The sequence below is a fragment of the Puntigrus tetrazona genome, chromosome 6 (assembly GCF_018831695.1).
Source record: "Puntigrus tetrazona isolate hp1 chromosome 6, ASM1883169v1, whole genome shotgun sequence".
Taxonomy (NCBI): Eukaryota; Metazoa; Chordata; class Actinopteri; order Cypriniformes; family Cyprinidae; genus Puntigrus; species Puntigrus tetrazona.
Window position 1 is genome coordinate 9,858,434 of NC_056704.1, and position 144,179 is coordinate 10,002,612.

At 37.9% G+C, this 144,179-nt stretch overlaps 7 protein-coding genes across 21 annotated transcripts; 6 read left to right on the forward strand and 1 right to left on the reverse strand.

Moving 5' to 3' along the window:
* The first annotated feature begins 57,616 nt into the window (after positions 1-57,616).
* pecam1b (platelet and endothelial cell adhesion molecule 1b) lies at positions 57,617-67,824 on the forward strand. Of its 11 annotated transcripts, XM_043242207.1 has the most exons (17): positions 57,675-57,780; positions 57,907-57,924; positions 58,626-58,715; positions 58,895-59,179; positions 59,260-59,538; positions 59,634-59,903; positions 60,193-60,462; positions 60,567-60,848; positions 61,230-61,508; positions 62,099-62,200; positions 62,290-62,320; positions 62,559-62,635; positions 64,681-64,725; positions 64,877-64,969; positions 66,417-66,470; positions 66,571-66,593; positions 67,530-67,824. In XM_043242207.1, exons 4-17 carry the CDS (start codon positions 59,095-59,097, stop codon positions 67,584-67,586), a joined length of 1,947 nt encoding a protein of 648 aa, XP_043098142.1. In that variant the 5' UTR covers positions 57,675-57,780; positions 57,907-57,924; positions 58,626-58,715; positions 58,895-59,094; the 3' UTR covers positions 67,587-67,824. The 11 variants fall into 11 exon arrangements, 7 of the variants coding, with proteins under 7 accessions (XP_043098138.1, XP_043098140.1, XP_043098141.1 ...); XM_043242203.1 differs by lacking the exon at positions 58,626-58,715 and having other exon boundaries at positions 57,617-57,780; XM_043242205.1 differs by lacking the exons at positions 58,626-58,715; positions 66,417-66,470; positions 66,571-66,593 and having other exon boundaries at positions 57,617-57,780.
* A 4,512-nt stretch (positions 67,825-72,336) lies between these two features.
* Positions 72,337-82,310, forward strand: p4hb (prolyl 4-hydroxylase, beta polypeptide). The gene is made up of 11 exons (XM_043241686.1): positions 72,337-72,663; positions 73,846-74,052; positions 75,043-75,176; positions 75,268-75,405; positions 76,942-77,046; positions 77,202-77,327; positions 77,431-77,631; positions 77,765-77,885; positions 78,489-78,670; positions 79,722-79,826; positions 80,991-82,310. The coding sequence occupies exons 1-11, from the start codon at positions 72,525-72,527 to the stop codon at positions 81,051-81,053; spliced, it is 1,521 nt and encodes a 506-aa protein (XP_043097621.1). The 5' UTR covers positions 72,337-72,524; the 3' UTR covers positions 81,054-82,310.
* A 162-nt stretch (positions 82,311-82,472) lies between these two features.
* Positions 82,473-84,791, forward strand: ppp1r27b (protein phosphatase 1, regulatory subunit 27b). The gene is made up of 3 exons (XM_043241687.1): positions 82,473-83,574; positions 83,843-83,993; positions 84,169-84,791. Exons 1-3 carry the CDS (start codon positions 83,340-83,342, stop codon positions 84,287-84,289), a joined length of 507 nt encoding a protein of 168 aa, XP_043097622.1. The 5' UTR covers positions 82,473-83,339; the 3' UTR covers positions 84,290-84,791.
* Positions 84,792-86,148: 1,357 nt separating this feature from the next.
* Positions 86,149-89,457, forward strand: LOC122346828 (mapk-regulated corepressor-interacting protein 1-like; the record flags this gene model as incomplete). The annotated part of the gene is made up of 4 exons (XM_043241685.1): positions 86,149-86,186; positions 86,783-86,901; positions 86,980-87,084; positions 87,226-89,457. Coding segments are annotated over 4 exons (330 nt in total), but the record flags the coding sequence as incomplete, so codon positions are not given.
* anapc11 (APC11 anaphase promoting complex subunit 11 homolog (yeast)) lies at positions 89,369-90,555 on the reverse strand. 3 transcript variants are annotated; one of them, XM_043242274.1, is made up of 4 exons: positions 90,263-90,555; positions 89,875-89,995; positions 89,614-89,755; positions 89,369-89,499 (listed from the first exon to the last, which is right to left on the reverse strand). In XM_043242274.1, exons 2-4 carry the CDS (start codon positions 89,981-89,983, stop codon positions 89,484-89,486), a joined length of 267 nt encoding a protein of 88 aa, XP_043098209.1. In that variant the 5' UTR covers positions 89,984-89,995; positions 90,263-90,555; the 3' UTR covers positions 89,369-89,483. The 3 variants fall into 3 exon arrangements, with proteins under 3 accessions (XP_043098209.1, XP_043098210.1, XP_043098211.1); XM_043242275.1 differs by having other exon boundaries at positions 90,294-90,545; XM_043242276.1 differs by lacking the exon at positions 89,369-89,499 and having other exon boundaries at positions 89,610-89,755; positions 90,263-90,545.
* Positions 90,556-91,417: 862 nt separating this feature from the next.
* On the forward strand, positions 91,418-100,177 carry ccdc40 (coiled-coil domain containing 40). The gene is made up of 19 exons (XM_043241332.1): positions 91,418-91,510; positions 91,600-91,692; positions 91,881-92,036; positions 92,200-92,283; positions 92,462-92,681; positions 93,186-93,343; positions 93,502-93,624; positions 94,076-94,197; positions 94,265-94,508; positions 94,608-94,790; positions 94,972-95,217; positions 95,407-95,620; positions 96,162-96,331; positions 96,610-96,701; positions 97,194-97,314; positions 97,401-97,589; positions 98,162-98,320; positions 98,650-98,787; positions 99,280-100,177. Exons 2-19 carry the CDS (start codon positions 91,603-91,605, stop codon positions 99,391-99,393), a joined length of 2,823 nt encoding a protein of 940 aa, XP_043097267.1. The 5' UTR covers positions 91,418-91,510; positions 91,600-91,602; the 3' UTR covers positions 99,394-100,177.
* Positions 100,178-101,934: 1,757 nt separating this feature from the next.
* On the forward strand, positions 101,935-115,089 carry card14 (caspase recruitment domain family, member 14). Of its 3 annotated transcripts, none has more exons than XM_043242855.1 (21): positions 101,935-102,295; positions 102,842-102,979; positions 103,314-103,520; positions 103,766-103,884; positions 104,208-104,387; positions 104,488-104,607; positions 104,697-104,822; positions 105,715-105,864; positions 106,022-106,156; positions 108,206-108,318; positions 108,680-108,729; positions 109,571-109,643; positions 109,750-109,966; positions 110,347-110,473; positions 111,034-111,271; positions 111,376-111,439; positions 111,800-111,914; positions 112,577-112,741; positions 113,452-113,570; positions 114,189-114,304; positions 114,462-115,089. In XM_043242855.1, exons 1-21 carry the CDS (start codon positions 102,085-102,087, stop codon positions 114,667-114,669), a joined length of 2,991 nt encoding a protein of 996 aa, XP_043098790.1. In that variant the 5' UTR covers positions 101,935-102,084; the 3' UTR covers positions 114,670-115,089. The 3 variants fall into 3 exon arrangements, with proteins under 3 accessions (XP_043098790.1, XP_043098791.1, XP_043098792.1); XM_043242856.1 differs by having other exon boundaries at positions 104,208-104,360; XM_043242857.1 differs by having other exon boundaries at positions 104,208-104,321.
* The last annotated feature ends 29,090 nt before the right edge of the window (positions 115,090-144,179 follow it).

The following is a 144,179-nucleotide window of genomic DNA, read 5'->3' on the forward strand; positions in this document are numbered from 1 at the left end:
CGGCGCGTTAGTCCTATCTCTTAGTGTAAACAGGCTCTAAATATTGCCAGACATCTACACATTCTTCTATATATACTCCCACACACATAAAATACCTTTTAGCATTTCTAAACACTGTTTTGTTGCTGTTGTTTGTATTTTTGTACTTCCTTATGGCTGTGTTCTTTATATTACTATATTTATCTTTACTACAGTGTACATGCACACAGCCTTGCTCAGACTTCTGAATGCTTTACTTTTTACAGTAAATTCTAAAATTCTGTCAGATTCTGGTGTGCTCCCATAGCTCAGATGCTCAGAACTGTAAATGACACATTGCAGAACTGACAAATTGTCAACTGCTATGTAATGTTTTATGATAAGAATTATTGTGTTGAGTCAGATTGAGTTTTGTAATATTTCTTTTAAGAGGTCTGGACTTTCAAAAGAGATGGGCTCAGATTTCACACTTGTCTTAAACTCAGTACAGTCACACTTCTTTAAACACGTGTATGTGTGTGTAACTTGTAAGTGCTGGAGTAATCTTCCCATTTGGCTAGAGTTAGAAAAAACAAACCTCCTCATATTCCTCCCACTTCTTCCATTTCTCTCTTATTTCATCTCTCTCCTTCCTTCCTTCCTTCCTTCCTTCCTTCCTTCCTTCATGGTGGCATTTCTCAGGTATTATGAACGCCCTGTTATAGCCAAGGTGCACGCTGAGAATTTTCTACAGTCCAGGATTTGACGTGATCTCTGCTGGGTTCATTAATACCTTTATGGCAGGGTGGCATATTGTTTTGCAGGAGATTGCAGGCGGTTTTGGAGTTTGTGCGTGTTTTTCTGTGGGGGCATTGGAGGTGGGCAGTCCTTCTGTTGCACTCTCTTGGCTCTGTCTCTGGGCAGGCCTATCCGGGACTCCTCACCATGCTGAGAGCTTGTACCGCAGTATCTAGATGTGCTTTAAATACATACACACACACACGACACGTGTTCTTAGACTGCAGTTACATTGTAACTCATTTTATTCTCTTCTATGATCTCAGATCTTTGAGATTATTCCTAAAATAATAATAATGAATTGTGCCATCCTGTTTTTTTTTCCAACATATATAAAGCTACTATTTTTTTGGCATTTATCCCAATTTATACATTTTTTTATACACACTGCAGTAAAATCTTAAGTATCTCTATCAACTTGAATCCAGAAATTGGACTTTATTTTAAAACATTTTTTACGCTTAATATTGCTTTAGCATGGCTGGCTATTATTATTAAAGTAGCTTTTAAAATACAAAAATGTATATAGAAAGTATAGACTAGTGAACTTTGATAAAGGCAACGGTTTGAGACATGGTATGAGGGCTGTAAGACAGAGCAGTGTATTATTGTAAAGAAGATGGTTGTGATCATTTTTTCTTATTAAATGTAAGAAATTGCCAAAACTATGTATTTTTCAAGATATTTAATTGATATTGATTTGTTTGTTTCATTGAAAACAGTAGTCCTAGATCACGCACTTCATATTCTGTTAACTCATTGCAATTTTGTATGCCTTTTATTATTCTTTTTTTTTTTAAATAGTTTTTGTAGTATTATTCAAATAATGACATTACAGAAACTTGAGTGACAGAATGAGTACTCAAAGAAGAAAAAGAAAAAAGGAACACTTCAAACCACAAGTGCAGGATTAACACTTGAGAGTAACTTAGAAAGAACATACAGAAACCCTTGGCAGCAAATTACCATACATAATAATGAATCTTCAAATTTAAAACAATTCTTTCAACAACACTTTCACTATATTACTAATAGGTGACACTTGTATTCTAGCCCCCATTAATCCTCTTGCAGTGCTACATCCTAAACAACAAACAAAGACAAAAGCAAAAAGCAGCCAGAATGTTTTAAGATCAGTAAACCATTGCTGTGTAATTATTTTTTTAGCAGCAGTGAACCAGACATTACTAATCCTCTGAACTTCTAGTCATATAACAACATGACAAGGATCAAGATCAAACTGCAACTTTGTGATATACTTTAGCACTTGACTATATGTTTCAGAAATTAGATATTACTAAACAATCCCAAAATGTGCAAAAAGTACTTTCAGAATTATTATTACACAGACTGCAATTAGGATTTAATGAGGGTTTCCTACATCAAATATTGTTTATATAGAGTACAATGCATTTTATGTACAGTTTTGAAAATGAATAAGAATGTTCGAGGCTGGAGGTAAGGTTAAGATTTAACCAAGCTGTATTCCAATTCAGGAGAGTTCTCTCTCTCAATACAGCCATTCTCTGGAAGGCTTATATGGAGTATCTAAGTAGTTGCTTATAGATCAAGGACTTTACTGCACGCTTTCTCCCAATATTTTTGGATCGACTTGACAACATGACTCAAATATATAAATCCCAACCCAGTTTAGTTAAATTTGAAGAGTTACTTCCACACCAAAATTATATTTTTGTCATTAATCACTTAACCCCATATCGTTACAAACCGGTAAAAGCTTTGTTTGCATTTGCAACACAATTTAAGACATTTTGGATGAAAATGAGAAGGCTTGTTGTCCCATTGATCGTGTATTAAAACACTGTCAAGACCCAGAAGAGTATAAAAGACATCATCAGAATAGTCCATCTTCCACTGTGCGGTTCAACCTTAACTTAAAAATAAAATAAATAACGAGTTTATTCAATAAATCAGCGCTGTAGCATCACTGTAGCTCCATTTAAAGAATATCCATTGGATTTAAATCAGTCTAATGACATGGATATGCTCTTTTAAATTCTGTGTCTTTTAAGTAGGTTTGAATATTATGGATTAATAACACAAAAAATAATAATTTTAGGGTAGAATAAGTTTTTTTGAATTGAAATAAGTAATTTATCAAAACAAATTTTTTTTTAAACTGAAAAGTTATTGATATTATTTATATATATATATATATGTATATGTATCAAGTATATAGCTATATATTGATATTCATATCCGGGTTTACTCAAATTAAACTAAACTTTTTGAGCTTTGTGAATGAATCACACACAAACAGCTTCTATCTGCAGAAGCATACACACAGGTGGGAAGTTCACACCCAGCCAGCCTGCAGGGAGTGTATGAGCCTGAGCACCTGTCTAAAAATAATTATATTAGTTGTTGTGTGTGTGGAGTGTATGTACCTATTTTGGTGTTTGACATTTGGTGATTCTTTGGTAGGTGTAAGGTGTTTTAAATACTTTAATTTTCTTTTTAGGAGGCTATTAAATAGCCTATGCTATAAACACAAATCTCCAGTGGTCAGTGCAGGTTTCATCTGTTTGAGTTTTTGTAGAGTCACACACTGACACACATATAGCATGTCATCCTCTCCCAACTGACTTTACTGGCATTGGGGAAGAGAAAGGAACATCAAAATGAATGAACTTCGTTTTTTCTCAGGTCTTCTTAAGCTGTGTACAGACTAAGGCGCTGGATTTGTTGGGGCGATTTCTGACCTGGGCCCTTGGGCCAAGTTTGGTGGCAAGATACACAATTAACCTTTTATTACTTTCATTATTTCATTATTGTTTGTGGCCTTGTACAAACGTACGTATTGAAGTTAAATTCATGCACAATATGGCTAAATGGCAGAGCCGTTCAGCCACTTCATCCTAGATTTTTTTCCCCTCTTCTCACTTCCACTAGCTCTTTCGTGGGGATTTTTCCATATGTCTGAAACTGTTGCAGAGTTCAGCAAGAGAGCTCAGGCCTCTTTGGTCTTCATGGGCAAAAGATCTTGGCCGTGGGATAGTGTACGAAACCATTTGATCTCTTAATGACTCCCAGTTACATCGACTATCAGAACAGTCGGAAGACAAGAAAAAGAATTTGTAATCAAAATGAAAGAGCTTTTATGGTCCTTGTAAGTGTGTATTCTTTTTTATGTCCATTTATTTTTCCTGTTTTTTTTCTTTGCTATATCTAAGAGTGTTTCTGAGAGACAGACTATAAATATCAGAAAAATATCTGATTAGCAATAAGATTTTGTGCTATTCAAATGCTATTAGAATTGTACTTCTAAGTGATGTCATTCATACAATGAAATGGTGTCTCCATTTAAAAATGTAACAAATTTAGGATAGTAAAAGTATGCATAACATAATGCAGCCTCTAATCAAGTATAAGAATTAATTTTATCCATTAGCTGCATCAAATTTTAAATTATTTTACAATGCAAAATAATTATTTCTGTACAATAGAAGAAAGAATAGAAATCTGATGCATTGTCTACTAGACCACGATTAAGATTTTTTGTGTTGGTTTTGTATAACTTATATTGATTTTCTATCTAAATACTATACAAAAGAAATTCTTATTAATCTGCATAAAATCAAATTTGTTGTTGCCTTCTTTAATGCACATTCCTGGTCTAGTGAATGATCCATCTGTGCATCTTAATTTTTTATATAAAATGAATGTGGATTTTGTGTGTGTCGTAGAAGGTATTCTTTTGAATATCTGGAATGTATTTTTGCACATTGAGTCTGGAAGGGCAGTGGAAATGAAAGTGGTTTGCTATCTGTCTGGACTGCGGTTAAGACACCTGAGATAGATGCCGATCATTCACGCACATCCTCACAGAGACTGCAGCACTCAACCAAAACACTTCTAATGCGTTGATCTGGCTACTGAATCACACATTTTTATTTAAAGAAATATAGGACACTCCTGTGGAATGCCCTATCAATTCTGAACAATGATTTGATATTAAATGAAACTAAACTCAGTTTAAACGAGTTCCTGTGACTACACCCAATCTGAACTATCAGTTTATCGAGACCAAAGTGTAATAATTCACTCTTTTTTATTTTGAGAGCAGAGAGATCCAGATGTACAGCTCTTCAACTCTGATGTAGAGATCTCTTTTAACATCTGCATCAATCTTAAAACTTGCAAGATTCTAGCACAATAGAATGAAATAGGGAAACGGGGGGTCTTAGCCGCAGCATCTTCAAGGGCTAGTTCACTTCAAAAGGAAAACTCTGCTTTTTTCCTCTATTAATGAAGCTGCCGTTTCCAGCAACTGTTTCATTACCAGCATTCTTCTTTGTGACGCTACTTAGGCTTAACAAAAGAAAGAAATTATAAAAAGAAACAACTTATATGATTACAGAATTATACCTTTAATTTGCACATGCTTTTAATTTATAGACATTTCTTTAGTCTTCATCACTACATGATCCTTTAAAATCAATGTACTAATTCTGGTGTTCAAATTACATTTAATAGTATCACAGTTGAAAACGGTTGTGCTGCTTAAAATTTGGCTCAAACATGGTTCAGGATTATGTAAGGAATAGTAAGTTCAAAAGAACGGAATTTAATTCTTAAAATTATTTAGGTTTTTTATCAATTTTAAATCTTTAGTGTCCTCCTCACTAAAAATGAATTTGATAAAAAATAAATAAATCTTACTAACTCCCATACTTTTCTAGATATATAAAGTCTGTTGCATTTACATAGAGTGGTCAGTATGGGCCATTGGTGTGTCTACAATAGCACATGGCACTTAAAAATCACCAGATGAAATGGAGAGCATGTGGGTTAAGGCTGATAGTACAACTTGCCCTTTCCTCATTCCTGCCCACACTATCCTCCAACACATGATTCTGCTCTGGAGATGGACAAATAGCTTTCCATCTCTCTCTGACCATTCCAGGCTCTGTTATTGTGTTAATAGGGTATCAGCGATGTGTCTCTACGTGCTGTAGTTCAGTTTTCTTTAGAGGAGATGTAAGTGTTTCACAACTCTGACTCAGACTAAACTTAGATGAAAGTAGTTTATATCAGACAGCAAGACTGGGGAGAAACTGTCAGCAGTCGTGGATGAGTTTTGAACATTTCGGTCACTTCTTCAATTTCTTCTTTACACTCGCCTACTTCTCCTCCTGCCTCTTTCTCTTCTCTTCTCTTCTCTTTCTCTTTCTTTTCTATAGTCATGCCAGGCTGATCTTGTAAAGACAATGGACACAGCAGTACTTCCTTTTCAGTGCGCTGACCTGCACATGCCCAAAGTGGAGCATTCATACAGATGGTAATTGAATCATTTTCCACTTTGTTCAAAAAACAAAATCTGTTTTGTTTCTTTAATCTGCTTTGCCATATTTACAGAGTATTTAGACTATTCTTCTTCTTTTTTTATTGAATTTTGTGTACTTTTGATAAGCCAATCATTGATGCACAGTGAAAAGACCACTGCTAATTCATTGGATGTCATAGATATGGTTGTTGACTCCTGATTCTTTATCCAGGCTGAGCATCGAACTACAGGTACAGTCTTCATCCTTGCTGTCATTGTCAACAACTACAACACAGGACAGGTATAGAGATGAAATCTGAATTTAAAAAAATAGACAGAGATCAAGATAATGATTTAGCAAAGAATCATATATATTATCTGTTTGTGCTGTCTGTCTGTCTCACTGAATGACTGACTAGCAATGGTTGCTGATACAGATGTCTAATGTTGCTGACCTGCCTGCATTTCTTAATGTAAGCATTAGCAAACATAACATCGACATTTCAATTTGCTTGCAGTCTGTGATTTTGTCACAGACTTTGAAAATCTCAGACAAAGATTTTGTATAGTGCCTTCAATTAGCTTAAGCATAGGGTTTGCTAGACAAATCTTGAAAAAGTAAATATGAGTATTATAGGATGTTTTAAACGCTATATTATCAAGCGGCATTATTATTGAACTTATCCACCTTTTCTTCAAATACAGAAGCGTTTCCATGGTTGTTTTCTCTGGGTCATTAGACACTAGAAGCAAAAATGAGGAGAATAAGTGTTCAGTAAACGTTAAACTGCTCTGCACTACAAAGCAGCGTTTTCATCATTCATAAGATAGAGTAAAATAACATAAGACACCACAATTTTAAATATAAAGCAGCAAACAACTGTTTTGTACAGCTAAAATAGCTGATGTTGATGGGACCAGAAGCTAGACTCCATAGATTTTATAAATGGCATTTTACGCTAAGAAAAATGATGAATAGAATAATCTTCAAAAATATAAATAAATAAAAATATTGTCCTTTCTTTTCATCAGGAGGCCTGTCTGGCAGGTAACCTGATTGCAATCTGTCTGGAGTAGCTTCAATGACCCCATCCTCTCTGAGGCAGTGGGTGGCAATCTGTTTGGGACTAATCTGGCAGAATTTTGATTCTGCACGCTGGTGCGGAGTTCTAGACAGTGCCTCATGAGAAGCTCTACAGTCTTCTGTCTGATCCTATACCAGAGGTCTGAACTTTTGGCTAGTCTAATTCTTATATATATATTCAAGTATTTCAATGCTTACATTTACAGTGTGCCTGCTAATTCAGATCTTATTCTGGGAAAAACCTGTTATAATGTATGGCAAACCTTATAAATGTCTAGTTTTCTCTGTTTTCTGTGTACTCCCAAGGCTACATTGACCTAGGTTATGTACCTCAATTTATTATCTTTAATATATTCTCAGAAAAGAGCTACCTTCTACAATATCCCCTGACTGGCTGAATGTGTACATTTATGCCTGTGTTGGTCTCTGGCAGGTGTGCAGCTGTGTTTGCATTGGGTACATTTGTGGGGAATTGAGAGAACCGATCATTCTACCACCATTGATCATAATGTGGGCTGATGCTAGTACAGCTCATTAATGGATGGAAGTCCTACTGTGAGAAAGGCAAGTTTATTGGATTTTCTAACATTCTGCTCTAGGATGTATCTCAAGACTCGGCTGATAAGGATACATCTCAATGCAAAGTATACAAAGATACATATGAAGAAGCTTGTACGCGATACAATTCACCTCATTGCGATGCATGAGCATTTATTTAAATTTGATTCAACATAATGCGATTCAATGCAGTATGATGCAATGGAGAAATATGATCACTTTAATGCCTCAAGCCTGTTTCTATAAAACATTTTAAATCAAATTTAACATATGCCTAGATAAATCTTAATACTTTGGCAACTTATGCTGAAGACTTGTTCTAAGCTCTTCTAATACTGAACAACAGAAATACAATTATATTCAATTATTGTCCAAAGACATTAGATATCTAAAAGATATTTATCAAAATGTAACTTCGAGCCATGCGGTGGATCGACGATACACGATTGACATTAAAGGCTGTATAATGGAATATATTAAGTGTGCACAAATTAGTAAAATTGTGAACTTAATTTGATTGATTTGTTAGGTTATTTTAATCGGGTATTGACTTTATTCCTGTTTTCCTTTACCTGGTGTAGTGATTCACCATTCACAGCATAATCATTCTACATAATAAAATATTTATTCACTTCTTCAGTAATAAAAAGTATAGCACATCCACTAGTACTTCCATACAAAAATTTAATTATTGCACATGAGGCTAATTTTATTTTTGCTATTGACTGAAAAATATTTGGTTTTGAGCACTAAAAGATAATATTAGACAAGAGATTTAATTGCCAGCTTTATTTCCTGTAGCTGACACACAACTGCTAAGATATCACTTGTTTAAACCTACCAATTTTTGTAGGAGCAAATTGAAATATGTGATTGACAGGTGTATTAACAGTAACTGGCACTGAATGTCTTAGATTTGGGCTTTGGCTTGTTCAAACTGCTAGTTAAGAGATTTAACCAACATGAAAACCAGATAGCTGTCCATGGGTGTAAAACAAGCAATTGTGAAGCTGAGAGAAGAAGGAAAATAATCAGAGCTGCTGTAATACACATTTACTACAGCCATTTCAAATCCATTTGAAATGTGATGAGGAAGAAAGAGTACAGAGGCTACACCAGAAGATGCAAACCACCTATATCTGTGTTTAACCTTTATCAATTTGTAATGCAACATCTGATATTCATCTTTGACGTCAAACCCAAATGTTTAGTCTACAGCAAGGAATTGGCCTCACTGTCCCAATACTTTGAGGGGAAATGTATAAGTGGTGTGGAATATGAAGGAAAACTGATTGTGTTTTTTTTTTTGAAAATCCTCTCAGAGAACTTCATAAGTATGTATGTAAGTGCTGTGGGGCAAAAGTTATTAGGCAAGGCATTATTTTCTTTTACACACATGTGATGTTTATCACTTTAAAGAATACTGAGACAGATGAATGTTGAAGATCACTCTGGGACATTGTAAGTTGGACTGCACTGTCCCTGAGCATCTGATGATCTTTCCAGGTTGTGTGGCTTTACATTAACTAATCCTCTTAATGCAGTTATTTTGCCTTGACAGACATAGAGCAGACATCTTTCCAAGTAAGTTAAGACATTCTGTGTAACAGGCTAAGAAGTCATTCAACACATGTGCCGAGTATAATCATTTTGTCAGGCTTAGCTGCATCCCCTGTCCTCATCCCCTGCCATATGTCTTTGTGTTTCAGGGTGTTGAAGTGTATGTGTGTGTAGATCCAGAAATAGCTTTATTTTGTCTTGATGATACATATGTTTACTTATTTCAGATTTAGTATTACATCAGAGTATGGCCAATAAGCAGTGAACCATGACTATTACTGAGCTTGCATCAAGTTAGCCTAGGTGAAGTCATTATGTATTACAACAATTTGGGATGTTGTATTTAATTGAAAATTACACACAAGCCAAAACATGACTACCTGTCTAATATAAAAAAATACCCCAGGAAGACTCCCTCAGTGTTTCTGTGTTGTTTGACACAAGATATCAGCAGGATGCTTTTACGCTTAAGCTTTAGTTGCAAGGTTGAGCTGCAATGGATCAGACTGGCGGTAAACTTGTAATACAATTATATAATTAGTGCAATTTTAATGAAGCGTGTAAGGGTCTAATGCTCCAATGTTTGTAAAAATTATACAAATCTCCATACAATTTTTTTCTTTTTGTGAAACACACCAATTACCTTTAGTAATTAGCAACATTCACTGCTTTGATTGGCTGTACTTACAGTCAAATCCTAATCTAGATATGTGTGTGAACAGTGCATATTTATTATGTATATTTAAAAGCACACTTGATACAGCATATTTTGAAAAATATTTACATGTATTTACGCTTATAATATATTCATATAAGTTATTAATAATGTAGTACATACAAATATTAGTACTTGTCTATCTATTAAAAAAAATTATTTCCTCTATTGGGGACTGTAATTAATCACAAATTTACATTCTATGGTTTATCTGTAAAATGTGTTAAATAAAGAAATGCATTAAACTTGTTTAAGGAAATAGAACTTTCACACTCCCACCATATACTCCTTTATTATTTTAACATTTTCATCATATTTCATTCAGCCATTACTGGGTCTTTACACAGTCCTTACAACATTTACCTAACATCCCAGTACATAATCCCAGTAAACATTTCTAAATAATATAAAACATTTTCATGACTTTAACATTGTGTTATTATGACAAATGCATTATGAAGAAGAACTGCAGCTGTACTATAGCTAACTCCAATACTCACACTAATACTTAACACTAAAAGTCACTTTAAACCACCATTGAGTGTTTGTAATAACTTTTGTGATCACATGTGGAATTTGGTTGTTTACTGGTTAAAGCATGCTATTTATAGCCTTTTGTCACAACTCTCCGCCCTTCATTCAAGTTAGTATACATTCTGAATGTATATGTTACTAGTAAAAGAATCTATTTATATTTTTATTTGTTTATGTGTATGGCCGTGGTACATTTTGAAAGTAACCTCAAAAACTCATGAAAATCGTGACGCTCGGCAACACACACAGATAACCTCTCTCGTGCTGCATGACAGCAAGTAATTTGGGATCAATCTACCAAGCGATTCATTTGCATTACAAAAAATAATAATGATTTTTTTTTATTAATCACATGCTCTAATGCGACATTGACAGAGCACTAATAAATATATTAAAAAGATGTGTAAATCGATTTCAACCGTGACGAAAACTTCTTTGCAACATTTCACTGTTACCATAACTGTATCCATAGCATTGTGAAACACAAAAATAATGCTAATAAATATTGCTAACACAAAAATTAATATGATCTGCAATCTTCTGACTTTCATTCTTCCACGCTTACACTTTGGCTTGTTGTTCTACCAAAATATGGTAAGAAAGACTGCAAGCGAAAATGACCGCTTAAAAGCATTGTCAATTGGTTTGCTGTTTTCCTATGGTCAGCAGGGCGTGAGGGCCTTTCATCGCTGCATACAGCTTCTTTAATTCTGCTTGTTGTTTTTGTTGTTTTCCTATTTAGATATATCTTTCTATTGACTTTTTTCACCTGTAATTGATTCATGTTTACTGCTGTTGATTACTAAATAATACTTTTTGTATTGTTGTGTAGTTATTATAGACATTTAAAACTTTTTATATTTATGGTCATTCTAATTATTACATACATGAATATATGTCATTATTTTACTATGATACTGAAATAGCCACTACATGGACACTTAATTTGCTATACTGCAGGACCTTTAGGAGAGTGCAAGCTAGTGAGAGCAAAAATTAAAAGTAATTGAAACTGGCTCTGATTACTTATATTAACTCATGTTGATCTGCTGGGGACTATTACTATTACTGACTATTACCTAACTGGTCCATGCTGATATGTACTGGCCTGCATTGGCTCGTGATGACATGCTGTTACTTGCTTTTACATTCATAACCTGTCGGTTTGTTTGTTTCCATCTTTAGGAGCTGGTTGTTGCTCTTAGTCACCTGGTCGCATGGTGCATGAGAGTAATTTCTGCACGGTGGCTCTGCAGTTCATAGAGGAAGAGAAAACTATGCCGCACTTCTCCCTGCAAATTTACAGGTAATTATTTATAACTGCTTTATTTCTAGTGACTTATAGTTTGGGCTACAGCAATACATGAAGGGTCATTTTTGAATGTAATACTAACATGCAGCTTACAGTAAATGTGCACTGCCCAGTATCTATCTATCTATCTATCTATCGATCTATCTTAACTAGTCATGGTCCATGGTGTATCTAATGTTTCAGTTGCATTGATTTGTGTGTGTGTGTGTGTGTGTGTGTGTGTGTGTGTGTGTAGAGACAGAAACGCATTCTGTGTAGGGACAAGGTCCTGCCATCCTCGGTTACATCGTGAACTCTTATACAAACCTGAGCTGCCACTCACTGCCTAACCCCTCAATAAGAGTCTTCAGAACCTCAATCAATGAGGAGGTGAGTCAAACCTAACTCAATGATGTCTGAAATTTAGTACAAAAATTTCTGAATCTTCAGCATTCACAAGATCAGCATTTGTTATAAAATAATGCTGCTTAACTGAAGAAATCATTGTACTTTTATAAGAGAAAATATTTTTTTGTATTGTGATATTGTGGCCATATTACCCACCCTACTTCTAACAGTGTGTATTTTTCTGTGTTATAGGTGGTCCAGCAGCTCTTCTCTCCAGGAACCTGAGCACCAGCAGCAGCCAGCAGAAAATTTGGGCAGCCCTGATAATGATGAATACCTCCTCTCCTTTGAAAAACCATTGACAAGATGAGAGAGCCAGCCTACATTCTTCCTGAATTTTCTCATTGGTAAGACTATGCTTAGGCAACAATCATACAAAGACCTGCTTCAGCCTACTTTGAAAATGACCAAACGCTACCCAAAGCTGCAGTCTGTACATGTTGCCTTTGTCTCCAGGTATCTCTATTTGAAATCTGAAACTTAGTTGTGGCATTGTCTTCCTTGTGTGGGTTAGGTAACGCACGATTCTTATGACAGATTTTACAGATTTTTTACAGATAGTGTCATCTGAATCAGTAGTTAACAAGTCTAACACTTTGTTCTGACCAACCAAGGAAAAACACATTGCAATAAATCTACCAATAGTCGCGTAAACTTAATGAACGTTAGCCTATATCACATCAAACGTCCAAAGTATTATTTCTGTTATGGAGGGAGATTGGAATGTAATATAATTTCAGTCACGTGTGTTTCCATAAACACATTTTGAACTCTGGATTTGTACTTGCTTATAAATAAATTACATAAGAGCTTAAATTATGATATTAGGTACAAGACTCAGATGAGTCTTTTCTGAAGATGTCTAAGCATGGTGACTTTGGATGAATTGACTCAGCTTCATGTCCACTCCGTGTTTGCGATCAATTCCTGTTGCTTGTGCACCTTTTCTACCCGTGTCTTCTTCCGTCAACTTTGTAAATGAATATGCTTGATACAACACTCTGTGAAGAGCGCCACCCTTTATTATCGACCTTCTGTGACTTACCCTTTTGTGGAGGGTACACTATCACCTCTCTGCACTGCCAAGCAAGCCAGCAGTCTTCCTCATTATTGTGGTTTCAAAGAACAAGAAATACTCATCATTTATACTCTAGGTATGAACAGGCTAAATCAAATCTCAAAATGTAAATATTAGAATATTTTGAGATACTAGATTTTTGGATAAAAATATTGAAATATTTTACTTTACATGTAAATAAATCAAGATATTACAAATTTGTAGTGATTTTACACTAACAGGATCTTTATTTAGAAAACTGCAGGAATAAAATGTAACTGTAGGCATGTCTATGTTGATAAGGTGTGGACCTTAAGGTGTGAAAATCTATAATCTCACCTTATTAAACATTTATTTTGAAGTAAACAGTGGAGAAGAAAGAAAACTATGTTTTTACAGCATTTCATAATCGATTTGATAATTTTTTTCCAATGCAATTTAACTACTCAGATCAAAACTTTTAAATAAAAAGAGTTCAACTTTACTGTAGAATGAAGTACTTTACTTTTTCTAATACAGCATTTTATTAAATGTAAATTTTTATGCATCAAAACTATAGGTGTGTTGTCTGTTGAGTTTAAAACATATTAATCTATATGTGCACCACCATGTCAACAGTGCTCCTGTTGCATTTAAAATATTTAAGAATTTATTTAGATCTTTTTTGTTCATCTGAATGTTCTCAAAACTTAATTTCTGAAAATATATTGTGATAAATAACTTTAAATGTATAATAATAATCTAAAGTGTAATATAACATTTTTTTAACTTTGAAAAACTAGAATTTTTATATCTCAAAGCAGTTGCTGCCACTTAAAGTCTGATGTTCTGTATAAAAATGAATTTATGCATACACATTTCCTGTCATTGCAAGATTTATAGTGCATCCAGTAAAGCAATCAACCCACTGTATTAAGAGCGCAGTGAGTGCCATGACAACTTCACACCGGCTACTTCCCAGTCCTCGACACGCCTTAAGAACAGTTACGCCACTGCACTAAGCTGGGCTTTTAATCCTATCTGCGCTTGGGAAGTGCACTAGGCCCTGACACAATCTACTTTGATAACACTTTCATCTATATTTATTAATTCTACTATAATTTTGACTCGATGGCTGATTTTAAGAGGTCAACATGAACTGCACATATTGCAGGCCCATGTAATAGATATGCAAAACTACAATTTCTGGACACTTTATTTCACACCTATTTAAAGCAAATCGCCTGAAGCCGCTTCGATGCCCGCATCACAGTATATGTCTACATCCACACCATTAACCTTTTTCCCCAGTCATCAAAAATGGTCATCATTTGCTCATCCTGATGTCTTTCCAGAACTGTATGATTTTCTTCATCCAAATAAATAAACATAAAGAGCCCAGACTTTTCTTTCCAAGGAAAAAAGTAGCCAAGGATCAGGCAGTGGCATTTAACTATAATACATATATACACAAAAAAGGTTTTGGAGCAAGGGACAACATTGTTTCCTTTGTTTAAATAATTTAATCTTGTACATTTCGAAAGTGCACAGATCTTGTAAGCAAATGTATTAAAGCCGTCAGTTCAAAGCAGTACTAATGCTGAGAAAACTCAGCCGATTACATCAGAGATGGTGGAGGCATAGTCTTGAGGTCCAGAATTCAGTAAATTATTCATTCTTGCATGCATTTGGTCAAAGCACAACTTACGTTCTACATCTGCGATTGTTTGAGAGCTGCCCAAAGCTACAAAAAGCCTTCACTTCATTAAATAAGGATTGACATTGCTTCAAAACACCCAACTGCTGCATGAACATAATCAGTAAACTACTACTGACAAAGCAGCGAATGCCACTACATTTAATGATTTTGTTGGTTGTTGTTGGAGTAAACATGACTTCATCTGTGCCATTTTGTATCATATTATAAAACAGCAGCTTGTGCATTTAGCAAAAGTTATTTCTGTATTTTTATAAGTAACAGAAAAACATAAAGTCATTTACAAAGGTATGGTATGCTAATAAATAATTATTTTGTTCTTGCTGCATTACAGTTTTTCTCTTTAAATTCATGGAAAAGGAAATACCTGATATTGAATAAAGATGGCTGAATGTACATTTTCATATGAACTGATACAGTTTTTCATGTACTGAACTCAGTAAACTGAATTATTTTTCATGCTTGCCATTTGTTCCTGTGAGAATTGGCATGGTTACAAGAATCAGAGATAGAAATGCTGGATCCTTTAACCTCTTTTATGTGGCCTCTGCAGGCAGAGCTGATAAAATGGTTAAATCAAGAGACTAGAAATCCCAAATCTCTCTTTAGCAGAATTTTTATTTTAGTCCTATTTCTATATATATATACTCTAAATTAAAGTAATTTAGAATTTAGTCTCACTATCAAACCTTTCTATAAGTGTTTTTTTTTTTTTTTTTCTCTCATTTTTATCTCCCAGGTTTATGTTTTTCTCTTGGTCGGTCCCCTTGGTTTCCAGTTTCTTGGGGATTCTTCACTGTTATTTCTGTCCTTGTATGGTGAGACTGAGTCTTTGCTAAACCCAGTGAACTGCCAATTGCATACATAGACATCTGCCTTCTAAGTGTCACATGTTAACTAAAATGGGATTTCATAAACAAATTATTAATGGTATGTACAGGCAGCTCTTTGCATCAAACAAATAGATTTACTCACGTAAATCGTATAGAAGAACTCAATGTGAATGAATGAGTGTATTTGTGACGCCAATAGCCATACATGCCTTATCAGCATTAAATCCAATTTATCAACATTTTCCTAAATTTCTGCTTGGCTGAGCATTTCAATCTGCACATTCAGACTGTTTCATATCTCTTCATCTTCAAACCCATTTCACTTCTTCTCTGTCTTATTCAGTCATGGCAGTTTTTTCTCAACTCTTCTTTTTCTGGACTTTACGTGGCTGTATTTGTCATTTTTAGTTTTTATTCATTCTTTATTCCTTCTTCACACACCTCTGAGTAACACTCAGCACCTTGCAGTACTCTCTTCATTTCATCTTTCTCCTCTCTGACCTCCTGTCAACGTAACTTTCCTCATATCCTCCTCCTAATCCTCCTTCGGTTTTATATAATCTGTAATTCAATTAATTTAGAGTATGTAGCTGTTTCTGCACTTTATTTAACCCTCCAAAGAGTGTCTGTGATTTGTATACAAATCAGGTAGGCAATGGAGGAAACTAACAAAGTAGTAACTGCAGAGTCCAGAGTTTCTAGAAGCACCTCACTTACCACGATTACTGGATGGATTTGTAGTGTCTTTGATAGCAGGTGTTAGCTTGAAGTAGTTGCAGAGTATTTGACAACAACATATAAAAGGTCAAATATTTTGGACTAGGTGCCAGCATGAATATTGTGTTCAGTCTTCAGTTCACAGTAAAGAATGTATAGGAGAAATTTGGAAAAAATATCCAGTGCTGGATACTGCAAGTGAGAATATAAATAGTTTTTTTATTTTAGAATTGGACACATTTGTGCAATAAACATCAGTAGATAGTTTACATTTATTCTTCTCTAGGTTATGTATCTAGCATGAAGAAAACTGCATCAAATTTTTGTAAAATTATTATTATTTTTTTTTTTTTATCTGGATACATTATGTACTGATACACTACTAAGTGTTCATCAGTACACATGGGGTCGATGATTGACTTTGTGGTTGTTTCCATCTGACTTCCTGCCATATGTCTTGTACTCTCCAGGTAGAGAGGGCAGAGCTATCAACTGAACACCACTTTGTGGTGAGTAGGATCCGTTTAGCGAGGGAGGAAGCTGGACAGACTTCGGCAGCAGCCCAAACGTACTGTGAGAGTTTGTTGGGAACGCTTTGGCATAGTCCTTCCCTTCAGCAGAGTTTTGATCAGATCCCCTAGGGAGGCTGGAGACATTGAGTCAAGGCAGACTATGTTCTCTGACTATCTTCATTGTGGATGAGGCTGTCTGGAACCCTTGACACCGGAAGTAAGGGGATGCCGTGAAGCTGAAGAGAGTCCTATCGCCAGGCCTGCTGTCTGATGTGTGGGACTCTGAGGGCAGCTGATGATGGTACCAGTGAGCCAAGCAGACTGCAGCCTGGGTGCTTATGGAGGCAAAAACTCTGGTCTGGTAGGATAGTCAAACCTCGGATCCAGAGAAAGGAACAATGCAGTTTTTGTCCTGATCGTGGAACACTGGACCAGCTCTCATACCTTTTTCATGGTATTGGAGGTTCATGGAGCTTGATCAACCAGTCCACATGTGCTTCGTGGATTTGGAGAGAGGCATTTGACCGTGTCCCTCACGCGCTGTCCTGTGCATGGTGCTTTGGGGTATGGTGTCCTGTGCCTTTTAATATGGGGTCATCTTTGCCTCTATGCCTGGAGCTTGGTTTGCATTGCCGCAGTAAGTCACACTTGTTTCCGGTATGTGTCCTCCTGCAGGGGCTGCCCCTCCTTTCCTGTTCATTATCTTTTACGGACAGAATATCTAGGGGCATAGCCAGAGGCCGGAGGGGGACTGGTTAGGCACCATGGGATCTTTGTCTCTGGTTTTTGCAGATTACGTTGTTTCATTGGTTCCATTAAGCCAGGACCTACTGCAGGTCACTGGAGTGGTTTGCAGCCAAGTGTGATGGACTGGGGTGAGAATTTTGGATCATGACTGAAAGTATGAGATCCCAGATACAGTAGCCAAAATGGCTTTCCCGCATAAGGTGGCTGAACGCTTCCTTAGAGATATCGTGAGGAGCTTGGTCATTCGAGGATGTGCCATAGTAGCACCCATTGCTCCTCCACATTGAGAGAGGCTAGCTGAGGTGGCTCAAGCATCTGTTCCGGGAATACCTCACTGGGAAAGTGTTCCAGGTATGTCCACAATCGAAGAGGCCCTGGGGAAGACCTAAGACACGCTGGAACTAGGACTCTCATCTGGCCTGGGAATGCCTCTGTGTTACCTTGGAAAAGCTGAAGGAAGTGTCTGGGAAAGGGAAGCCTGGGCTTCCCTGCTGCCCCTGCGACCCAGCCCTGGATAAGCAGAAGAAGGTGGATGGATGGAGAAAGAGAAAAAATGCATGACCACAATCCTTTGAAAGTAGTAGTGTATTGTTACAATAACATTTATATATTAAAAAAACACTGTTCTTTTTAATTTATCTATCAATGTATTAAAAAAATACACAGGTTCCAAAAATATTACAGCACAGCTGCTACTTCCTATTGTGATTATGAATCAGCATATTAGAATGATTTCTAAAGGTTGTGACACTGAAGCTCAGGGGCGTAATGATGCTGAAAATTCAGCTTTTGCTTCACATGAATTAGATTTTTAAAGTGTATTAACATAACTAATTAAATAAATAAATTACAGTAATATTTTCAAAAATACAGCCATTATGAGCATTAGAAACTTCTTTTAAAAAATGCTGATCTCAGACATTTGAAAGCCAGTGTGTATTTGCACACATTTGTTTTGTCTGGGCTTTTTTATATATCTTTTATTTTTATATTTACACAAGCAGTGGTGATTTGTTTCCAGTTCAGGTCATTTGTGATTGAAAATCACAATCTGTGTTCCTTTTATATACTAATAGTACTTTGTAGCCATTGTCCAGTGGATATTTAATATTTCCAATTGGCCAAAATTGGTACAGTGACAGATAGTTTTGCAGTGACTTCTTTTCAAAGGTTCTCCTAGTAGCAGGGGTTAACAACCAGTGAGCATATTGCCCTGTAAATTAGAGATTGCATTGCACACATTTGTTTGAATCTACCATTCCCATTTTATGTATTACTTTATATTGCATTAGTTGTACATTAGTATTTTTGCTGAAACTGAATGTATTGTAAATAAAATGGTTACAATATGTTACTCATGGATGACTGGATGAGTTATGGAGCATTTCTGTATCAACTCAGCACATGTAGTTTATTAGAAGCAACTTTGGTAACTGGTCAATAGTCTCACGGTTGATGCATGGAAAATGAGTGAAAGCTTTAACGTTCCTGAGAAGTATGTTAAGCACTGGAATAATGTCATAATACACTGATCTGCTTTGGTTAGTGTGAAATATTTTGTCAGTGTTATAAACCTCTAACCCTAATGGTCATCCATTTCTTAGTGTTTTCTGAAACTGGCAGGTTTTAACAGCACACCACTGCAGTCCTGCTGAATATTTCATGACCATCTGTGAAGAAATTATAGCTCTGCATTACTTAACCATTGTAAGAAAATAAGGAATACGGTAGAGCCCCTCGCCTTTCCCACATTATACTTTTAACAGCTGATTATTTGGCAGTTGTTTTCATTTTCTCGTAAGCTGCTAAATTTTAATTAGATTTATTTTTGGTTCATCAAAGTTACTACTAATTTCAGGTGAAATGGCTTTAAGATCAGCAAACAGTTTATTAGCTTTCAGATCAATGTTCATCTGCTTTCCTTTACCTGCTGTTTTTGTGTGAATAAAGGAAAAGTGCACAAGTTGAGAGAGTTGGAGGAGGTGTCTCTGGAGAGCGTGTTCATGAAGTGCTTTGGATTGTGCGTGTGTTAAGATGGCAGACACAATGTGCATGCCAATGATGAGGGCTCCACTCCCACTCAGCACCACAGGGAAAGCACTCTTTCTGCATCACAAATACGCTATCTGACTGGTGGCCTCTGATGTTCGTCGGCACACCCTTATGCATACATCAAAACATGGCAATTGCACCTAGTCTCATGATGAGGTGAGAACGCGCACCACTACGTAATTGAAGGAATGTGTCTTGTTCACCTGAATAGTGCAGAGCAGGATGAACTATAGTGACAGAAATGAGGGGCAGGCATTCTGCAGAAAATGACAGAATGAAAAATGCATGAGAAGTGGGAGGAAAAACCCACAAAAAAACGATAATGTCAGCTGCGGTTGCCGGTTCACTCCAGGGACAGGAGAGAAAATGTCAGATTGAAATCAACGTGTTTACCACAGCTGTTTCTGCTTCTGAATTCACATAATTTCCAGACCAGTCAATGGCATCCTGATAACAGTAATGACAGCTTCTAATAAAAGATGGATGAGATTTGCTTATTTTTATTGTGTCAATCCCGATAGTCTTGTTTTTATTGAAGCAGGAGGTAAAGTAATTAGTGACCTTAATGACTGTACTGGATATTCAGTTTCATCTGTTTCTTTTATTGGATGTATTGACAAAATCATAAAACAACCGACCTTAAACTGTCTTGTGAAAACTGCTGTGATTGGATAAAAGAGTATCTGTTGATTCCCTGCAAAATTCATATTGATGCTGCTTTAATAAAAATGGCGTAATGTTCCTTTGTTTTAGATTTTTTTATTCAAGTGGTAAACGTTTTATGTACTTATAAGTACAATTTAACTGTCATTGTATGTATGAAAATGTTAATCTTTCAGTACCATATAAAAATAATACTGTATTTTGATAGTGTCACTGTATCGAGGTACCTCAGCACTACACTTTTGCGGAGAGAAAATGTCTTAGGAAGGATCTGAATGCATTATGCCTCTTTTTTTAAAAAAAAAAAAAAATGAAACTAACAAAATGTCTTAATGTGATTTATCTTTTTCAGGAGTGTCTTTTAACAGTGTATATACTCAGATTTGGAGGGTGCTACTGCATCTTTACAGCTGATCCATTTCAGATGTCTCTGATCTGGCCATGAGAAGGTTCTCAACAGCATCGCATACAAAGGTACAGACATTCCTGGAGCCTAATCGTGATCACATATCACAATCACATATTTCCATCTGCTGCTGCTTCCCATATCTATATGTTTGTATTTAGGTGTTACTTAATTTGTACAGTAAGTGTTACAGTTCCAGAACATGTTGTTCTATTAGCAAGTATTAGAGACTAGAACATTGTCAGAACTTTTGCATTTTTAAAGAAGTGTGACCTTATGATAGAAAAGGTAGATTACTTTGGATGGGGAATTATGAGTTCTTTTGTATCTGTCAGATCTAGACCATTGGCGGCGAAGTTGAGAGCTACTTCATGCGAAAAGGCACTTTTAATACATTTACCTGAGAACTGGTGAAATTACGTCACTGTTGAAAGCGTTACTTAGCGATCAGTAACTACCAAATGCATTTTGCAAATGTAAGCAGTAGTGGTACCCTCAGGTCCACATATTACATCTGAGTCTTAGAACGTGTCCTGATATTAAATCTTTACACTTTCAGCTCTGTTTGTTATTAAGCAAATGCAATTAAAAAAATGTTTCTCTGTGGCCTGGTAATATGAGCAGTCGCTCTGAGAGCTTAAGAAGGTAACAACCACCGCTGACTTCTGTGTCTGAGTATTTGCTGTGCAAGCTGTGTCAGTACCCTTCTTCCTTTGAGACTCCTCTCTCGCATGCAACCAGCTTGTCCCTACCCTCATGTTGCACCGTGTTAACGCTGCACATTTTTTAGCTAGATTTAGCATGAGCACAAAGACCACTACACTATTCCACTCACGACTTGCATCTCCTGTATGCTGCACTGTGTCGGGTGTAGCTAGATAAAACTAGAAACACTACTATCTTTACATTTTCATTTGCTGTTTTCTAAATATGGCAGCCTGACTTTAACCAAGATCAAGCAGTATATCTTTTTTCTTTTTTTTTTTAACACTATGCAATGTGGGCGGGTACACCTTTTTGCATTCTGTGTAGCTTATTATGAATGCTGAGGGAACATTTATTCTGGTCGGTTGTTTTTCCAGTTCCTCTCCCATGTCCCTGTCAATTAAACGTTTCACATGAATATTTTGTTCATTTAATGTTCAGTGCTATATATTTGATTTTTCAATCCTTTTAAGTCTTGCTTTTATACCAGTGAATGTAAATCAGAAGTTTGATACTGTAACATTCTAATTGTAATTTGCTGTGTGTACTAAACTAGCAGATCTGAATTTTACTGTAGTTAGCTTTTTTCCCTGGATGCCTTGATAACTTATTTGCTCAAAAGAGTGTTTAACTACAAATTATGACTAGCTAGTAAACTACACTGTCAAAGCGCTTCTTCAAATTACATTGCTCAAGTGTTTCAGACATTTAGCAAAAACAGTGGCAAGCTTTACATGGCCACTTTTTTGGTTTTGTAATGTAAGTTTGTATAAATTTTAAATATAACATTTACTTTTTTGAATCCATATTCATGATTTTGCCGAAATCAACACTTAGAATTTGCTTAGAAGTGGGTTCCTATGTGGTTCTCAAAATTAATATGTGTCATAACATTATTCTCAGTTTGATATCATCCAATCAAACTGACAGTTTGAAGACCCTGGGAAATGAGTGCAGGCTGATTCACTTTTCACTTTACAAAAATCTTTTCACACGCCATACTGAGCTATGGTTTTTAGCTGAAGTCTGATTGTTGTTATAATCTCCTGTTACAGAGTTCAAACTGCAGAGAGGAGAGGTAGTCAGAGTATCAGACATTATTGCTTGTTCTCTCAGGTCAGCTTGCATCATGTCTACATCAGCTTGAGCCTGATTGCAGCCAAATAACTAACAATGAAATTTCATTTTTGAGTCAGAGTTTTAAAGTTATTAGTTTTAACCTGTTACCAGTATCAGCTACATAAGTAACCTTGCAGAACTTTCAAAGGTTGTTTAAATTTTCAATAATCAAGCTTGTTTTGTCTTTGACCTTTCTTAAGTTCCTAAGCAGCAGGTGACAATGAGTGCCAATTTGTCATGCTGACATTTGTGCTGTGATACTCAGATAGACCTGCTGAGTCAGTCAGTGCAAAATAACACACACACACCCTCTATCAGAACCTGTTATGTTCTAACTTATGTTCTAGGTTACTCATACTAACACCAAAAGTACAGTATGGCATCACTGATGAAAGGAAAATTGATCTTTTTAAGTATGAAGAAAGGCAATACACCACCACTGAGAGTGATATACTACTGCAATACAAAATTGCATCTTCTTATCCTTCAATCTACTAGAAATCATTCAAGCATACCAATTGCATACACGTTTAGGAAATATAGAATAACTTTAATTATCTGATTTTTCATATTTACACTTCAGTGCCATTATTTTAGGCCTCCACAGCTGCTCTGAACGTCACTTCATGAGCATTTAAACATTTCATTTGAGAAAAACTATCCTCATATCATACACAGAAATGTAAATGTATTCAGGAATAAAAGTTTGGTTTAGTGGTTTAAGTGTAGTATTAAACCCATTTATTTTCCAAATAAAAATCTAATTTATTTAACTTTCATTAAAATATATGTTTTGTGCATTAAAAATACCAAAATAATTTCTGGGGAAAAGACCCTTAACCATTAAACCCACAATGTCACATGAGAATCAGATAAGATGAGCATGTATTTCCATAATTTATTAACAGTGTGCAAGTATGGTGTTGTTTAATGGTGCTCGACCCCCATGCCACCTCTTTTATCCTCCTACATTAGATCTTGCATTTAAATAATTAAACAGATTTGGATTTAGAGTAGAAACATAGCAGCAAACCTAAATTATGTGTTTGTGCAAAATGTTTTAAGAAGAAATATAATTTTAGGGCATCATAGATATGCCCATGAGGCATGGCTTTACTAAAAAGTAAGCATCTTAATTATCAAAATAAGAAGAAAAAAAAGGAAGCAGAAATGCATTTTCCCTTAATTTAGTAATAAAATTATTTAAAATGTGTAATAAAATAACATATTGCAATTTTTTTTTATGTGTTAAGGAATTATCTTTTTTTCTTGCCGCTAGTATATTAACATGGTAGCAGCAAACCCAATGCTAGTGAGGACTTGAATTACAGAACATATGGAAGATTTGCTTTGACATTTTTAATGTAGACACCCTTAAACCACTGCAGTGCTTAATGTCAGTGGACACTCAGTCTTGTAGCAATGCAAATCGCTAGGTTTTTGCTACATAGCTAGCGCCTCTTTTATGGGGTTGAAATTAAGAACATAAATGTATTTGTATTTATATACAATTTATTTGGTTACTTTCTATCCTCCAGTCCCCCTCACTGATTATTGTTTACATTTTAGTAATCCATATCATGTCTTTTCAATATTCATATCTATTTTGTTTACTTAATGAATCTGTGGGAAACCAACACAGTCATTTTAGTGTTTGATCTGCAGCACAAACACAGAATAACTTTATTTCCATCTACTCAATCATGATGAATCTACCTCTCTTTTGCTTCCCAGCAGGTTTTAGCATATAAATCAGATTACACCATCTCTCCAGATGGCAGTGAGAGGATGGCATTGTTAACTAGATTTAGATGAAGCAGATAAGTCAACTTTCTGTGTTTTTATAACGGGTACAATTTCAGATTTTTACGCTTTTAGGCTGTGATTATAGTTATGAAGAAGAGTTTTGCTGTTACTTTTGCAGCTCAGTCAGAGATGCATTCTCTATATTTGCATATCTTAACTTTTGCTACATTTCACTTAAAATACCACAGGGCCACCATCCGGTTTTTTTCTGTCTCTAAAAAAACTTTTAAATGGCACTGTAGTCACTGTTGTACAGGTACAGTAGATGGTGTAATATAGTTTTACTTCTACATTTTTATGAAACTGTCTTGTACCACTGCTTATCACATCAGGCCACCATGAATGCTCGTACACAGAGGATTCTGGACTCAGAGATCTCTAACCCAATCAGCACCTGCCAGCCCCACCAGCAAAGGAACACTCATACATCAAGCAGGGTGAGTTATAAATACATGTATTTTGCTTAAAATCAGCATCAGAATCCGTGTAGTTACCTAGAATGATTCAGTTGCTTTTTAAATAACAGTTGACAAAGCAGAATGTAATAGTTAGTGTATCTCTCTTATTTTACTCTCCTTTGCATTTATTAAATAGCACCCTGCTCTTTTTGGAATATTTTGTTGGCTGTGCTTTGCTATTGCTGTTGATTTTGTTTTAATATGCAGCATTGCAATGCATGCTGGCCTCTGTTCTTTGCACCGCATTAATCTGTGTGTTATGGCCATGCTTGTTGGTGTTGTAGTGCTTCCCACAGATCCAAACGCTCTTCATCTCCCTCAGCGGATCTCCACCTATGCCTGGTGCCTCCAGCTCCAGCCTCACCAATGAAGTGCCCAAACCACCAGTCCGAGAGGGGCCACCCTCTGCGCCCACCACGTCACACCAACTCTGGGAGGTCAGGCGCCCCTGCTGCAGCAGTTCCTACGCACCAGGAAGATGTTTGACAAGGGCCCTGATCAGGTAAAACAGTTATATTGGTTTCCCACTATCCACAATCAGCTGTACTTGACAGGATTTAGAAAACTGTATTTTGCATCCATGTGATTTTCCTATTTTGGTGCACAACACAAAATTAATCCATTAGCAATGCTACTAGTATTCATTTTATAGATTAAATATTAAGTTAAATATTAACTTTGCAACATGTATAATAACTATTATAAATTGCATTAAAAAATGCATTTATAATATGTTTCTTGAGCATATTAGACTTATTGCAAACTAAATTCAATGGTAAATGTTCATTGTTTTTTTTGTTTTTTTTTTTTTTAGTTTTCTTGTAGGAACTTGTCATTTCTGTATTTTTCAGACTGCTGAAGATGGAGATGAGACCCCCGCTCACAGGAGCTTCGTCAGTGTAAGTCTGCAGACGGGTCTTTGTGACTGGAGTGCCAAATACTTCGCTCAGCCCGTCATGAAGGTGAGTGCGGCACTGATCAGAAGTCTGATCTAATTCATTTACTTCTAAAGCAAGCAAATTCAGTTAGTGTATTGATTTCAGATCGTTACTTAAGATTTAATTAGGCTGTTTTAAACATATTGATTAAGCAATTGAAAATGTAATGATATTAGTAAACTGATGTGAAAGAGTAATAATATTATCACAAAACGCTTTGCCAGAAAGAGAAGTGAAGGTTAGTGATGGAAGTGTCTTAGGTTTGCATATGTGATCATTTGCTCATTATGACACAAACAGTGGTTCAGTTCCAAAACCTAGTGAGGTTTTTGCAATGTTCTTTGTTCTGTATTCTCTATTCCTAATCAGGATCAGATCCAGAAGAACAAAAGATGAATACACAGGAGAAATCAGAGCCAGGCAGGAGATAGTAACCAGAAAATAGCCTGATTCCCAAATACATTTGAGACACACCAAACTGGGCAAAGTGTGGAGTCTTCATCTGGGAACAGCAGGACTTTGGTGAAAAAAGACTAGAGAGCTTCGACTAGACTGGTTGTCAAGATACCATAGACTACAGGATTTTGAATTCACTAAGAGCTTCAGAGCTGATGTAAATTCTAGATAGTACTTTGAGACGAACCAGACTGGATTCTAGATTGTGCTCAGGGGCTGAAGATGATGTGAACTGAGCTAGATTGGTTGGCAATATACAATACACTTAACACCTTGGCAAAAGGAATAGAGAATAGAGAACAAAGAACATTGCAAAAGCAATCTGGTAAACTAAATAGGGAGAAAGACAACAGATTTCAGAGTAAGTAAGGGGTGTGGTAAAGGGAAACCAGGAAGCAGGTTTAGAGGTGGTCCTTCTGTGTTCCACATTTAACAGAAAACATCTCCGGACAAGGTTTTCATGCTGACATCTATCATTATAAGACAGTTAGAAATTCTGTTTGTCCAAACAAAAGTGGCAAGAACTTTGAAACTACCTGCTTCTGATGCACTGAGACTAATAGGATCGGTAGCTCTGAAATCACCTGTATTAGCAGCGCTGTGACCAATTGACTTGGCAGTACTGAAAGCTCTAGACTTGAGGGTGCTAAAATCTTTGGATTAAATATCCTCTTAGAATGTTCGGGTAGCACCTTTTTCTCGCCTTTGCCTCTTTTTATTTTTGCAAGGGCCAATATGGTGGTCCATTTGAAAGGTTTTTGGTATCTGGTCTGGAATATTAATCAAACCTTATAATTAGAGATGATTAGAGATGATTCATGACACTGCTGTGCTACAAGCAAGATTTTGAATTTATCCAGAGCTGATGTAAATTCTAGAAAGTACTTTGAGACAGACAAGATTGGATTTTAAATTGTGCTCAGGGCCTGAAGCTGACCTGAACTGTGGAAAATTAAACCTTGTTTAGGTTAAAAACGCATAAATACTCAGTTAATATCAAATTATCTGTAATAACAGGTAAAGCAATAGTGTCCACATAATAATAAAAACAGTTGTGGTGATGTAGTCGACAAATGTAGTCGACACAGCATATCTTTTAGTTTTATCGTGAATCTCAATTCAGTTCTTTTAAAATTTGACAGTATAGATCTTTTTCTTCGCTTCTCCATGGAGGGCACCATAGTGGCGAGTGACTTCCTGTAGAATGCTTAGAATTTCTGTTTGCTGCCACAGTAACGGTAATAAGCTAAGTAATTCGTTTAATATACTTGTTTGGCGTACCAGATAACTTGTCATGTCCAGCACTGTATGCATGGATTTCAACGCTAAATTGAAATACTTTATGTTAAATAATAAAATAATCTGTTAAAATCTGTGTTCTTATCATTCTGTCTTCAAAATCTTGTGAACTTCGCCCCGATCGGGATCTGTTTATGCAGAAGTGAGCTCATCTATTTTCAGTGCAGCTCCTCGAGTTGCTTCAGGTCATCTTCTAACTCATTAAACTATGACAGGTCCTTTACAGCAAAAAGATCATCACTGCCACACTCTGCAGTAATTAAACTGCGATGCCATGTTCTTTTTAAAACCATTTTCATAGTTTTCTACATTATATTGTTGGCTTGGAAAATATGTAAATACGCATATGCTTTCTGATCTGTATTTATTTTCATTTGGTGCTTTAAATAAATATGAATAGATGAGGCAATGCAGTGATCTGTCACAACACATTAAAGAGACACAAAAGCGGTAATTATAGTTTAAAAAGCTGAGACTCATGAGACCTTGTTTAATATCAGAAATAACATGCTCTGTCTTCTCTGTCGTTGTATTGTCAGTTTTCTCTTAGCTCCAAGTATGTATTTTTCATTGCGTGTAGTGAGAGCTGCATTGTTTGTCGGTCATGGCAACAGTAAGGGCGGTTCTTTGCGAACAGTTGATTTTCATCAGCTAGAGGACAATATCATTCCTAATAACTCTGTAACACATATGTATACACACATGAAACTTACTCCTTTACTTGTAAGCGCAAAGCATCCCCAACTAAATATACAAAAGGCAACAGTGGTAAGAAACCAAAACTCCATCTCTGACAGAAATGGAGAAAAAACCTTGTGAGAAACCAGGCTCAGGCTTGAGGCAGTGTGTTTAATTCCAGGCTGCAGTGCAATTCAGATTGAGCAGAGGACTCATCTGGCCATCTAGGTGATCAGGTCTTCACTGTATATATGAAGGGCTTTTTGCCATACCTTTGTAATACATTCACCCTTTGAATGTTGTCCAAATACTCTGATAATGAGACACAGGTAAGTCTTGTTAACAATTGAGAGACTGAGAGCTAGTGTGAGCAGAAGAAAGTGGGGCAGAGTCCAAAGTGGTCCCACATAAGGTGAGTAAGATTTCATGACCCAATAAAAGTTATGCTAGTTGTTTTGTTTCCATGGTGATGACTTTCCTAAGAGAGTCTTTCTTTTTTTTTTATTTCAAAAAGAGGAGAAACCCTTTCTGCCTGTTCTCAGCCAAACTAGAGCTGCCAATCCTCATTGTCCCCAGAGGGGACTCCCTCTCACACACATAAAACTGCTGCTGCTGCTGCTGCTGCAGTAATCAGTGTGCCGTCCTATAAACCAATATTTAATGTTTCTTCCAAGTTATTTGGGCATGTTTTCATAGTGTATTATAAAAGTACATGATAGTAATCTTGTAGGACCATAATAATAGCAACTAATAAACAGGCTATAGGTCTATATGTGCAAAAGAGAGCATAGTTTAGTTTTTTTGTCTTTAAGCGTAGATTTGGGTGTTGTGTGTGCGTTTTGTGTCCAGTCCTGAGGCAGTACATGCATCCCATCAGTATGTGATCAGTGAGGAACACACACAGCCTGTGGCACAGAACTGAGAGTAATACCTCATGTTTACTGCAAGAGAACAAGACACATTAATAATCAATATTGTTTGGGAGACTAAACAACATAAAACATCAAGAAAAGAGCATACACATGTAATGTATATATATATATATATATATATATATATATATATATATATATATATATATATATATATATATATATATATATATATATCTGTTAGTTTTAGTCTCGATTCTGACTAGTCAATAGCTGTTTTTTGTTCACGTTAAAACATGGATATGACCACCCAAAGGTTCTGTGTATCACTGCACATCACCCTTAGCAACCACACCTAGCTAGCAAAATAATCAAGATCAGCATCAAACTGTTATGTACTGTGTTTTGTGCATTTTAATTTCGACAATGAGTCTTTTTTTTTTTCACTATTCCCAGGAATCTAATGCTGAAAGTTGAGCCTGTCCAGTCATATTTCTGGCTTAAATTTTAATTCGCTTTAGGGATAATAATGTAATTCAGAAGCAGTTGGACATAGGGATAGTCACCGCCAAACATACCACTGTGCACCTGCTTCATGCTCTTTTTCTGCAGAAGAAAATCAAGGAGATCAGCAGGAATATTGCCTTCAAAATCAGTCATGGCATATCTTACAGTCAGTTGTTTTTTAGACAGGAGAGATCGAGTAGGCTTCCTTGACTCTACATTAAGCTGGAGAATGCTGTATGCAGGATTTTTTTCAGGAATGTCTAAAACTGCTGTGGGTCGAGAAAGGGAAACATGAATTTTTCATGGTCTTGAAATCTATTTCATATCTGGTAGAGAATGTTTGTTTAGAATTGGTCGTACTATGAGTGGATGTAGTGGCTTCGTAGATCTCATCAGATCGGATCAAAACTTCTTTTAGCTCGCCATATCGAATTATACATCCAATGTTTATTGCAGAAAGCACATCTGAATGCTCAAAAGTTCTATTAAATGTGTAAAGCAAAAAACAAATCTATCCATTAAAATCATCCAGATGTGCTTTAAATCCATTAGCACAATGCACAGAGTCCTTCTCAATCTAAGCATGATGTTCCAGTATGCAGTGAAACAGCTCCCTTAGGGCAACTCTGTACTCAAAGACTGTACTGACCAATCTTAATGTGTATTTCCATCGAACTGGTGTAACTTGAGGAAGACGCTGCAGGCAAATATCGTCCAGTAGTTGCATGTGCCTAGGGATCTGGAAAAAAAGCAGCTAGGCCATTTAGGTGGGCAAAAATATCTTGCATTTTTAAGCTTTGATTCCCCATGAGTCAGTATTAAATTCAAGATTTATATCGACCATGATTTTTACCTGCTTTTAATTTCAACACATTAGTTTTATATATTTGCATTATATTACTTATCACCCATACTGCTCTCTAAATATCATAATGGATTGATCATTAAAAATATATATTCTTTAACCTCTACTTGCAATAATTCAGAACAAAGCAAGTGTTCTTCTCTGATAAAAGGAACAGCATATGCAACTCAAATGTGTAGTAATTCAGAAATTGTACTAAACAGAGAGCTGGACTTACGTTTAAAATATGCATAATGGAATACAAAGATAAGAGCATTTTGTGTTAAAAAAATATACATATTAAAAGACGACCTCCATTCCAGTCTATTAGAGTGATGGGTGTGATAAGTGCATATTGCCAGTGACTTGACTATGCGAGAGTGTTTGCATGCGATGGAATAATAACCGCTCTAGAGAAGACCATTAACTCTGACATATTCGCAGTCCCAGCTGAGCAAGTAATCACAGTTACATGCTCACTGCTTCATTTCCATGGAAAAACAAATTATTGATTCTCATTAAGAGATTGATATGGAGCCCCAGAGCTCCAGGAAGAGAGACAGGTGTGATTTCTTACTCTGCTTGAGGAGTTTGGATTTAGGTTTGCGGCATGAGATCTTCTCTTCCTGGAGCTCCTATCTAGAAGACTGGATCGATCAAGGATAATTAGCTGGGGCTGTGATTCTCTCTCTCTCAGGGCTTCAGCTCTGTGTGTGCATGAATTGAATACTTTATTTATATTGTTTTGCAGTTTCTCATTCTTACAAATGAAGAGGCAGAATTTGGGGAGAGGAAGAAAGAACATCGCTCACTCTTTTTAGAAATTTAACAGACATGAAGGTATAGAGCGAGTGAGAGACTACAGTTACAGATGCTTTTTTTAAGGGAAAAAACATAGAAGTTTGTGAAGTTTGCGTCTTTATTATTATGTTGGTTTCCTCTTTATTACTGTGAAGTTCCTTTAAAACGATCTGTATTGTTTGAAGCACTTTATCAAAGTAATTTGACTTTACACAATGATGGTCTCTGGAGTTGTTGTTTTCACAACTGTCAATCACAGGTGATTGTGTGCTTTTCATTTTTGATGGTTTAAACAGGCTATTCATTCTTAATTCATTCTTTTCTTTCAGATTCCAGAGGAGCATGATTCGAGAGTCAGGTTAAGTAAGGGAAAGAGAGTGGAGATTCTTACGCAATGCACGAGTACGCAGACAAAGCCAACGCATCACTCAAAGAGGTACTGGCTTCCAACTATAAAACCGCATGAAACTACGTAGTTCACAGAAAAATGAAAATTCTAAAATCATTTACCCTCGAGTAGTTCCAAATCTGTATGAATTTCAAAGAAAGTTTGTAACCAGGCTGTTTTGGGTCATCATCAAGTTTTTTTCTCTACTATGAAATCCAGTGATGACCAAAAACAGCCTGGTTACAAACGTTGTTCAAGATATCTTCATTTGTGTTTTTGTATACAGGTGCACAGTAAAAAAAAAAAAAAATGTCCCCAATTATTTAATTAATTTAAAAGTTTTTTTTAAACAAGGCTTGGTACTCATTTGCATATCTGGTATTCAATTCTAATCAAAGATAGGGACATGACTGCTTAAATGTTATCAAGGAAAATTATTCTCAGGTCAGTATACGATATAATCTCCACTGACAGACAATAAAGCAAAAAGGGTCCAGCGACACCCCAGGTCTGCAGGAAGCATTTACCTGGAATGCTTTTAATCTCTGCATTTATTCATTAGATGCTTTTGTATCGTGTGGATTTCACAAAAATTATTTAATAATATACATTTAATGTGGATTTCTCAAGTGGAACTGGGTGAACCGTTTATAGTGTGGTTTAAAAGAAAGCAATGTGCTTTGCTCCCTGTCTAAAGTCAGCAGAGTCTCAAACAGAATGGCTAACATGCTTACGTCAGTGCCGGCACGCACACACACACAAGTGCGCAGAACTGATTGCGTCAGAGCGGAGGATCCTGCTCACTCTCGTGTGTCTCTCTCCTTTCATCACTCTCTCTACCATCCCCCTCTCTGAAGCCAAGAGTGGGGCTGCCCTCATTCAGTCTAGCTGGAGGAACTGAATCAAATCCTGAATTCCCTCTGAGTTCCCTTCATGCATATTTTGTCTCTCATCTGCGATTCTCACACTGAAGTTCAGTAGTGTCACCCTTATTCATTTTCCTCAAGAACATGTAAACCAGAAGCCTGCTGTGGTCATTAATGAAGCTCAGCATTTCACTAATTAAACCTGTTCTAACTGATCTTTCCCTCTTGCGGTCTTAGGGTGACACGGTTAGATGATCAGATCTTCATCAACAGAAACCCAGGTGTTCCATCAGTGGTAAAGTTTCATCCGTTTAACCCCTGCATCGCTGTAGCTGATAAAGACTCAATCTGGTTAGTGACTGTAACATAGTCTGTTTTTACTTTTTATTCCTGTGCATCACAACATTTCTGCCAAATTAAAAGCTTAAGGGTTTAACTCTTTTAAGTGAAGAACAAGAAATTAAGACAGCATTGTAATATTACTACTGTGGTGCGAAATAACAAAATTAAGTAATTAGACAGGTTACTTAATATCACAAAATTCGTGCAGTTTTCCTTTTTTTCTAATAAATTTGGTTTCCAAACACGGATTCATTGATTCTTTTTTCATCTCTCAGAAATATCCATCTCTGTAAAGATTTAAATATACATGGTAAAAATTGTAATTTGTTACCATGTATTGGTACGTTGTTGCAAATAAATAGAGATTATTAAATATAATACCTGAGAAAATCATGCTCTGATCATTTTTAACAAAAGTTAAGCTATGTTGCTCTTATGTGTAACATATATTGTAACATGCATTTTTTGAAGTTATCCGTTCATGAGTGGCATATATTTGGCATGTTAGTTACACTAATATTCTCTCTCAACTCAAACTATCAGTTTAGCTAGATGTGCATAGAAAGGCATTGTGAACTATTACAACTGCGTTGTGTGTATGTGTGGAACAGTTTTTGGGACTGGGAGAAAGGAGAGAGGTTGGATTATTTCTACAATGGGAACCCACGATACACACGTATTACAGCCATGGAGTACCTTAACGGACATGACTGCTCTCTTCTCCTCACTGCTACTGGTCAGTTCAACTAGCATTCATTTTCAAGCACACTTTGATCGCTTTCTCTTGTTTGTCGCTTTCTGTGCTGACATGCATCATGCCACTTTTTGTGCAGATGATGGAGCTTTGCGAATTTGGAAGAACTTTGCTGACCAGAGAAATCCCGAGATGGTCACAGCGTGGCAGGGGCTGTCGGACATGCTGCCCACTACACGAGGTTTGCTTTCACACTCGTATGCTCTCTGTGCGGATACCGCTCTTCTTCTGTCATCTGAGTTTCTTTTCCCCCGTCTACTCTCTGCCCGGCCAGTGTTTGGAAAAAGTTGTCGGAATTTCCAGTCTTCCTGCATGACTCGGGACTGTAGAGATGCCCATGGGTGCTCTGGTACGAAAGCAGAATGTTGGTCATTATATTAGTTTTAGTTTTGTGGGTCTATTTCCAACTTCTTCAGTTTGCTTTCATATACGACAAACTAAACTCTAAATTGTTTATATTGGACAACATTTGTGTGAATGTACAGTATTTATAATTAACATTTGCGGTATGCATATTATTTGTACAATATGCTAATAATTAGCTTGCTTACGTTAGATGTATTTATATATTTTTTCAGTTATGCTTCTCATTTTTTCTATGATTAATATTAGTTGCATTTCTTTTCATTTCTTTCGTTTCATTTCTTAATATTATTTTCCTTTTTTTCCTATATGTGTACAGACTGAATATCTTATGAAAAATAACTAAATAGTCACTAAAACTATCACTGCCAAACAATTGTTGTTGCATCTGTTGAAGAAGTTAAGCCTCTTCATATCAGATTACAAAACTGATGAGACTAAACCAAATAATATTATAGTCCCAGTGCCTTTTCATTATTCCAGGTGGATGATATTAAAGACATGACAAGCCTCATAGATAGTGGTGCTTACCTGCTTCATCTTTTATATCTAGAGAAATAACCTGGTATTTTACAAAATGAAACTGCACGTTGAAATGAGCTGAAGGAGTCAAACTAGGACTGACACTAGAACTTGTCAGCAGTGGGGCTTATCACATCTTATCAGTTAAACCCAGTTGGACTCACAGACACACAGATTTTTTCCCAGCTGCCCTGTGGGGGATGCAGTCAGCCCCAACTTTGAGACACATTTTTTGGAATAGTTCACCTCATCCATACGCCATGCTGTTCAATCATAATTTTTGTGTTCTTTATTTCCATAGAACACAAAAAGCAGAACATGATGGCTTTGGCATGCAGCACAGCTAGATATTAACTGTCACTGCCAAAAAGAACAAAAAAGCACCATAAAAGTAGTTCATATAACTAGATTTGCATGAGAAAGAGATTGAAATGCTGTTTGGATTTGTTCAAAATTTCATACTGCATAGTAGTGCTCTTTAAATACTGCGTGCTGCACAGTATGCAAATGTATGCATTAACTATACAGATGATCTGCTAGATCTACCAGTGTGTGCCATAAGTAAGTGCAAACTGTATCCCAGTCCATATTTATTTACCCTTGACGTGACTGGACTGACTGAAAACATATTTGCATAATGCCACAAAATAAAACATTGCATATTTTATAGTCTTTTAAACAGTGAAGGGTGTACCATAGCAAACACAGCCTTTGTGAGCTCTGTATGCCTGATGAATTCTTCTCATTTTAGTCAGTTCTTCAAGATACTGTAGAGCTGATCTCAGAAATGTCATTAAAACTGGTTTCTAGGACAGCTGCAGGGAGAAAGACTGGTGGCATAATCTGAGCCAGGTCATGGCTCCATCAGAACAGAAGATAGAAGGAAATCCTAGAATGTCCTTATGACCTTACCACTGACTCCTAACCAAATTTAAAATTGATGTATAAGATTTCTGCATGCGTGTTGTATATGTATCCATGCTGTACGGCACTTTTACCTCCGTTTTAAAGTGAAATGGTTTCATTCCAAGAATGTTTAAGCAAAGGATCAGTAGCTTTTAATAGAAATCATAAACATTAGCGTCCTCCTTGGTTTCTGTAGCCCTCGTCATTACTGCTGTTTCTCATTACTGTTTTCCTTACCTACAGTAACAGCTGCTCAGACACTATTTTTCTTTCCTTCATTCACTTGAATAAATAACGTTTTGTGATTCCCCTGCAAAATCTACGTTTGCTTTGTCCTCTGTAATGTCTGTAAATACCTTTTTCATAGGAAAGGAGGAACAAGGCTTCTGTCAGCAGTATGACTGAAAATGATCACTTATTCACTCCCACCATGTCTTACCAAACTCCTGTTGCTTAATAGGTGCCATCTTCTGTAGACCAAATGGAGGCATTTTGTAGAATGTTTAATTAGTTCTTTTACATCCTTAGCATATAGTGAAAAAAGCACTATAAATATACTCCATACAAATAATAAGCCTTATACAGTATGTACGTTTTCTGCAGCCTTTTGATTTAACTCTGTCCTGATCATACACAACTCAACAAAGTAGCAGGCTTCCATGATTTTTAACCAGTTTGTGATTGAGATAAGTGGCGCAATATTTTGCAATATTTTACATTTATGCTTTCTATATCTGCAACATTGTGCAAGGAAGCCCCACCTAATCTAAAACTGCATTGTACCAATGTACAATTATTGCTAAAGGCCATTTTTCTCCTGTTTTACTTTTTTGCCTGTTTGGCCTGATTCAGACAGCCATTGTTTCTCAAGGAACCTTTTTCAACATTTACAGTAGTTAATGTGTGATTTTATTGCCACCCAAATTCAGAATGCTGGTGTATTTCTCCCATCACTCTCATAAAAATCTGAATTAACTTTTGAGAAGCACCAAGGTCCTGTGGTAATTTAATTGTTGTCTGAATTTACATCTATTACTTTACAAGAAGAAAAACACAAGAAGACTTTCACTGTTGAAATCCTTGTTCATAATTGCCAAATGCTGTACTCTAACTTTTGTACTTTGCTGTAATTTGCGTGAATATTTTTTTTTTTTACTGAAATTGCTGGAAAGTATTTACAAGAATAAGTAAGGAGCTGTTCCGAACAAAAGCAGGAAGGGGTCGAAAAGCATATAAACATTTGCAATGGTTGATTATTATAGCAACACTATGCAATACAAGTTTGTAATATTTATAATATTTATATTTATAAAAATATTTATTATAAAAAAATTATGCATACAAATATAATTTAAAAAGCCACATTTTGCATGTCTCCTTAATCAGTCACATCTAATTTAACTCGTCAGCTTTCTTAGTAGAGACTCCAAAAAATAATAAAATAATATAGCTGTGAAAATAACTCAGTGAATGACTTTTTCACAATAAAAACCTAATGCCAGGAGATCATCTCAGTCACGTACTTCAGACCGCAAGAAGATTCTCGAGCTTCTGGCTTTCCTGTAGAACTCCTGCACATATGTGCTACTTTAAGATGGATGAGCAAAGTTTTGGCTCTGAGAACTGATTTCAGCCTTGCTATTCGGCTCCCTGTGAGAAAACCTGATTTACTTGGCAGATGCCATGCTGGGAAACCACAGCCTTGTTCTCCCTCTCTTTCCTGCAGCGTGTGGATGTAGATAAGATATGGGGTGAATTAAATTCAGGTGGAAAAAGAGTGTGGATCATGTCTCTGTGTGTGTGTGTGTGTGTGTGTGCATGCTCGAGAAAGAGAGAGAGAAAGAGAGCGAGCCTGTTTCCATTTAAAACTGTGTGTGTCTGTGTCTAATAAGCCCAGTCCCAAATGCTGCCCTGAATCCTTGTGCCACATGTAATTCCACCTAAAGTGTAGATACTCTAAGTATGCACTGAGAGTGCACGGTAACCACTGTGGAGGCATTCTCTGGCCTCCTTCTGAAAGCTAAATTTAAAGATGAAACACCCTATATAGATTTTTCTGGCGTTTATATAAAAGCTATTGCAAGACTACAGTTGTGCATGAAATGCCCTATTTGGGACAGGGTGCTGGTATGTGTTTACATGTCTGCTAACATGGTGGTGTCTTCTGGCTGATAAACTGACTGGCCCTGCTGACCTCCTTCCTGTGCCCTTCCCCTCTCTTCCTCTTCTCCTTTCACAGGTTTGGCCAGCGGGTCTCAATCTATCTTGACAGAAGTAAGCAGGAGGTGAGTGCTTCTCTCTCTTCTTTTCCTTCACCTCTGTTTGGTGTTTGCACATGTGACGTGAGCATCTAATGTTTTCCCATTCCTGATTATAGCCTAACATTTCCCCTCTGCATTCTTCTGATTGGCTCTTTTAATTCTTATTTCAGTTCTGATTGGTGGAAATCAAAGCTTGCCAGTATTTTTTTCTTATTTATTTTAAGCACTATTTTTGGTGAAAAATATGCACTTATTTCAGTGTCGTGCTCAATTTAGTTGATGAAAGCAAAAATAAATTAGATCAAATTTCCAAACGCACAGAAGATATAAAGGCTGTGGGAATTTATAAATGATGAACATAACATTTTTGTTGAAATTTGTACATTTTGTGTGAGCTTTTTGCTATTGCTTATTAGAACACACGTCCGGAGAAAGATAATGAAACGTATAAACTTTGGCTTTTAGTAATATATCCTGAGCATCATCACAATGTATGTTTATCTTTCCAGCAGAATCTGTGTGTGTTCACACAGGTGTATATTGTACTTGAAGAAGGAAGTAATGGTAACACTACGTCCATTAATGGTTTAGGGTCTCTTAACTAGTTGCTTATGAGCATGCATATTACTAGAATATTATCCATTTATTAGTAGCACATTTATTAAGCACATATTAATACCTTATTCTACATGACCTTATTCTACGTCCCTAATCCTACCCAGTGCCTAAATTTAACAACTGTTAATAAGCAGCAAATTAGTAATGTATTGAGGGAAATGCCATAGTTAATAGTGAAGAAGTAATTCCTATTGAAAAGTGTTATAATGTTTGTAATGATAAGAATAATTACATATTGTTCGTAAAATATTTTTGGTATGTTTTCTATATATATATATATATATATATATATATATATATATATATATATATATATATATATATATATATATATATATATATAAAACTGAAAACCAGTGAAGACAAACCAAATTCATGATGAATGTGCTTCATAAAGTGTTCCTGATGTGAAATTTTCCTTTGGTTTCTCCATTTATATCTCAGCAGTGTTTGGAGGGGGGGTTCTCTTCCTTAAGATTGGATTTTTGATAGACAGCAGAAGTTTTGAAAGTAGGGCAGCAGTGCTACACATCCAGCATGTCCTGATCCACATAACTTTTGGCTGTGTGTTTGGAACACTGATATAAGGGTGTTCTTTACTATGATTGAACAGAATCAGAGAATGACAGCCAGTCAGTCAGAACTGAACCAAGGCTCCAGACCGGTCAGGACCCCTCTTGTCCTTCAGAAGATGTCGATAGCGTGACAGCAGAAGCTTTTGCAGTAAATTGGAAGTTGGTTTTGCTCAGTTTAATCTAGAGGTCTACTCAGGCAATAAGCTGAAGATGGAAGCCCTGTGACCTGACCAGTGCTGTCAAATTTTAAGACTGAACCCAGCCTTAACCTTAGTCTCTCACTCTCAGTCTGTTTCCTAATCAAGTGAGTAGACCCAGACACTTGAATTCTCAGCATTCTTACTGGGAATCGTGAACAAAATGAGGCCTTGTTCAAAGTTCAAACCTCAAGACAATGTGTCCCTAATAATACAATGTACTCAACCATGTATTGTATGAATTAAATAAGGTCATTTTGTTATTCGTAATCAGAGTCTGATAGCCCCTCCCCCTTTTCTACAAAATTGTAAGCATGTCCAACATTCCACACTTAATTTTCTCAGTTAAGTGCTCTTTTTCTTTCAGTGTGAACTAATTGCACTATTTATACTACAAAACGTTATAGAATAGTCCATAAGTATGCAATTTGCATGTGTAGATTTTATATGTAGACACCTGCTTGTAATTGGCTATTCCAGTGAAAACAAATCTACTCATGCTACTGTATACATTCTAAAGACATTTGCTTCAAGCAAGGACTATAGAGACAACTCTAGTGTAGAGGCACTTCATTTGGATTTGGTTCTTAAAGTAAACCAGTTAAAAACCACTTGACAACCACTTCTATTTATTTTATTCATTTATTCTACATTATATCTATATTTTGTACATTTTTTATCTACAGTTGCTGTCTATAATCTATAATCTCTGCACACTGATAAAATTGTTTTGTAATTTACATTGACATATAATCTGCAAAGGGCAATCCTGGTACTGGATCATAAATGAAATTAGCTTATCTTTGATTGGTGTCGGCACGAATAAATATTTGTCACTTAATCCTGAAATTAATACATTGACTGTTGTATGAATGTGTCTGCTGTTTTTTTTTTTTGTTTTTTTTTGTTTTTTTGTATGTGTATTTTGTAATTCCTCCATCTCTGTTTACATCATTCGTACTGTCATAAGAATGACCAGAACTATGCACTGGACCATAGAACTCTTTAGCATAGAAATCAGTGTTTCTGCAAGCTAAAAGGTTCATCTTAAGGTTTGTTGTTCTTGATCTTGTGTTAATTCAACCCCATATTTGGCTTTGATTAAATTTTTTTTATTTATTGCTTAAAAATTTAAGAGGTGTGCGTCTTTGAGAAATTGTTGCATTTACCAATAATATCTTTTATCATGACGTTCAGACGTGTCTGGAGAGTTATATATTTGATTGTGTATATGTTTCATCTGTGTTCTCTTTTGAAGGTGCAGGTATGGTGGTGGACTGGGAGCAGGAGACTGGCCTCTTGATGACGTCAGGGGATGTTAGAGTCATACGGATCTGGGACACAGAAAGGGAAATGAAAGTGCAGGTAATGTTTGAGTTCCACAGACACACACACACACAAATACACACACTCCTTCACCTTAAATGATGAGATTTGTAACGCCATCATTTATGCACACCACTGTCTTGTTTCATAGGCAAGGCAAGGCAAGGCAAGTTTATTTATATAGCACATTTCATACACAATGGTAATTCAAAGTGCTTTACAAAAGAGGAAATAAAATAATTGCAAGATTTAAATAACAATAAAAGAAATTAAAATAAAATAAAAACACTGATTTAAGATAAATTGAATTAAAAGCAAAAAGAGATTGATTTAAAACAGTTTAAAATAAAAGAAGCAAAGTAGCACAGTTCGGACGCAGCACAGTGCTCATTCTGTAAATGCACAACTAAACAGATGAGTTTTGAGTCTGGATTTAAAAGTGACTAATGTTTCAGCACATCTGATCTCTTCAGGAAGCTGGTTCCAGATGCGAGCAGCATAATAACTAAAAGCAGATTCTCCTTGTTTGGTGTGAACCTTTGGTATTTCTAACTGACTTGATCCTAGTGATCTGAGTGGTCTGTTAGGTGTATAAATAGTGATCATATCTGCAATGTATTTAGGTCCTAGTCCATTGAGTGATTTATAAACGAGTAAAAGTGCTTTAAAATCAATTCTAAATGTCACTGGAAGCCAGTGTAAGGACCTGAGGACTGGTGTGATGTGCTCTGATTTTCTGGTTCGAGTCAGGATCCTGGCAGCAGCGTTCTGGATGAGCTGCAGCTGTCTGATGGTCTTTTTGGGAAGGCCAGTGAGGAGACCATTACAATAGTCCACCCTGCTGGTGATGAAGGCATGGACTAGTTTCTCCAGGTCTTGCCTGGGCACAAAGCATCTTATTCTTGCAATATTTTTTAGGTGGTAGTACGCTGATTTAGTCACTGCTTTGACATGACAGCTGAAACTAAGGTCGGTCTCTAGAATCACACCAAGATTCTTGACTTGCCTTTTGGTTGTTTGACCCCTTGAGTCAAGATATGCATTCACCTTGTGAACTTCATCTTTATTTCCAAATGCAATGACCTCAGTTTTCTCCTTGTTTAACTGAAGAAAATTTTTGCACATCCAACTGTTGATTTCATCAATGCATTGGCAGAGTGAGTCAATGGGGCTGTAGTCATTTGGTGATAAGGCTAGGTAAATCTGCGTGTCGTCAGCATAGCTGTGATAGGCAATTTGATTCTTTCTCATTATTTGACTTAGTGGGAGCATATACAGGCTAAACAAGAGCGGCGCAAGAATTGAGCCTTGTGGGACTCCACATGTCATGGACGTCCACTTAGACCTATGCTCTCCTATACTCACATAATAACCCCCCTCTAAATATGACCTGAACCAGTTTAGAGCCATTCCAGAAAGCCCGACCCAGTTTTCCAGTCTGTCTAGAAGAATGTTATGATCGACAGTGTCAAACGCAGCACTAAGATCTAGTAGTACCAGCACTGATATTTTACCAGAATCAGAGTTTGGCGAATATCATTTATTATCTTAACTAACGCTGTCTCTGTGCTGTGGTGCGGTCTGAAACCAGATTGAAAATGATCCAGATAACCATTTGAGTTCAAGTAGCTGTTCAGCTGATTCAGAACTACCTTTTCAATGATCTTGCCTATGACCGGAAGATTTGATATCGGTCTATAGTTACTCAATATACTGTTATCAAGATTTCTCTTTTTCAGGAGGGGCTTAACAACCGCAGTTTTCAGGGCGTTTGGAAAAGTCCCAGAAAGAAGTGATGTGTTCACCACTTCTAAGATGTCAGCTTTTAAACAGTCAAACACGCTTTTGAGAAAAGATGTGGGAGTGTGTCAAGACAGCAGGTTGAGGATTTTAGGTGCTGTACTACTTCCTCCAAAGTTTTGCTATCAATTGCTTCAAAAACACACATAGTGACTCCTTTTTGAGATTGTGGTTGAATCTGACATATCTCTACATCATCTGATGTTTTAATCGCCTTTCTGATATTTTCGATCTTCTCAGAAAAGAATGAGGCAAACTCATTGCATTTGCTGTCAGAAAGCATTTCACTGGGAATCTGACTTGGGGGTTTGTCAGTCTCTCAACCGTAGCAAAAGTGCGGGGTGTTGTTCAGGTTACTATTTATAAGGTTTGAGAAAAACGTCTGTCGTGCTGTGGCTAATTCCACATTAAAAGCATGCAGGCTGTCTTTATAGATGCTATAGTGGATTTCAAGTTTTGTCTTCCGCCACGCCCGCTCAGCCTTTCTGCATTGCCTTTTCATGATCTGCACTGCTGTTGATTTTCTCAACATGACTTTTGTCTGCCAGTCTTCTTACTGACTTTCACAGGTGCAATATCATCCATGACATTCTTAACTTTTGAGTCAAAGGACTCTAGGAGAAGATCAACGCAGTCGGCAGAAATGCTTGGCATTGAAGAAACAGCCTTCATAAATAGCACACTTGTGTTCTCATTAATGCATCTCTTTCTGACAGTGACAGATCTGGATTCAGTGTTAGCAGAGATCAATATATCAAAGAAAATACAGAAGTGATCAGACAGTGCTACATCCTTGATAACAATGGACGAAAGCTGTAAACCCTTACTGATGAGTAAATCTAGCGTGTGCCCATGGTGATGTGTAGGTCCATGCACATGCTGAATCAGCTCAAAAGTGTTTAAAACGGTTACAAATTCTTTTGTAGTTTTGATTTCTGCATTTTCTATGTGGATATTAAAATCCCCTGCAATCACAAAACAGTCAAATTCTGAACAAATCATTGATAACAATTCTGTGAACTCTTCAACAAAGGCTGGAGAATATTTTGGAGGCCTGTAAATAATGATAAACAGGATCGTGGAGCACCTTTCAACACAATCCCTAGATATTCAAATGACAAGTACTGACCAAATGACACTTGTCTGCACTGAAAGACATCTTTAAAGAGAGCAGTAACCCCACCACCTCTCTTGTCAACTCTGCAAACATTCATATAAGTGAAGTTGGAGGGGCTGTTTCATTGAGCACTGTTGCACTGCAGCTTTCTTCAAGCCATGTTTCATTTAGAAACATAAAATCCAGATTGTTTGTAATTATTAAATCATTGATCACAAATGATTTGTTTTTTAGTGATCGAACATTTAATAATGCTAGCTTGATGGTAGTACTTTTTGTTTCTATAGAAGTCTGAGTTTGTTGTCTAATGGGCATAGATTAGATTTGTCAGCTGTACGCCTTGAAAAGGCCTTAGACTTTCTATCCTGTAATAAGACGGAGATAGTGAGAGACACACTGGGTTCCCGCTTGTTTTCTAAACATCCCTGAAAGTTTTTGCTGTAGTTGCGGGGACCCGAAACACATCACTGAGAGCTGTTATCAGTTGTTTTTGCTTTACCAGCTGCAGATGGAGGAGGGATGGCCTGGCGTTGTCGCGGCGGCGAAGAGCTCTCGCTGGAGGAGGGTGAGCTGGGCCCAGCGGCCTTGGAGGTGGTGGTGCCCGCCGTTTTGTAGTTGATAACTGGGGGCTCGCAGCAAAGGAGTGGGAGAGTCTGGTTTTAGCCACCAGTTCCTCCATTTTTTGTGAGAAGCTGAGAAGTGGCGATGCTGGAGAGAGGGATAATGTCTCTGGTAAACAGAGCATTGGTGTTTCCGGTGGCAGAATTATGCTGTCCTGGCTTCCCTGGCTGATTACCAGAGAGTCGTCCTTCGGCTCTGAGTCCTGGAGCCGTTGTTGTGCGTCACATTGTGTCTGTGATGGGCTCTGCGGGCAGGGCTCAACCGTGATAGTGTCCACAAACAGTGCTTGTTGTGGCTCTGTGGTGTTTTCAGTGTCCTTGTGGGATGTGTCGACCAGATGATGACTCTGAGGCTGATATGAAGTCCTGTCGTCATCCATACTTTGTCCAGGTGTGTGTGTGCCATTCATGTTGAGTGGACTGGCACACTCTGCTGATGGATGACGGAGTGAAAAATAGATGTTGTCCTTTAACACTCTTGCACCAAGTTTGTTTGGGTGAAGGCCATCCAGTTTAAACAGTTGTCTGTGTCCCCAGAATAGATTGAAGTTGTCGATGAAGTTGACTCCTTTTTGACTGCAGGTTCTTTGTAGCCAAGTATTCAGTCCAAGCAACCGTGAAAACATGTTTGTTCCTCTTGCTGGGAGTGGTCCACTGATGTGGTTCCTACATGAATGTTTCCATTGTCTGATACTGCAGAACCATCCAGTTTCATTTTGCCATTTTGTCTAAACCTGAAACTCTAAAGCTGGCATGTCACTCTGTAGTGAGTCTTGCCACACTGGACAAATGTGAAGCAAACCACGGTACAAACGATTGAAACTGATCCGATTGATACTGATTGTAATATTATGATACATCTTAAAGTATTGAACTGCATCACACACAAAAAATTAATAGCTTGTAAAACAATAAAATCTTTCATAAAATGCATATTAATATCAGTTGTCACTTTTAAATCCAACTAATGTCGTTGGCTATTGAAATGCTTTAGTGTTTAAACGATATTTAACTGCACTCCTCCAACAACTCATTTGGCTTTTGTGTTTGTGTTGCAGGACATCCCAACAGGAGCAGACAGCTGTGTGACCAGCCTGTCATGTGATCCTCAGCGGTCACTAGTAGCTGCAGGTCTTGGAGACGGATCGGTTCGGGTGTACGACCGCAGAATGGGACCTAATGAATGGTGTGTGTCGGCATTCACAGATCTCTGTCTACAATCACTAACCTATCAAACACACACACCTCACCTGAATTTTATTACTAAAACAGCTCTCATAGACCATTGCTAACAATCGTATGAGATGGATCATAAAGGAATGGGCTGTTGTTGACTTTTAGGGAGAATCAAAACATTGAATCAACCCTCTGAGACCTTTAAAAAGAGTCATATTACTGAATCATGAATGTATTCATCTCTGATGTGCTGTCACAACTGGTATGACTTCATAAATCGGATATCTTAAAAATAAAAATCCTTTCTAACTTGCTAGATAAGAAAATGCAGTTTCACTCTTGTCCAGCACCACTGAGTTTTATTTCACATTTGGTCTTGGTTGGATAAAAGTATTTGTAACAGTAACTCACACCCATGTGTCCACATGCACTCACCCATAAATTCCATGAGAAAACATAGTAATTAAGTCATAAAAAGGCCTATGAATATTTAAATAATGCTAATGTAACAACTCCCTCTGGCTGTAGCATTTCCAAATGTTCAAGATTTCCCCTCTGTTAGTCACATGCGCCAGCTCTCTTCCGTGCCTTATTATTTTTTGCTTTCATGCACCTTTAAACACTCCACCTCTGTGTCCCACAGCTCATTCTGACATTTCCTGCATCACACTGTTCACAATTCCTTTTGAATAATTTGCTTGCAGTCTGGCAAACACTGTACTTAAATTTCTTGGTAAAAATCGAACTGAACCTGCGTCATTCATGACCTCTGACATGCTAAGGTTTTGTCACAGAGAAATCTTCCTTGCCTCCAGTAACATCCAGTAATCATGGTCATGTTCAGTCTAGTTTAAGGCTGGTTCCTGGGGACTACTTTTAAAAATTCCGTCATTAATTACTTAGCCATGTGTCACTCCAGAATAATCCGTATGATTTTCTTTCCTCTGTGAAGCACAAAAGATGACAGTATGTTGAAATCTGCTCCTTTTTGAGTTTCTGTTTACTATGTTTGAACAAAAAAATTTTTTTGTCCCTTTCACGAGTTAGCCCTTACGTATAATTAATCATAGTAACGGTAAAAGTAAGCGTGTTTGGCGAGCTGTCAGGGAGAGGGCTCGGAACTAGGTGGACTACCGAGTCAGAGTTTTCCTCTTGTCCGTGAAAGCGGACAGGACTCGATGTCCGACCCGATCCTGAGTGCCCCGAGAGGGGATAGTAGAACTAGGAGGAATGGAGATTGGGGTGGTGGAGGATGCTCGGAAGCGAGATATCGAGGTAAGAAGCTTGTGCGAATTTATAGTAGGCTTCTCTTGCTCTGGTTGGATAATTGCGTGATTAGGAAGCGAGAAGCCAGCGCGTTAATTATCAGTGCGTGCTCCTCCCGAAATTTGTTTATAGCTAAACATCATTTCACGAGTTAAGCCCTTACGTATAATTAATCATAGTAGCGGTAAAAGTAAGCGTGTTTGGCGAGCTGTCAGGAGAGGGCTCGGAACTAGGTGGACTACCGAGTCAGAGTTTTCCTCTTGTCCGTGAAAGCGGACAGGACTCGATGTCGACCCGATCCTGAGTGCCCCAAAAGCCAATTAAGACAGCAGCCGAAAACACGTGTAAGCGGCCCCAAAAAAAGCTACTGGCTTAGCTAGAAAGGAGGAAGAGCATGGATATGTTAGTTGAAATTGGAATGGTATTAGGATGATATTATGTAGGTGTAGGAGAGTGGGCATGAAAATGTTGTGGCGTCTCTAGCGGGAGTGGTCCACGGCGGTGGGTGCAGTACTCCGGCTAGGCGGTCCACTGTATTAGCAGCATGTGTGAGCGACCGTCTCCGGCGGGAGCTGTCCACGGCGGTGGGTGCAAAGCTCCGGCTTTTGTGGTCTGCTGCTAAAGGCAGTGGGTGCAAGTGGCGTCTCTTACAGGAGGCGGTCCACGGCGGTGGGTGCAGGGCTCCGGCTTGGCGGTCCACTGTAATAGCAGCATATGTGAGCGACCGTCTCTGGCAGGAGCTGTCCGCGGCGGTGGGTGCAGAGCTCCGGCTTTGCGGTCTGCTGCTAAAAGCAGTGGGTGCATGTGGCGTCTCTTGCGGGAGCGGTCCACGGCGGTGGGTGCTGTGCTCCGGCTTAGAGCGGTCCACTGTAATGGCAGCATGTGAGCGACCGTCTCTGGCGGGAGCTGTCCTGGCGCGGTGGGTGCAGAGCTCCGGCTTTGCGGTCTGCTGCTAAAGCAGTGGAGTGCGAATGTGGCGTCTCTAGCTAGCGGGAGCGGTCCACGGCGGTGGGTGCAATGCTCCAGCTTAGAGCGGTCCACTGTAATAGCAGCATGTGTGAGCGACCGTCGCTGGCGGGAGCTGTCCGCGGCGGTGGGTGCAAAGCTCCGACTTTGCGGTCTGCTGCTAGAAGCAGTGGAGTGCGAGTGGCGTCTCTAGCGGGAGCGGTCCACGGCGGTGGGTGCAATGCTCCGGCTTAGAGCAGTCCACTGTAATAGCAGCATGTGTGAGCGACCGTCGCTGGCGGGAGCTGTCCACAGTGGCGGTGGGTGCAAAGCTCCGGCTTTGCGGTCTGCTGCTAGAAGCAGTGGAGTGCGAGTGTCGTCTCTGGCGGGAGCGGTCCACGGCGGTGGGTGCAATGCTCCTGCCTGTGTTGGCCACTGCGGTGGCAAGTTTTATATACCATCATCTCTGGCGGGAGGCGGTCCACGGCGGTGGGTGCAATGCTCCTGCCTGTGTTGGCCACTGCGGTGGCGGGTTTTGTATACCATCATCTCGCGGGGCCCGGTCCACGGCGGTGGGTGCAATGCTCCTGCCTGTGTTGGCCACTGCGGTGGCAGGTTTTGTATAATGTCATTTACAGTGGGAGCGGTCCACAGCGGTGGGTGCAATGCTCCTGCCTGTGTTAGCCACTGCGGTGGCGGGTTTGTATATTATCGTGTACAGCGGGAGCGGTCCACGGCGGTGGGTGCAATGCTCCTACCTGTGTTGGCCACAGCGGTGGCGGGTTTGTATATTGTCGTATCTGGCGGGAGCGAGTCCGGCGGTGGGTGCAATGCTCCTGCCTGTGTTGCCATAGCAGCGGTGGCGGGTTTGTATGTTGTCATGTACAGCGGGAGCGGTCCACGGCGGTGGGTGCAATGCTCCTGCTTGCAGTCTGCTGCTGAAGGCAGTGGAGTGCGTGTGGCGTCTCTAGTGGGAGTGGTCCACGGCGGTGGGTGCAGTACTCCGGCTAGAGCAGTCCACTGTAATAACAGCATGTGTGAGCGACCGTCGCTGGCGGGAGCTGTCCACGGCGGTGGGTGCAAAGCTCCGGCTTTGCGGTCTGCTGCTAAAAGCAGTGGAGTGCGAGTGTCGCGTCTAGCGGGAGCGGTCCACGGCGGTGGGTGCAGCTCCGGCTTAGAGCAGTCCACTGTAATAGCAGCATGTGTGAGCGACCGTCGCTGGCGGGAGCTGTCCACGGCGGTGGGTGCAAAGCTCCGACTTTTGCGGTCTGCTGCTAGAAGCAGTGGAGTGCGGTGTGCGTCTCTAGCGGGAGCGGTCCGCGGCGGTGGGTGCAGGGCTCCGGCTTAGAGCAGTCCACTGTAATAGCAGCTTGTGTGAATGACCGTCTCTGGCGGGAGCTGCCCACGGCGGTGGGTGCAGAGCTCGGCTTTGCGGTCTGCTGCTAGAAGCAGTGGGTGCAAGTGTGCGTCTCTGGCGGGAGTGGACCACGGCGGTGGGTGCAATGCTCCTGCCTCGCGTTGGCCACTGCGGTGGCAAGTTTGTATACCGTCATCTCGGCGGGAGGCGGTCACGGCGGTGGGTGCAATGCTCCTGCCTGTGTTGGCCACTGCGGTGGCGGGTTTGTATACCATCATCTCACGGGAGGCGGTCCACAGCAGTGGGTGCAATGCTCCTGCCTGTGTTGGCCACTGCGGTGGCGGGTTTTGTATGCCGTCATCTCGGCGGGGGCGATCCACGGCGGTGGGTGCAATGCTCCTGCCTGTGTTGGCCACTGCGGTGGCAGGTTTTGTATACCGTCATCTACAGCGGGAACAGTCCACGGCAGTGGGTGCAATGCTCCTGCCTGTGTTGGCCGCTGCGGTGGCGGGTTTGTATATTGGCGTGTACAGCGGGAGCGGTCCACGGCGGTGGGTGCAATGCTCCTGTCTGTGTTGGCCACTGTGGTGGCAGGTTTTGTGTGCTATTGTATGCAGGCGGGAGCGGTCCACGGCGGTGGAGTGCAATGCTCCTGCCTGTGTTGGCCACTGCGGTGGCAGGTTTCTATACCATGATCTACAGCGGGGCGGCGGTCCACGGCCAGTGGGTGCAATGCTCCAGCCTGTGTTGGCCACTGCGGTGGCAGGTTTTGTATACTGTCGTGAACAGCGGGAGGCGGTCCATGGCGGTGGGTGCAGTACTCTAGCTAGAGTGGTCCGCTGTTAAGGCGGTGGGAGTGTATTAGCATCTCTGGCGGGGCGGTCCACGGCGGTGGGTGCAGTGCTCCTGCTTGTGTTGGCCACTGCGGTGGCAGGTTTGTATAGGGTCATCTCACGGCGGGAGTGGTCCATGGCGGTGGGTGCGATGCTCCTGCTTGAGCTGGCCACTGCAGTGGCGAATTTTGTATATGGTCATTTGCTGCGGGAGCGGTCCACGGCGGTGGATCGATGCTCCTGCTTGGCATTGCCACTCCTGTGGCAGATTTTGTATCTGACGTCTATAGCGGGAGTGGTCCATGGCAGTGGGTGCGATGCTCCTGCTTGAGCTGGCCACTGCAGTGGCGAATTTTGTATATGGTCGTTTGCTGCGGGAGGCGGTCCACGGCGGTGGATCGATGCTCCTGCTTAGCATTGCCACTCCTGTGGCAGATTTTGTATCTGACGTCTATAGCGGGAGCTGACCAGGGCGGTGGGTGCAATGTTCCTGCTTGGTATGTCCACTGTGGTGGCAGATTTTGAATATGGCTGTTTATAGCGGGAGCCGTCCAGGGCGGTGGGTGCGATGTTCCTGCTTGGTGTGGCCGCTGCGGTGGCGGATTTTGTATTTGGTCGTATACAGCGAGCTGGCCGTTGTAGAAGGAGTGATGGCGTGCCTTGGGTGATCCCCTGCGGGGTGGTAGGTTTGGAGTTCTGTTGGGACTGGTTAGGGTCTGGAGGGCTTTTTGATGAGTGACTGGTCTGAGCAGATGTAGCTTTTGTATGCGTTAGAAGACCAGCGGCCGAGGGTTTGGATTTGCTGTTGGGAGAGACCTTTCTCTGCTGCAGTGGTGGCTGCCCCTATTCTGAAGGAATGTGTGGAGAAATTTTTTGATGGGATTCGGAGTAAGATAGGACTGATTTGAGGTGCTTTTGGAACCAGAATCGAGATCTGGGGTGGTTGGAATCATCTGTGAACAGAGGGTCAGTGGAGTTTTAGTTTGGGATTTCCTGTATTGGAGGAAGCTAGAAGTGTTTGAAGGGGAAAAGTAGGAGTTTGGAGGTTAAAAATATATATGAAATGCCCATTTTGGTCTGGTCCGTTTTACTTTGTTTGATGAAAAAGGATACGGTTTAAGTGGTCTCACGATAGATAGGTCGGAAATAGTGGGGTGAATATTTGGGTCGAATCTGGAGTTGACTGTAAATTCTGAACATCTGAGAAACCGAAAAGGCCAGAATGAACATTGCATCGAGTCACGAGCAGTATGGATAGAAGAGTAGCCTCTGCGGAGGGTGGATATGCATTTTGAGAGAATTTCGAGGGTGATGGGCATCCTTGAGTCGGATCGGGAGGATGCCTTCTTTGGATGCCCTTGATTAAAAGTGAAGTCTGAGCATTGGTTATTTGAGGTGAGGCGATGCCGTGGATGAGTTTATGGAAAAACTGGATACCACTCAAGTAGCCCTTAATAGAACTGACTTGCAGGTTTTTGAGGTGTTAAGAAAGGAGATGAAAGAAGTGATGGATAGCAGGGAAAAATCAGGGGTGGAGGTTATACCTTGCCTGGAAAGATTTAAAGCATTTCCAAGCGGTCAGGTAAGATTGCAGGGTTCTGTGAGAAACTGCTTGTAGGATTAGTCGAGGAGGCTTGAGGAGGGACCTTAAAGGATGGTTCGCTGGGATATTAGTTGTGAAAAGAAGCACCTGGGTTGCATAGGGTTCCGCTTCTGGTGCCAGCATCCTGGATTTCTGCAAGGATCTGTGCTTTGATGGAATTGGGGGACGGGGTGGGGTCGGTGCGGCGGCATTTGAGGGCATAGGAAGAGGTTAGCAGTGGATACTGAGAAAGGGTGGTGGGCGATGGGAGAGTTGGCGGGGTAACTCATGGGAGCTACTTGTGGGGTGGGTTGGAGCTCACGGCGGCTATGGCAGGGGATCTAGGGAAAAGAGTGGAAAAGATAGGGAGGTAAAGAAGAATAGGTGTGTGAAGATGGTGGGGGTCTTGAACCTGGGTTCAGACTGGTAGCAGAAAAATAGGGGAGGAGGAGGAATAGGAGGTGATGCGGCTGGGATCGTCAGTGGAGGGCATCTGTGTGCCTGTGCTGGCACCTATGGCTGGCTGGGCTGTGGGAACAGAAATGGGCGAGTTAGGTCCTGGAGGAATAGGAGAAACTTGAGGCTGGTAAATAACGGACAGTGGATTGGGAGGCTGGTTGCCAGGCATGGTCGGGAGAGACTTGGGCAGAGTACTGTTGGTGTGGGTTCAACTGATCCAATGAACAGAGTGGGTACAGGCTAGGCTGATGGCTTGTGGGGGCTGGAGCCGTGGTGCTTGCTGCGTGGGTTGTTTGCTGGAAACTGGAGGAAGAGCTGCTGGTGTTTGGGTCCTGGGCTTTGCTAGCAGTAGCTGGGAGCCTTCTGCCGCCTCCTGGTGGGCGGAGGCTTAATACGGTGCAGATGCTGACTTCTGGGTCTTCCCTGGGAGAATTACGGCTTCTTCTAGTTGTTTCCTTTCTTTTGGCTGGAGGAGAAATGTTTGGCGAAGCTGCGCCTGTTTGATAAGTCGAGTACAGCGAGAAAGCTCGGCTTTGTTAGCGCGGCGGGAGAGCGGAATGTTCGCGTTTGCAGTGCTTGCGCAAAGCGGGAATTGTCCATTTTGTTGCGGATGGAGGCGGAAGAAAAGGCTGCACGGTAGGGAGAAGCTGGGAAGCTTGAGGGCGTCTGGCAGGTGGAGGCGAGCGTGATCTTAATCGCGTTGGCGAAAGGATAGTCACTCGCGTTAGTTTTCTGCCTCTGGGCGAAGCGCGCTCGTTTGAAGTTCGGGCGGGGCGTTAGCGTGCTTGCTCAGCGGAGTCGTGGAGGCTCGGTGTCCTCGATTTCGTAGGTTTCTGGCGATTGGTCTTTGTTCGGACATGCTGGATACCATGCTCGGAAGCGAGATATCGAGTAAAAGCTTGTGCGAATTTATAGTAGGCTTCTCTTGCTCTGGTTGGATAATTGCGTGATTAGGAAGCGAGAAGCCAGCGCGTTAATTATCAGTGCGTGCTCCTCCCGAAATTTGTTTATAGCTAAACATCATTTATCAGTGCTAAATAAAGTCAATAAATGAATCCACCAATCAAACCAACCAGTCAGTAACTCTTATTAAAAGACTTGAATAATCTTTTGAAAGTCCACAGTGCCAGAAATGGCAGTAGTGGTGGAAGCACCTTTCTAAAGTCTTATTATTTATCCACTGTACTGTTACTAGAGAAATCAATGTTGTTCTGTGTTCTGGTCCTGTGCATTCCTGCAGCTCCCTCTAGTGATCCGTGTTAAACAGCGCTGCCTAAATTTTGTAGACTGTAAGTGCTTCATACTAATCAGAGATCTTTTTCTGCAGTCGTGTGATGACGTATAGAGAACACGGTGCTTGGGTCGTGAAGGCACATCTGCAGAAGGAGCCCGAGGGACACATTATCAGTGTCAGGTAACAGCTTTTCTCTCCTGCACAATTTCTCACTTCATTTAAAAAATACACCCCTATATGTGTATGCCTATCTCACAAATTAGTTCTCCTTTCCTGTAGTGTTAATGGAGATGTGCGGTTCTTTGACCCACGGACACCAGAATCAATTAACATCTTGCAGACGGTGAAAGGACTGACTGCTCTGGACATCCATCCACAGGCAAACCTGTTCGCTTGGTGAGAGATCGCCTTATACATAATTAATACAAATCTATTATGCAACATTTTGCCGTTTAGAAAAAAACACAAAGGCAAATGTTTCTTTGCATCCAAGACCCTCTTTGCAACTGGGATTAAGACTGAACTGTCACGTAGTATAATTCAAGTACAGATACACACCTCTCAAAACACATTCTGGTTGAGTTCAAGGTGCACTTGGACAACGCATGATGCTTTGCACATTGCATATTGTTTTCAAGCATGCATGTTTCAGTTCTACAATAATTATATTCAGCCACGTGCTATCACTCGCACCTGGGTGAACTGAGTGCCAGTGCAGAGAGTCAATCACACATAGCATGTTTACATAGTCTAATGATAATAAGTTCTTGCTTTCCCACATGTACCGCATGTCCCCGCAGAATCAGTGTCTGCTCACTTGTGATAGAGCAATAACAAGGTGGTCACCCAAGTCCTGATATGCTTATAACTTATGCTTTTGTTCTCCTACTCTCTCTCTCTCTCTCTCTCTCCAGTGGCTCTATGAATCAGTTTATAGCTGTGTATAACTCCAATGGGGATGTGATCAGCAACATTAAATATTATGATGGTTTCATGGGGCAGAGAATTGGAGCCATCAGCTGCCTGGCCTTCCACCCTTACTGGGTAAGACAGATAACTCAATGTAGATGGTCTTGGGAAAGCTGATTTGAAACTGTAACTTGTCAAGCTATAGGTTACTCATAAATTAAAGTATTTAAACTTTCAAGTTATTAAAAAAGTAACTATTCACATTGAAGCTACTGTAAGGGGCAATGTTTTTAAATATATGGATTGATATAACTCACTGTGGTAATGGCTCTGCACCTTTTTTAATGTTTGTATTAGAAAATAAAAAATATATATCTTTCTTTATTTTACTTCTTCAGCCTCATCTTGCTGTGGGCAGTAATGACTACTACATGTCCATCTACTCAGCAGAGAAGAGACTCAGATAACATCAGATGACGACTCACCTCTGATCCCTGCTGCCCCCTTTGGATGTAAATGACTTCCTGTAAATATGCAACAACCACAATGAATGTCTAAAGAAGGCTGCTGAACCTCCACATGATGACTATATTAAAACCATTATTATTATTATTATTCTCAACATAATTCTCATTATGAATTAATTGATTGTAGACTTGGCTGTGCAGAGGAGTGTGTACTATTTAAATTGCATATAAAGATCTAAAAACAAATCTTTATGGCTTGGCCAACGCTAGCCAACTTTTTTCTTGGAACTGATAACCTCCTGCAAAGTCGGAGAGGTCAACTTGACAGGATACCAGGAAATGACGAACTTCCCTAAGCTCTGTGTTCAGGCCTATTGTTCAGTGGGTTCTCCCTGAAGCCCTGTGCCTCGTCATATCTCTGCTGAAGTACAGTTGGATGTGCAATTCTAAAAACCTCTTGTCAATCTTGCTGTAGATCCATAGTTTTTTAAGTGTGCAGGTGTGCATTTCTTGTGTGAAGAAATAGCCAACAGATGCCGTGTTCTTACTCGCCAATCACAACCTCCCTCACGCATCCATGCTTAACATGTTCACTCACACACACACACACACACACACACACTAAGCCAAATCCTCTCTGTATCAAAACACAACATTTTATTGTAGTTTTACACTTCAACATCGCATTTATCTCATATCACTGTACATGGATATAAGGGTGCTGTTCATTTGCATCCTCACTAAGAACTGTGGAGCCTGGGAGAAATACTTAAAGATAAGCTTTAAAAAATCAGGATAAAGATAAGTATATGTTTTTACCTGAGCAATAACCTCAGGTTTTCAAAGATTCTTTTTTTTTTTTTTTTTTTTTTTTTTTTTGCATTTAAAAATCATATATAATAGTTTTTCTCTCTTGCCACACATAGCTCACTAAGATTGAGAGAGCCTCTGTTTTAGTTAGCTAAAATAAAAATCGGTTCTCCATGCAGGAAATGCCACATTACCTACTTTGCTGCACTACTACTTTGTTCTCTTGAGCCAGTGGTCACCATCTTCATCATCATCACCCTCATCCCATCTACTAAGCAGACTGGCTCTTTCAAGAGATTCATATGTAATCTGCTGCAGATTAACTCATTTGGTTTTTAAAATTGAAGATGGTAACCGTTGTTAGTGAAAAATGAGTGCAGTTGACGGTACAGAAAAAATAACTATTTCGTATTTTCAGCATCTTTTCACTTTACCTGTCACTCCAATAATGTACAGTCTTCAGGTTACCCGCAGAGTGACATAGCATTATGTGGAATGTCTTTGTCATCGCAGCACTTTCATCCAGTCTCACTATGTCCCGTGCTGTCGTTAGCCTTGATCAATTAATTGTCATTCTGTTTGTGTTTATAGCTTGTGTTTCACAGAGGTTTCATCTGTGTTTCACAACTGTGCACAATTTAGATTTGTTTACGCAAGAATCAAAATGAAAGTGTTTACTAAAAGCCTGAAAGGGCAGTTAACCCAAATATGAGCTTTTTATCATTTACGTATCTGCATTTCATTGAAGAATCGTTTTATTATTTTTTTTATTATTCTTATTATTTATTTTTATGTTATTTTAATTTCATTCTTCTTTTTTTTGTAGAACAGAAAGATATTTATCAGATTTTTTTTTTTATAACTTTTCCATTCAATTCAAATGGATGGGGACCAGGCAATTTTAAGATTTAAATGAATTCCCAAGTCACATAGGTTTAACAGAACATGCGGGTATGTAAATGATTCTGTTTTAATATTTGGGTGAACATCCTCTGTACAGCAGCAAAGTCAGGTGGAGCCTTGTTTTTTTTTGTTTTTTTGTTTAATATAGATCAGCATTATTTGGAGTACATAATGTGAATAAATTTATCAGTAGTGTTGAAGTGAGAGTTGTAAAGAATTTTAAGGTGCTGATAAATTGAGAAGCCAATTAATAAACTTAGAGGGGTTGAGGATCAGGATGGAAATGTATTTTTGTACAAGCTCTGATCAGAGTGTTTTGTTTGTTTGATTGCTTTTCCTTTCACATCCTAGTAAAACTTTTATTGTGAGGTGACTGAGAACTATATACCCAGCTCATAGAAAGTTACCTCTGAGACAATCATGTCACCATCAGATTACACTTAATTAATAAATTCAAATAGATACATGGAAGCATAAATGAATTGGAATATGTTTTGAAGCTCACCTCCAGGATTAGTTACATTGACCCTAGTCCTGAGTCCACAGTTCTGTATTACGAGATAATGAAGGTAAAACATCCTTGCGTGTAGTTTTCCATCAACTTTAGTGCCCTGATACTCTGTCACTGATGATGTCATGGAAATGATGACTGGCTGATATGTTTAATTCATACCTTCTGAAAATCTCATTCTTGAACTGCGCTTGTGTTTATGTTGCTTCTTTTGTAACTGGTTTATGTAATATCTGTATTTTATTTTTATCCAGACAACTTTCTTCTCATTTTTAATCTCTTCATTTCTGTCCTTTTTTTCTTTATTTGTGTTTCTTGGTATGGCTGCCATTCTCTTGCTGTTGCTGCATTAATCATAGTAGAGGAAAAGGGAAAGCACCTTTATTTGTCCGTCACCTTTCCATCAGTCTCTTGTTCTGCCCCCTTTGGACATTTGTTTTCATCTAAAGGAGAATTTGGTTTAGCACTTACCAGTGAATTTGTTCATGAATTGTGCCAGTATGTCCCTATCAGATGAATTCTTCAGCTTTTGGTCAGGGAGCTGGGGATGTACTCTGCCTTCATCAGATTGGAAATCACTGCTCTACTAATCCTGTTTTGGGTTTTAACATTTTAAAGAAAAAGATAAATAAGTCAAATGAATTGAAACAATCAGGTGTTTTCTGTGGCTGTAGACTGCTTTTCACCATGGTTTAAAAACGAATAGCATTCGAATAAACCAGATATGTAAACGTACAATTTTGTTTATTTGTCTGTTGGTTTCTGTCATTATTTTTTCCAAGTCCTCCTAATGTTGTTATATGACAATATGTCATGTTTTTATATGCTAAGTGCTATTATTAGTATGTATTCTTGCCTTCTTGGACATTTTTTTTCAGAAACTATGCACATCTATGTGAGAACCCGTCTTCCTTTTTACAGAAGTAGTAATCAGTGAGCATTTCTCTGTTGATCTGTGCTGGTTTACACCTGGAAGTAGAAGGCTTTTACCTGAAGAGCAATGACACAGATTCACCTCCACCTCCTGTCCACTAAACCATCCTCCTGCTCTGTCAGAGAGCCTCAAATCCAGTCAGAGCGAACATTCCAGCTCTGGGTCCATTTCCCCAGGAAGCAACACACTTCCTGTCAAATTAAGAGAACAGAGCTGTGTGAAGTGATAAGTAGACAGAGGTTAAGCCCTTGATACACAACTCTTCCCTCGATCTAAACTTCACTTTGTCCTACAGCGAAACATTTGGGCACACGCTGGTAAGAAGTGCTCAGCCATGTGGGTGAAGATTGTCACCTTCCTCCTCCTCTTCCTCTTCACCTGTAAGGACACTTTTACTTCTAGTTGCTCAATACTGGTTCAAATGGATGCTAAGGTGGTTTGGATATAAACTTGTCTTGATTTTTGTTTTTTGTCTAACCGTCTTTAACAAAATTCCACATCATCAGCAGAGGAAGCCTGCGCAGGTCTGTAAATAACTCAATTCTCAGCCTTCTGTTAAGTTATTTAGTTTCAAAATGTCACAACCTTCATTTATCAGTGGAATCTGTACATTTTACTGTGAAGTGGTTGATTTACAATCGTTTTTAAATACAATCGTTATAGGGATTTGGAATCATTTGACCTAATATTTATTAATAAGAGAAATTATATATATAATAAAAAATATAAACATATGACATCATACTGTTTGTTTTTTAAAACATGTTCATGTGTGTTGTCACATGCCCTAGTTCTGGAAAGTATTAGGGAAGTGGTAGAGACATGAGGACTTAAGTAAGCCGTGTGATGTAATTCTCTTTTTTGTAATTTGATAGCCAAACATGTGTGCTGTAATAGCTTATATTATTAACTTTATTATTAACCAATTATTAACAGCTTATGTACAACTACTGTGTTCATTCAGTCGTGCTGTGTGGTCTATTTATTAGAAATCAAGATTTTCAGTTAGAACTTTAAATACATACCTACTTTACTTGACTGCTTAAATGAAATATTAACTTAAATCAAATTCATTTAAATCCATTTTATTTAAATGAAAACATTTTGCATGTGAATGGGTGTAGACAGACACTCCTAAAATAACTCCAATCCTCAGGGAGAGAAGCTTCTAAATATGTTTAACAATTTTCCTTCCTGCCCCAATGTTTATGTGCACCATCCTAAGACTCCCTGGACACCAAGGGAGGCAGATAAGGCTAAGACTGTTGTAAGAATGTCAAATGCAATGCTAAATGAACCCCACTAAGGGGCTAAGGTTGGTATGCTCGTAAGATATTTCAGGGCTTCAGTAATTAATTGAAGTAAATCTGAGTACATTTCACACCACCACAGTTAAATCAGTCTTCTGTTTGCGGTGTAAATTAATTTCTGTGATCTCATTCCTTGAAACACCCACTAACATCTAAGAGGTCAAACTGCTTTCTTCCTCCACAGAGTATGTCATAAAAAGTGTGCAACTCATTATCGAGCCAGGAAACTCAGTTGAAAGAGGTACAAATGTGTCATTGAGATGTCAAGCAGACGTCAGCCACAGTCTGGGGTCTCATCCCAACTATATATACAACTTCTACAAAGATTTTAAGCTATTAAACACTGACCAGACTACGGACAGACTCTATATACCAGATGCCAGAATGGCCCACTCTGGGACATATAAATGTGAAGTTGTCACTAAGGAGCAAAAGATGGAGAGCAGTGTCATAGACCTGACAGTGAAAGGTAGAGGAACACATCAGTTCAACGAGTACAAGAATTGCTCTGAGTCTATGTCATTCTAATATCTGCTGATGTTCCTGTAGGTCTTCAGACGCCAGTCCTAACAGTGAAAAAACGGAAACTGACAGAGGGAGATAATGTTACTGCTGTCTGTACAGCAAAGGGAGAAATAAGTTCTTTGACATTTTTCTTTAGTAATGGACTTCAGGTACTCTTCACAGAGAAAACAGAGAGCTATCAAGTTGCGCCGCAGCTAGTCCTTACTAAAGAAGCTTTGAATATATTTTGCTTCTATTGTATAACATTGTATAGCTCAATAAAATGCTCTGATAACAGCAATGTGATCACTCTTGACATTCAAGGTATGTCAAAACATTTTTTTTTATACAATACTGTATAATAAATGTATTTGTTAATCCAGAAAGTTTAAACATATCCACATTCCTTTCCAAATCAGAGCTGGAGATCACTCCGAATATTACAGTCAACCCATCACCAAATGTTGTTGAAGGAGATCTCATCATCTTCAAATGCATTGTTAATACCACTTACCAAATAAATTCTGATTTCAAAATCCTTCTCATCTATGGACAGACCATGCTTAGTTTGACCATGGCACAGAAGGATTACTATATGTCTGCTAAGGCTAGTGACTCTGGGGAATATGAGTGCATCTCAAGGCTTGGTGGTGTTTCTAAATCCTCCGCTATGAACATCACTGTTAAAGGTAAATGAATTCTTATTCTTTGTCAAATTTCACCATAAAATAAGAACTTTTTTTTGGTAAAATAGCACAATAAGACACCTATAGAAATTGGTCAGTGTGGTTTCTATGGTGTATATGTCTTCAGATGCTGAAACTTTTTTGTGTGGAAATCATTTGCTGCAGTCACAGCTTAGATGTATTTTAAACCTTTTTTGCTTTTATATAGAAAGGCAGTGAGCATTAATGCCAATCTGGTCTTGTCTTTTAAATATATTCTGCTTTGATAACAGTTTGTATATATTTGCCTCAGAGCTTTTCTCCATGCCTGCCCTGAGCATTCACCCAGCTGAGGTTTTTGAGGGAGAACCTTTCACCATCAGCTGTGAAATCAACAACATTTCCTCAGAAAGGATTCAAAAGGATGAAATAAGGTACTCAATATTCCAAGACCAAACATCTGTAATAAATGGCAGCAAATACAATGGCATTGCAGGCAAAGCATCCAATGGGAAATATATGTGTGTTGCTGAAGCCAAAGGGATAATCAAAAAAACAGAGATGGACCGGTTTGAAGCAAAAGGTAGGCAGTGCCTTCACATCCACTTTGTCTAGTGAAACTAAAATTATGATCAATATAAAAGATGTAAAAAACAATTTAAGTTAATTACCACTGTTTCTCTTAAGTTCTTGTTTCAAAGCCTGAGCTCTCAGTTGATGGTCCTGTTATCGTGAATCAGTCATTTTTGATTCATTGCCACTCTACCAATGGAAGTCTGCCAATTATCTACTCACTAAAGAGAGACAACATTACCCTGAACAGGACTAAGGTGTCTAACCCTCATGAGAAGGCTTGTTTCTTAGCCTTGATAACAACTCCTTCAGACATCAACCGTTACGTGTGTGAAGCAGAGAATAATGGCCAAGTCTCAAGCAAGATGAGTGAAAGGCTACATGTGACTGTAATAGGTGAGGTCATCATAAAGATATCTGAGGTCTAAAAAGTCAGCAGTATACAAATGACCAGAGAAAGAGACAATCTGTGATTTTATTATATTTTACAGTTGATTAATTTACAGTTTTACTTAATAAATTTAATTTAATTTAATTTAATTATTAGTGATTAAAGAAAGAGCTTTATAAATTTTTGGCTTTTTTTTTTTGTATTTCTGCATGTGCATATTCAGGGCCTCCAGGACTGAACTTGATGAGCCTAGAACTATAATTTAATTTCTTTTATGTTATTTAGTTTGATAACAATTTAATAGGTAGTCTTGGTCCCCTGCTTTGTAACAGCTGATTTTTAATGTTATGTTATTTCATAAAAGCATACCGTTCTCTTGTTTTTAGTTCCAGTCGGGAAGCCCTTACTTACAGTCATTCCAGTTCCAGGAAACATTGAAGAGGGCAGCGATGTTACCCTGATATGTAACATTCAAAAAGGCTCTCCTCCTATCAACTTTACTTTTTATGAAGGCAGTGGCACAGAAATCCACAACACGATCGTTCAAAGTAATTCAGCATCATATGATCTGACTTCAGTAAAAAGACATCACAGTGGAAATTATTATTGTGAGGCAAATAACCGGGCTAACACTTTGATAAAGAGTGACACGATCACAGTCGAAGGTGAGCTTTATCTTTCTTCAGCATCAAATCTATAGTCATTTTTGTAAAATGACATTCAAACTTAAAACATAAATTCAAGTCTTTTTTCTAAAATGTATAAGTATCGCATATGCCTTTTTTTGAGAGAGAGATTGCATTACATGTGCTCACTGATTAAGACATTCAGAAACCTTCATTTCAAACCTTTTGCAGAGAGCATCTTGAAACCTCTTGAAAATCTTATAAGGAGTTTGCTTTGTTCTTGAGCCAGTAATGTGCCTTTTTCTTAATGTAATGTGTAATGGTTATTTTTTGAAGTCAAGCTGTATGTTTATCTGAGGAACACTGACTTTTAAATCATTATTCAGTGGAAGTATTGATTGACAACTGTGGTTACCTTTGTTTCATTTATTGAGAAAAAACGGCAAGGACATTCTGCAAATCAAAAACCTTCCTATGTTCCATGGAAGAAATTCACAATGTTTTAAAATGTTTTAATTTGTACTTTTTGGTGACTTAAGAAACTGAATATACAACAGTTTATCTAACATCTACAATCTGTGAGGTGTTTTTCCATCCACTCATTATCTCCTTGTGTGTCCACACTATAGTAAGCCTGGCGACGTGGAAAAAGGCTTTGATTGCTGCATTCTGCATGATGTTAGTGGTTCTGCTGGTCCTTTTCATTGTGAAGCGCTACAAGGCCAAGCGAGGTAGAGAGTCCTACCGCCCCCCTGCATCACAAGCTGCACACCTCTGACTGTCAACCAAATTCCTTTTTCAACTTTTCTCTCTGTCACAGGTAAAAGAGAGATGGCTGCCAAACTATCAGTGTGAGTTGACTGGCTTACGTTTAAGTTGGTCTAGAGTTGAGGCATTATTAAAGGGACAATTTGAGGAAGGGGTTTTGTGTTATTAAATAGTCGCTACACTCATCTGACCAAAGCCTTTACAAGTCTTGTGGTCCCAGCCAAATCTGCCAAATCTGTTATAAAAGGAATAATATCCATAGAAAAACAGAGACTATTTAATAAGCACATTTGATCTTTTTTTTCTCTCAACATTCCTCAGAAAGCCTGCAAGCCCTAAATCAGATGACTCTTTAACCCTGAGTCTCACCCATGACACCCATTATAGCGACCACACAGGTAGTCTCTTTATATTTTTTGTTTTTAATTTTGTTTCTCTGTTCATCCACAGTTATCATCCACTCCATTGATTCTTTCACTCTAGTTAAATAGACTATGTTGTGGTCATTTATATTACCTCTTCAGACCCAAACTCGACCAACCCCGACCTCTATTTCATATTGAGTCCTTGTATGATCAGACACCTAGAGTTTCTGAAAAATGTGGATGGAACTTGTTTCTGTAGTTTTGGGACATGCTGAACACTGCACTGTACCCCAAGATGTGTTTGTCATATCTATCCAATAAACCAGTTCTAATTAGGATGTGAGAGCTCATTTTAAGTCAGTGGTGGAGCATCTTGCTACTCTGTGGAACAGATTTAAGATGACTTCTTGTTGAAGGGTCCACATGCTTCCAAAGTGCCCCCCTCACATCCGTTGTTTTGCCGTATATTTCCTGTTCATGAGTCAAAACGACAGACCAGGAGCATTCAGGCTTTGAATCACTTAATCTGATCACGATATTTAGTCACCAGTTGCAACTAAATGTTATTGTAGTTCACTGTCTAACTGATGCCTTGAAGAGGAAGGTGACCTGTGGGACAGGAAATCACCACAATGAACTAAACAACTAAAGAATCTTATAAATCTTATCATATATGTAGTGAAGGGCACAAAATGGTCAGGGAGTTATGAAAACAGTAAGACTTCATAAGATTATGAAACTGGAGGCAAAATGAAGCTTTTCTAAATAAAAAAACAAGACTTTTTTTTAGAACCACTTCAGATTTTTTTTACTTTTTATTTTAGTTTGTCATATCATACTTTTTTTTAACAAGGAAAAGAGAAAAACAGAAAAACTGATGGCTTAAATGCGATGTCTAAATGATAAATTGTCATCAAAATATCATCAAAAGTATTGCAATCAACTGCTTCATCTTCTCTTTATTCTCTTTAGAACAGCAGAAAGTCTCACTCATCCTAACCCCATTTAAATCATCTGTTCTCCATGTGCTTTTTCTCTTATTTCACTGCTTTGCTTGCATACAGTATGTGTTTTTGCTGCCATTATCATGTTTGTTTGTTCATTAATTGTTTGTTTCATTTTGCTCTAAACACATCTGTGTTAATACTTTAGTTACTGTTAAATATTTCATAAAAATGTGTGTATGTATTTGGTACATGAAACAACATTTGGTAGGCACTAAAATCTAATAAAATTCTTTATTTTGAATGACCTCCTTTGGAATTGATTCCCTAACATATTAAGATTGACAAAATCTCTTTCTGCATTCTTTCTCTTTTAACATTTCAATGAACTAGGTGTCATATAAACTAGGTTCATTTATTTATTTCTGACCTTTAACCTTCGTTAAAAATGTTAAGTTTCACCTCATTGGTTTAAATATTTGAAAAATGAAGTAGCAATGTTGACTTTGCATATATGTTTATATTATGAACAGTTTCCCGCTTTGTATTTGTCTGGTATACAGTGTCAACCGAGTCCAGACCAAACAGTTTACTTCAAATGCAGTGTCTGTAAAAGTTGGCCACATGAGATTCAGTGATTGTAGTTAAACTGAAAACAAGGCATGTATACAAAAGCTGTCCGGCTTAGTTTATGGAACTGACTCAAATCGCTCAAAACTGATTAATCCTAACACATTCAACACGCTGAAAATTGTTATTAGATAAAGTTATAGATAGAAAAGTTATAGATAGAGCGGGTAAAATACGCTTTGAACACATCACCATCATTTCCAGTAAATATAGTTCTAAAGGTGCTGTTGACATGAAATTTTCATCAAATGTCCATAACATTCATCATGTACATACATACAAATAAAACAAAATAAATGAGTGCAGAAATTAAGTAATAAAATGGAATGACACTTGGAAAATATATTTAGTAGTTGTGCATGTGCTGGTATTGACAGCTTCAAGACTTCTCACATATATATATGTAAAGTAAAGAAGAATGTACTTTGACTAATTTGATTTGACTGGAGATCAGTGGCATGTATATGGCCATAGCTGATGCACAATCTTTGCTGTGTGTTTCAGTGGTGGTGAATAACACAGAGAGTGTTTGGAATGAAAGACCTCTAGGTGAGTCGACGCTTGGTAATACTGGGGGGAAAAAAGCATATTGATTTCCGTGCATTCCTCGGGCTACTAGTATGCAACATACAGGCCTGCCTGAAATGATTCTGATTAAATAATTTTGTATCTTCGTGTTTATTTTTGTGTTTTTCATCAGATGTTGCTGACCAGGACAGCCTAGGATCCACAAACGAAGGTGATGTAGAGTACACAGAGGTGGTTCATCCTCAGCCTATAGATCCTATGAGAAGTAAGTTCAACGTTTTGAAACAATGTCCATCTCTTTTCATTTTCATTGTTACTTCTCTTTAGAATAGGAACATGACGATTCCCTTGCATGCATGAGTTGATTAGAGAAAACCGCTTCCTGGGTGAGGTCACCATCCAAAAGATCAAGGGCTCTGGATTTTAATTACAGCACTTACATTCTAGAGATATCGTATAAACAGGAAAGGCCAGACTAATTAGCTTCCAATAGCTTCATACTTACATTTTCCACAATTACACTGGGCATTTTCTTTTTAAATAATATTACTACAGTCATTATTTCTACACTGAAAAATAATATGCTAGATTTACTTAAAAATATAGTGCATAATTTTTGCAAGTCTCTTTTTAAGCAATTGTCTCATTTTATTTAAAGCAATATTAGCTAAAAATCTTAAGCTGGTGATGCTTAAATGTTTGAGTATCCTGGTAAATGGCTTTGCTCAAATTTATTGGTTGGTGTAACACAATATTTGAAGCTGTTTAAGTTATTTCTACCATTAAAGTTTTAACTTTTAACTAAAGTTTTAAAAACTAATTATAAAATGAAGCTCATTTAGATTGAAAATGTTTAGTTCTCCAACTTTAAAATACCAAGTCACTTATCATTGCAAGGGGTGGAAGAAACAACAGACAACTGTGAAGTATTAAAGTTACTACTTATTTATTAGACAAACGCATCTTAAAACATTTTAGCTGTATTATTTGTTTTAAAACTGTGTTTCAAATGTATCTTTAAAGGAGAGTGCAAAGGGGTGTTTGTCAAACATTCAATGGGCACTTAACCCACAAAAAACTTTTCTAAAATATTTTTATAACAAATAATAATCATCAGCATACTTTTTAAATTTTTTGGTGTGTGTTTAAGTGTAAGTTGGGTTTCTAAAATGTAGTTGTACTGTATGTTTGTATGTAAGATGCATTAAGATGTATTCTGTAGTGACCAGTTAAACGAGCATTTAACAAAAAAAGACTGAAAACATACATTAACTGAACCACAGGAACTGTGACTTTTTATTTGTAGTGTTGTATGCTTGTGTGTTTAAATGCAATTCAGGATTATAAACTTTTATGTTAGTGTGTATGAAAAAGTGTGCAGTGGTTTAAGTGAGTTAAGGTGTATGCTTCAGTGGAACCACAAAACAAAAAATTAAATATGCATTACAGAACAACAGTAAAGTTTCTATTACAAGTTACATTAAGCATCAACATGTTTTTGTTTTTCTAATCGTTGCGGAGCTGTACGCTTTTGTGTGTGTTGGAGTGTACTGTACAGTTGACTATGTGTTATATATGCAACATTATCAGGATTACAGAACACATCAGGCCAAGAACATGCATTTGCAACATCATAGCTCTTACTAATTCATTCTTATTTCCTTTTTTAAGATATATCCTAAGCATTTTTATTTTTTTTTTGTTCTATGTAGTTCCTCTGAAAAAAGGCACAGATACTGTGTACAGTGAGCTTCAGACCACTCAAGGTACAAACAACATTACAAAAAGGAAATTATGCGATGCAAACAATTATGTGTGAGTCGCGTTATAATTGATTTATTTTTCTAATTCATACTGTTTGTACAGGGAATATTGAACATGTTAACCACGTAAGTGACCTTAATTCAATCGCTTCTTTCCTTATAATCATTCTTTTCATCCCGCTGCCTGATCTTTGAAATAATCAAGAGATCATCTATGTCCCAGGGTGTTTCAAAACTTATGAAAGTATGTTAAACTATTTTCCTTTCTGAGATTTTGTTTTATCGTGATCTTATCTTTTAATACAAATATCTAAACAGTGAAAACATGCAACTCATCAGCTTTTATTTACTTTTTCAATCAAATTACTTAAAATCTGTTTCATTAACAAAGGGCAACCTGAGACTTCAAGTTCATTTCATGAGTAGTATTTTACGTGTGTGGTGCACCTGATCACAACTCTAAAGATGGCCTTTCTTCAGGAGGACGTAACATGACTGAATGTGTGTGTTCACGGTGCGTGAAGCGGGAAGCACCAGTCAGACTTTCCAAATGGGAACAAATAGCAGGGCTGTGGTTTCCTTTTAAACAGAGGGCCAGAATTTACAGAGAGCAGTTACGTGCACGGTGACTTCATAAACCCTGTGAAAGGCCAGAGGAAAGGATGACAGAAGTGCAGCAAAAATATGAGACAGAAAGACTCAACCCAATTTTCCCTTCTGGGTTTATTATTAAACTTCACCTCCTCTTACTCAGCTATGACAGATTATGTGGATTTCCAACAGAAATTAGCATGTTAAAGATGACAAGGGAGAAATGTGTCCTTTGAGAGAAGTGTTTCCCTCTAGGCAGTTTGTAGCGTAATGGTTAGGGTTTAGAGACTTTAGAGTTTAGTCACTAAAAGATCGTGGGTTTTGGATGGGTGAAATGCGGAGCACAAATTCCAAGTATGGGAAGCCTTTCCTTTCCTTTTTTTTTTTTTGAGGATGTTACTAACATTAACAGATTTCCATGAAAATGAGGACACGCATCTCATCAGTCTCATCATGCTTGTATTTTTGTAGCAAGGCCTGTTAGAATATGCTGAGCTCAACCATGATCTTCCTGAACCAGTGGACTAATGGAAATCCTTCACCTTCTTCTGGACTGCTGTGGTCAATATGGCATCCATCTGCTGTGTCCTCCATCAACATCCTCCTAAAAAAATAATCATGTAATCCTTTCTTTCCCTTTCCTCATTTGTGACTGATTGTTTGTTCTGTTTGTCACAGTGCTGCACTACTGTGTGTATAGTCGGTACTAAAAACCACATGCTTTTCACAAGGCTGCATTTTTAATAAAATGAAATGATTTATTTGACTTTCTTTCTGTGTTGTAACTTTAAAACGGCAATAACTTTTCTGTCTATGAAGTTGAAATTAAGGATAAGTTGTCTCTATGTGTACACTGCATTAACTGCTACAAGAGTTAACGGCTGAATATCAGTTCACATAAGTCATGCGCTTATCTCGGCTGACAAAAATAATGTAACATTTAGCATTAGCTAGAGGAAACCAGATAATAGCTAGTGAGTCCCACCCACCTTACTCAGCTCACCCAGCCTGACATCACTTAAGCATCGTTCACACCGAGCACAAGAACATTAAGGAGTTCTAAAAATGGTTCTCCACGTTAACCAGTAGCAGCGTCTACACCACAACTGTAATGATAAAGACACAGACAACAAATATTGTTGGATTCATTTTCAGTTTGGGTTAAGGGACTACTATGTGCTACGGGCGCTGGGCAGTGAATCATTTCAGTGTTGATATTGAGGTGTACTTTGGATAATTGTCCCAATGAAGGAGCCCACCAGGGTCCAGTTATTGCTTGCTGTGTCAATGTTATTAATATATATAACTGATAACATTGTACCTATCCTAATAAGTTGTCCAGAGCATTTAAGATCCAAGAAATGTAGAAATGAAGATCCAAATAACTTTTCTACATTGTCTGTCTTTCTGTCTAGTCTTAAAAAAATGGTCAGTATTTGCTTTCCATTTCCATATGCTTTAATTCTTTGTTAACCAAACAGAGCTACTGTTACTTCATGTTACTAATAACTTTGCAAACAACAAGATCTGCCCATAAAGTTTACTGATATTTACTTTAAACTTGTGAATGCTTCTGTAGAGGAGAAAACATTTTGAAAAAGCTTTAATGCTAATAGTGTGTTATTGTCATTGTGGTAAAGTTAGCTATATGTCAAAGTAGGGTCATAGCAATTCTCAGTAATAACAACAGAGGAAAAAAAAACATCTGGACTTTAATTTTTTCATTTCAGTGTTTTGTGTTTTTGTTTTAGTGCAAATGGGTTTCAACCATCAAAAAATTATCTTAATGCCATTCCCATTCAATTTTATTGATTTATGAGCTAAAAACGGCTTATTTTCTCCACATTCTTCTCAGGTCTTTCCCAGTGAGGAGAAACTATACAAATTAGCCTGTGTTTCATCACATATTTATAGCCCAGTGCAGTAAAACAGGAAGTCAGGACTAATCAACAACAACTTTTTTTCAGCCCTTCATTGAAAGGGTTAAAAAAAAAATCAGTTTAAGTGTGTGGACCAATTAATTTTTACTTAGCAGTATAATCTCAAATTATGCAACTATATTACAAATAACTGCATTCAAAAGACAGCAGATACACCAATATAGATAAGTAATTCAGTAATTTATTTACAGCGCTGAAAAACTCTTTTCAGACGTACTGCGGGAAACACATGATACTCAGCAGCTCCATTAAGGATTGCGTCATCAATGTGCTGCATAGCTTAGAGCAAAAAAGACTTAGGCCCAGGTTCTTCCCTACAGGTTTATGGCTGTATGTAACACAGGACAAACTGTGTGAAAGGGTATATATAATTTTTACAGGCATGTGAAGCATTAAATAACTAGGTTCAATTGTGTTTTGGTTGATTGTGATCTCACACGTGGCCTAGCCTAGTTCAAACCCTTCTTACAGAAGTAGCGTGACACAGGCAATATGTAAAACAATACTAAACCATGCTTCAGAAATAAGCCACAATAAGGAACAAAGTCTTTATACGAATGTTATATTTTATACGAACACTTATCTGCACTTAGTTCAGTTGTGCCATCTAGTGGGGAAAAACTCCTTCTCACTCTATTGGCTGGTCATTTATGTTAAAGAGAGGTTAGGCCTAAATGTGTTCAGAAAAGTTGAATCACAGTGACACTGACATTATAAAGCAAGTATGAAAAACGTCGAGAGTTTTCATGTTATTTGACTGTTTAACAGAAATTCAATTTAAACCAAGGGGGCACTTTACCCACCTATGGGGCAAAACGCCTCACTCAAACGAAGCAATTTACTTTAAACGTTTACAGCAAAATCAATGTACATGCACATAAAATAAAGAAATTATATAATCATTAATTATGCATTACAAATTATACATATTATAATAGCCTATATAAAGACCAAATATATTTTAATCAACCCACCAGGTAGAATACATTTGATGGGAAAACAGAATAACTACAGTAATTGTCGGCTACATGCTTTATTATAATTGAGTGGAAATCTATAAACACAAGATATCTGTTTGTTTCTTCATGCCATTGGTTTTCCACAATAGACTGAAAGTTATTGAGGTCTTACGTGTGCTGTAACTTTCAAATCTTTTCAGATCTATTTTTTTTTTTATCTGATATGTATGTCCATTATTTAAATGTTCTTAAATAATAAATTGGATTTCTTACAATGTTAATAAAATACCTTTCATTAAATGACAACAGTCTATACTTTGCTAGTGTTGTCACTTATAGTACATGCAAAGGCCTGCTTTAAATCTAGTTCTCAAGGTGAGGGTAATGGGTGGCATGGAGTTGGCATGGCAACAACTGTATTTATATGCTTGATTAAAAAAATCACTGCTATATGAGTGTTTATACTTAGGAAGATAGAATGTATCTCTACATTAAGTTTCGTCTGACTAGTCCTAGCGCCACAAGTATACAATGCTACATTAAACATTTTCTTTATTGACCTGTAAATGAAACAAAGCAGCATTTCTTTCCTCTAGCTAGTGATTCTGTGTTAATGTTAGTTCCTGTTACTAACATTTCTCAACCAACTAGATCTCCACAAAGTAACACTTTTTGACTTTCTCAAACTGTGAAAAAAACCCCACAAGAGGTTCAGTGTATTTTTTTTTAATTCACAGTAATTTCTCACTTGTCTAGTACAAATATGTCACTTTGTTTCATAACTACAGTGGATAATTTTTTTCTTTATTTACCTTTAAAAATTGGAAGTGAAATATGACAATTATTGATAAAGATGAGAGGCACGTTATTACATTACCTTATAACAGTATAAAAAGTTATTTGATCATTTGAAACAAATTGCCAGACAAACTAAAATATTTTGTCAATAATATGACAATATTAAAAATGTACTAAAGACAATATAATTTTACTATGGTAAAATACAAAATCTTCAAAAGACTTCTGAATTTGAGCACACTTTTTCCTCTGTACAATGCTGACATGGTAGCTAGTAAACACTGCATGTGTGAATCATGTTTAATGAGTGTTACAACTAACCACTTGTTATTTTGTAACTCCCCTACAGTTTACTGATATTCACACTTTAATTTTGAAAAAACAGTCAGCTTTCATGCAAAATATTCTTTTATTGGCGTTGTAATAAAGTTAGCAATACAAAGTATAGCATTTAAATGCAATATAGCATTTCTTGATAATAACAATATGCGGGGAAACATATCATGATCTTTCATTTCGGGGAAAACAGTTTTGAGAAAAATGAATTGAACTGTATTATTTTTAAATGTTAATGTGTGGAGCATATAATAATGATCCATGCAATGTGAATGTTTCCAAGGTATCCCCCAACCCCCAAACAAACATGTTGTTCAAGCGATCTAACTGTAGAGGGCTCTGTCAGAAAAAAAAATGTGCAAGCGAGGAAAAGATAGAGAGCCTCGTGAAGTTAGTGGATGTGTGAAGAAGAGTTTCTGTGATGTGTGCAGAAAAGAGAAGAAGGGGTTACAAAAGGAGCCCAGCAAAACACGCATGCCTGGAACTTTAGTTATTTCAGCATGCAACATATGCATTTGGACATTTATCACAAGACTAATTTCGTTTTGCAAGCTAAGTGCACATCTCACACTGTAGCGGTGTATAGCCACAGAACGTCTGTGGTGAAAGTGATAGTGGGCCATTTCCGGTGTCTGTTCGTTCTTTACTTCACTCAGCAGAATGCTAATCTTTATGGACTATATATGCTGGCAGTACTGACTCTATATATCTTCTTATCTCACCTTTCTAATAATGGCAAATCAATAAAGGGTGTTTTTGCTTAATTAGGTGCATTGACTATTTCAGTCTTTCAGGGTTTTACAATAATAATTCTTGAATTACAACTTGAAAAATGCTCTAGTGAAGTGATAATGGTTAGTCTTTTGGATTAGAATGCTTCCTTAATACAGATTTCAAAAATACAAGAAATCTTAGAAATTACGAATCCTACTATTGTTCGGGAATTGGCTCATGAATATTTAAACAGATCGTGGTCACGTTCTCGTCAGACACGCGGTCGAATTAATATTAATGAGCCCGTTTAATTTGCCAGTAGACACGCTATCGCCTTGCGACGTCTGCCTTTTGCCAAATAACCCAAAGTTAGTGGCAGGGTCGGCGTCAAGGTGCAGGAATAATATTCACGAGCCAAGCATTCGCCGTAGTAGGAATTGAGAATTCGCATTCAAGACCGGCAGATTCACTTCCAGGTGCTAGGAGACGAGCGGTCCACTCACAATTCAACACGAACTGCGTTCGTCCTGATAAATGCGCATGCGCAGCGGCGTTGTCCTCTCTGTTTCCTGCGCACATTGCCACGTTATTAGCGGCAGACACAAAATTCAAGCGACACTTCAGCCTGATAAAGGTGAAAGAAGACTCGCCGCGCTAACAATCTCCCCGGTTTCCATCGCGGTATTATTAATAATCGGCGCGTTTGGAGGTGATCCGAGATGCTGAAGTTGTTGATTGTGTGCGCACTGGCCGCTATGAGCGCGGCTGATATCGCCGAGGAGGAGGACGTGCTCGTATTGAAGAAAAGTAACTTCGAGGAGGCGCTCAAAACTTACCCAAATATCCTTGTTGAGTTTTGTAAGTAGTCGCCAACTTTCTTTTAACTGTCGTTGTTGTGTTTGTGTCAATAGCTTGTGCAGGAGGAGGATTCAAAACGAAACCAACTCGGTGAAATGGGAGTTGTTTTTATGCTTAGCCTTGATTTGCTGAAGCAATGCTTAATCTCTTGCGATTGTATCTGAATTTACATAAAACCACAGTAAGGACGCATTTAGCAGCGCTGTTTCTGAAAGACGTCTTCACATCAATGCAATGATTCTAGGACGTCTCTGCCACTCGCTCCAAAACGCTCCGTTTTAACAAAGCAAAAGTACACTGACGAATAATGCATTTGATTTGAAGTTGGTAGATTTGTAAGACTGTAACGTTACTCTGGGCTATAGCAGCCATGGCACAACATTAACTGTTAGCTCCGAGTTTCTTTTGTGGTGAACATATTAAATACGTTGATATGCACTTTCACTTATTTTTCGACTTTCGATTTCCTACTACTGTTTTTCGGTTTCGCTGCATCCTGCAAATAAGATGCAGTATGTTATGGACAAGCATGAGTGAGTTTTCAACCTGAAAAGACTTCTCAAACTTGTGTGTCACCGGGCTCCTAGGGTAGTTTATCATGGCTAAAACCATTGGGCACTCTCAAAGTATATCCTGATACAGAAACGTGACAGACTGTCGATTTGTCCAATCACTAGCCTCCACGAGTGTTTCGTCATAATGAGAGGCGGGGCAGCAAGTGGCACCGCGCTAGGTTGACGTGTACATCAGAAAAATTCTGCATTCTTGTTCTGCATAGAGTTTGTGATTTTATTTAAAAAGAAATTTCATGTCAAAAACACTGTAAGTCGTATTGGCTTTCATTAGTGTTTTATTTGATAAGATTGAAGGTGTATTTGATGCATGTGGGTTTTTTTGGGGGTTTTTTTTTTATAACCTCTGAACTTTGGTCTTAACTTTAATCTTCAACACTTCATCGTTCACAACATGGCATGTTATTAGAGTAATATGCTTGGTCTACTTGTATAGTTTATCCAGTTTTACAGGGTTTGAACACTACATTTTACGTTCCTTTTTTTTAATTTATTCAACTAGCATTCAAATGACTGCTGTGATTCGAGTGATGAATGAAAAACCACTAACATGCAGTGGCCAGTAAATGTATGTTGTATTTAATTTTAAATAATATTGTGCTAATTGCAGATGCACCATGGTGTGGACACTGCAAGGCCTTGGCCCCCGAATATGCCAAAGCAGCTGGTATGCTGAAAGCTGAAGGATCAGACATCAGATTAGGAAAGGTGGATGCAACTGAGGAATCTGAGCTTGCTCAGGAGTTTGGTGTTCGTGGATATCCCACCATCAAGTTCTTCAAGGGGGGAGAGAAGGAGAACCCCAAGGAGTATTCTGGTAAGGGATATTAGCTACAAATTTCCTAATATCAATGGTCCTTCTGTGTATGGTCTATTAGACTGGCTTCAGCTTTTGACTTATGTATTTATTAAAACAAAAGCATAATAATAATAAATCATTAAGATTTGTTTCTAAAACCAGATAGAGGGAAATTGGTAAATGGACAGGTTTGTTTTGGTTCGAATCACTCAAGTGTAACTTAACATGTCATCTTATACTGTAAACCCTAATTCACTTGAGATGGGTCGGTGGTCTGCATGCCATGAATGGTGAGCTCTAACTGCTGAAGACGTGCACGTCGTTCTGTACGTGGAAGCCCTGACTTTCAGCCTGTTTGTAGAAGGCCCCTCCCCCTTTCCTTCAACGTGCAATTCCTCACGTTGCCTGCGGTCTGGTTGCTGTAGGCTGCTCTCCATGGCTGTATTTATTACCGTCTTACTCCTGCAGACCAGACCTGCCTCAGCAAATGCTGAAGTAAAAGTCCCTTGGTTTTCAGATGTCTCAAGATCCAGAAAACTACCAATTTTTCAGATTCCTTATGGATTACAGAAAATAAAATTCCAGAAGGTTTAATCTTTGTCTTATCTGGGGTCCACGATGGAAGGACTCTATCAGGGTGTAGTTGTCGGGTGATGACATAAAGTTAACGTGTCACTTCAGTAGTTCCTGCTGTAACACTACCTTTGAAACTGTGACGTGTCAATCTCATTGAATGATGAAAATGGTCATAAATTGGTAAGGATACATAGAAGCACTAAATAAATATTATAACAATAAATATCATAATATAAATGTGTGTTTTTAATTATCAGCGCATTATTTCTGTAGCTCAAAGTACAACTGGGGAAAAGCATACCAAGGTCACGTCATGTTTCTTTCCAAATGAACTAATGAAATGCAGTGCAAGGTGTTTGTTATGGCACTTTTATCAGTTTCCTTGATCCCAGCAGGATCGTTTTGTCTTACTATGATATGCTCTGTCTTCAGCTGGGCGGCAGGCTGATGACATCGTCAACTGGCTGAAAAAGCGAACTGGTCCTGCAGCTACTACTTTAACTGATGTGACACAGGCAGAGTCTCTTATTGCTGATAATCAGGTTGCAGTTATTGGGTTCTTTAAGGTAATTTTTTTTTTTCTTCAGGCAAGTTTTTTTTTTTTTTTTCTCTCTCTCTTCTCTTATTCATTTTTGTTTTGTTTTGGGCTCTCTGCAGGATGTTGAATCAGAAGATGCTAAGGCCTTTGTTAAAACTGCAGAGGCTGTGGATGACATCCCCTTTGGCATGACCTCAGATGATGCAGTCTTTTCAAAGTTTGAAGTGGCCAAGGATGGTGTTGTTCTTTTTAAGAAGGTACACATTCTCATTGGAACTTTGCTGACAGTTCATAGAATTTACTGATGTTTATCATATCAGTAAATAAATAATAGGTAGGAGTGTGACAATCTTGTAGCATAAGTCTGTGCTAAATTAAAATGTAAAAGAGACCTGGCCTGACTGGACAGGATCAGTTGTCAATCCCAAATTACATTCATAATCTGACTGATTGTTCTTAGCTTTAACACTAAGCTCTCGAGAGACTATTTAAATTATGAAATAATTTCATTATTAGGCCATAAATTGAGAGTCCTCAGTTCAGCTACGGTAACATGATCCCGCTGCACCTATGATAGGCTCATCTGGCAACTCTGCTGTTTCTATTATTGGTTTTTCCTCGGCCGTGCAATGAATTTGGTTTTCTAGTTCTTACTGGTTGAAGCAGACAGCAGATCTCTCGCTTGACCTTTCAGTGCATTAGGTAATGATGCTCTTGTTTAGCATGATTTGTAAATCATCGTCAACCAATTAATTTTGAGGAGGGGTGGGTATTTAGACACTTGTGCATTGCTTGCAAAGAACATTAACTGTAAAAATAACTAATGATGTTAGCGTTCACACCCTTCGTTCTAATCGCATACACGTCTGCATATCGTTTATCAGCTGGAAAAGATTGTTCTGAAAACTATTCCAACTATATTGTTTTTGTTTTTATTTGCAGACTGCATAAAATTTGTATAATTTTATTTTTGTCAAGAGGCTTGAGTTTATTGACTGCAAAACAGTGTCACAGAGAAAATGTACAAAAAAAACATTTAGGCTACACATTCAGGCTACAACAGTGACGGAGAGGGAAAAAACAAAAATAGGTTAGCCATTTTATTTCTCATCAAAAGATGAAATCTTGCTACACAGTATATAAATATATAAACTTATTATATTAAGTAGCGCAACGGTTTGTTTCCAGCATTTGATAAAACTCCATATTAGAATGATTTCTGAAGGATCATGTGACTGAAGACTTCAATAATGGCTGATAAATTCCACCATTACAGGAATTTACATATTAATGCATGTTGACGTTTTTAATTGTAACATTACACAATATTGTTTTTACTGTTAAGTGGTTAGTATGTCCTATTGCTAATTATTATACATTTTCTGAACACGGTACTCCTGAGCCTGAAGTTTTATTATAGAAATCATCCTACAATAATTCAATATTTTAGCAGATAACGCATGTGCGTTGAATGGACTAATTGACCCCCGTCACTAAAGAGGCTTTTGGTTTGCTGTGTCTTAGTGTCCAGACGCACTCTTTTGAGGCAGTAGTGAAAGCAGCTGCTCTGTGTGTGTGCTATTAATGCCCACTGTATGTGTTGAATCTAGAATATCCGCTGCCCTGTGGCCAACAACTGTCGCAGTCACGTTTCTATGCTTGAGTCATGCATAGTTCCCTAGTTAGCACTCAATTACAGCGAATTTTGTTTCTATGTACATAGAAAAAGTTAATGGGGTAATCTCTACAACGCTATCTCTCGCACTCACTAACTTGCTTTTTCTCTTATTCAGTTTGATGAGGGTCGCAATGCATTTGAAGGAGAGATCAGCAAAGAAAAGCTTCTGACCTTTATCAAATCCAACCAACTTCCACTGGTCATTGAGTTTACAGAGCAGGTACATTTTATTCACACTTGACTCTTGTATATTAACTATAGATATTTCTTTGACCTGTTGCATATAGACCCAGTTGGCCCATTTATTTTCATTTCAAAATCTACTGCATTTTTGCTATATTGTGGAGGGAACAATTGCTTATTTCTCGTCTACAGACTGCTCCCAAAATCTTTGGAGGTGAAATCAAGTCCCACATTCTAATGTTTGTTCCCAAAACGGCCAAAGACTTCCAGGATAAGATGGACCAATTCAAGAAGGCAGCTGAGGGCTTTAAAGGCAAAGTATGTTGTTGTTGGTTTTTTTTTTTTTTTTTTAATCAAACCGTGTCACCGTGTATGTTTTGCTGAATGCACTGGACTTTAACCTAATTCTTTTTCTCCATAGATTCTCTTCATCTTTATTGACAGTGATGTGGATGATAATCAGCGAATTCTGGAGTTCTTTGGTCTTAAGAAGGAAGAGTGCCCAGCAATCCGCCTCATTACCCTCGAGGAAGAGATGACCAAATACAAACCAGAAACCTCAGAAATCACAACAGAGAACATAATCTCCTTCTGCACAGCTTTCACAGAAGGAAAACTCAAGGTGACAGTTTGTTTGAGTTTACGTTTAAGTTTCTTGTCATGTAACTGAGGAAGTTGGCCTCTATTCCATTTGAATGGAAAAAAATTACTTTTGGACTGTTGATTGGGTTTTAAATGATTATAATGTCTTACAGCCGCATTTGATGAGTCAAGACATTCCTGATGACTGGGATAAGAACCCCGTCAAGGTCCTGGTGGGCAAAAACTTTGAAGAGGTTGCTTTCAACCCCGCCAAGAACGTCTTTGTAGAGTTTTGTATGTATTTAGTTTCTATATAAAAGAATCATTTCTTGGATGCAAGATCTTTAGTCTTGAATGTTGTTTGCCATTCCACGTCTGAGCCTTTGGTTTGAGAGATCACTTTGCATGGCATATTGCCAGATTTATTTGAAAGAGGAATCCTTTTTTTGCCCCTCCCAATAGCCTTGGCATTGTAAACACAAGATGCCTGTATCTGTCCAAAAGCATACTGCTAATCCTGGCACGGGTACCCACAGGATATTTACTTGTGGTCCCCTTCCCATATACTCCTAAACTTTCTATAATAAGAAAGCATGAGAAATGCTGAGATCATTTTGGCTCTAGAGATATTTAAAGCAAACTGCTTTCCAAACTAGAAAAACATGCTATAACTGATTTTATGACATGGGTCTTAAAATGTAGAAGGGGGTTATACATTTAATGTCACTGAGGACATTTAAAATGGCTGGTAACATTTTAGTTCTCCTATATTGTTCAGCACCTTAAAACCATTACAGATCTTGCATATCCGTTCATATCTCATTTCACCTTTTAGCACCTTTTTCACCTTTTTTTTTTTTTTTTTTTTTTTAATCCGTTTGCTTTTCCTTTATCCAGATGCCCCATGGTGTGGTCACTGTAAACAGCTGGCCCCCATCTGGGATCAGTTGGGTGAGAAATTCAAAGACAATGCAAATATTGTTGTGGCCAAGATGGACTCCACAGCCAATGAGATTGAAGCTGTCAAAGTGCATAGCTTCCCCACACTCAAGTTCTTCCCTTCTGGTGATGACCGAAAGGTAAGGACTCGACGCATGTATTTTGTTGTAGGTTGAACTGCAATGGTCAGATCATGGATGCATATATTTTTATTTTCACTACTTTGGTGCTTAATCGCAAAAAAAGGTTCAGCTGTTGAAGTTTTTGATACTACAGGTTAAAGTATTAAAGATAAGATGTTAAGTTCAAACAGAGTAGTATTTTGTTGCTTAAATTATACATGGCAGTATATAAATGTATTGGTATATAATATTGGTATATAAATGTATTATGTATTGGTGCATATAACCAAAAGTTTAATATCATTATTTGTCACTAACATAAATGCTAGAAAACATAAAATTAACAGAATTTATTAGGCTAATATTAGTCTCAACTCTTCTATATGGGAGAAAGCAACAAAGGATGCCTCTTTCTCCCCATTTTGTGTGTCTGTGTGTGAGATTAGCATAAATGTACACAATTTGAGTTGTAAATATTCTGAAAGTTCCTGAGCCAGAAGTGACTTCATAAGTATAAGTGCTGTTTAGTAAATATCAGCTAAATGCATTTTTGACAGGTGTTTTTATGATCCTTGAGTTCATCCATCAGTGCAGTTGGTTTATGAGATTAGTTTCCTGACATGCTAGTAAATAGAAATGGATCTAATGTCTTTATTTCTTTTTTAAATGTGGTTTATACTTCTGAAAACTCCAGCAAATTGTCCTGCTCTAGTCAAGTGTGTTGGTTTTTGTTTTGTTAGATGCCCCTAGATACCCCTTCACTTAGATACTGCCCTGGCAATTTGCTGATAATTAGCCAACATAATTAGAAATGCTCCGATTATAGCTTGACTCGCAACACGTGCACAGGAAACGAGACACTCCCGACCCAGTGAATTCAACCCCTTGTCTAGACCGTAAGAGGTCTAGAGGTGCTGCATTTGCTCTAATTTTAGAAATAAAACCTCTTCCTCAGTCCAGGGTATTTTTGAAATGGAGTACTGACAAAAGACCTCCATTTAGTTGGTAAAAATTAATGTGCTGGGTTTTGTTTTTATTTATTTTTCTACTTGCCTCCCTCTTTCTTTAGGTAATTGACTACAATGGTGAGAGAACGCTAGATGGATTCACAAAGTTTTTGGAGAGTGGAGGAAAAGAAGGTGGAGCACCAGCAGATGAGGATGAAGATTCTGATGTATGTATAATTTGGTTGCACTTTAATGTCTTTAATTCCTTAATATTCATTGTCATGTTACTTGCAATATGTGTACAATACCATAATGTCAGAAAATCTGGCAGCATTTCCTTTTACAGAGAAAAGTGTATGCTTTTTTTATGCATGCGCGCAATGATAGTAATGATAATTATTATAAAATGAATTGTTGTGGTGTGTGTGTGGTGGTGTTTTTCATTTTTATTTAAAGACAATAAAAATTATATACACACCAGTAGTTGGCATAAAATGGTAGCAAGCTTGAAGAGTTTGCTTGTAGAGCTGCAGTTGTTTGCTGTCTATCTTGATGGGCATTCCTGGCTCTGGTCCTCCTCTGCAGGGGGTAAAAGACCCTGCTGCAAATCTGTTGGAAAGGCACTTGCCAAGAGCCTGAGTGATGTAGTCCATTAAAGTGGCCCAGTTTTTCCAACCTTAAAGTTGTCTCAATTCAGGAAAGATGCTTGTTTGAAAGCATTTACAATAATTAATTTGTTACAGTATGATTGACCAATAGTCAAGCTAAACCTACCAGTATTTGAGGTGAATGGGCTTATTAGTTGTTGGGGTTTTTTTTTTGTTTTTTTTTTTTCCCTCCATTGCCAAGCTTGCTGGCTTCACTGATCTCTAGATCAGACTAGACCAACAGCCTATTTTTGGTTCACTCATCTAAACCATTTGGCTCAAAGATTCTGGAGTTGTTTTAGGTTCAATCCAGGACCATAGAAATCCGTCCAGAGGAATTCTTCTAGGAAGTTTAAATTTAGAACATTATCATTGCCACTAATGCCCAACACAACCGTTTATAGCTGTTTACCTTCCATTCCTCCCCCCTCCCCACCACTACCAACGACAGGACTAAGTCCGTAAACACTAGCTAGTCCACACGTCCCAGCTATGAGGAAAGGACTCTGCAACTGAACACTGCCGGTGATAACATGACTCAGCCCCTTTGAACTCATGTCGGTTGCACTTGTTTTGCTGCAGGGATTACTGGCATGTTTGTGGCATGGCAGATTTGTTTTGAATTGAAGTCATGCTAGTGCACATGGCTATGAGTGTGCTCTGATATTTGCCCACCGACACAAATGTTTTCAAGATGCATTTTTTTACATGAATGGTCAAAAGAATATCTTACCCTTTCCACAGGATCTGGATCTTGATGTTGAGGAGGATGATTCAGATGTGGAAGATGGACACGATGAGTTATAAGAGTCAGGAGGAAAAGGCGAGACAAACCCCTTCACCACCACCACCTCCAATTTAAACCTCTCTGTCTGTGAACACTAAAGCTTTTCCTAACTAATCTAACAGCCACCGGGTGTTTACAGGGTCTTTCAGCCAGTTGTCATTACCAGTCCAGCCCAACTATCTGCAGCCCAGAGAAGTGCCTCTCTGCCCACAACAACTTTATCTCTTTGAAGTTTTACTGTACAGTTTACTTTTTGCATTAAAATGTGTTAGGTTTTTAGGTTTAATTCTACTGGTAATCTGTTGAACTGCTCTTTATACCTGCCCACTATCTCCTTTTGTGATCCGGGGGCTCAGTGTTAAGATTTTGCAGTATAGTCCTGGGAAGTACTCTCCTGATGGAGGAGAAAAGCCAGTTATTCTGCCTTAATTCTGTGGTTTGAATAAGTGGAAGTTTCAGGGTCGGGGGGAGGCTGCATGTCTGTCAACTTTTGTGTGGGAATAAAACTATAATAGGCTGCTATTACAGTGTGAACAAAACTTGGCACAGACGAAACTGAGGTACCTTCCTTGTTCCAAACCACATTTTCATATTCCTTTTCCAAATTTACACCTGCTACTGAATTATTTTTAAAGATGTAAAAGTGGAGAACTTGTTTTATTTAATTTTATATTTCAATTAATTTTTTTTTATTATTATTATTTTTTTATATATAATCTTCCATACTGAAGGGCCCAGAAACAAGCACTTTTGTTGAACCTGGGGCAGAGTTGGCCCTCTCAGCTTTCTGGTCATCTGGGAGGATGATTTGAAACCTTGTTTTGCACTTCATTCAGTGCCATCAGAGATTCCATATCAGTTACTGAAATGAAGATTTATCATCTTGTAAGGACAATAATTGTCCCATACCCTTCTTGCTGTCCATCACTTTAGTGGAATATTCCTTCCACCTGGAGGTGTAATGCCGGTTGACGACTTCTGAGTGGTCAGTGTGACAGGGAGGAGAAAGTATGCTTGTAACCATCTTAATCAGTCTTTTCCCCTTCTTATGCCAGGGTTTAGGGTTGTGCATGTGTGAGATTTGGTTAACCCTCATGTTGTCTGTCTTTATTTTTCTAGGAGCGGTGAATTTCAGGGGTGATGTTTAAAGAAAGGGAGGGTTTAGGAATTCAATTGGGTGGGGTTTGGGTTTTGAAATTTGTTGACATGTCTGATACAAAGCATTCCATTGCATAAAAATTTGAAACTGGTGGCCAAATAAAAAAACAAAATGGTAATAAATGTTTGTGTGTGTGTTGCTGCTTTATCATCCCACAACTTGGACTATGAAATAGTTTGTACTATATTTTTGAGCTTAACAATTGCCATTGAAAGCTGTCCTATGACCTGCATTAACGTGTGGACCAAATATACAGTTTATGGGTTTGGAATGACATGAGTTTGAGGAGAATAATGATTTATTTATTTTTTTGGTCACTGGGATTTTACCATTTCAAATAACTTGTGTGCTGTGTTTATATCCAGAACATGGAGAAACGTCTGGAACTTTAAGTAGGGGCTGAGTAATAATAGGCCACAAAATAGAAAGTCAGGAACACTTAAAGTAGAAAACACTGTCAGGAATCATGACATGTTAGTGTGATTAAGTGGTCATCTGCAAACAGCAAGAGCATCTTTTTGCTGGCAGCCAGCTTAAAGAAAAGGAGCCCGGCTGTTTATTCAAGTGTTAGTTTAAATTCTAATTTTGACCAACATTGTCAACATGTCCTGGCCTTCACATTAGCCAGGCAATACCTATAAACCATTTTTATACCCTATTCATTGTGTACTGGAAATTACCATTGGCTTCCCTGCTGTGTGGCAACAGGAGCTTGGGGTGGGGGAATTTATCTGAAGAGGAGGAAATGCTTGGTTCAAATGTGGTGTGTGAAAACAAGCTGAGGTTACGGATCTCATTGCTAAGTTGGCTGAGAATTGTAGGGGTGTGACTCCAGATCACACCCACTCATCTTCCAATTCAGTCATCTGAGCTATGAGACGACAGTCTCTTAATATAGTCTAGTTGGGGGTATATATAGAGTACACATAGAGCCCTGACTTCAGACCAACTTCTGAACGACTGTCTAGGAAGGTGCTCTACATCAAGAGACAAACAACCAACCAGACACAGTCAGTAGCTGCAGTCACTAACCTGCACCTTGGAAAAGAAGAAATTCTGAAGACATCCAGTAGTGGTGAAGCTTTTAGCCACATTGAGAATTTGTGCAGAATTTCTCATCCAAGCTTTGGAACAAGAAAATTAAAGAATGATGAAGTATTACCAGTGTCCAGTCACCCAGACCGTGCACTATGAGGGGTGCAATCTAAATGCCACTAGACCAGTGTCATGCTTTCATGCACAGCCTTCTATCAAACCTGTTCGCAGTGTTCACTTTCCCAATGACATAGTCTTTCAAGATTATGTTCGTCAAGGAGAGCTGGAGAGAATCGGGCGCTTCATTAGAACCAGAAGAGTGAGTCTGGACACCATCTACCATTCAGGTAGGAAAATCAACTACTTGTACTTAACTGAGTCAGCTATGCAAAGAAAATCTAAGATCAATCTCAGCTTTCTACTCTGCAAGCATGTAATTAAAATTCAGCTATGCATTCCTTGATCTTTAATAACGGCAATTTATCCTTATAATTAGCAATGCCATTTTTGTTCTAGTTATCTCTGACTGTTAAACAAGTGTCTCAAGCTTTAAACTACTGATAATTAAGCTGTCTGAGCCTGTCCTTTAACATTAATTCCTTGCTGATTGTCCAGGCATGGCAGCCATTCATGAAGCAGTTCTTTCTGGAAATCTGGAGTGTGTGAAGCTATTAGTAAAATTTGGGGCTGACATCACCCAGAGGGATGAAGATGGTTGGACTCCTCTCCATATGGCCTGTAGTGATGGTTTTCCAGAAATAGCCACGTAAGCAAATTTCTTAATTGAATGTATTATTTGAACTTTGGTAAACACGAATTAGATCTGAACATTTAATACATTATTACTATTTCTAGTATAGCAAAATAAAGACAAGACAAAAAAAGAGCCTTTACCAGCTATGTTCTCAAGAAACTAAAGGAAGTTTTTCTTTTTGATTCAGGTACTTGCTTTCTTTGGGTGCAGACACTGAGGCTGAAAACGACTGTGGGGAGAAGCCTGCTGACCTTATTGACCCAGACTGCAAAACCTTACTCAAACTCTTTGGGGTTGGTGGTGCCTGAACCTGCCTGGTGTTAAAGTTCTGATTGCTCTCTTATGGTATGGCAGTTAAAAGGATGAAACCGGTAAGAGTGGAACATCCACTGTGTATGCAGTGGAGCCGGTAGCTGAGGCATGTGGACAGAGTGTCTGGTTATAATAGAGCGGTCCTGTGCATTTGGACCAATGACGACGATTTGGATGTGAGCTGCACTTGCCTCCACAAGAAGAAACTGTTCCAGTGCAGATGATGCAGTGTTAATGACAGTCACTACAGCTTTTCTGTCAGTTTGTTACAGCTTTCTATTTTCTAAACACTTTCTATTTTAAAACATGATTTTTTAAGTAGCAGATCATTGCACTATAGTAATGTTTGATAAATAGCTCACTGTAGCCTTGTATGTGATTTTTTTTTTTTTTTGTATTATGCATTTACATATAAAACATGAAATTGTACAGAAAGTCTTAATTTTATACATGTATGGATTTAATGTTTTTCTACCCAAATATACTTAAAAAAAATAATGCTGTCTGTTTTATTTTGGCTGTTGTCTGTGTCCATATCTAAACAATATAGGCTACATAAAATATAATTCATTAATCTTCAGGATTAGTAGTACATTTTATATGTACTTACTGTAATTAAAAAAATGGTTGATGGTATCAAAGGTAAACTTGTGTAATATATAAAACATCTAGGTGTTGGTGTGTGCAGATTAAATGCAGACTATTTACACCCAAAGTTAGACGATATTAAAAAGATTTTATGTTGCTGGCTGCAGAGAGACAGAAGGTGTACTACACCTAGCTTTTCCTGCTTTTTCCCATTACTTTATTTGTGCTATGGCTGTTTAAAACTGTATTTATGTATTAGATAAATAAGGTACTAATTTATATATTTGAAATGTTGTTTCTTCAGGAAGCCCCTCTTAAACAATCTAAATAGATGATCTGTTATCCAAACTCTGGACCTTTCCTCCCTCACAGCAAATTAAAGAACTTCATTTCAAAAAAGTTAATAGACACTACCTTTGTAATTTATTCTTATATTTTCATTGTGTTTATTTTGTAATATTGATTAAAAAACTATTCTTTAAGAATATTTTTAATCAGATATTAGGCCTACTATATTATTTTTGCATCAACAATGACAGAACAAAGTATATATTATACACATTCTCTATTCATCTTGAATATTCTGTATCTTTGGTCATTATTATTGAACATATTATTGTCTTCATGTGTCAATTTCATCTTTATTGTAAACCTAATTTTAGAATGCTTCCATCTGATATAAAGCCCCCTTTTCTTTATTCCCCTTGTAGTCCGTATATGTTTTGTTGATTTGTGTAGCTATTATAGCTTCATGTGATTATGCCCTTTGGTTTCTGTTGCTTCATAACTTGCAATATTTTCATTTTCAGTAAAAAAAAAAAAAAAAAAATAATAATAATAATAATAATAATACTTTGGCTTCAGACTGGCTATTATGCAGCTGATCTTTTTCTGGAATCATAGCGCTGTTTATTTTCAGTTTTTTAATATTTATATGCCACTGTTATTCAGCATATCTATATACCCTAACTCATAAAGTTTCTGAAAGTAATAATATGGGATGTTAAAATGGAATGGAAGCGCTGTGGTGAATACATCGAATGGAGAATGTGAAGTCGTTTACGCGAATCGGTTCTTTTGAATAAATAAACCGAATCAGTGATTCTTTTACGGTTACATGACAAGTGGCTACGGAGTGTGTCAATGGCGAATCGGTGTTTGTGACTCATTGAAATGATCCGATTCAAAAGAATGATTCGTTTCTCAATCTGACATCACTGATTGTGCTAGACACAACTGAACACAGCGGTATACGTTGTTTTCATAATTGTTTTTGGCTGGGACAAAGGATTTCAACGACACTTTGTAAGTCTCAGATTCGCAAACGTTTAAGTCACATTAATCGTAATGTATCAGTTACCTTAAATCAATCCCTGGTTAAGCGTCGAGTTCTGTTGTGCTCTGCCGAAGGTTGCTGTTATTTGACGTTAGCTTGCCAAGCTAGCCGGATATCAGTCGCATATCACAATATTATGTTATGTTATGGGAGAGTATGAAAACACGTTTGCTATTTGAATGCTATATAACGGCAAATATGTGTTTGTGAGATTGACCATAAAACTAAGAAGAAGGAATAATAAGAAGATAAATACCGGTATTATAGCGAGTTAAATACAGCTACAGTTTGCTGTGATCGTTTGAACTACAGCTAGAAATAATATATACTATATAATAAATTGAAAAATATGTATATGTAATCTACTTGGCTGTATGCGAATGCTTTAGGAATAGACGGCTCTAAAAGCAGTTTTTACCCGGTTTTACCGCCTCTTTTGTGCTTTTAACACTTTTTTGATAGCACACGAATAATCAGGGAATTAACTCCGTGTTGCCCATTTAACAATATGATCTTTCACAGTGTGCCTGCTTTAAATGTAATAATAGTGAACTGTTGTGTGCAGCTCTCCACCTTTAAAAATGGTTCAGAATTACAAGCAGACGTCTGGTGCCTGTTCCCCAACCAACACCGAGGAACTTCTCACACCAGCACATGAGGAAAACGTGCGATTCATTCATTACAGTAAGCTGCCTTGAGACAAATCTTTTCAAATGTCAAAGACCCATCAAATTTCGTAAGACAAGGGATTTCTTCCAACAGCTTGGCAGCGTGTCATGAGAGAAATGCAGACTTGCCAGGGAAGTGAAAACAATAACCAGGGACCTCAGAAGTACGTGGAGAGGACACCAAATCCCGCACTAAGCTGTACGTTTAGCCAGTTTATTTGTCCTGAGCATTGTATTTTGCTGTTGAAGAAACATAGTGATAAATGATAAATATTGGTTGAGGTATTTGGCAGTTTGGCAGTCCATATGTGCTCTCTAACCGTTTGTTTCTGTTCTTCAGCTTTTATACCAGTCGACTTGAACGATGTGAAAAGAAAAAACACACAAGACTCCAAAAAGTCTTTATGAAACAGTTGGATTTACATCATAGATCTCATGCCTGGTGCACTGATGACATTTGGGCCTTTATTTGCTGATTCCCCTTTTTTTTTCTTTTTAAATATCAGTGTTGTTCACTGATAACTTTGTCCTGCTGGGGACAAAGTGCTGCTTTAAAAATGTTTTTAGAATTTTCCGTTGATTTTCATATAGAGTGCTGCAGTGATGATGTGTTCTTGTAGGTGACAAAAGTCTGGATTTATTTATTTAGTTTTTGAATTATCGCAGAAAACAAGCTATGTGAACAATAAAAGGATATTATTATAGGTTTCGCTTATAATGATAATTTTCAAAAATTAGCGCAGCATAGATGTAGATTTTCTGTTACTTTGTGATGTTTAATTACCCCAAAATCATCTATCAATCATCTATCTATTAGCTGTTTTGTTGGATCATTACTTTTCTCAAGACAAATAGATAAAAAAAAAAAACATGGGGGTGTAACTGATGTATTTTATGTTGTAGAAAAAAAGCTTGTTCCTGTGTTACCTTTATTTCAGGCATTAGCCAAAACCCCATTCGGGATCACGGGAGTGGGATTTGGCCTAAAATATGCCATCCCTACAGCACTCTATTTATGCTAATGTAAACTAGCATTCATGTCAAAAAGCATGTTTTTTTTTAAATATGATTTTTAAGTCAAACCAACAAAATCACTTAACTAAAAACATTTTTTATATATTTTTCAGTACGGTTATTCCATGTTGCAAGAAAACAGAAAAGACTGGAGTAAGATTTGTTGACAGGTAACCCACTGAACCTTGTCTAGACTTGTTTCTGAATGTAAATAAATTCAAGGAAGGGCCAATGATATCTAGCTTTCTGTAATTAAGGGTAGCATTTATGGAACTGTATATTTAAATTTATGCTTGTATGTTAATAATTTAATTTTTTAGTTTATCTGGGCTAACAATTTGAATTTGACATATTTATGATTTGCAAACAATGAAAGACCTTAATTACTCAATTTGGTAGTTATATTTATTTTTAAATGGTGGTTATAAGGCAATTTAAGTAAGGTTCGACTGTCCTGTAACTTCTGGTACATTCTCTGGTATATAAAATATTAATTTCATGTACCACCTTTCCTCCCAAAAACAAATGTATTGTTTCTGAAAACATTGGTTCTTATATTTAAAAAAATATAGACACATGCACATAAACTTTTTTTTTTAGTAGAAATAATATTTCTCTCTATTTGAATTCTACTTTTTATTATTTTGCCTGGTTCCTGTAAAACGCTTTGAAATTCACTGTCCACAAATTTTCCTTGTTTCACAAATATTAAAAAATCACTAAATATCATATTTGGTTTACAGATGTCTGCAAGAAAGATATAGCACAAAGATTTACACAGTGATAATTCAATAATACATTGAACTCTTGTATGTTAATGCTTTCACTTGGAAATCCTGGGCGAGGGTGTGCCAATGTCACTGTTTTGAGTGTCATATTTCATTATATATAGGCTCTATTTCAGTTTCTCTAAATGTTCAATATCATGCTTCTGCTGCATTAGTTTCTCAACACCTTTACCACTTGTACTGGTAACTGGTAACCAATCCATCTCTTTTCAACCATTGCATAAACCACATAATACATTTTTATCATGTGGTTTGTAGTTTATAATTATTTTTAATAATTTAGTAATACATTCCACTGTGGTGCCTTCATTGCTAATTATTTTTAAATACCAGGAATTTAATCAAGAATGACCATATGGCTTACAGACAATCAGGGCAAATGAATTCATTCTCAATAATTGTGGACAAACATGCATGTTACATTTTAAAAATTAACTCCCAAGTTAGCTAAGAATGGTTGACTATTTATTATGCCAAAATAATGAATTAATGGACAAAAAGAGTGCTGATTCAATTTTAAAATACTTCAAATTGTGGGAATTTCATGTTAAGATATGCACAAATGCATACCATTGTATCCTGTGACATTCTGTATGGTGTTCATAATTTAAAATGACTGCAAAACACAGTTATTTTATCAGTGATGCCAGCTTCTTTGTACAAAACGTGTTTTTAAAAACATTTTCATTTTGTGGGATGTTTAATTACAAAATTCTACATTTGTAGGATGTAAAATATACCACTGTACAATAAACAAGCAAAAGAATCAATCTGAGTTTGCACTTATTGAATCTCCTCAGGAAGTGTCTCCCCTGAATAAAAAAAAAAAAAGAACATGCATCACTACAATAGTAAAAATATTTTTTTAAAAACATAATACAGTTCACAGTGAAAAACCCAGGTGTTGTGCTGACGGGCAAGCTCACTCTTTAAATTTCCACTCCTGGCGGCACATGGGGCACTGCTGCTGCACTTGCTGAGAGTTCAGCCACTTCAGGATACAGTGCATGTGGAAACAGTGAGAGCACTGACCCCACACCAACGGGCAGTCATCTCCGGGGACCTTACCTGTTAAAACAACAGTACTTTTCACCTTGTTCTGATGATTACATTCGAAAAGAAACATGAATTCGTAAGAAAAAGGCACACAGGTGGCAGTGCAGATGAAGAGAAGCCGGGTTACACACAGTCTGGGCAGCAGCCGTTGAAAGGCGCTCTGCAGATGCCGCAGTTCTCATCGTTGGCCACCCACAACCAGGACGCCACGCCATTCCACTGCTTGATTTTAACCTTCATCTCTTCTGGAAACTAACAAAACAAGACACTGCACTCACAAACAGTCATTTCATATAGGGCCCCAGCTACTGAATAAATATAAAAACAAATTACTACGGTATATGCCGCGAGACTGCTTTTCATGATCACACTACTACGACACAAAATAGTTTTATGCTATTATTTTTGTTTTCATCCGTCAACTCAGCTATGAATTAAACACTTTCCTGTTAACATGAACGTAATACAAATCTAAGCACGCGACAGAGTAAATAATAAAACTGGTTTAAAAATACTGACCCACAGAAGTGTAATTATTAATCAAGCTCACTGTGTTATCGCTCTAATATCCATTCCTTTATGCCTGTGAGCTCTTCTTCTTCTTCTTCTTCTTCTTCTTCTTCTTGAACGATTTTGGCCGTTGGCAAACTAAAGCGTATGTGTAACGTGTATTACCGCCACCTGCTAGACTGGAGTGTGGAACAAGAGTTTGTCAGGAAAAAAATACTAAAATAAAAGCTATAAGTTTTATATTCGTTCTAACAGACCTATTAGGCTCAGAAATGTCCTACGTACGTACTGTTTTCTTCGCGCTCTCTAAAGCCGGTTTAAAGCACAACACCGCCAACTAATGTGCAGGAGGTCAATATAGTCTTGATAGTCTAAAAAAAGTTAAGCAAGATAACGAGATGAAAATAAAGATAAAAATTAGGATCTCTGCTATGTTTTACGTCTTGTTGTCTGATTGTTTTTAGACTGATTGTGTAGCCTAGGGAACCAAACAGAGACCATTTTGAAGGCTCAGGAAAAGTTTTTAGTTTTTAGTTGATTAGCTCTTTGACTTATCACCATATTCTAATTTAAGATCGTGGATTGGTGGCTTTTTGTTAACTGTGAGTCAAAATCATCAAAATTAAAAGAACAAATTAAAAGACTTAAACTACTTTAGTCTGTCTCCGTTGAATTTAATACACGAATTTCACAATTTGAATTGAATTACTGAAATAAATGAACTTTTCCATGACATTCTAATTTATTGAGATGCACATGTATACTTTATTAATTTGATACACTACTTCACATAGAGAGAAACAGACGTCCCTGCTAGTTTCTGACCTGATGCTGACACATTCACGACATTTATCATGGTCTGGAGCGAAATAAGGTAACGTGAAACTAAGAGGGACAGTCTCAAATCTGCCCAAAGTGCTTTTAATTAGAGGACGCTTGCAGTTCCACTTTTCACTACTGATGTACTTTGTAAAATGTGTGTGGTACAGTTCAGGACCGTCTGCCCTTCTTAGTACCATTTTATATGCGAATATCTTTTTTATGGGTTAAAATGGCATTGTTATTTAAAAAAGTTCTTCAATTCTGTCCCTTTAGCAGTGTGGACCCGTCGCCCAGTCCTGGCTAAGGGCACGGATAAATACTAGCGATTCCGGAAGTGCGGTGTCTCCTAGCAACGGAGATACAAACGAAACTGCAGGTCGCGCGCTGCTTATAAATATTGAAAAAATAATTAGGACCAGGATACAAAACAAACAGGTGATAATTTAAAATGATCTAACATACAACGAATGTCTTATATATGTGTATGTGTGTTGATTTACGGTACTTTATTTTTGATTATGAAGCAAATGGAAGGTGGTGGGTGTGATGAAGTCTGGCCGGAGGATGAGATGAACAGGCAGGAAGAGGTTCCTGATGACTTTACTGAGCCTCCAGAGGTCTTACACGAACCTTTCAGATTTATCAGTTTAACGTAACATCAGAAAGAAATTCATTTTAAAGATGATAGCAAAGTGAACAACAGCGTTTGCTTCAGTTTTCCCATTGTCCTATCAGTTAGGGTTTGCAGTGTGAACTCATTTGGTTTTAATGTAGAACGAAGGATTGTGAAAGATTTTATTTGTAGGGGGAATCGATGGAGCACACAGTCACAGATCATGCCGAGACCAGTGGAGTTTCAGCTGGTGTTAGTGGACAGCTCTCCCTCCAGCTGGAGTCAGAAGAGAGTGTCAGAGAGGAAGACGAGGAAGAGGAAGAACTTATAGTCTTGGATCCTGAGCATGTGAGTAAATGTGACTTAAAAAAAAAAAAAAAAAAAAAAAAAAAAATATATATATATATATATATATATATATATATATATATATATATATATATATATATATATATATATATATATATATTATACCCCCTGGTCTCATGTTTTGTATATTTTTTCCCATCAGCCTTTAATGAAAAGATTCCAGTCTGCACTGAAAAACAACCTCAGAAATCAGCTAGAGAGATTGAACCTTGAGCTCCGTGAGAAGGTAATATAAAAAAATCTCTTGGTATTTTTTTTTTTTTATATTTTGATATGATCCTTCTTTGTGTAACTACACATGCACACTGGTCAGAAATGTCTTCTGTACTTCAGGAAATATATGCACACACACTTGCATGCAAACAAGGAGTATAAAGATACTGACCATTACTGCTCTGCTTCAGATAGTGGTGGAAAATTCAGAGGCTCAGAAACGTCATCAACTTGCTGAAGAAGTATACATGGTCCATGAGATGTTGGCAAGACTTCAGGCATCTCTGGAGGCAAGTCATGAGGCTAATGCCCAGGCTGCTGCTCAGCGTAGACAGGCCCAAGACCAGCTGGATGGGGTCAAAAATCAGTACCAAGATGCTGCCAGTCAGGCTAACAATCAGCGTATGCAAGGTGAGTTCAAGATCTACTGTTATTTTGTATATTTATATACACTTATTTTTGTTTTAATAATATTTTAGTTAGCTTTTACTTTTGTATGTTGTTTTAATTGTATTTATAAACTTTTATTTATTTTTTTGTTCTTAATAATAATATAATATGAATAAATATTATTTTAAAATTATTACTATTTAGGATTATTTGATTTCACACATAGTTTTAGTTCAGTTTTTTTATTTTCAGTTAGTCATTTTAGGGACGTTTACATTTTTGGCAACATTTCTAATTTCAATTTTCAGCTTTATTTTAATTGACAAAAAAACAACAACAATGAAATTACAGTAGAGAACATAACCAGCTGCACATTTTTAAGATAAATATTTATGTTTAACTTATTTATTCTAATTGTTTATTAGTTATAATTCAAATAACCTGATGAATGAACATAATATTCAGTCAGTTAAGACTCAAAAATCTCAGTTAGTCGTGTCTTAATCCTTTTTGCGCTTTTTTTAGTTTCTGAATTACAGTCTAAAGTAGACCACCTGGCCTTGAAGCTGCTCTACATGCAGGAAGCTAATACTGACCTGCGCTCGGACATCAAAGCCATACGAAATGCTTCACACAAAGCCCAGAAAGAGAGAACTCAAGCAGAGGAGAATAAACACCAGCAGGTGGAGTTGTGGAGCACACGATTGTGGTTCAATCTAGTCATTTCAAGTTTTGCTATGTATTAATCACACTTATGCACGCTTATATAACGATATAATGAGCTATTGCGCTTTAATTCAATAATACTTCATTCAAACATCTCTCTCTTTCTCTTTGTCAGGATCTTTATGTCGAGCGTTTAATCAAGCATGTGGAAAAGCTCTCAGAGCAGATTTCTCTGTATGAAGTTCAGATCGTCGCTCAGACTGAGCAGACCAAGGCTGCAAAGGAAGCTCTTTCTGAGGTTAGACACCTCTGCAAGTGAAGCATGCACATTCAAAATAATTCATCCTTGCTGAATAAAATATTGAAAAAAAAACGTATCAAAAAATAAGAATATGAAACTTACATGCCTATTGAATACAATTTGGTGACATTTTAAGTAAAATTGTTTGTCTGTAAAAACTAGAAGCTTTAATGTTAAAACCTACTTAAGTGCTTATGTAATATATTGCTTACATTTAACAAATTATGCATTTTAAATTACAGTTAGTTATATTGTTTAAAATTTCAGGTGATCTTAACTGTACTTCTTTATATTCAGCATCAGTCCTGTAACCTTGTTTCTAAATTCTTGATTTAGAACTGAATTTTTAAGAGCCTTCTCAATTAAATGTATTGTGGTGTACAACCCTGCCAGGCATATACTATAAAAAATAACCTTTGTAAAAGCCACCCGTGTGTGTTTGCTATAGGCGCAGCTCGAGCTGGACTCTGTGGTTGTTGAGCGTAGGCAGTTACTCCAGCAATGGAACAGCAGCCTGTTGATGATGAGGAGGAGGGACGAGACTTACACTGCTATGCAGGAGGAACTGAGGTAAACATTTGTATGATTGTCAGATCCAAACAGCATGACTGATTTCTACTGACGATTCCTCCCCCAGGCTGACCAATGATCAGGTGCGCTCTCTGGACACAGAGATTGAGGGCTACAAAAAGTCCATCACGCAGGAAGAAGAGACGAATGAGCGCCTCACTCTGCGTCTGAACCGGGCCCAGAATGACTGCACCACCTCACGTAAACTTATCACACACTCCCAGAATTATCAGGAGGTCCAGCAGGCCCGGTACAGCACATATACACAAATGCTGCAAGAGACAGAAAAGACCCTCAGCACACTGCATGGGGTACTTCATTCACATCAACACATCAGCTCGGATCTTTTTCAAGACAGGTTAATTAGCTGTAGTCAAAAGCTTTTGTCTTTGGCTATTTCTTTTTTTTAGGACTATGATGTGCGTCAGTCTGAACTCAAGGGACTCAGAAAGCAGATGGAGAAAGAGTCTGCAGTGCGCATGGACCTGGAGGACCAGATCATGAACAAGCTACAAGAGAAACTTACTCACAATAACGCAGCAAAGTACTCTCGTCGACTGACTGATAAATCTGCAGCACACAGGAGAGAAAAGGTGGGATGCCTTCAGCTAACCCATACATTTTCACTACTGTTTTAATCTTAAATTTATCGTTTGTAAGTTGTGTGATGAATTTGTAAATTAGCACCTTGGTTTTTAATCACCTTTGGATTTTTTAATTTTAGGTGTAGCTGTTATGCTGAATTCAAACTTGTACATTCGTTTGATTTCTCAGGAAGCTCAGTTAACGAAGTTAGAGAATGACATCAATGCTGTAACTCTGGAGGGGCAAGAGGTGGCATCGCGTCTGGATTCTCTGGCTGCGTTTCAAGCTGAGCTTGAGCAAGAAATGAGCCAGCGTCACTTGCTCCTGTCTTCTCGCGAGGCAGAGATTGCTAAACAAATCACAGATATTGAGCGAAAACAGGCCGCAATAAGCATCTACAACAAGAAGATCAGGGATATTGTGTCCAGTACAGGGGTTAGTGCTCACAATTCACAAACAGTACATGTTTTAACATATGGATGTTTTAAACAAGGCACAGACATCTCTTTTCACTGATGATTTTTACTGTATTGAAGTTACTGTATTTAACTCATATTTCAATTCATTCTCAAGTTATTTGAGGTGCTCGAGTATATTTAAAGTTTCCGGTGTTTGTGAAATTAGCATGAAGACCTGGGTCCTCTGGAGATCCGTACAGCCACCCTGTCTAAGAAGCTGGAAGAAGTTGGTGCTGAGATTAAAGAGCAGCAGCAGTTGTGGCTCTGGCAACAGGGGGAGCTAGTGAGATTCAGTCAGGAAAAACAGGCCCATGGCTCTTCTGTGCAGACCCTGCGAACACAACTCACAATACTGCAGCAGAGCAAGATCAGGAGAGAGAGTATGCACTTTTTAATAACGTTTTAGATATTTGGTAACACTTTACAATAAGGTCCATTAGTTAACAATATTAGTTTAAATGAACTAAAATTGAACAATAATATCCACAGCATAATTTTTAGCTTTTACTAATGCATTATTAAAAAGTTGTGTTTGTTAACATAGTTAATGCACTGTGAACATGAACTAAAAATAAATGACTGTATTTGTATGAACTAACATTAACTAATATAAATAAATACTGCAATAAGTGTGTTGATCATTGTTCATTCATGTTAGTATGACACCAAATTGAAAAGTGTTACCAGATATTTCAAAGAACATTTAATCTGGACCACAGTGGCTTTCAATGTTTAGTAATACTGAAAGTGATACAGGTTTGGAATGACATGAGGGTGAGTAAATAATTTTAGCTAACTATACCTTAAGTACAATATGGAAAGAGAACAAACAAAGTATAATGTTATAAAATGTGTCTGAGAATAAATGCATATTGATATTGTTCTCTGCATATGTGTGTTGGTTATGTTTGTGCCTGTCAGGTGAGATGGAGCAGGATCAGCATGAGCAGTCAGATCTGGAAAAACAGATTAAAGCTCTCATGGCAGACATGATCAAACTAAACTCTCTCATCACTAAGAACAGTGATCTGAATCAAGCCCTGCAGCAGAGCAACAGCCTGATGGAGACAGACTTCAGACAGAGACTCAAGGTACAACATTTTATATTCAGTCCAAATCACATTTTTTTAAAAATTGTACTTTTTCAGTTTTGTCAAATGTACTGCGTTAGTTTCCAGAGATCATAAAAAATAACTAATGTTAAGTTTGAATGTAGAGTGAAATACTGTGGCCCTCAAGGTATATTATATTAATATTGCAGGACAGTGGACCTGAGAAGTTCAGAAACCCTGAGCTAAATATACATGTAATATTAGTCACATGACCTATTGTGTTAAAACCTTTATTTGCATCTGTCTTGTGTGTGTAGGAGGCTGAGAGGGATTCGGTTGAGACTCAGCTGAAGCTGGAGAGGTTAAACGAAGAAAAAGAGAGACTTATAAACAGTCTAGTGGAGGCCGAGTGAGTTCAGAGCACTTTACACATACACATCCTGACCCTTAACTTTTTTACAAGGTTTCATTTGTTAACGTTAGGTAATTAAATCAGTGTTTGAGTAAAACGAATATGTTTTTTTTTTTTTTAACTTCTGACAACATTTATCCCAAATTCCAAATAAACATTTAGAGCAGTGGTTCTCAATTCTAGTTGTTGTTAACCACTCTTCACAATCATGTAAAAACACTTTTTACATTACTTTATACTTTTTACAATTGTAACAGGGCTTAATTAGATTATCTAAACCCTAACTAAATGCCTACTTAGAGGACATTTATGGGCATCTTCAGAGATGAGTAAGTAGCTAATTCATATGCCTTTGATCCAAAAAAAAGGTGTTTCAATCAAAAGGTCAGTAGGTTAGTGATACAGCCATACATACAGCCACAATGTATATTATCAGTATAATACCAAGGCTAGAGAATCAACACTATATTGCTATGTTTGTTTGTGAAGGCGTCAAATCATGCTGTGGGAGAAGAGAACCCAACTAATGCGAGAGACTCGCACTGCAATAGATTCAGACATTGGACAGGGAGACATACGAACCATGAGAGCAGAGATTCACCGCATGGAGGTGAGTGTATAAATGTAATTGTCAAAATAACTCGTGGTTGTAAAGTGTGGTTTCAGTTTGAAATGTTTTGTACCGCATGTGTCCAGGTTCGTTATGCACAGTTGATGAAGCAGCAGGAAAGGCTGTTGAGAGACATGGAATCAGTGGTGGCTAGACGTGAGACAATAGCTGTTCGGAGTGAGGCTCAGGCACGAGCTGACCATAAGCAGCCCACACACAACGACTACCACAACACTCTTCAGAGCCTCCGCCGAAAGATTCTCCAAGCAAAGAAGGTGTGTGTATGCCAAGTTTTTCTTTTAAATATCTAAACGATTTATTCATTTAGTTACATTTTTATTACTTTATTAAATTTATTCGTAGCTTTTTGTACTTTGTTTACTTTTTCTATAATTACCTGGGATACCACCACTGGCCAATCACAGTCTAGTCTTGCACATTGACTAGTTACTATATATTTGTCCATTGTCTCAGGCAGCTGATTTTCTTTGTGGCATATGTTAGCTTTGGGGTTTAAACTTCAGTATTTCGGTATCACTTCCGTATAAGTATTTACTATAACAATAACTAATTGTGTATGTACTGAAAAACTGAAAAGAAAAGTTCCAGAGATTTTGATGAATATTCTTAGGTATATTTGAGCAATGTTTTTGTTTGTTTTTTAATTTTAGTTAATTATCTTAATGTTGCTTTTTTATTTCTATTTTTAGTGTTCATTTTAGTTTTAGTTAGTAGTAATCACCTTTGTGGTTATGACCTGTGTTATGCAGTTTTTCTATTTGCTAAATAAATTTAGAGACTGTTTTGTTTCGAAAGAACTAGTTAATGCCTTGTCTGCTGTGTTCAGCAAACAGAAGAGTGTGATGGAGCTATAGCTCAGCTGGAGGAGAGGCAGGGCTCTGTGACCTCCAGCCTCCGAGACAAACGCATGCATCTGAATGACCTGCAGAACACCAGAGCGCTTCTCACCCAAGACCTCAGTGCACTACAAAAAATCAAAGAGAGGGTCAGTCCATCCACTAACAGCATACGCGCTTGCATACTCAATATCACCACAGTTATACTTAAATCAATCAATGTAGAGCAATTTTACTTCACATGCAAATCACATCAGAGGGGCAAGTGTACTGTGTGTGTACATAGACTTTTATTTCCACAAGAACCACAATCGCAGGAATCAACATTTTGCCCTTTTGGTTATTCACGAAAACAACACTAGTGGACACGACTTGCTAGAGGAATTTAGATGTACTGTAGCTTACTATTTACATTTATGTTCTGTAACTACGTGCCGATTATTTGGCATCACCTAAGGTTCTCTGCTCATTTCTGCAGAACTTGTATCGTCTGCCTGTGCTGCAGTGTCGTTCGAAACACTTGCAAGCTGTTAAGGAAGGACAGTACACACCAGTGGCCAGTGGAGACGTGTCATTGGAGCTGGCAACACAGAAACAGGAAGAACGATTGAAAATGGTTGGTGTAAAATTAGGCAGAAATCTTATGTTAAATGGTGTAGCATATGTTTAGTTGATGATGATAAGGCTTAAAGGGGTCGTGAACTGCCTCCGTTTTTTATTTTGTACTGTTCTCTAGGTCCACTTATGATGTTAGCTATATTTTACATAAAAAACATCAGAATTTAGATGTTTTTGACCCCTCTCATCTGATAGCTATGTTTAAATAAGCATGGAGGACTGTAGACAGATTGTTGGCTATTTTTCTTTCTGAAAAATACAGGACATTTTTATAATACAAGTGAAAAGATTTGAAGAATATTAAAAAGCATCTACACAGACTTCTAAATTGACCATCAAACAAAGCTAAATGCTAAATAACTGAAAAGCGCACAGCAGCCTTAAACGGGTTTTGTTATGATCAGTAGCTGAGGATGAACCAGTGGGGCAGAGCTAGTGAATACAGAAACCAATAAACTAATAGTAATCCCTTTCTACACTCTTATCTCAGATCAGTTCCGTCCTCCAGCATTTGGCTAAAGAGTACCCTCAGCATCACAGCGCTCTCCACAGGATTAACATAACACTGGCTGAACACAGACACAGTGGACTTCAGGACGGATAGTCACCACAGAAATGTACATTGCATGAAATAAAAGTCATGTATGTACATATATACATGGTTGGCAGTTGCTGGCCTGGTTATGCTGATTGTCTGTTATTGCAAGGATGTTTTTATGAAGAGACATGGGAAAAGGACATGTCTTTCCAAAAAGCAAAAAAAAAGATTTGGAACTAATTGTATTGGTGTACACACAGTTGCAAGCATATTTATTTTAAAATGCATTGTGATAGAGTGTCTTAAATTAATTCAGGTTTAAAGGTTTATTTTAATTAATCAAATTCATAGAATATCTAGATAAATAGTAAGCTTTGTTTTTTACGGTTTAAGGTTTAAGTTTTGTGGTTAATTTTTCTGTGACATTGATGTGTGTAGCTACTTAACCATACTTTAGGTACAATTTTATCCCTAGAAATGAGCTAAATCTGACAAACACACTCCATTTAGGGACTAAAAATGACTAGATTAGTTATTTTATATTATTTACCAACATTAATAAATTATGTTTTTGCAATTAATTTGCATTAAACAACATAGGGCAACATGGCAACATTCTATTTATGTAGCTAAGGGAACAATTGTGTGAATGTGTATAGTGACACTTGACCAGTGGAGTCTTTAGACACATAATAGCACAACAGGTCTCATTTCTACACCCAACCTTTAGTTCAGGCATAGGCCATGATGTTATGTGTGTTTTGATTTCATACAGATTATTGTGTGTAATATGTGTTAAGTGGCTCTTAAAATATACATGTTAAAATCCTTGGTAATTAAAAATGTCTACTACCAGATGTGAAGACTAATGTATTTTATAAAGGTACTAGAGGAGATGCTGCACATGAACATATAGTGAAGGTGCCATTTCAACCAAAACATATTCTGCCAAAAAGATTAGCTAGGAAGAACATCCTGGAGGTTTTATCATGGTTAGTGATAGTTTACCAATGAACCACACAAAACATGACTACCAGCTACAGTGACCTCAACATATATTTGACCCTTTGTTTCTCCTTACTTGCACTTACTAGTAGCTTGAGTGCATTTACTTTAGTACTTAATATTTATGTAATAATTATGCTCTCTGGTGAAAGTAAAAAAGAAGAACATGTATTATGCCATGATGTAACCACTAGTGAATCTTGTGCGTTCCTCAGTTATTTTTAGACATATAATTACTAGCTTTTATTATAAATATTGACGTTCACAAAGAAGTTTTGTATATAAAAATATATGCAATTTTTGCAATTAATTTTGTGTGGTCCTATAAGAATTTTATTGTAATATGAAGTAATTTCTGCTAATTTTCAGATCTTAAACATGCTGTTTTATATAATTACTGATAGTAATTAAAGTTTATAAACATTACTATAGCCATGGAGTGCTGGTGGCCATCTAAGCAAGGAATCATTGGAAGGGGAATCAACTCCACTAAACAGTCCATTCTGCATTTAATGATTGATTGAGGACCCAAACCAACCAAAGGAACTCAAATTACATGAATCAAAATGACTTGTTTGTATTTGTTCCAGTAACATTTAGGTCTGCCAGGTGGCAAACAGTGAGTGTCTTTGAATCATTTGCTGATTTGTTCTTTAACACTAAAGAATTCTAAAACACTTTGATGTACACAGCCATAACGGCACTACAGATTTTAAATAAGACAAAAAATGAACACTTGAGCACAATTTCAAGTAATGAAAGACAAAATCTACTTCATTGCAATTTATAATCTACTTATTTATTTATAATCTATATATATTTATTTAAATATGAATTGTCAGTGGAACACATCATTGATTCACTGAAAATGTAAAGAATGAGGATGCATACGCAAGTTTTTTTCTTAAGCTGGAATGTTGTGTACGTCATCATGACCGGTGCTGTAAACATTGTCATCATGCAAAAGCTGTCTGGGAGTTTTATCTGGTACGTTTTAGTTCCTTTTTTGACAGAAAAAAAACTCATATTCAGGTGAAGTTGCAGACTGTTGTCATTAAAGTGACATAAGCAGATTTTGCATATGGCACTATTTTAGGCAGATTATAATCAGGAAAGAATGTAAATGCTTTGTTTGCATGTGACATGTAATTTCCCATAAGCCTTAGAATCCCTGTTTCATTTCCTTTTTTCCTGCTGGACTTTGTACCTGTTCACAGCTCGTCTCATTTGTTTTAGATAGGAAGAACTCGCTTGACTCACACCAGATTGGCGGATGAGTCTGTGTTTTGGTAGCTACATTGTGATTTGCTTTGTAAATAAAAACTGTCTATTGCTTTAGTGGAAAATTGTAATCTGAGCAAAACAGCTACGTCATCTGATTCAACCAATCCCCTAGTGAAAATAAACAGGTCGTAATGCCAGGCATCTTTATGTAAGTTTAAAATGCTGTATGCTTCTTTTTATTTAAGGGGGAAATCCACACCTGAGCTGTGTGTTTTGTCTGGAACACCTTTCCTTGTCTTTCAGGTTTTCTTCACACACCTGTGGGTGTAAAGGGGGCGGAGATTTATATGAACTTCCCTTTACGTTCTCACAGCTTCTCATTTTTCATTTCACTTTTGTTGTGTGTAGATCTGCACTGGACTTGCTTTTTTTATTCTAGTTACTTATTTATTATTATTATTATTTTTACTTTAATAGCATCCTCCGTATTTATGTATTTGGGAAATAGTCTGATTTAGGACATTCAGCATGGCTGAGAGTGTCCTAAATACTCCGGACCTGAAGGATCTAGAGGAAGAAGAACTGTGGGATCTTATCAATGATAACCGTCATGCCATCTCTCTCGGAGTCCGTCCCTGTGTTCTCATCCCTTACCTGCGACAGGCACGGGTCCTCACAGACTTGGATGAGGATGAAATTCTCACCTGTTTTAATTTTACCAACCGCGGCATGAAGACAAGTAAGACACTCTGGTTTATGTGCATCGTGAAGAGATGTTCGTATTATAGCAGAGCATGAGAAAAGATAACCAAGTACATGCTGTCAAAATCTATTTATAGCTTAAAAAATATATTTTTAGCTTTAAAAAAGTTAGTAAATACTAAAATATATTAAACTGAATTGCAAATTATAGATTTATTCTTTCAGGATTGAAGATCTGTTTTGGATTAGAGCACCCAAAGCGAATTGACCAGTTATTAGATTATTTGGGTGATTTGTTTTATAAAAAGAAATAGCAAGTTTTGTCTAGCTTGCTAGAATTCAGAAATGGCTCATTTTGTTCGGTTGGTACATGTAAAAACAAAAGCAATATAAGGATCAGTAATGGCAACATATTTTAAACAATGCATACAGGTTTGAAATGGAATGAGGGCAAGTAAATAATTTCCTTTTTTTGTCTGAAGCATTCCTTTAGTGTTTATTACATTGGGAATAAAAAATCTGTTCAGTGTTTATTTATGGTATGTACAATGCAGTGTCTGAAATGTATTTCTTTTTTCTGCAGGTCACATGATTGATTTGTTGCGCGTACAGGGCCATAATGGTGCAATGGCTCTGCTTGAAAGCCTGATGATTCATTACCCTGCTCTCTACACAAGGATCACTGGACGTGAGCCCAGCATTGAGCCTTCAGGCTTCAGCGGTCAGTCAGTGTACCTTTATCACATTCCTATCATGCATTACAATCAAAGGTGATGTGATGTAGTAGTTAATAATCTGAGCTGAAGCCTCCTGATCTAGACTCCTTAAAAACGTTGACGCTATTCATTTTAGGCTTCTTCTAAAATCTGATAATGTATTCATTAGAACACATTATGCCATTTATTCATTTTTTTATTCATGTTTAATCGATCTCTCAACACAAACAATAAGTAACGTAACGGCATCGTTAATAATGCAATGACTCAACATTTGAGTGGTATTTTTGTCACAGTATTCAAGCCACATTTGTAAAACCTTGCTTCTGTGCTTGCCAGGCCTGATAAATTACAATGAGTTGACAGAGTACCTGGTTCACGCAGTGAGCAGTATGCAGACAGAGCTACAAGTGGCACAGCACGAGGCTTCGAGGCTGCAAGGCAGATGTTGTCAGCTGGAGGGGAAACTTGAACAGGCCCAGCAAAATAATGAGGAGCTAAGCCAGATGCAGGGAGAGCATGTACGACTGCGCAGTCACCTGGATGGTGTGCACTTAATCTGATACTTCACATTAGTGTGTCAAACCTCTTTTTAATACATCATTGGCAAACATATGTACTAAATGTAAAATATAACACTATTTGTGAATATAATTAAGGAAAGTTCATTTTATTTAACATTGCTGCATTTTAATCGTGTGCTTTGAGAAATTTTGGATTTCAGATCATTGTTTTTGCACAACTAGTAGTCTGTGTAAAACATATATGATGCCCGGTCATCATTTGTTCAGGTTTAAACAGGGAACTGCTGAAACTAAAGGATGAGAAGTGTGATCTCTATGTCAGATATACAACAGCTCTTGAGGAGAAGTCTGCAACTATTGTACGCAATAGAGACCTGCAACTGGAGGTGAGGAAACAGAGAGAATGTGTTTGTTTGTTCGTATATTTGTCTTCTACTTGGACTAGAGATACCATTCATTAAGTTACAATAACTTTTTTGTCTCATCCATATTACGTATGTTTGTGTGCCTGACATAGAGCAGAATTCCATAAGGAGTTGGTTTGGAGGAAGTGGTTTCTCTGTGTAGCATTTTTCAAGTTTTGTAACGCATCAGCTCATATTAGATCTGAACTCTTATATATAAAACTAAACAAAAAAATCTGAGTATAATCAGTACAACAAAAAGAGTAATGGCATACAAAAGTCTCCTTTCCTCCTCTCTTCTCCAGATTTCCCAGCTGCAACATGAATTAAAGAAGGCAAGGAAAGAGACAGATTTTGAGAGGCAGCGTTCCTTGAAGAACCCCACTGACACACAGAAGCTCAAAGATGAGCTCAACACTGTACGCGCAAAGTTACTGGAGACTGAGACGTTGTTCCCAGTAAATAAGAGACTCATCTTCATAGCAGTATAACAAGTCAACACATTATGGGACTATGCTTCAATTATGGATTTTATTTGAATGATTTTTCACAGTGAATCTGTCTCTCTCTGTTTATTTCAATAAGGTTCAGCAGGATATCCTGGCCCATGATTTAAAGGAGGTGGAGGACAGACGTTCAGAACTTGCTGAGGAAGTCAGAAGGCTCAGTGAGGAGAATATACGACTCCAGCAAGAGAAAGAGGAGGTAAAACTGCACTTTCCTAAACAGAATTTTCTACTTCTGCTTGCATTTTTAAAATGTTTAGCTATATTCTTCCATCATCATCCTTTTAGCTTCTAGAAGAGAAGGACTGTTTAGCCCTGGAGGTGGAGAAGTTGACTGTGGACTGTGAGATGTATCAGCACAGGAGTACCCTGTTCCATAATCAGCTGGAAGAGGTGCAGGCAGAAAGAGACAGGGTCAGTACAATCAATATCTATAATAGACCAATATCATACTCATTAGGTAATTAGGTCCTAAATGTGTTTTTAGATTCAACAATGAGATCAGTTTATACAGTAAATTAAATAAAGTACTCTTCAATTTTGACCTGCTAGCAAGCAAGCGAGCTAAAAGCAGCCTTTCCGTGGCAGCAACATACTTTTAGCCAAATCAGAATAATCCAGGATCAAAGCCACCACACTGCCTCGGCAGACACAGGGCCTGGACTGCAGGTGGCAAATGTTTGGCTCCTATAACCTAGAGCTTCTTAGTAGAGCTTCTTAACAGCATTCCACATAACTTTACAGGACTGCTTTCTGCCAATATAATTCAATTTCCATACGTGCCTCAGACCCTGGTCACACTTATGTGTCACACTGTGACACAGCATTGAATTTCTCTAGAAAGAGAGCCACCTCTTCCCTTTGAACCTTTCATTCCTCCCAGACATTCACACCAAGACTTTGAGGTACTCCATGTGACATCATAGGATGGCTGCCTGCCAGTAGAGTTTGGCGTGCTTCTACACACTTCTACACATGCATAGACACCGGTCACACTTGGGAGCATATTCCCTCAGCATATTTTTCCCATCACAGGGAACTGGGTTATATACATAACCCTAAAACTTTTAGTGTTACAAAGATGGAACACAGTGTTAAACCAACAACTTTAGTTTGGAAGTGAAATAATTGATAATAAAGCCAAAGAAGGGAATCTGTGAAACTGTTGACTCCTTTTTTCAAAAGGTCAGATTTTGATTTTCGTTTATTTTCATTCTTGCTAGAGAACATGCAGCTTTTGTGCAAACATGTCACGTTCAATAGTGGCGAATGAAAACTTAATTACAGATACTGCTGATGTTTTCAGGCATATTTGTCCCGAGATGAGGCCCAGGCTCAGATTGCACGTAGCCTCGCAGAGAAGGATGTTCTGAGAGGTCAACTCATGGAGCTACAGGCGAGAGTTTTCGCCATGAAAGCCTGTAACAAGCAAAGAGAACAAAGAGAAAAATCCAGGGTAACTGACCAATTTTTACTATATATTCAATAACCAACATGCAGTAGTTTACCTCAATCATTTTTTAGAGTCGTTTTAAATATTGTGCTGTGAAGAGTATTTATAACACATAGATGATACACACAATATTTTTAATAGAATTTCTTTGATTAAGTAGGACAGGAAATTCAGTTACGATAGCAGCAGAGGTTCCTCCAGTGAGTTCCCTCCATCCAGTCCCCCACCCAGAAGACAGCTATGCCGCTTGAATGCAATTCTTCCTGAGAGTTTCAGCTCTTTTGATACCTGTGAGGTACATTTATACTGTAAATGTTCTGCTTATCGAATCCTAGTGTGAATTGTTCTATCGGGACCCCCCAGATAATTCATGCGCTAGTTGTCTGATACATATTGGTAAAAAAACTCAAATGTACTTTGTTGATGATTTCTGGGAATAACTGGCAGATCATCATACTACTTGTTTTCTCTATAATATGCTTGGAAGAATTGTTTGAGCAGTGAAAATGTAATTAAATAAAATGTGGAACATGGTGGTTTACGGTGACAAAATAGATTGTTAGATTGGCAATTTCGTGACATCCTGAACATTACTCTCTTTACAAAAAGAATACATTCAGTCATAATTTAAGTAGGTGAATTGGAACCCAACAAAAGTCCCATTTACCAAATACTAGGTGAGCCTTTAAGAATGATCTGATCACATGATGCCAAAGTTTAAAAGGCTATTGACATCAGATCTTGACAATGAAAGAAATTCAGATTTTTGCTTGAGACTTTATTTAAATTACCACCCTAGTTTTTTTTTTTTAGATTAGATTCAACTTTATTGTCATTACACATGTACAAGTACAAGGTAACGAAATGCAGTTTAGGTCTAACCAGGAGTGCAATAAGCAGCAAGTGCAGGATATAGTTACAAATATAAATATAAATTACAAAGATAAATATGTACAAATTAAATTACAGATGAGAAGGGGGGAATTAGTCGGAATGCTCAACCAGCCACCGGGTAAATGACCATAAGCAAGCGTCACTTACCCTTCCTGGTGGCTGGGAGCGAGTCTCCGTTGTTCCTCCATCCCGGCATGGGTACCAGCGAGAGGGATGACGTCATCAGATGTCGCCCAACTGTGCCGTCTAAATGGTTACAGTGATTATGTAAGCAATTTACAGATCGTTATGTCATAAGAAAGAGCCCAACTGTACCGTCTAAGCTCCGCCTTGCCTGCATTCTCCACCACTGTGACGGGAGGAGCCAACGACAGACACAGTGGGCGTGGCGTCAGGCCTCGGAGAGGCTTTTATACAGTGATTATGTGTAAGCAATTTACAGATCGTTATGTACATAAGAAAGAGCAGGATATACAGGATATGTATAGACAATTTTACAAGAGTATGTACAGTGGATATGTACAATAAAGAGGAGGGGCATACATTTACAAAGATATATACAGTGGAGTGCAATGAATGTTAACAGTGCATTTTTGTATTTTTGTTTTTAATGGGGTGGGTGGGGCAGACATCAGTGGGGGGTAGAATTCAGTAGTGAGACAGCTCTGGTAAAAAAGCTGTTCCTCAGTCTACTTGTTCTAGTCCGGGGGAATCTGAATCGCCTGCCGGATGGCAGGAGGGAAAACAGTTTGTGGGCAGGGTGAGAGGAGTCCTTAAGAATACTGCGTGCTCGACGCAAACAGTGTCTCTTCTGGATGTCCTCAATGGATGGAAGTGGAGTTCCTGTGATGCGCTGGGCAGTTTTCACCACCCGCTGCAGTGCCTTACGCTCAGCAACAGAGCAGCTCCCATACCAGACTGTGACACAGTTTGTTAGGATGCTCTCTATTGTACAGCGATAGAAGTTCACCAGGATGGCTGAGGACAGCTGGTTCTTCTTAAGTTTCCTTAGTTTGTTATATATACTGTATCTCAGATAACACTGCTACTAAACCGTACATATTCTATATATATATATTCATAACTATAGATAAAGCTTTAAAAATTACATTTAAACAAGGGATACATTAAATAGGGGAGTCCACACTTGATCAAATTAAAATATCTTTCCTCCAGCTGATACACAGTGCATAAAAATTCATGTTTTTCATTAGAAACAGAACTTTATTGTCCAATGGCATGGATGCTAATATGTCTATCATTATAGTTAACATTCTTAGTGTGAATAGGCATCTGGTTCTGAAACAATAAATTTCTTCCATTCTCTGAAGTTTTCTCCTCTTCGAAGTTTTCTCATTCTTCTGTCTGATTGCAGCATGTAAGAAACATAGAATTTTGATAGATGTTTTATTATTTATTTTATTTTTTTCTGTCTGTCAACTTTTCACAGTTCAACGATGAAGCAATTTGCAGTATCAGTTCCAATCAAGTGGAGCCCCCCTGTTCTGAATCTCTCCGCAGACGAGGCTTTGCCTCCAGAAGTGACGCAGAAGACATTTACAGGTGAGCTGCTCATCTAGCCCGTAGAAGTGAACGCTAATACTCCTGTAAAGCCTGCTATGTGTAAGTGAAAATAGCAGTTCTTCACTGTTATAATTAGACAGCCCATTAGTGCTTCCTGTTTCCTCTCTATGATCCTAGTGGCATTCCTAGTGGCATTGTATGTGCCTATGACACACCATCATAAAACTAACTCATAAACCGATACGTCAATGTTTCCATATGTACATTCACCATGTAGTAGAGATAAAGATGCAAATCTAAAAAAATAATTTAATCAGAGAAGGGAAGTTTGTATGTATTCTAGCAAATGGAATTCTTTAGAGATCTTGAGTTTGAAAAAAACCCTTTGTTCCATTTTCAGCAGTCAAGATTCTCTCAGCTTTGACCATGATTATGTTTTCATTTCTAAAGGTAATGTTACTTCTTCATATATTTCTTTGTGGTTACTTAAATAAGCAAATGTATTTAGTCACAAATATTTGCGTGTTCAGTTACTCAAGAGGCCCTAAGAAGTATTGTCACGCTAAACCACATAAAAAATATGTTTTTGAAGAAAGATAACAGAAGCACAATTTTCAGTAAAAAAAAAATGAATACATGTTTTAGGTACAAAAATACCTACAATAATTAAAAATAATAATTCTGTTAATAATAACAAATAACAAAATAGTGTTAAAAATTCATAGTTCATGTGAGTTAATAGCAACTGGAAAATGTCTTCTTAAGCTTTTTTTGAGTTGTATTCCAAAGTATGTAAATTTCAAGTACCACTTCATTAAAACAAAGGAAAAGAAAGACATTTACTAATTAATATACTAAAATGTTTTATTATACCAAACTATAACAACATATTGGTTCTCATTCTTCTGCTGTCTATAAATAAATAAATAAATAAATAATAATAAAATGACATCTAAAAATAATAATAAAATGAAATAAAAATTTCTACTACTTATATTGTTTCGATATAAGTCTAAATGGGATTTTTTTTCTTAAAATACTTGAATTGAGCTTCATGACATACTTTGAAATAATGTGTTAAATATGTATTATTGTAGTTCCCAAAACCCCACATATAACTCTGAGGATTTTATCCACAGAAGATAAATGCTCAATCATATTTAGCATTCTCTATCTTAGTAAAGTTACTAATACTAAGTTAATAAAGTCTTTTTTAGAGCCACTGTACATTCCTGGTAATTAAAATGAATCACGATGGCATATTCACCCCTTTTTGATTACATTCTGATAGGAGATAGTTTTGATGAGTCAAAATCACCAACATCACTTCCCTGTTCGACTAGCAGAAGAAGCCCTAATGACAGGTAAAATAAAAACTGAAAGTAAAACACAATAATCACATTCATTTGGCATTTATTTATTTATTCAAAATGGTCATATTGCTAAACATGTTACTTTGTATAAATCTAGTGTCTCAAGAGCATCAGCTCCTCCCTTCCTAATGCGCTCCAGACCTCAGGCCCTGCGGATCACCGGTCGCGTACTCACCGTGTTTTTCCAGGGAGAAATGCTGTTGAATCAAATACAGGTCATCGGGGGCAATAAGACAGGCGTGTTTGTGCATCATGTGGCCGAAGGATCATCTGCTGAAAGCACTGGCATCAGTCCTGGATCTCAGATACTTCAGGTGAATATGTCTATATTCAGTTTTTGTTAGGACATTTCTGAATTCCCAAGACTTGCTCCCATTTGAAGGCAAAAACATTAGTTAGTCTTATGAGCTAAAATGCCCTTTACCATCCAGAACCTTTGCAAAAACCAGTTTAACTTGAATAGTGAAGAAATACTTATGAAAAACGAAGTTGTAGGAAACACGAAGAGAATTTAGAATGGCAGTTCCCTTATGATTCTTTCAATTATACAACAGAAAAAAATATTTATTTTCATTTTTCTCTTTAAGTAAGGAAACATGACAGAGATCATTTTTGATCCCTATAGAGGGATGCTCAGGTTTTCCAGTAGCTTCTAGATGGAGTGAGAGTTAATCAGAACACTGTGTATTTGTAGCTAAAGTATGAGCGGGAACAGAGAGCTGTACGAATGGTTTTAGAAGACACCACTATGGAAGAGGCCCTGTGGGCTCTGGGGCAAGTCCAGGGACCATGCAACATTACCCTGAGACCCAGCCAAGATGGTAAGAACCACAATGGAACATTCAAACACACTACATATTAAACTGCCTATTAAACACTTAAGTGATATATATTTTAAAGCAGCCACTTTCCGAAGGAAAGCAAACAATGATGAAGTGTATATCTTGAATGCAGTGTACCGTAAGTGGCTTCGGATAAAGTGTGTAAATAAATTTAAATGAATCTATGTGTATTTCTTTACACTGTTGTTCACAGCCTATTTATTCATAATCGCTCAATGGTGCCATTTCAACATTTCATCCATATTGGTGATAAAGTGTCTTGAAGAGCAGTTATTGCTATGTAACAGCTGTCGCATACCATAGCTTTGCTAATTTTATGGTATAATAATAAATTATCAGTTGTAAATACAACACTGTTATGAATGAGTTACAAACCTTTCCCTATTCGTTCATCAACTGAACCAAAACATTTTGTAATGTTTAATCTTGATCAATTGTAAATGTTTAACATCGCTAGTTGTTAAACAGGTCAGAGACCTATTAAACCAGGTCATAGCCAAATTTGATTGATCTCTGAAAGTCTGCCGATTTCCTCCTAGCATATGAGAACCTGCTGCAGCAGCTAAAGAACAGTGAGGTGATGTCGGGGGATTCCTTCTACATCCGTGTAAACATGACAATGCCAGGGGACTCAGCTGGAACTCTCGCAGTCAAATGTAATGACATTGTCCATGTGACAGACACTCACCATTCTAATGATGGCTCCTGGTGGGCCAGTCACGTGCACCCTTGGCACTTAGAAGATCTCAAGAGTGGGGCTCTGCCCAACTATTACAGGTACACATCATTATTTCTCAAAAGACTTCTTATTATTAGAAAAAGTGACATCTACGATGGTAATCTACTATTTACTAATAACTAAGTGTTAACTCATTTTTCAGAGCACAGCGGCTCTTAATCAGGGCTCTAGAGGATATGACCTACCCTCGCAAAGCACAAAGAAAGGTACATAAGTAAAGTACATCAGTAAAGTCATAACAGAAATGATTTCTCTCTTTTTTTATAAAACAGCAATCTAACATAAATGCAATAGAAGGCTGCACAATTGTTTTACCTGTCGATTGTGTTGACATGACACTTTAAAAGGTTTGTCATAATTCATGAGTTAGTCATAAGGTTAATCATAGTGTGTGCTTTATATAAATAGTTCTGAGATATCTAACAAATTCTTGTCTAGCTTTGTACAGCCTTAGTTTGGAAGTACAGAACTATTGAACGCTGGGTGTGGTATGAGGTGCTATGGTGAGGGAATATTAACACGTTGCTTAGAATTCTGAAAAATGAGTCACCTGTTTCTGCTCACAGGAAAAAAACTTAGCTCATGCGAAGCAGAGAGCGGCGAGGATCGTCATTACCGGTCAGCAAAGCAGAAACCCACTGTGGGTTAGTGTGGATGATGACAACAACACAGCACAAGAGAGTTAGTACAAGACAAACTCATTTGAGCTCTTTTACTCATAACTACACATGGGAAATACCTGTTTACTTTGAGGAGGAAATTGATGAAAAAAGTTCTTATATTCTGACTGTGGAAGAGTGAAATCAATGCATTATTTAAAAAAATACAAACATTACTTGAAAAAGGTTTTTAGTCTTTTTTAGACCATTTGTAGACAGGTTGTTTAAATGTAACACTAAATCAACAATTTGTATAACATTGAATTTATTTTAGTAAAATAGTACTAACAAAACTCCTAATGTGTAATAATCTAACTACACATATGAACAACTAGTCAGTAACACTGATTTAAGTCTTACAAAGCTAAACCTAACATAGGAAGTATGTGTTTGCTTCTCTAAAATATGTGTATTGCAATCTTTAATTTGGTAATACTTTTTGTTATACTGTTGAAGTATAACTGTTATGGTCAAGAGTAGTGCAGAAAAAACACTGTCAGAATAATTAGCACTGAACCAGTTCTGAACAGATTCTTGTTTCCCAAATAAACTTGAAATGTAAGCTGTTGTGTTATGTGTGTGAGAGAAATTCTACTAACTTTTCTACTAACAAATCTTTCATTTGAACTTTTCAGGTAATCTGGTTTAGACCTTAAATGTCAAGAAAATCTTTGTGTCTTGTAGGTGAAGGCTGCGTGCCCAGCAGATGTGTGACCCTAATGCCCTACACCCTGGTTTCACCTCGCTTTCCACCCATCTGCCGACCAGTCCTCCTCCTTCCTACATTACTTGGCCGTGTCTTGCACAAACGGTTGGCAGAACAGGAAGGTTATCAGCTTTGTGAGCCAGGTAAAGTTTTGTCCCACTTTTTTTTCCTACCGAGTTCCTCTTGTCTATCCTCACGACTATTTAGTGTGCTCCCCAACCTATGCTTCTGAAGAACCAGGCATTCTAGGCGGGCTCGTTCCAAGTCGACCCCCTGGGCGTTGAGATGGAGTCTCATTTGTCTGACTTGCTGGGCCTGTCAGCATTTGTACCTCGTCTACGTGATGCGGTTCAGGTTGTGGCTTTTCCATAGGGACCCAATGACATCAGTCAATTACGTAACATCATAGTGACTGACTGAAAGGGAATATCTCTGTTACTTGTGTAACCCTCGTTCCCTCTTTCCACAACCTTGATCCGTGCTGGGAGTCAGGTAAGGTCTCGGCTCCTCAGCATAAACCGGAATAGTGATTGCTCGCCGCCATCTTATATACCCGTATGTATGGGGAAGGGGCTTGGCATGCAGTTACCACTAGCCAATTTCTATTGGCCTTTTCTCTACAGAGCATTGGGGTTTGCTATCCTAATCCTATGACGTCAGTCCATGACTTAACATCTCAGTTCCCTCCTTTAGGGAAAAAGGGTTAAATAATTAACTGAGACGTTGCATGCAATTTAGGACAGATTCACAAACTGTTGTGACTTTAGTTTTAACTCTGCATCGTTCCTATTTGTCTGCTTTGATTGCTGATTGCTTCCACCTTACCTCATTTCTCTCATCTCTTGTATTTTAGAGTTGCTGATGGCAAGTGAGCACGCCATTCAAATGCAGAAGGGAGAGATTCTTGAAGAGTGTGACTCGAAAACACACCTTTGCTACACATTGCAGGGAGTGGAGAAGATCATGAAGCGGGTTTGTCATAAAACATTGCTATTTTATTACTTATTGTCAGATAATTAGCATTTAAGCATTCAAATGGCAAAAGTGGGTGGTTTTACAGAAACACACACAAACACACACATATATATATATATATACAGTATCTGTTTTCATTAAGTGTACATTTCAGTTTTGCAATCTTTTCATGAATATTGTATTAGTGATCATTACAGATTATTACATATTACTACATATTGCCAAGAGCCGTCCCCTTTCAAAGAACAGGTTTAACTACTTTAATAATGATTTTGTGAAACGAATGAATTCAACTATTGAATGATAACAGAACATTTTTCTTTTTCTTCTGTTGTTTTGTTGTGCATTAGCAATATATCAGTCCACTTCTGCCTCTCACTGCTTTATTAATGTCATTGGTTTCTTTGTGGCTACATTAATACTTTATGTAAGTGTCACATTGACACATTGTTGTTACAGTTCAAATAATGTTATGTATTAAAATGGAAATATTTTACAATATTTAAATTTAGATTTGTATTTTTAATCAAATAAACGCAGCCTTGAAGAAATAAAATTTTCAAAAACATCTTTAAAAATCTTATACGACCAATCTATTTTATATCCAACGTACAGGGCACTCACTGTGTGTTACCGCTGGGTTTGGACTGTGTGCGGCGTCTCCACCGTGCCGAGATTTTCCCCATCATTTTCTACATCATGTCTACAGAGAGAAGTCTCCGCAGATTGAGGTACTATAATTTCCTCCATGAGACTTTTCACATTGAAACTAAACGTTGATTTGATTTAAAGATTCAGATGTGTAACACACACACACACACACACACACACACACAATGCTGTTTTGGGAGCTACTGCTGCATGACTATCTGTTCTGTTTTTTCCTAGACACAAACTACGGCAGAATGTTCTGACCGAGTCCCAGGTGCTGGAGTGTTCCTGCAGTGAAGAGCCCCTTTTGGATAAACTGCCCTGCCTTTACCAGAGCATTCCTCCAGAGAGCTGGCATGACAGTGCCACCCTAATTGAGACTCTGAAAACAGTGGTGTCAGAGGAGCAGCAAAAGATTGTGTGGGTTGAGTCAGATACCTGGTGAAAGAATCCCAGCACCACAATATTAAGAGTATTAAGGCCAGTTAATACTTTGTTGAATGATTAAAAGACCAGAAACCATACATTAATTTAATCCAAAATGTCCATATTCACACAGCATTGTTTGTCCGTACAACAATATTGATTATAACATGATTAAAAGACATCCATGAACCAATACACAGAGGAAAAAGAAAAAGAAATATAATAGGGTACATAAATATAATATAGTAAGGCTTTTTAGATGAAGGTAAACTGAAAAGGACCAACTGGGGTCCTTTTTTTTAAAGAGGTCTGCAACAAAGCCAATATGTTGTACACTACCACTCAAAAGAGGTCAGTAGATATTGAAAGAATTATACTTTGAATTTAGTCCATATGGATTACATTGGTGAACAGTTACAGTGAAGACTTAGAATGTTACAAAAATTAGATTTCAGACAAAAACTGTTTTGTCTATTTATTCATTCATGAAAAAAGTATTACCATTTTCCCTATAGTATTATGCAGAACAACCGTTTCAAAAATTAATAATAATACAGAATATTGCTTGGGAACCAAATCACCATATCAGAGTGATTCCTGGATCATGTCTGCAAGACTGCAGTCCTGAAAATTCTGCTTTTCCATTACAGGAATGAATTCAATTTAAATATTTTTAAAACAGATTCTAATATTATTTCACAATATTACTAAATACTGTTTTTATTTTCCACCCATTACATGTTGAGCATTTTAAAACTTTTGACAGTGTAGCATATTTAAAAGTAATATTGCAGCAAACACAGATAAGGAATTTTTTCCTAAATGCTGAACCCTGAGGATTCCAAGACTATTATTCAGTAAACGTTTGAGCCAATTTCTTTTTCTTTTTCTAAATATTAAAATAAATGGTTGCGCTTAATCAGGACGTGTTGGTAAGGTGCATGCTATATTTAACTATAGTCTGAATCCTCTACATAACATAGGTCTTCAACCCTGTTCCTGGGGGAACTACAGTCCTGCAGAGTTTAGCTACAGACCTGAAGCACCTAATCAAGCTCCTTAAGACTGCTTGAAAATACAAAGTGCTGAATAAGGTTGGAAATAAACTCTGCAGAACAGTGGGATCCCAGGAGCAGGGTTGAAGATCTCTGCTCTATAATATTGATCCACTATTTTAAATGTTCACAGCTGCACAACAGATTAATATTAAATCAGAATGAAACCATCAGTGGAATTTGATTAGGATTCAGCAAAATATTACATTAAGTTACATTAAGTAGCAACAGAGCTTTTTCTTAGGGAAGGTAAGGGAAAACAAGACGTCAATACTGCACAGAAATCCAAAAAATGAGCATATAGAGCACTGCAAGAACATTTTCCCCTCAAGCCTTGTATCTATTCTTAGCCACCCTTGCATGCATTCTGCCAGACCATACTCTGTTATACATTGCATTGTTTTTGTAAAACAAAAAAGTACTAATTTTACAGTTTAAAAAACGTTTTATACTGAGAGCAAGTAACTATTGTATAGTGATTTATAGATAATACACATTACAATGTTTAAATTTGTATATTCTATTTCATTACAAATTCTGTGACGTATGCTTCAATATTTGTGTACTGTTCTGTTGTAGAAGATATCACTTTATGTAAACTCCTTTAATGTGTATTCATCTACACCTATACAAAATAAACGGTGTCTCTTAATCAAAGTATGCATGTTGAACAGGAACCATACTTTCTTAACATGCAGCAAAAATCTATGCATTTGTGTCCGTCCTGCTTGAACAAGGTGTAAGCAATCACTCAACTAGGAAAACCTGTCCGGCAGCAACATGCCCTGATACTGTACAACAAATGTGTACTTTCCCATAACGTGAGAGATGTTACCAAGCATTCTAACAATGTAAACAAACAACTACAATTAATCATGACAAGAACTTGTGAGACTACTTGTGAAAATTAAGGTCAGATGTGAGACATTATTTTAAATAATAAAGAGACAGACAGACCTATAAAGAGAGAGAGAGAGAGAGAGAGAGAGAGAGAGAGAGAGAGAGAGAGAGAGAGAGAGAGAGAGAGAGAGAGAGAGAGAGAGAGAGAGAGAGAGAGAGAGAGAGAGAGAGAGAGAGAGAGAGAGACAGAGAGACAGAGAGAGAGAGAGAGAGAGAGAGAGAGAGAGAGAGAGAGAGAGAGAGAGAGAGAGAGAGAGAGAGACAGAGACAGAGAGAGAGAGAGAGAGAGAGAGAGAGAGAGAGAGAGAGAGAGAGAGACAGAGAGAGAGAGAGAGAGAGAGAGAGAGAGAGAGAGAGAGAGAGAGAGAGAGAGAGAGAGAGAGAGAGAGAGAGAGAGAGAGAGAGAGAGAGAGAGAGAGAGAGAGAGAGAGAGAGAGAGAGAGAGAGAGAGAGAGAGAGAGAGAGAGAGAGAGAGAGAGAGAGAGAGAGAGAGAGAGAGAGAGAGAGAGAGAGAGAGAGAGAGAGAGAGAGAGAGAGAGAGAGAGAGAGAGAGAGAGAGAGAGAGAGAGAGAGAGAGAGAGAGAGAGAGAGAGAGAGAGAGAGAGAGAGAGAGAGAGAGAGAGAGAGAGAGAGAGAGAGAGAGAGAGAGAGAGAGAGAGAGAGAGAGAGAGAGAGAGAGAGAGAGAGAGAGAGAGAGAGAGAGAGAGAGAGAGAGAGAGAGAGAGAGAGAGAGAGAGAGAGAGAGAGAGAGAGAGAGAGAGAGAGAGAGAGAGAGAGAGAGAGAGAGAGAGAGAGAGAGAGAGAGAGAGAGAGAGAGAGAGAGAGAGAGAGAGAGAGAGAGAGAGAGAGAGAGAGAGAGAGACAGAGAGAGAGAGAGAGAGAGAGAGAGAGAGAGAGAGAGAGAGAGAGAGAGAGAGAGAGAGAGAGAGAGAGAGAGAGAGAGAGAGAGAGAGAGAGAGAGAGAGAGAGAGAGAGAGAGAGAGAGAGAGAGAGAGAGAGAGAGAGAGAGAGAGAGAGAGAGAGAGAGAGAGAGAGAGAGAGAGAGAGAGAGAGAGAGAGAGAGAGAGAGAGAGAGAGAGAGAGAGAGAGAGAGAGAGAGAGAGAGAGAGAGAGAGAGAGAGAGAGAGAGAGAGAGAGAGAGAGAGAGAGAGAGAGAGAGAGAGAGAGAGAGAGAGAGAGAGAGAGAGAGAGAGAGAGAGAGAGAGAGAGAGAGAGAGAGAGAGAGAGAGACAGAGAGAGAGAGAGAGAGAGAGAGAGAGAGAGAGAGAGAGAGAGAGAGAGAGAGAGAGAGAGAGACAGAGAGAGAGAGAGAGAGAGAGAGAGAGAGAGAGAGAGAGAGAGAGAGAGAGAGAGAGAGAGAGAGAGAGAGAGAGAGAGAGATAGACAGAGAGAGAGAGAGAGAGAGAGAGAGAGAGAGAGAGAGAGAGAGAGAGAGAGAGAGACAGAGAGAGAGAGAGAGAGAGAGAGAGAGAGAGAGAGAGAGAGAGAGAGAGAGAGAGAGAGACAGAGAGAGAGAGAGAGAGAGAGAGAGAGAGAGAGAGAGAGAGAGAGAGAGAGAGAGAGAGAGAGAGAGAGAGAGAGAGAGAGAGAGAGAGAGAGAGAGAGAGAGAGAGAGAGAGAGAGAGAGAGAGAGAGAGAGAGAGAGAGAGAGAGAGAGAGAGAGAGAGAGAGAGAGAGAGAGAGAGAGAGAGAGAGAGAGAGAGAGAGAGAGAGAGAGAGAGAGAGAGAGAGAGAGAGAGAGAGAGAGAGAGAGAGAGAGAGAGAGAGAGAGAGAGAGAGAGAGAGAGAGAGAGAGAGAGAGAGAGAGAGAGAGAGAGAGAGAGAGAGAGAGAGAGAGAGAGAGAGAGAGAGAGAGAGAGAGAGAGAGAGAGAGAGAGAGAGAGAGAGAGAGAGAGAGAGAGAGAGAGAGAGAGAGAGAGAGAGAGAGAGAGAGAGAGAGAGAGAGAGAGAGAGAGAGAGAGAGAGAGAGAGAGAGAGAGAGAGAGAGAGAGAGAGAGAGAGAGAGAGAGAGAGAGAGAGAGAGAGAGAGAGAGAGAGAGAGAGAGAGAGAGAGAGAGAGAGAGAGAGAGAGAGAGAGAGAGAGAGAGAGAGAGAGAGAGAGAGAGAGAGAGAGAGAGAGAGAGAGAGAGAGAGAGAGAGAGAGACAGAGAGAGAGAGAGAGAGAGAGAGAGAGAGAGAGAGAGAGAGAGAGAGAGAAAGAGAGAGAGAGAGAGAATTATATTATTTTTATTATTCTAAAATGAATTAAAACTGTGTGTGTGTGTGTGTGTGTGTGTGTGTGTGTGTGTGTGTGTGTGTGTGTGACACCCCATTGATTTCCATTGCTTTCTGTACCAGGAGATTTAAAAATTATCTAGTCTATATATAGTCTATATATAGCGAAATCAAAGTACCGCGAGAGCCTTTGACAGCCGATGGTTCCATATGCTGTTTAAAATACTCACTCTCATGGCTACAGCGCCGCTTCAAGTCGAACACACCTAATTAGTCGTTAGGAATGCACTTATTAAAAAAGTTATTTCCTCGTTATCCTCAGCTGGGGTGTTCCGTTTGTGCTTCAGCAGATACGTTAAGGGATGAATGCACTGCATAAAATTACATTTTATAAAAAAAAAATATATATATATATATATATATATATATATATATATATATATATATATATATATATATATATATATATTTTTTTTTTTTTTTTTTAAAAATATAAAATGTATGTTTATTTGCAACAGTTATGCTAACAACGAGTCATTTTTGACATTAAAAACATAGGTATGATTAATAGTATGATTAAAACAGCTCCATCTGCTGACGCACATCGTCACAGGAACATCCATCTGAACACAAAGAGGAAATGACATCGTTCCCTTGACGAGTGCATTCCAAACAACTAATTGCTGACACGCACGTGCTCTGCTCACTCAGCTCTCTACTAACAGGGGGATAAGGATGAAAATCACCATGAAGCTAATCGTTACAACCCTACGTCACATGATTAACTAAAATAAAGCCAAGATAGAAAAGCCATGTGAGATAAAGTACATCATATGATTCCGTTTACTTTAGATCTATGTTTAGCAGTGATAACTTGAACTAATTATTTTCTGTATGACTTTATCAGTCTCTTGCATCGTTCTGGAAGAATTTCACTACATGATTTCAGTCAGGTTAAGGTTCAAAAGCTTTTTTAAAGAATATAATAAAATATAGAGTTTATTTGCAAAACAGATAACTCAGGGGGATTTATTTTTCAAAAACATGTTATGTTTTTATTCAATCAATCGATTATATAGCGCTTGTAGCAATAGAGATTGTGTCGAAGCACCGATCAGGGGAATAGAGTGATAGTGATGTATATTGTGTTAGATAGCTGTATTTTTTTTTCTCCTAGTCAAAATAACCCAACTTCAGTTTGATTAAGATTAATTGGAATGCGCGAATGAATCATATGTTGATAAAAGCTAGTATCTAAATAGGTTAACGATTGATTAAAACCATAAAAAAGACTATTAAATGCACTCTTAAAACATATAGGCCTATAATATTGCCTAGTGAAATTGTCGTTAATGTTCTGATTGACGATCATCATCATAATGATTTCTACTTCCTCTCCTTTTCCACCACAAGAGAGAGCCAAAGAGCAATGAAAAAATAAAAGGGAGTGGTTGAGCAATGGTGAAAAGGAAAATGCGCTGTTTTGGAGCATAGCAAAGATACGTAGAGAATCTTATTTTATTACACTAAAAGATGGTTGCCGGTTCAAATATAAATAATTTTGCTGGAGCAGTCGTCTTGTTTTCAGCCGTTGTTCGGTTGCTTTGGCTTTTCTGAATACTGTAGACATCACGCTAAGCCAAATCAATGCACGTGCCTTTCTCCTATTGACTTTAGTATTGTACAGCACTTCACCAAATCAATTTCCTCGCCGAGGCTGAATTTTTGTCTTGGTTCCGCTGGGGTTCTGGAACCCCTCTAGTTGCCAGGAAACGGCCCGAGTGATATGTTGTGTGTGTCAGAGTATATTTGAGATGGTGACAGACCCTCTCAGTACATGCAGCCAAACCACTGCGTTTGGGATTAGAGAGAAGGGCTGACAGATGTGATTTGTGTGCTGGAACACAAGTACTAATGTTCATACGGAAGGCTACTTCCACCAGAGTCAGATCTGTTCTCATCTGGTTGGTTGCGGTTTGACCTTTTTGTTCTGACAAAGATGACTTTTTATTGCAGTGAAGATGACTTTCAAACCCTGTTACAGCCCCACTTTAAGTCCTGCCATTTATGAGTGCAGTCAATCATTTATAGAGATATTTGTATTCTGCTTTCAAAACACATCCTTCAAATGGCCCAAACACTTGTCTCAAAAACTGTGTATGTATTCATACTGTTTCATACAAAGATTTTTAAAAACAGTTTCTCCAACCACAAATTGCATTCATTCGTTCATTTATCCATAGGATTATGTTGATTTTATTTAAACAATTATTTTAGACTTTACCACGACTGTAGGTTCTGTTATTAAACAGGATTGCATGATTATACTTAAAATGGGAAGGCTACTTTTATTTTCTTACCTTGCTGAAATTTGCATAAATTAACACTTTCTCATATCCAGCTTCCTCCGAAGACATGTAAAAGTAGCCTACCAATTTTAATGAGTATAATCATGCAATCATGAGACATCAGACATTTACAAGTCTCCCTATTTTTTTTACCTTGCTGAAAAATGCATAAAATAACACTTTCCCATAGTGTTAATGTCTAGTGTCTCAGAATTTGCGCTGTGTATTTCATCCATCCACACACACATCAGTGACACATGACACGTAATGTCTAGTGTCTCAGTCGAGGTATTGAGGCTGGAGGAGAGCTGTGTTCTGATTCTATCCATCCAAACACATGTTTAGACTGCCGTCAGTGAAACATCATGTGTAACGTATGTAACATTTGCCTGAACTGCATGAAAGCACACAATACCCAGAGATATTTCAAGTTCAAATAACATGATTAATGAAACCACTTATTTTTTTGTGATTGCTGCGTGTGTGTTTCTAATTGTTTTATTAATCATCTCTCAAGTTCTGATAATGCAACAACAAACAACAACATGGGCATAACTGAAGTCAGCTGATAATAGCTTTGAACTATGACAGTTCTTGTATTGTGTGGCCAGCCAGTTTAAATCAGCTCTAAATGTCTTAAATCTTGACAGTTCAGAAACAGACAGCAGTGGGTCTGAACTGTAAATAACATATATTCTATCCAGCACACAGAGCAACGATCCTCACGACACTTGAAATTGTATTTAAAAATGTCTTTATCTTTAGAAACCGGTGGGGGAGGGAGCTAGGCAAATTCAGATCAAGAAAAATTCACGACCCTTTTATCGCTGGTGCGCTTTCATTGTTATTTGAGAATGTAAGAGTTGTGCAGCCATATACTGGGGAACTGAACAGATACACACACACAGGGTTTAAGGGCCCATTAATGTTCAGGTAGCAGAGAGTGTGTGTTCTGTATTGTCTCCACAGACATGTCTATGTGTGTGTGTGAATGCGTGCAGCAGTGTGTTGAGAGCTTTCATGTATCTACACAGCCTGCAGTTGTGGAAGCTTCTCCTTAGGTTACCACAGCAGAGCCGCTTCCTCAGGTTGCCGGGAGACGTATAGTCCAGATGCACTGTCAGGGGGAATTAAGCTCAGACAATCTGATTTTAGTGTCTGTCCGCTTTGCTTCAGAGCGCTCGAGCACAAGTCATTCATGCACCTCCCATCTTGTGATAGAATGTCTCTAAGGCTCACCGAGAGAGCAGATTACAGGTTAGAGATCGGTTCCTTTGTCTATAATAGTCAGATCTAACATCATCAGTGGAGCTTCAGATCACTCTTTGCTTCTTGATTCTTTCATTCATTTAAAATTTATGATAAAACGCACCACAAATGACTTGACTGCACTGCTTACATGATGAGCATCATTTATTGTCTGAATTAACCTGAATTGAGATCGTGAAATATAAATATGAATTTTGTTTGTTGTTTACATAACATAAATGCAGAACTGATGAATCTTTTAAGAACATTCTAATATTTTTAAAAGATACTATATATACAGTGTGTCTATATTACATTGAAATTCATTATGATTTATTTTGGAAATGCGTCCAAATAAATGTCAGGGTGAACTGAAGTACTGAAGATAACCGAAGACAACTGAAGAAATCAAACTGTATATAAAAAAAATGAATTCTTAAAAAGAAAACCTTTTAAAGAGACAGTTGCCTTTACAAAATATATTCTGTCAGAATTGTATCATGTCCTTTTAAAAATGCATGACTTTATTGAAACATGTATAGTTAAGAAACCAACCTTAATACAAGTTGTACATTTCTAGAAACCTGGCGCAAGTGTTTTTAAACTTGATTTTGCTTTAGTTTTAGTTTTTTTATCATCAACACTCTTCCTCGTGTCATTGATCTGTGTCTGCTCAAAATAAAAAAAGTGAACCCACAGCGTCAAGCAATATAAGAGCTAAATGTTTAACAAAGCATTGCTAAATACCATGTATGCAAAACACAATGCTTGTAAATACATGACGCAGGATAGGTTATATGAACGAAATGAAAGTTTTGTTTTACTCTGCTCCTCGCATACTCTCACTGAAAATTAGCAAATAATTTACAGTTTCTGCTTTGACTCTAAGGAGTGAAGATTTTTGGCAGCCTCCTTACCTGCTGAGGCTGTGTGTATTTGTCACGCCTGAGCAGACGTGTAACTAAAAACGTGTTACTTTGCGCTCAGCATGTGTGACAGCCAGCAGTGTGATACCTGGCTTATACCACACTAGTGCCCTCAGGTGGCAGATCAAACTAGCGGGGGCTCTCCGTCTCACAAACGTTCCCGCTGCATCCACAGGTTGCCAGATCTCACCCTAACTCTCCTTGACGGTGCAAGATGCCAGACTCGTCTGTAATTTCCCTGTTGCTGGATTTATAAAAAAACTATTTCACAGAAGGCTCAATGCGATGCGATTTGCATTGAACGCATTTCCTTTTCCCCTCGCGTACCTTAAGGCCCCCGTCAAACCATTGGGGTTGCCAGATTCCACTCACACCTTCTCTAACTGTGCAGGTGGTCATATCTCTCCAAACCCCTTGCCGGGCGGTGCGTTGGCTGTGGCCTTGAATCCAGCTGGACTGGCTTATTATCTCCAGATGACACCAGCGGGAAGAGCAGATGCCTTGTGGCCACGTTTGGCTCAGCTGTGAGCTAGAACATTCATCACGCTCGCAAATCTCCGTCCTGATACTAAACTAACCATAATACAGGTCTGTATGCAGGCTACGAACCTGACCATAGACCACCTACACGAAAAAACAGCTGGGATGCACAGAAGCATTTTGTGTCGGTGTCTTTACAGCAGCATCATAATTAGAGAACATGAATGAATCATTAAGGTTTTTTTGTGACGGAGCAGGTTGGTATTGTTGTAGTATGTAGGTCAGAGCCGTAAACACAAGAGAGCACTATCACTCTGTCTTTATAAAGCTGCTCATTTATTTATGTGTGTGTGCGTGTGTGTGTTTGTGTGGCATAGGCAGCGAATCTGCTAGATTAGAGAATGAAAACAAATCAAAGCAACGCTGCCAGAATTTGATTAAACCAGCTTTAGAATGCCTGTGTCAGCGAGTTTGTGTAGGAGGGGCTGTCTCTGGTTTGTATGTGGTTTTGGTTTTTATCGTCCGTATGCATGTTTGTCAGTGTGTGTGTATCTTTCTGCAGACAGACACGACAGTATGTGAACATGCTAGTGCAAGCAATCTTTATCTCTGTGTTATTATACGTACCCTCTGCAGTGTGTCTCTGTATGGACTTCCTTCCCGTCTGTTAGCCTGTAACAAGAAAAGAAGCTGAAGTCAGGAAATGATGTTTTTAATCTGCCCCCTGCAAAGAGCTTTTCTTATTAAAGCTGCAGTTGGAGAGGACAGATCATAACCGACTCAGGATTCTATTAAAGCTTCATCTGATCCTCCCTCATACTCTGTACTCTCTTTTCTTCTCACACTCTCTCTTTCTTACACCTGTTCTGTCACACTCTTGCACACCTAGCTTCACATTCTGGTGTTTTCACAGTTTTCAGGCCTTTAATTTATGAGTATAATAATTTAGCAAAACGACATAAAAATATCTAAATCACTCCTAGTCGGCTTCTAAGACGTTTTGTCCAGGGCTGCATGATTATATAAACCCCTCTGAGTTTTCCAAACAGGATATGTGACCCAGAGGAAAAAAACAAACACCCCTTTCCAGCCTGGTCTCATGTTTGAACGTAGGTATGAATATTTTTATTCATTTTTACTGATGCTAAAACGTACAATTTAGATGTATTTTAGTATTTAAAAATCGCTATGTTTCTTAATTTTAAAAAAGATACGCAAATATGTAACTTTTTTTAACTAAAGATATTCTTATTAATGGATTTTTATATTTTTATCAATAAGTGATTTAGATTTTTAGACCCCTTAACCTAACTCCAAACCTTTATATTGAATATAAAAGGAAATAAAATTCAATTGACTGAAATATGCCAGAAAATAACCCATTTCGTAGTAACATAGCATTTAAAAATATTTTTAAGTTACTAATCCCACTGCTACCTCTAAACCTAAACTATTTCTGTACAGTATAAAAAAACATGACAAACAGATAACAATTACAACCATCTATTTATTACAAAAATGTCAAAAGCAGCACCAGAAGTAACAATGTTTTGCTGCCACAGTCCTCTCTGGCAGAATACAGTAGGTTTTCTGTAACATGCAGAGCAGACTTTATTCACTGAAAATATTATCCTGATTATTTTCATGATCTTCTCTCCTTGAACTCGTGAAGACGAACGCACATCCTTTGAATACACCTAACCAGAAACCTGGCATGTTGCAATCTGTGACAAGAGGCAGATGCAGGAGAGAGACAATGAGTGTACAAGAATCCTGCCATAAAACCAAAAAATGTCGTTTGAAGCGGCAACATTTGAATTTGTAACAAGTGCGTTTAGTCAGGCACGGGTTTTACTGTTTAGGGTTACTAGTATCACCGCTCGGGATAGGGATGATGTTCCTCTTAATCTTATGGATCTGGAAGATTTGGATTTATGCACATGAATAAAATTATTTAATTTTGTAATCATGTTGCGATTTTGGTGTATTTTATTGTTCTATTGTCAGCCACATTTTGTCAGAGAAAACACCTTTTTTGGCCCTTGGCACGTAAGTTAGACGTTAAATGACAAGTACAGATTAAACTATTGCAGAAATGTTGTTTATTTTAAAGATTTAAAATGAAGTCTTGTTTAACATTATAAAGACCTATTTTTGAAAACGAGCTGGCAGCAGAAATCACATCTTATCTTATTGAGTGAACAGTTTAATAATGCAACTGCAACAAGGTCATTGATACGACAACTAAAAATAAGAAAACTCTTAAAATTAAAGGCACAATTTCAGTATTCACAAGGATCCGTTTTTAGGTGTATAGTCAACATGTCAGTTTTACAATACGTCTTGGTGCATGTAAAACGTAAGTAAATCTACATTTCATGCAACATTTTATATAAAATGCATACAAACGATCACATTGACCATTCGCGGATGGCAGCCAGTGTTACATTTGAATTGAAGATTTCCTGTTATTAGGTCTTTAATTATAAAAACCATCAGTTTTATCATTTACGTCACAGTTTACATTACACCGTGATCCTGTGAAACTGATCAGTGAATGAACATTGAGACAAACGAGAGTCGGTGTCTTGATTCGTGCCCCCCCTCAAGCTGACTGCTGGGCTGAGCATGCAAATAGCTATTGACCTTTTTAAAATGCAACTCTTTCTCACTCCCTACTGCTCTTAAAAGCCCTTGTCATTCTGATTACCTAATGAAAACCCTAAGTGTTTTATTGATTGAAGTTGCTCTGTCCATTATTACCTTATAAGTCTAACACATATGTCTCGTGTTCTTGCATTAGTCTTGCTGTGTTTGGTTTTTAACAACACCTTGTGGTCAACACCCCAAATGCTGTCTTTGGCCAGTAAAGGTGCTGAACTCACTTAGATGCCAGTAGCAATACATTGAGCAATAATGAGTGGGGGGGGGGTTGAGGGAAACAGAGAAAAAAGAAAGCTAGAGATCTAAGGCCGGAAAGAGAGATAAAAAATAGAGTTTGCAGGAAGGAAGGAAAGAGAGACCGAGTATGAGAGTTAATGAATACAAAAAGGATGTGGATGAGTTGACTTTTATTCATCCTGTCCTTCCAACACAGCCTATATTACAGAGACCTTTTGTCCAATGAATTTTAAAATAAAAAATGAGAGGAAACCTTTTTAACTGCCAAAGGTAAAATCTGGAAATTTTAGTAGTAAACGGACATTGTTTTAAATGCAGCTCAGTGTATTCTGCGCATGCTCTTCAGTATACAGCAATACAAACACAATAAAACACAATGAGCACAATTCAGATTGCTTTTGCTGATCTTATCTTTACACCCTCCTGGCACGAGATTTGAATGGTTTTTAACTATAAAACAGCTTAAACTATAAATCGTTTTAGAAAGGATGTATTCTGTAAGAAGCTAAGCAGCGTTAGGTTCTGATCATTCACAATGGAACCCTATCAATAATAGCCTTTCATCTGGCCTTTCCAAGTCCCTAAGTGCAATAATAAAGATTTTCCAGCAGGATGAAAACTCATAGCATCACTTTGTTGTTCCTTGAGCTAAATTTTTCCTTGAAGCATATAATACAATGCCATTTTGTAGACTTTATACAAAGCTTGTGGTATAAACATTTAACTACTTGAAGGAACCATTAAAAAGCATCTGTGTAGCATTAATCATTTTAGGTCATAGTTGAAAAGATAAATAGATACATACGTGCATACCTACACCTCTGTAATCTTTTAATATATATATATATATATTTTTTTTTTAATTATTATTTAAATATATATAGCTTTTAAAATTCTACAGAGTATAATAGAATGATTTATTATTAAACTAAAGGTTTAAATGCATCCTGTAGAGAGGAATCACCCCCGAAAGATTAAACATAATTGCATCTATGTCTCACATGCGTACAAAAAGATTTATATTTATGTTTGATGCTAGCTTTGTGTTGTTTACCTGATCTGAACGATAATATGAACACTTAGCCTTTGTCGGTTAAGATTCCCCATTACTGATGTTGCCTCTGTAGATATCCAACAAGGAACCTAAATTGTAAAAGCACCCAGACAGGGAGGCGATGTAAGAGGAGCATTAAGAGTCTCTTGTGGGTAAAAAAATCTTCAAATCGCTTCTAAAATGAAACATTAAAGCCCCTTTCACCCTGGATGTGCTATATCCTAAAATTACATCAATTACACTGCCAGCCCCTGCCTGACCATTATGTACTTTGAGAGGATACCTGGGAGACTAATAATTGAGGTGTGTTGTGTGCGTGTGCGTGTGTGTGTGTGTGTGTGTGTGTGTGTGTCACATGCATAAGTCAGACATGGGTTAGATTAATAGTATTTGTATTTTATCATACATTTCACACGTCTCAAATACGTAAAGACTTACAGTGGAATAATATACCACACATCACACACGAACTGATCTTTGCATTTCAACTGTCAGTGTGCGCGTGCGTGTGTGTGTGTGTGTTAATGTGTGCTGTTCGGGCACATGCTGGCATAAGTCTGTGTGTGTGGTGGGGGTGGGCAGCTCCTGCTGAGAGATTGCACTGACTGCTGAGTTATTGCTCTTTAATTATCAATTACTGCTGCAATGGTGGGCCAAGAGCAGAAGAGGTGCTAATGAAAACAGAGGAAGCATTAAAACACGCACGGTGTAGAGAGACAGAAAGAGAGTTGGGTGTTGCTGAAAAAGTACCCATCCAAAATTTTGATTAGTTCGTTTGTGATTGGGACAGATTTGGAGACATAACATTACGTTGTTATTGCATTCACTGATAAAAGCAATATTGTTGATTGAGTCATTTGAATTCATCTTAATGATTAATTTGTTTATTGCAAGCATGCACGGTTTGCTTTAAAAGACATTAAATAATGGACTTGAGTTATGTGGATTACTTGTGGATTATGATGTTGTTTAAACTCATTCTGATGACTCATTAGAATACCAAACTGATGCCATTTTGAGACTTAACACTCTTATGACTACCTTACGACAAAGAAGTAGCCTAATTTGTAAACGGTGAGCATAAAATCTAGATAGCTAGAAGGAATTCTCCTTGCTAACACAAAAACTCATTGCTTGGAGGAAGCCTGAGCAGCAATATCATGATTTGTATGATTGTTAAAAATATGTCATGTCATGGTAATTTTTTCTCTGTGTATAACAGATAGCCTAATTCAGGTACATGGTTAATTAACTTTTTCGCTGCTTGTTTGTTTTCCACATAAACCTATAATCTAAGATAAAACGCTACTATAATTTTAACTTAGATCATCACGGTCGTTAATTATCACACAATAAAACGATTCAAGCCCTGATTCGCACATGTGGCTTGTTTTAGTAGCATCGCTGCTTCACATAGGCCCTATTAAACACCCGCCAGCTTTTTCCCCGTCTTTCTTCCCCAATGCTCGTTTGAAGCTATGGGAGCAATACAGCTGTAATCATCTACCGAAGTGCCACGTTTCTTAAGCACTTGAGCAGAATTGGTGAGATAGAAGAGAAACGTGACCGTCTGTCGGTAAGATCAGCCAGAGGTCTGTCACATGCTCTGCCAACCTGACACGATGGCCTCGTGCCAAACAGCTCCTTCACATAGATACACTGTCACCCGTTCTTCTTCCTTTGAACACGACATGTTAAACACTTCTGTGCGTGGATAAACATCGTTATTTTAGAGCTTAGAGCTTAGAGTCGAGTAGCCCGCGCTTTAAATTAAGAGAAACTTTAGAAATAAAGTGTTTTTCAAAGATTTTTCGTAAGGGGTTAGTTGGATCTTTGGGTAATAAAGTGCGCTTCAAACATCATCAAATACATTTGTTGTCTAATCCATTAAATTATGTGTGTTTTCTCACGATATATAAATGTTTTAAACTTTTTTATTAAGTTTTTTTTATTTTTATTTTTATTATGTTTTCACCTTTTCTATTAAGCAAATTCTGAAAATATGTGCATTGCAGTTGCCGTTCTTAGGGAAAAAATTCTGACAATTAATTTAGATGACTATGTTATAAACTAAATATATTTATATAGTGAAGGTGAGTTACCTCAAGCAAACAAACGTGCAGCGCGTGATTTAAACCCGGTTATCAGAGGCACGTGCGCTAAAAGCATAACAGCTTTCAGACGCATTCAATGAGATGTTTTTATTCCTTTAGTGCAGTTAGCGCAATAGTGTCAGTGAAACTTGAAGCGAAAGACAACCATAAACAGAGACGAGGAAATTAATAAATTATTGCGTGACTGTAGACCGCTTGTCCCGTTTTGTTACAACTGTGTTGGAAGTTGTATTTCTAAAAAAAAAAAAAGTTCTAAAAAAAAAAACGTCTGAAACTAAAGTGATATGTTCGCATACGCCGAATTTATCGTCAAACTGCTTACGTAAGGTTTACTGCTGGACGATGACGCACACGCGAGTCTCACGTGGGCAGACAGGTAAACAAGCGCACGAGGACAGCGGCTCTGACGCACGGGGACATGTGCCGCGCGCAGCGCAAGAGGGAAAAAATACTTTACGTTCAAACACAAACCGGCATGTGATATGCACAAGAGGTTTGGGGCTTTTTTACGTTTTATAAAAATCGTCATATCAGTCCCCTATGAAGTTAAAATTTCTCAAATGGTTTTAAGAACCTTATCTAATAAGACAGTGCTTTCTTAAAATAAAGCTTCTGTAGCGGTTCAGTTGTTGCTGCGTGGTGAGTTTGCTGTACCTGTTCTTGGTAGAGTAACATTTAATGTATAGACAAACGCTAATTGCAATGCATTCTAGCTAATTAGTAATAGTAAACAAGCAGGATAAACGCACACACACACACAATGTTGCAATAAATGTGTGTCTTTGTCTGTGCTGTTATGCACTTGTGTTTATGATTAGTCTGCAGTTGTGGTTATTGTTTCTATAGGGAACAATGCGGTAATTCCCTTTCGCTATTTGAGCATGTTTGTCTCTCTGTCTTTGTTGCCATTGACAGATTGGATGTGATGAATGCCATTTTTCTGCATGCCAGCATGCAAGACATCCCAAAAACACAGCCAGACACAAATGTGCACGGTGCGCACACACACACACAAACATACATTCTAATGTGCAACCATTAAAATCTCACCTGTGTGTCTGTATGTGCAGGCATGTTTGCCCAGACACATGTAGTAGTCCCACACAGCCAGACACACACACACACACACTTCAGGCAGATGACACAGACTTATTAAGCTGCTGTGTGAGAGAGGCAGGGGGAGGGGAACAGACTGGTGGCTTCCCCCAGCATCACCCCCTCCTCTCACACTCGCTGTATTATGATGAATTATCTTTGTGTTCCCTCTTCACTCACTGAAGGTCTGTCCTTCTCTCCTTTGCTGAGCTACAAAACTGGCAAATGCTCTTTTTAGTGGGAGGAGGAGCAAAGAAGACATTTAAATCCCTAAAATCTCGCTCACACATACACAAAATGACATCGGTGCTGACAGCTACAAAACAATCCTACTATTGAGAGCTGCCTTTGTTCTGTCAGACTGGATTCTCTTGTCTCTTATTCAGAGGGGTTGCTCTTTTCACAGCTGTTTTTTCTCTCTCTTTCTCTCTCAGGTTATTCCTTCTGACCTGTGTCCAGCAGTCGTATGCGTATGAGTGAATTGTCCTTTTCCATTTTTTTGTACCTCACTTCTCTTTCTCTCTTCCATAAAGGTGTGTTCAATGTATGCAGATATTAGTATTGCACACCAGGGAGCTTACAAGCGGAAATTAGCCATTTTATACATGTGCTGAGTGACAGCTGTGTCTCCCAGAGCAGTTTCTCCTCTTCCTATTTCTCTCTCTCTCTCTAACACACACACACACACACATGCAACTCCCCTGGGAGAATAAATCTGCAATCAACCAGGCCTAAAAATAGTTAGTGATAAGATCCACCACACTCTCTCTCCCTCATCATAGATCCTTCCTGTTTCACTTAACAATCCATCAACATTATAGCAGCATCAGTCCATTACCCAACAACAATGTGCATTGCACATTCAGAAATTTCAACATCATTTATAACTTCATATGCCGTCACAGTTTAGGTCAGAGATCCTCAGATCTGGACCTTGAGATCCAGAGTTTAGCTCTAACTCTAATTAAACACACCTGAGCGTGCTAATCAGTGTCTTTGGAGGCAAGATCTGAGGAACCCTGGTTTAGGTAGTATGATCAGAGTTGACTACATTTTAAAACCTTATGCCCATGGAGTTTTCATCAAGCCTTCATGAATAAATATGGAAAATAATTATTTGCTTACACACTGAAATTGTACAAATGCATCAATATGATTAAACATGAATAAATGCTAGAATGATCAATAATTATATCAATAAATACCTTTCAAAGAGGCTACAATGTGTTTATTGGCCTGCTGGGATCCTTGTGTTGTGTAATGATGTGGGTGTGAAGGACACTTGGCACTAAATGGCTGAGCATTTTTCCTGCTGTGTTACAAAGACAATCAGCGTATAGACCACAGCCTTCTGAAACTTTAATTTCAGCTCGGTGTCAGTCATTTCAAAAATGTCGTTTTGTTGGTGTAACCTAATTTCTTTATGCTGATTCATTCAAGTAATTTTTTTATTTGCACACAGTGCACTAATTTGTATGCATGACTTCTTTTTCCAAATATACATATGAAATAATGAACTCCTTGCTTTCACAATTTTTTTTATTTAATGTTTGATTAATTCTTCATGTCTTAACAATATTTTCTTCCATAATACTTTCATAATACCAAAGACGTGTCATTTTTTAAACAATGTATCTTTTATTTAGTTGCATCTATTTTTAAGTTCACTTTATTGTCTAAAGCTCTCAAAAGACGAAATAAATGAGAATAAATGTGCTGCGGTGAGAAAGGTCACAGTGACAGTATTGATTATCTGTGTCATTAAACCACAGCGCTGATTCACTCCTAATGAATCTGTTTGCTGAGGTTTTGCAAAGAGACAATAGATATCAACACATCTTTCTAATGAGACCTTAACAGACAGTGAGATGTCTGTGTGTGTGTGTGTGTGTGTGTGTAACCCCTGCTGTGGTATATTCACAATACGTGTGTAGACCTATGACCTTTTTTTCCTATTTCCTGTTGGTTGCTCTGGGCCGTTTTCGTGTTGGTGTATGGGGTTTTTCTGTGGCAGGGGTCATAAATGTGACAAAAGAGTCACAAAATTGTGTTTGTTCCAAGAAATATTCCAATATCAAGTTATGTTGGATTAACTTTGGATTTGTCTGGTTTCACAGACAACGCTTAAGCCTAGTCCTAGTCCAGAAATCTGAGCTGTTTCAACTGAAAGAAACTGATCTTAAAACATGTCAGTGCCTTTGTTTTGTTTTAAGGTGCACACCAGTAATGTTTTTTTAGGCATGTGAAAGAAAAAAATACATACAAATATAAAATACAAAATGTCATAACTGAAATATTGATAAAAACTGAAACTGAAATATCTTTATACAGTAAATGTTATATGACTTGTTGATAACATGCATGTTTGTTTGCTTTTTTTTAGATCGGCCTTTTACCTACATTGTAACAGCCACAGTGTAAAAGACTTTTGCTCTTTTCAAAGAATTATCTCATAGTAACAACATGCACTTATTTGTGCACGAACCTTTATAAATGTCTACAGGTATTATGAAAAATATACATAAACCAAATGCAGAGATTTTATTTTAAATACATTTATAAACAGATATATGTTTATACATTTATAAACATACATTTCTCTCTCTCTCTGTCTCTCTCTGTCTCTCTCTCTCTCTCTCTCTCTCTCTCTCTCTCTCTCTCTCTCTCTCTCTCTCTCTCTCTCTCTCTCTCTCTCTCTCTGTCTCTCTCTCTCTCTCTCTGTCTCTCTCTCTCTCTCTCTCTCTCTCTCTCTCTCTCTCTCTCTCTCTCTCTCTCTCTCTCTCTCTCTCTCTCTCTCTCTCTCTCTCTCTCTCTCTCTCTCTCTCTCTCTCTCTCTCTCTCTCTCTCTCTCTCTCTCTCTCTCTCTCTCTCTCTCTCTCTCTCTCTCTCTCTCTCTCTCTCTCTCTCTCTCTCTCTCTCTCTCTCTCTCTCTCTCTCTCTCTCTCTCTCTCTCTCTCTCTCTCTCTCTCTCTCTCTCTCTCTCTCTCTCTCTCTCTCTCTCTCTCTCTCTCTCTCTCTCTCTCTCTCTCTCTCTCTCTCTCTCTCTCTCTCTCTCTCTCTCTCTGTCTCTCTCTCTCTCTCTCTCTCTCTCTCTCTCTGTCTCTCTCTCTCTCTCTCTCTCTCTCTCTCTCTCTCTCTCTCTCTCTCTCTCTCTCTCTCTCTCTCTCTCTCTCTCTCTCTCTCTCTCTCTCTCTCTCTCTCTCTCTCTCTCTCTCTCTCTCTCTCTCTCTCTCTCTCTCTCTCTCTCTCTCTCTCTCTCTCTCTCTCTCTCTCTCTCTCTCTCTCTCTCTCTCTCTCTCTCTCTCTCTCTCTCTCTCTCTCTCTCTCTCTCTCTCTCTCTCTCTCTCTCTCTCTCTCTCTCTCTCTCTCTCTCTCTCTCTCTCTCTCTCTCTCTCTCTCTCTCTCTCTCTCTCTCTCTCTCTCTCTCTCTCTCTCTCTCTCTCTCTCTCTCTCTCTCTCTCTCTCTCTCTCTCTCTCTCTCTCTCTCTCTCTCTCTCTCTCTCTCTCTCTCTCTCTCTCTCTCTCTCTCTCTCTCTCTCTCTCTCTCTCTCTCTCTCTCTCTCTCTCTCTCTCTCTCTCTCTCTCTCTCTCTCTCTCTCTCTCTCTCTCTCTCTCTCTCTCTCTCTCTCTCTCTCTCTCTCTCTCTCTCTCTCTCTCTCTCTCTCTCTCTCTCTCTCTCTCTCTCTCTCTCTCTGTCTCTCTCTCTCTCTCTCTCTCTCTCTCTCTCTCTCTCTCTCTCTCTCTCTCTCTCTCTCTCTCTCTCTCTCTCTCTCTCTCTCTCTCTCTCTCTCTCTCTCTCTCTCTCTCTCTCTCTCTCTCTCTCTCTCTCTCTCTCTCTCTCTCTCTCTCTCTCTCTCTCTCTCTCTCTCTCTCTCTCTCTCTCTCTCTCTCTCTCTCTCTCTCTCTCTCTCTCTCTCTCTCTCTCTCTCTCTCTCTCTCTCTCTCTCTCTCTCTCTCTCTCTCTCTCTCTCTCTCTCTCTCTCTCTCTCTCTCTCTCTCTCTCTCTCTCTGTCTCTCTCTCTGTCTCTCTCTCTCTCTCTGTCTCTCTCTCTCTCTGTCCCTCTCTCTTTTTAAGAGCGTTAATGGTACATGTAATAGTATATGGCCAAGGGAAACGTGTAGTAATCAGCAGTCATGTTAGTGTGAATCTCTAATGGAGCTGAACTCTCACAGTCACGTCTGCTCTGGAACGCTGAATCGCACACTCCCTTTCCCTCTTTTTTTCTCTCCACCTACCCACCCCCAACACACCCACCCATCATACGCCCACAATTTACTCATCCATCACCATCAGCTCTCTCTCCTCTTTCCCTCCATCTTCTGCCTCTCTGTGTACCATTCTCATCCTTTCCTGCCCCCTCTGTCTTTCTCTTTTGTCTTCTGACCCCCTTCTCCTCTTCGCTCACTCCATTTCTCTCTCTCCTCTCCAAAAAAAAAAATGTTTACGACTGCATAATTTACTAAATGCTTTCTATTAAATATATAAGATGTGAAGAGGGATGTGCATGCGTTGCATAAGTGCATGTGTGAGCATTGTGTCATTCACACAATTTGGGTTGCTAATAAATAAACCTATTTATCTGTTTGACCCCTCACAGCTATTACACAGGCCTGATCACATATTTGCAGTGAGCTGTGTTCTACAGAGACAGGTTACCTTATCGTATCACATAGCTATCAGACAATTCAGGTTAAACTACTTTATCTGGTTGATAGGTTCAGGTTTATATCTGGACATCGTTTGTTTAAATGTGCTCTTGACAGGGCTGAGGACACAGTTGTACTTGCTTACCGATTGCTCCACAATCATAGTTTCCAACATAGAAGCGTTTGAAAATGAGAAAAACTAATTTGTATTTGCATTCATAGTGTTATTTAGCCTCTATTAAATCAAAAAATGTCCACCTGCTTGGAGATTTTTGTCCTTGCCAGAATGCCTTTCAAAAGAAATGACATGAAACTGCTTTAATCATGCATCTGTGAGAGTAAAGTCAAATCACAGAACATTCAAATTCACAAAACACAAATTCTTCTATAGTGATCTATGCCCATTGATTGCTTTATAACGAGCGAATGAAAATGTACCTTTCTTTGCAACAAACCAGAACAGACCGTTCTACACAAATGGGTATATGTACCTTTAAGCTCCAACTACATGGATTTTATAAATCCAAGAATAAATAAATGGACTGATGTCATCATTTCTTTTCTTGGGCACTGGTTTTGAAGATTCATAAATAAAGTAAAATTGGCAGATGAAATACTAATTGTATGGTTCTTTTGCGTTATTTGACAACCTATTTTATATACTGAATGGAAAAATGATCTACATAAACAGACTGACATGGCCGTCCCCTGGTACACATTAGATCAGAATCCAAATGTGGCAGTAAAATATCACATTTACTGTTCATGACAATCATATAATTTCATTTTGATTGAATAGTTATTCAGAACAGGTCAAGATGAAGGTTTCACCCAGTTAAACGTTAGCAGAAACATCAGACAGAGTTGATGATATAATGAGCCTCATCTTCTGACACTCACTTTCTACTCCTCCCCCTGCATCCCTCTATCTCGTCTCCTGTCCCCCACCCTCTGCTCTATGTGTTGCTCTACACCTCTGTTGTTCAACATTGCCCTCTCTCTGTCTCTCTCTCTCTCTCTCTCTCTCTCTCTCTCTCGGCCAAATGTCCCTAGACACCCATTAGCTCTCGTTAACCCTGTCACATTGACAGCAGGAATTAAATGTTTCCAGATATGCATCCTCACGTTTTCCTGGGCCCTGAACGCAAGAGATCATTCGTTTTCCTCATCAGACCTTCAGTGCCACTTTTGCCTTTGTTTTCTGATCCAAAGGGTCCAGGGCACCTCTGTGTCAGTCTGTTCTTGTTGGTACAAACACATTTATAAATGTGTTCATCCCGAATGATTCTAACGTTTCTGTTTAACTTCAACACGCTGCTGCGTTTAGCCAAGGAGACAATAACAACAGACAGGCAGATATACACCATGTTTACAAGTCTAGCTTATTTTATTAGACCAAAGCCGTATTTTACCATCTGCCCGGGCTCAATAATGGCAGATTTTGCTTGAATACTTCGTTTTTGAATGATTGTATTTTGACTGGTAATCTTTCTATCACAGCAAATGCTTCATCAACATTCCAAACACAAGCTGCTAAGTGATCTAATTACAGCAACCATAATCACTCTGTGGATAATCTGCTTTAAAGTCTTTATTTGTACTGTAAAGAGCAATTCTCCGTTCTGCCACTAAAAACAATGTGTGGAGATTAAAAAGCAACCGTAGTCTTGTCACTCTTGATTGTCGGTTTTATTGTAAAATACATGCAGTTTAAAACGAATCTATTTTGTTTGTCTAAATGCCTTGAAATTTTGAATTTGAATTGTTTTCTGTAATGTTTGTTCATTGTTTGTTGTGAAATAAAGCATGTTTGATCACTCCCCTAGGCAAATTCCTCAGCCTGCAGTGAACGGGACCTTGAATGCACTGTTACGGTAATCTCAGAATCTCTTGATAAGAATGAAAGGGATTATTGTTTGTGCTTTGCTGCGGTTTTTCTGTTGACTCTGCTCTTCGCTCTTCAGTGAGTCTCACGTTTGCGTGTGGTTTGCTTTAGAATGGTAAAATGCAGGGTTTGTTTTGGTCAGAACCTAAGCTGTCCTCTCCCGATCCATTAAAACCGAGCAACGTGAATGCATGAACTCTGATGCAACTGTGGAGAAAGAAACGAAATGCTTTTTTGTTCTTTGTAGTTTTTTTCTCTCCTATTGTTTCTCTTCGCCTCTGTTTTTGTCTTACTTCGCTCAGCATATTCTCTCCCGTTTCCTTTTTTCTGCTCTGCCGTTGCGTTCACATTTGTACACACGGCTTAGAGCTTTCTTTGATATTGTGTGATTATATTTGTACTTGAAGTGAAAAATGTGTGTTTGCTGCAGATATAATGCATTGTAATCAGCTGTACGTGACCTTGTTACAGTGAGCATTGTAAAGTTGTGCTGTGACACGTGTTTGGGTAATGACTGTAATATGGTCATAAATCGAAATCAGGCAGCTCTAACCAAACTGTCAAATAAAATACCACAGCCGGAGAGAGAGAGAGAGAGAGTGCGAGCAAAACGAAGGCTAAGAGTGTTTACTAGGAGTGGATGGGCTCTGTATGTCAGGTGACAATAATTCTTTGTCACTGCAACGAGTCTACCAGAGGCAACTGAATCGGTGCCATTATCTCCTGTATACATGTAGACACTCAATTTCACGTGAGTGATCATGTGTGTGTGAGAAAATGAAATTGGATCATAAAGTGCTGTGAGTGCGCGAATCATCCTTATGAGGAAAATGTGTTTTTTATGTGCATACGTGTGTTCGTATGTGCATGTGCGTATTATGGACATGAACGAGAGTGTGTTTAAAGTGGGTGCAAGTGTAAGTTAAATGATCCTATTGTCAGGAGTGTGGGACTGCCACCCTATGTGTGTGTGTGTGTGTGTCATTAGCTGCATTTTCATGTTGCCATGGCCTTCAATTAGGACAGTGAGATAAAAATGGCATTAGCATGTGAAAGCCAATCTCTCTGTCCTCTGCACGGTCGGAGCTGGAAAACACATTCTCTTCCCCAAGCATTCAACCTTCTCATCTCTTTTCTGATATTAAGTCTTCGCGCTTGTATAGAAGCTGAACGAAAATATCAATCTTTGAGCAGTCCGAATGTTCGATTTGTTGGACCAAGAGAATTTTACAGATTTGGTTAGGCATTCTCTTAATCACAACCTTTAACTGTATTTAACGAGCATGCATTTTACACAAAAAGATCATCTTCAAAAAGAAGATAATAATCACGCTGAATGCAGTGAGCAGGTTTTTGGCATCGTATACGCATGTATAGTGAACATATATGTAATTTTATGTTTTTTTGGGTGGATGTGCAAGTATGCATGAAATTGCAATAATGTACATGAATGTTTGAATCCAGTGTCAAGATCTGCTTTTAATCATAGGCTGATTGACAGAAAAAAAGACAGCACTCATTACTTAAATACACCTAAATACGGTAGCCACAATGTTTCTATAATATTCTTAAGATATAATAACCTAATGCCCTCTTCCTCATCAAAAACATTAACAACAATGCTGTGGAAATTGTAGGGCAACCAGTTGTTTTTTGGGCTTTACTCCAAGAAAGAGTAAAATGCTGTATCAGAAACACTGACACATTTGTGAATAGATGCAGAATCACTCATCAGTATGTGCTGAATTGAAGGATTTTTTCCCCAGTTGTTGATGTGATGTGTTTTGAAGTGTAAATGTGTATGTATAGTATAAATACATACCATGTTAACACTGTCCTCTCAACAGATTGAACATGCATTACAGTATCACTAGTGGTTACATTTTGAATTCCTAAATCAATCACAGATTTTTATATTTAGAACTTTTTGAATTACTTTAAAATCCCCCCCTAAATACCACACTTAACGGCATGGTCACCTAAACATGCCAGAGGTGACGTTTCTGAAAGATGATGCTATGTTGCTTCTGGCTTGTGTTCTGAAGTGAAATGTCCAGGGAATGACACTAAAAGTGTATTCAGTTTTCATTCAAATCCAAAACACATTAATATTATTTTTGCAATATTTTAGTGCATTGCTTTTTTTGTCACAGCAGCAAAAAATTTAATCTGTTAACAAAAGCAAATGTGAGATAAAACATATTTTCAGAAGCAATCATGCATTTTTTTTGCTTGATTTCACACATTTCTTAATCAAATCAGTGCTTTAAAATCAGTGAGGTGTGCCAAGTAAGTATGTTAGAAAAGCTGGTTATGTGATGCAAATGTAAAAATGTATTAGTTAGCAAATCATTTTGATTTAATTACATGGCATTATGCAAAGGACTTTGTGAAGATAAGCTATTATTAATATGTTTGAAAAGGAATAAAAGCTATTGACATTTTACTGTACATTTTTGGATGTTTGCAAAAACTTAGGTAGAGGCTTGTTTTCCATCCAGCCTTTATTCATTTACCTTTATTTTGTCCATAATGAAAAAGTGGTGTACAAACAATTTATTTCACAGAAGAAATACATGCATACAGTTTTTCAACGAGGCCGAGTAAATGATGTGACAAAATTGGTTTATATTCAAGTTTGAATTTAGACTTTATGTTATTCAGACTGAAATAATTGAGTCAGCAAGTTAGAAATAATGCTAAACAGAAGGTTTAATAGCGTACTGTAAGCAATGTGATATGAAAGCCCCGGAGTTGCATTGTGTGTGTGTGTGTGTGTGTGTGTGTGTGTGTGTGAGCGAATGAATCTATGTGTGTGCTCTGTTGGGCAAAAATGTTTTTTTTGTTTTCTCATAGCCCCTGTGTCTCTGTCAGGGCGCTGGGTCAGCAGCAGTCTGTATAATACTGGCCCATAGCAGCTGGCAGAGAGAGCTGGAAAACCTCTCCCTCTCCATTTTAATTACCTGCACCCATGACCTCCTAGAGAGGGGAGAGAGGGAAGGAGAAAAGAGCGCAAGCTAGAGGGGAAGGGAAGTGTGTGTGTGTGTGTGTGTGTGTGTGTGTGTGTGTGTGTGTGTGTGTGTGTGTGTGTGTCTGAGAGAAGGCAACAAAAACAAAAATATTTTGAGAGGAAACTGTAGTCTGGCTTTAGTTAATCAAGCACTACACAGCTCCACATGAGAAGACACACACTAGATAGAAAAAAAACAGAATAAAGGATTTCCAAATTCCTGTTTGTCACAGGAAAACGTAAGATAACAGTTCATGCATACAATTTATTGAATGAATGCAAATCTACTGCAAATTTAACCTTTTTCATTTCTGAATTAAGGTACGTTGGATAACATGGAAGCATAAAGACAAAATGGGGAAAAAACATGAAAAACAATTGGATTAAGAAAAAATATATATATTATATATTCAAGAATTGTTGATATATTAAATATATAAAATGTGTGTGTCCGTGTGTGTGCGCGCACGTGTGTGTGTGTGTGTGTGTGTGTGTTTATTTTGGGTGTGATTAATCGCAATGAAAGTTTTGATTATATGCTGTTTTCATACAACAGGCACATTACTAAGAATACAAACTAAACATGTATTAATGTCATCCATAATTAAAAATAAATATACCTAAATGTATTTAGAATACATTTACATCATGCTCAGTATACTACAAATACATTTACATTTAGTGCTGTCAAACTATTAATATTGATTTATCGCATACAAAAGTTATTTTTGTCTGTATGTGTGTATTCTGTGTATGTTTATTATGTATATATAAACATATAAAAACACACGTGCAGTGTATATTTTATTTTATATGGATATCATTTTTTATTTATATATATATATATATATAACATTTTATTCATAAGTAATATTTACTCCAGCTGTGTGGAAGTCGTGCTGGAGTCCAGCTAAAGATATGCTGAAGTACATTTGATTGTTCTAAAGTGGAGGGTTTTGCATGTATACTTTAGATTCTCTGTAAATATTTAGTGTTTAAAAATGTATGATTTTCAAAGATCATACTTCAAAACCATAATGCTCTTTTTTAAAAAAAAACACATGCTTTTCCCTAAACTCTAAGCACAAATCCACCAATTTCTCACTATCACTCCATATTGTTCACTCAAGTCTGCAAAAGACTTTTGTTTGAGCTCAGTTACCATACAAATACCCGAGTGGAAACATGGAATCAAAATGAATCCAGACCAATCAGAAACTTGGATGGAGATAAAATTGCCAAAGTCAGCTCACAGTTTTCCTCAGTCTCATTGGTTCATTTCTCAAAACATAAAAAACTACTTGTTAGCCTCCTCCTCATCTGGTCACTTCAAGCAGTCTCCTTTAAGTTGAGCTGATAATGTATATGTGCTGTGGTTTCCTACATGATCAGTTACTCAAAATGCATTATATAGTTCTCTGTGCTATAGTCTTACCTCTCAAAACATAAAGTCATCAGCTTGTCGTATGCGTCATTGCATATTTTTTAAGGTGTTTGCAAAAAAGTGTTTGTTTGCTTTAGTGTTTGTCTGCATAAAAAAATTCTATAGACTTTGCAAACTTGGCATGAATTGTTCAAGTCGATCTTGACTTTCACCAATGAAGAGAATATGAATCAACTGATGATATAGCGGTTCTCTCAAATAGCTGGAAGATACATCTCATGAGCCTTCAGTTGGGAAGTACATACAGAGGAGAAACATTCTGACATTTTAGAAATTCTGATTATTTTTTAATTATTTTCACTTTTGTGGCCATTTTTTCTATTTTTTTCTATTTCTATTTCTATTTTTTTTTCTAATGATGTTGCAATGTGTTTTTTTTCTTTCTTTCTTTTCCTTTTGTCAGAAAACTAGGAAAAATGTAAGTGTGAATCCATCCAGTCATTTTGAATAAATATTCTACATACAGTAATGTGTACATTTGAAGAGGAGGAGGAAGAAGATAATGACATGGAAAAGAAAGAGGAAGGGCGAGAGCAAGAAGACATGCAGTCACAGATACTTTAGTTGCTGCTGGCAGGATAGGATCAGGAGAGAGATGATTTTAACCCTGTCGTCTGGCCAGGGCCAGTTTATCCTGTTCTTTGGCACGTCACAGACCAAACACGGGATAATTATTATTGTTTATGTTTGCTGCTTTGTACTGTATTCTACAGTGTGGAATAAAACACTTGTGTTTATCAAGGGGTGTGGTGGGGACAAAAGCAACATTTATTACAGATTTTTGGAATAATGAATTTATCTCATGAGCGTGTGAAACTAGTGTGTGCGTAGTGTGTGTGTGTTACGTAATGTGAGTTGAGAAAATCTGTAAGAAATGTGCATTGTAAATAATTGTACTTCAAATAAAGTTTATTATCATTTTTCCTAAAAGGATTTATGACAATTTAAAGATTTTTTTCTCATCTATTTTCATTTTGCTATACGGTAGCCAGGCTATGAAGAATGTGTTTCGTGCTGAACTCCTCAGCGCTTTGATATAATTCTTTGGTTAGTTGTGAGGAGGAGGCTGTTGTTTCTGATAGCCTGTAATAGGCCTGTGGGAGTGAAGCCAGGGCAACCAGTGACTCACCGTCCCAGCCTGAGTCATTCAAACCTGAACACTGGTTTTAAAATAAATAAAAGTAATTGTAGCAGAAAGCGCATGCTTATATTTACCATTAGTACATATTATTAATTAGTTTACAGCGTGCAGGTTTACTGTATGTTTACTGTATGCCTGAACGCTTACCTGCTTCCTTTATACTTTCATTCTCAATGTTATAAAAGGTCGTAATAAAAAAAAATGCAAAGCAAAATACATTTCAGCTTGGAATGTCACTGTGTCAACATTCTGTTAGGTCAAACTGTGGAATGTTGCTATTCCTGCGATCTGCTCTTAGCTGCAGGTAAAAGCTGCGGCTCAGAATGACCTTACACTTTTTATTCCATTTACGAAGTGTGTAATGCTGATTTCAATTGTACCGTTGGACTATATGTTGAGATATATAGTTGAGTGTCATCCACTTAGCAATGGAAATGAATCCCGTGTTTTCTAATCATATTACCAAGGGACAGCATGTATATTGAAAATAGCAAGAGGACCCAGGACAGATCCATGTGGCACTCCATATTTTACTGGTGATAATTGAGATCACTCCCCGAATGGTAGGGATCACATAGGTAGGATCTAAACCATCTTAAAGCCTGTTCTTGAATGCCGATCTATAAGTATGTCATGATCTATAGTGTTGAATGCAGTACTAAGATCAAGTAAAATGCAGCCTTGGTCTGACGCAATAAGCAAGTTATTTGTAATTTGAACAAGCGCCGTTTCTGTGCTATGGGGAATTCTTCATAGAGATCGTTTTTTTGCAAGAAAGAGCACAATTGAGCAAATACAACTTTTTCTAGAACATTTTAAATAAACGGTAGATTTGAAATGGGTCTGTAATTGTGGTTCTAGTTGTGGTTTCACCTAAAGATAACAAGGAGTTAATAATATCGAGAAGCTTGTTACAGGTAACAAGTCTTTCAGTAATTTAGTGGGTACAGGGTCTAATAGGCATGTTGTTGGTTTAGATGCAGTGATAAGGGGTTTTTTTAGCTCTTCCTGCTCTGTAGTTGTGAAGCACTGAAGTTTTTCTATGGGTGTGATGAATGAAGCTGTAG

Excerpts from the sequence above, each read along its gene's own strand:
- pecam1b (XM_043242203.1), top strand. The coding sequence starts at position 57,735 with ATGTGGGTGAAGATTGTCACCTTCCTCCTCCTCTTCCTCTTCACCT. Across the intron at positions 59,180-59,259 it reads CATAGACCTGACAGTGAAAG|GTCTTCAGACGCCAGTCCTA; the intron begins GTAGAGGAACAC and ends ATGTTCCTGTAG. Across the intron at positions 64,726-64,876 it reads TTGGAATGAAAGACCTCTAG|ATGTTGCTGACCAGGACAGC; the intron begins GTGAGTCGACGC and ends GTTTTTCATCAG.
- p4hb (XM_043241686.1), top strand. The coding sequence starts at position 72,525 with ATGCTGAAGTTGTTGATTGTGTGCGCACTGGCCGCTATGAGCGCGGCT. Across the intron at positions 78,671-79,721 it reads CTTCTGGTGATGACCGAAAG|GTAATTGACTACAATGGTGA; the intron begins GTAAGGACTCGA and ends CTCTTTCTTTAG. Across the intron at positions 79,827-80,990 it reads ATGAGGATGAAGATTCTGAT|GATCTGGATCTTGATGTTGA; the intron begins GTATGTATAATT and ends CCCTTTCCACAG.
- ppp1r27b (XM_043241687.1), top strand. The coding sequence starts at position 83,340 with ATGATGAAGTATTACCAGTGTCCAGTCACCCAGACCGTGCACTATGAG. Across the intron at positions 83,575-83,842 it reads GGACACCATCTACCATTCAG|GCATGGCAGCCATTCATGAA; the intron begins GTAGGAAAATCA and ends CTGATTGTCCAG. Across the intron at positions 83,994-84,168 it reads GGTTTTCCAGAAATAGCCAC|GTACTTGCTTTCTTTGGGTG; the intron begins GTAAGCAAATTT and ends TTTTTGATTCAG.
- anapc11 (XM_043242274.1), bottom strand. The coding sequence starts at position 89,983 with ATGAAGGTTAAAATCAAGCAGTGGAATGGCGTGGCGTCCTGGTTGTGG. Across the intron at positions 89,756-89,874 it reads CAACGGCTGCTGCCCAGACT|GTAAGGTCCCCGGAGATGAC; the intron begins GTGTGTAACCCG and ends TTGTTTTAACAG.
- ccdc40 (XM_043241332.1), top strand. The coding sequence starts at position 91,603 with ATGGAAGGTGGTGGGTGTGATGAAGTCTGGCCGGAGGATGAGATGAAC. Across the intron at positions 94,198-94,264 it reads GCTATGCAGGAGGAACTGAG|GCTGACCAATGATCAGGTGC; the intron begins GTAAACATTTGT and ends TTCCTCCCCCAG. Across the intron at positions 96,332-96,609 it reads ACTTCAGACAGAGACTCAAG|GAGGCTGAGAGGGATTCGGT; the intron begins GTACAACATTTT and ends TTGTGTGTGTAG.
- card14 (XM_043242855.1), top strand. The coding sequence starts at position 102,085 with ATGGCTGAGAGTGTCCTAAATACTCCGGACCTGAAGGATCTAGAGGAA. Across the intron at positions 104,823-105,714 it reads TGCAGGCAGAAAGAGACAGG|GCATATTTGTCCCGAGATGA; the intron begins GTCAGTACAATC and ends TGATGTTTTCAG. Across the intron at positions 110,474-111,033 it reads CCTGAGACCCAGCCAAGATG|CATATGAGAACCTGCTGCAG; the intron begins GTAAGAACCACA and ends ATTTCCTCCTAG.